This window comes from Callithrix jacchus, chromosome 19, assembly GCF_049354715.1.
Source record: "Callithrix jacchus isolate 240 chromosome 19, calJac240_pri, whole genome shotgun sequence".
Taxonomy (NCBI): Eukaryota; Metazoa; Chordata; class Mammalia; order Primates; family Cebidae; genus Callithrix; species Callithrix jacchus.
Window position 1 is genome coordinate 36,761,948 of NC_133520.1, and position 144,179 is coordinate 36,906,126.

Here is a 144,179-nt window from a genome sequence, read left to right on the forward strand (position 1 = left end):
TGCCCACCCTTCCCTGAAATCAGCCAGAGCTCCTCCTGCAGTCCTTTGGGAGATGTCAAGACCCTGTGGATTTCACTGTAGGCTTGAGTACCTAAGTAGGGGATTATTGGGCCAAATGGTGTGAGCTCAAGAATCAACATGGTAAAAATGCTGATCAGTGGTCCCCTCATTCTACAATATAGTGAAACATCCCACAGTTTCTCTATACCTTTCCCCCTCTCAATAGTTTGCTATACAATCTTAAACTCAAAGAGGTCTGTGATCTGGATACAGCTTTCCATTGAAATCTCCAATTGTAGATTTTCTTCCTCTTTGCCCTTTTGCTGTTCTCTTCTTGTCAAAAAGGAGCAATATCAAAACTATGTTGAGATACCATCTCACGCCAGTTAGAATGGCAATCATTAAAAAATCTGGAGACAACTGATGCTGGAGAGGATGTGGAGAAATAGAAACGCTCTTACACTGTTGGTGGGAGTGTAAATTAGTTCAACCATTGTGGAAGATAGTGTGGTGATTCCTCAAGGACCTAGAAATCGAAATTCCATTTGACCCAGCAATTCCATTACTAGGTATATATCCAAAGGACTATAAATCATTTTACTATAAGGACACATGCACACAAATGTTCGTTGCAGCACTGTTTATAATAGCAAAGACCTGGAATCAGCCCAAATGCCCATTGATGATAGACTGGACAGGGAAAATGTGGCACATATATACTATGGAATATTATGCAGCCATAAAAAACGATGAGTTTGTGTCCTTTGTAGGGACAAGGATGAACCTGGAGACCATCATTCTCAGCAAACTGACACAAGAACAGAAAATGAAATACCGCATGTTCTCACTCATAGGTGGGTGTTGAACAATGAGAACACATGGACACAGGAAGGGGAGCACTACACACTGGGGTCAGTTGGGGGGAATAAGGGAGGGACAGTGGGGGATGGGTAGTTGAGGAGAGATAGCATGGGGAGAAATGCCAGATATAGGTGAAGGGATGGAAGGCAGAAAATCACACTGCCACGTGTGTACCTATGCAACTATCTTGCATGTTCTTCGCTTGTATCCCAAAACCTAAAATGCAATAAAAAAATAAATAAAATAAATAAAAAGGAGCAATAAAAGGAATTGGAAAACTCACACCTTCTTACCCTGTCTCATTTCAGTCTAAAAAGAAAATGTCTTATTTAAAAAACAACAACAAAAAAAAAAAAGAGGGTGGAGTGGTGGTGGGAGGGGTGGTGGGGAGAAAGGTGATATTTAATTTTACTGGGAGAACGAATCATTGCTGGAGAATGCCTCTGGCTAAATGAGACCATCAAACCAAGAGCAGAGCAGCAAACCGCATGCACAGATATGAAGTAATATCTTTCTACTCTGAGGGAAGCTCACACTCAATTTCAGAAGCTTCAGGCAAGCAGCCACAGCTACCTTCTTGGAACCATTTACAACTGCTTCTACTCTCCACAGTGAAAGCTTAAAAATGCAAATGAAATGGGGCCATTTAAAGAAAAATATCCCTTCTAACTGTGCTCTGGGAAAGAAGAAAAAAAAACCTATAGCTCAGAGGGCAATCTTAAAGTCATTGAAACTCCAAGGTGCTAGCTGATGCCTCATGCTGATGGATAATGTGTGTTCTGCTCCCCGCTCCTGAGTTTAGAAGTATTTAAAGAAAACGGTAGAATCATCCTGTTTAGGAGATTAATTTCTTTTCTGAAAAAATTCTGTTTTTGCTGTCACTTCTGATTTGATGAAGGGTAAAACCAGAGCTTATTCTAAATGTTTGCTGCTGAAAATTACCAAAGGCTTGTGTGTGGAAGAAAATGATGGCTGGGAACAAAATTCTGAAGAGATCAAGTCCTGCCCCATCTCCCCAGGCAAATCCATGCTTACCTTATCCTGGAAGCCACTGTAAAAGTATTTCTTCAGGGACAAAGATTCTAATAATATGTCAAACATTTATTGAACACTAAACACCAAGGACTGAGCTTAGCACTTTAAATGAATTATCTCACCTTCAAAATTCCCTCTCTCCAGCAAACACACTCATAGTAGGTCCCATTGCTCTCCCCGTTTTACAAGTGAGACAAGTAAACTTAGGTGGATCAAACAACTTGCTTATGGTTCAATAGCTGGAAAGTGGCCTGGCTGGAATTCCAGTTCAGAGTCAGCTCCAGAGCCCAGAGCTCCGTGTGATCCATAGCATCCTCTCAAGGGATGTTCATTTTAATTCCACTCACTAAGCCTCACCAAATTAACATAATTCAGGAAAAGATGTCTCACTGTCAATCTTTTTTGTTTGAAATGCTCGCAAAACAACTGCATCGATGACACAAAGTGGTCAGTGTTTGGTGAGCAGGCATTATAAACCTAAGGCTGAGAAAAAAAGTGAGGTTGGGGACAGTTCACCAAAGGACATTTGGCACTTTATGCCCTTCATGTGCTTAGGATACAATTGGAAGCCTGTCTCTGACAAGCCAGCTCAATAGAAGCACCTACATTGATTTGGAACCTAAATTTTTCTTGGTATAGCTCAAGTCCATCTTCCCACTTTATGATGAGGTATTTGAGCCAGGCTACCAACCTCATCACCTTCTCTAATTCTTAGGTGAAGAGTGAGTCTGAATCTGACAACAGGCAGAGCAGTAAGAACTCTCCTACACTGTAGGAGGCAACGGAAATTGAGAGAATCATTAGAAAAATAGTTTGGCATTATCTCAACAATTCAGAGATGTGTATATCATACAATCCAGAATTCCCAACCTTATGCATGAGCACCGGAAGTCTTACATATGAAGGTTCCCAGCAGCAGCATCTATTACAAACTTCTGACAAATGATCTATTGAAAATAAATTAATTACAGCTGCATGCATGTATCAACATGGATAAATCTTATCAGCATAATGAGCTACAGAAGAAAGTCACAAATAAAAACATACCATATAATATACATGATATTGAAAACAGGCAAAACTGTACTATATTATTTAGGGATGCATAATAGATAGGGAAGCTATTTTGTAAAAAAAAAAAAAATGCAAAGAACAGGTCATCACAAAAGTCTGAAGAGTGGTCATCTCAGAGAGGGGGGATGGGATGTGAGAGGGTAAGAGCACCTGACAGGGTTTGACAGGGTTGGGGGTTTCTAAGATACTGGCAAATTCTGCATAGGGACTATGCAGAATTTGTTAACTTGTACATAGTAAAATGCATATTTGTTATACAACACAGTCTTTTGTAGGTACTATATACTATATTTGAATACATTCTTGCATATGTTAATACATATCAAGAAAGTATACAGCCTTACTCAATCTGAGGCACAGAGTGACTCTGTTTTCATGTGGAGTTACAGATGTTCCAAAATCACTGGGATTGCTCCTTACTCCGAAATGTTCCCTAGAGCATGTCACCCTGAGACTGTCCAGTCCTGGTTTTGATACTTACAGTTACAGGAAACTCAATATTTCTCACAGAAGCCCATTCCTTCTTCTTTGTTTAGGTGTATTCCATAGGAATGGAGCCCCTGATTTGCTTTTCAACTGTGGTAAAATATACATAACATTTATTATTTTAGCCATTTTTAAGTGTGCAGCTCAATGGCAGCAAGTCCATTCCCATTACAATGCTACCATCCATCTCTAGAACTTTTCATCTTCCCAACCTGAAATGCTATACCCATTATCCCCAAAGTCCTCTCCCCAAGTCCCTGGAAACTACCATTCTCCTTTCTATCTATAAATTTGACTACTCTAGCATCTCATGTAAGTGGAATCATCTGATAGTTGTCCTTTTGTGGCTTATTTTACTTAGCATAATGTTTTCAAGGTTCATCTGCATTGTAGCATGTGTCAAAATCTTTCCTTTTGAAGGCTAAATCATATCCCATTGTATGTATATAACACATTTTGTTCATCCATTCATTTGTGGATGGAAGACTGGGTTGCTATGAACTTTTGGCTATTGTGAATAATACTTCCATAAACATGCATATAAACCCATTTCTTCTTGACAGCTAGTTTTTCCTTATACTCAATTAAAATTTGCCTCCTTATAACTTCTGCCAGTTGGTCTTCATTCTACTACCTTAGGTTCTTGCAAAGTGAACCCTCTCCACTTTCCTTACAGGAAACCTCAAATACTGGAAGACAACCTTGACATTTTAGTTGTCTCTTCTTTAGCCCAGATACGACAACTTCTTTTATTCTTTCAATCATTCCTCATGTAACATATTTTCCAAGCCCTTCATCAACCTAACATGCTTCTCTGGACACAGATTATATTTGCTTTTAGGAAAAACACATGTCACTATTGTTTCATCATCTGGTTATGGTCCAATAAAGAGCCCTTTACCTACAAAGCCCTTTTCTTGTAAATATCAACATCTGCAAAACCAGCTTTCCCTATTCTATCATTGTGCAGTTGATTTTTTTGAGCACCTTCGCAGTAGATTAACATTGATAGGTGTTAAGTCTCATCTTCTTGAGTCTGATCCAGACACCTAGCCTATAGAGATTACTTTTAATGTTTTCCCCATCACTCTGTGTCATACAAAAAAATTGGAAATCATATTCGTTACTGGGTTCCTTCAAATTATTGATTTATATATTAAAGATCACATAGTTAAAGCAAAGGTAAACCTTACCAGCCTCTGCTTCCAGATTATCAACACTCTTTAAAGACCTAAATTTAACTAACTGGAAATCTAGTATAGCCTAATTTAGCCATCATAGTCTTATCCACTAGGATATCATAATATACCCTGTCAAACGTGTTATGGAAATAGAGATATTCTAGGTTTATGGACCTTCACAGATTTGCCAATGCAGGCAGTTCATAATGGGTCAGTTTATGGTAGCAGTATCCATGCTGGTTGCTAGAGGTCACCTCATTCTTTTCTAAGCACGCCTAAAGTATGAGCTTAATGTACTGTTGAAGAATTATATCAGATCCAAGGCCGAGTTTTGCTAGAGGTGGTTTCCAAAACTCCTTTTTGCCTCTTTTTGAAAATTAGAAGAGTATTTTTCTATTTCTGGTATTCAGGGAACTTTTTCATTCTTCATGATGTGGAAAACAAGAGTTTTGAAATATCATCTATGAATGTCATTATTAGATGAGATGCAGTCACCTGGACATGAAGACCGTGATGTGATTCAAAATGATTACATATTAATATCTCCCTACCCACCTTAATTTATAGATTCTAATGTCTCTAATTTGACTTTCCTATTCTTTTTTATTTTACTTTATATTTTGAGAAGGAGTCTCACTCTGTCGCCCAGGATGGAGTGCAGTGGCACAATCTTGGCTCACTGCAACCCCCACCTCCAGGGTTCAAGCAATTCTCCTGCTTCAGTCTCCCAAGTAGCTGGGATTTGTAATGGCATGTGCCACAATGCCCAGCAAACGTTTGTATTTTTAGTACAGATGGGGTTTTGCCATGTTGGCCAGATGTGTCTCAAACTCCTGACCTCAGGTGATCCACCCACCTCGGCCTCTGAAAGTGCTGGGATTACCGGAGTGAGCCATGGTACCCGGCTTCCCTATTCTTGAAAGAGATTAAACTTCAACTCCCGCTGAGCTTTCACCTTCTCTCATTCATTTGTTAACCTGACAATTTCCTCAAAAAGTTGGACCAATCCATTCTTGGTCATTTTCATTGTTTTTCTTGTACATTTTGTTGGTTGTGAGAACTGTGACCCCCAGGAGAAAAGGAGAAGATGGATATCCAGGCACCAAAACTGACACCAGGTTTTGGTTGCTTGTTCCATTATTTAATGGAGAAGGTCTCTTTACTCCAGCTGTGCAACCACTGTTAACATTGGCATAAGGGAACCAAAGAAACTGATTCACATCAAAGATATGTCAGAGGTACATGAACCAGAAAACTCCATCTTGAATATGAGCTGGATAAAATAAGGCTGAGACCTACTGGACTGCATTTTCAGATGGTTAAGGCGTTCTGAGTCATAGGATGAGATAGGAAGTGGGCACAAGATACGGGTCATAAAGACCCTGCTGATAAACCAAATTACAGTAAAGAACCCAGCTAAAACTTGCCAAAACTAAGATGGCCACGAGGTGACATCTGTTTGTCCTCACTGCTACACTCCCACCAAGCACCATGACAGTTTACAAATGCCATGGTAACATCAGGAAGTTACCCTATATGGTCTAAAAGAAGGAGAACAGGAGCTGGGGTGAATGAATAATCGACCCCTTGTTTAGCATATAATCAAGAAATAATCATTAAAATAGGCATCCAGCAGCCCCTGGGGTTGCTCTGTCTATGGGAGTAGCCTTTCTTTTATTCCTTTACTGTCCTAATAAACGTGCTTTCACTTTACTTTATGGACTCACCCTGAATTATTTCTGGCACAAAATCAAAGAACCCTCTTTTGGGGTCTGCATCAGGACCTCTTTCCTGTGACAGACAGACATGGAGATCAGCCCCACTTGTTGCTACTTTATTGACCCAGGAAATATCAGGCCTCAGTATCCTTACATCTCAAACGAAGAAGTGAATTCAATCTTCTAAACTCTGGCAATACTGACACTTTGGACAGGGAAATTCTCTGCTGTGCTGTGTGGAACTATATCACACTCTGTGGATTGCTTAGCATCCACGATTTCGGGACATTAAATGCAATTGTGCCCCTTGGTCACTGTCACTGTGAAGATCCCAAACAACCATATAAACATCCGAATGTCCCTGGCTGAGACCCACTGGTATGAGCTCTAATGCCCCTTGCAGCTCTGAATTTCTGGACGTATCATTGTTTGCAGACAGATGCTTTGAAGTTCTCAATCATTAATAACTTTACACTAAGTTTTAGTCAATAACGTATTACATTATTGGAAGTCATTTTCTAGATGAAATAGAGGTGGTCTGCTCAATTACAGCAGACACGTAACATTTTAATTCATTTTTTCAGAATTAGCAGGAGTATCTAATTACAAATCGAGACATTAAGAAAAACTGCTACACAATTAATCATCGAAGTCAATCGAATGAAGAGCCTAGATGAATTTTAAAATGTTGACAAATTCTTATTACAGTATCACAATAAAGAAAGGCAAGCTGCTAAATCTTTGTATTTTCCTTTGTTTTAAAAGGGAGAGCCTAACACATTTCTTATTCTCTATCGCACTTTGAAATTCTTCCGCAGATCAAAAGAATTTCCCCAAATCCAAGAGAATTATCTTTCGCTCAGAACTGTATATTTGCCTTCTCTCAGAGCAAATAATTTAGTCCATCAACATTGTACCTTCCAAGGAGGCTTAATTTTCATCCTTCCCCTTTGCAATGTCTCCCTGTCCCCACTCTAGGAACATACACACCAACCCCTTCCATCACCCCCATCACAACTGCCACTGGAACCACCAACACCACCCCCACCCCTACAAGGAGAGCCAGAATGATGGCAGGCTTGCTTCCCCTCAGCAGGAATGGAGATGACTACTCAAATGCAATTCAGGGGTCTTTACAGACAACATGCTCAGAAAACGTTTTCCTAGCAGAGCGGAAGGGCACCCTCCGCCCCCCAGCAAAGATATCTGGCCCCTTTCAAGCTTCTGAGCAAGCCCAGACAGACAGAAAATGGTTGTGAAACTGACGATGCCTCTTTATTTTTTTTTTTTCTTGGTAGGAGAGTAAAAAATGGGGAAGGAATAATTTTACAACAATGAGTTCTGTCAGGCTTCTTTTCCCTTCTCAACAGTTCTAGGATCTAGCATCAGCAAAACATGTTATGTCATGCCCTGGTGCAGAGACAAAAAGGGAAAGAATTCAAACTGCACTGGGTGGGGCTTTAAGATGTTTGGCCTCCCTTATTGCTATTTCTCTCCTTTCTCACTGGCCTTTGGGAAAACAGAAAAATGTCTGTAAAGGATTTGGGGCCTCCATCAAAAGAAAGTGAGGGAGCAGAGTATGTGAGAAACTGAGATCTATGTAACTACTTGAAGAAATTGGAAGTTCAGCCCAAACCTCAAATCCATTTTTGTTTTTCTGCTAATTATCTGGCATAGACAGCCAGCCCTGGGGCAGCTACTTCCCGGCAAATGGGTCCAGGTCTCCAGTCTGAATTGGAACCAGGCTTTGGACAAAGGCTGTGTAATTTTCATAGCTTCTTCTGCCATATACAGAAGAAATGGGACTAGCTACTCTTCCTTCAGGACAGAGCCAACAAATACAGGTTCTTACTGTAGCTGCTGGGATCCAGGTTAGATAATGAAGTTACTGGCAGTGCATCCTGCAACAAAAAGATGTGAAACCTCTCCTCCAGAAGTCTGAATCTCTGAAGAGTTTCTCATCTCTCTCCTGTCTTTTCTGATGCTTTCAGGAGACAACAGAGTTGCTAACAGCTTCATTCTTCTTTCCTTCCTTTCTTCATCTCTTAATTTAGCAAACATTTTTATTCAGCATCTATTTTGTCAGTTTTTATCCTTGAAACTTGGAGGAAGAGAAGGGAAACCAGTAAAAATCTTTGATTCTTATCCAGGTGATTGATATCCATGGCTTACACTGAGGTAGCAGTAGTGGGAATAGGCAGAAATGGTTGGATTCAAGGTATGTTAAGGTGGTAGAACTGATGGATTTTGGGTGAGAAATAGCAATATGGAGGGTAAGGAGGAAGCAAGAAACCAGTGTTGACTCCTAAATTTCTGGCTTGATCCACTGAGTAAAAGATGATGTCATTTGCAGAGAAAATGAACACAGGAAAGTGTTTGAGAGAGCAAGTGTGGGAGAAAATATAATGAATTCCATGTTAGACAAGTTGAATTTGAACTCCACTTGGAATATGCAAGTGGAGATGTGGACAAGGAAGCTGGAGAAATGGATCTTGTGCTTGGGACAAGGATCTGAGCTAAAGATATGAATTTGGGAAGAATGAATTCAGGCAATTTGTTTATGGGAAAGAAAGGAAGGGTTGGCAAAGTTATGTGTATCTTTCCTGCCCACAAAGGGAAAAGAAGAGGCAAATGAATATCCCACAGTGCTTGGAATTGATCACTAGTATGGATTCCTAAGAAAGATGCTGAATTACTGGGAAAATCTCATTAAGTTACCAAAGGCAGCTTTGCTTGGCTCAGAGAACCAGCATCTTTTGGTAGCAGGCAAACGGATCCCTGTGCAGATCCAGTTGTACAGAGCCACCCTTTCCACCCTGCCAAGCCTGGCCAATGGTGGCAAGACCTTTCAAAGAGGACCTTTTTTTTCTTAAAAAGAAAAGCTCCCTAGACTCACCTGAATAGCATTGCCAAACCCAGCTTTCCCAGGATGATTTCACAGCATGGGAATTTAGCAGCAGAGTCAATGCTTTTAAAAATTATTTTTCAAGGGAAGTTGACCTGGTTCCACTCCAACAGCATTGATATCTTCCTAACACATTTTAAATCTGTCTCAGTCCACAGAGTCCATGTGGCAGCACCAACATAGCAAAGTGCTTCTTTCTAAGTCCAGTACTGAGCTCCTCAAGGGAGCATTTTTTTCTAAGGTCATAGATCCTCTGCAGGTACTTTCTTGAAGAAGGTTATTAACAAGGGAGGTAGAACAAAATGGCAGGGGCTGGGCTGAGCAAAGAGAAGGGAATAGGGTGGGGTGTCACAGTGTGCAACCAAACTGGGTGGGGCTGAGGCTGCCTGTCAAGTATATATGAAGCTACTTCAATCCCAGACATTTAGATGGCAAACCAAGCCCACCCTTTGGGGCTAAAATTTGCTTGTTCTTGGCTGAAGACTTCAGGTTTTCAAAAAGGACAGAAGAAATGAGAAATCAGAAAAATATCCTGAAGGTCTTATTCTTCAATGACACTCAAATTCTTCTATCAATAGAAAAGCATCAGAGATACACATTTTCCCGAAACATCTCCACCCACAGCACAAACATGCTTTTAAATTATCAGAAAGAGGCTTCCCAGAAATGGCCACTTAGAACATTAACCAATGAAAGAGAAAGATAGCAAGCTCATCTTCATAGTTGACTCAAGATCCATCCCGTTCCAACTTCTGGCCAAATAGAAAAATCAAACTAGGAAGAGACTGGCAGCATTTTCTAAGCACAGAGAGAAAATGGGAGCAAAACTGTTTTTCTTTTCTTCTCTCTTTTATTTTTGTATTTTTAATGAGTAGTTTTAGATTTACTTTTTTCCCTTTCCTTCCAATTTCCCACAGTAATCAAGATCTGATGAGGGATCTTTAAGCACCACCAACAGGGCCACCAATCTTGAAGGAATCCAGACCCCAGGGACAAGCTTAGGCTAACACAAGAAACCAGGTGTTAGCCTCACAGGGGCATTTGAGGCCTTGCAGTTAGCACTATTAGTAAGCCCAGCTGAAGCTAAACTCTGGGTATTTTTACAGATTAGAATTAATATAAAAGTATCCTTGCACTTTATCACTTTAGAGTTTACAAAGAGCTTCCATATATTTCAATTCATCCTCACCACCACTCTGTGGGGTTTACCATGCTGTGTTATACATAGTAAAACTGAAGCCCACAGAGGTTGAGAAACCCAAGGGAGCAATACTAGAAAACTCCAGAGCTAGGACCAAAATATAGGTCTTTAAGTCCAAGCCAGCTGTCATACCCCAGGTGCTGAAGAGAGAATAGGGGTCCTGCGAGGTGAGGGAGGAGATACACATTACGAAGCACAAACGCCTCATAGAGTCACGCTAATAAGGGATCTGTAGTGAGCATTTCCCTGCTGGAAACACAAATCCCCCTTTCATGTGTCTCTAGCATTTACTAACATGCATTCTGCAGAGTCAGGCGGTTTCCCCCTCTTTCTCCCTCTCTGGCTAAGCCCGAGAACAATCCAACCTGTTTCCCATGATTGTTTCCCCATCAAGGATACAACTGGCACACCGAGGCATTAGAATTTGCAAGAAAGAGATGTGGTCCACACTTCCTACCCCAACTGACCATGCCCATGTTCTACAATGAAAGGCACGACCTGCCCAAGGTCTTCCTGTCACTTAGCTCTCTGGATCATAAAACTGTACAGACCAATACTTCTCAAACTTGGATGAATTGCCTGGGGATGTTGTGAAAGCACAGATTCCGATTCAGCAGGTCTTAAGCAGGGAGGGTCTGATGTGATGCATTCCTAACAAGCTCCCAAACGCTTGCTGCTGGCTGAGGACCACACTTTGAGTAGCAAGAATGTGGAGACTGTCAGAGCTAGAAAGGACCATAAAGATGATCTTTCTCAGTGCTTTTCACACTGCGTTCCTGGGAAGTTCTGATAAGGTATTTCAGGAGATCATCTGAAATACAAGGAGGAAACCAAGGGTCCCCTCCATCTTTGCTTTAAGCAGAATGGCCGTTTTCTCTTTCTAGAAATTAGAATTCCTTATAAAATTTCATTTGATAAATGGGTTCCTTTGTTTTTATACATTTGAAAGCTACCACTTTAATCTAACAGCCTCACTTTACACAAGAGGAGCTTAAGAATAAGAGAAGGCAGGTGAATCACGTGAGGTGACACAGCCAATTGGTGGCCAAACCAAGTCAGAGTCCTGGGTCCTTCTCCCTATCCCTACTGTTACTCTCTGTGAGGGAAAATTTCAGAAATGTCACAATTCCAGAGTTTCTTCTCTTTCCCTTAGGCTTACCAAAGTAAACCCACCAGAATCCAGCAATGCCGCAGTCCTTAGCAGGTAGATGTCCTGCCTCTCCCCACCAAGGGCTGGCTCTTCACAACTGCCCTGCCATTCCCACCTGACAAGTCAGGGCAGCCAGTGGAGGAGGGAATAAGCTTAATGGATCAAGGTTAAAAAAAAGTAAGACACGTTCCCAGAGGCAGGACTGGGACTGGCTGTGGAAATATTCCACAGATGGGCAGGTGCGTGCTTGCAAGACCTCAGAATTCCTTGTCTCCAAGGAGGGGCCCAATTGACTCACCAGGGCACTTCCAGACAGCTTACTTCAAGCTGATTTGCAGCCGGCATGCTGGGGCAGCTTCAGGGACACAGCTGTACAGGAGGGTTTGTCGCTGGCAGAAGCAAAGCAGGAGCTGGGGGAGGCGTGTGGAGGCAGGGGAAAATCCCAGTGAAGAGCACATCTAGTACAAAGCCTGCCACCATGAAAGATCAGGCACTCTGATAGTGAGACCAGTAAGATTGAGCCAGCAGCAATTTAAGGAAAACAGATGGCGTGGTCTCCCATCCCAAGAACTCTACAATCTGTGAGAGACTGTGAAAAGGTTACTAATATATGTGAAACAATGAGTGGACAGTGCAAAACAGCATATACTTAAAAGCTAAACTGAGGGCTTCACATGTTAACAGCCACAGGTTATAGCAAAAGAAATCGCCATTGGCTGGGACATCTGAAGAAGAAACCGTGACAAAGGCCACACACCAGCACAGAGGATGGGTAGAGTAAGACAGAAGAAAAGAAATAATTTATGGATGTCTATCCATGTGGTCAGAGAAATCAGAGTGCTATCATCAGCATCCAATGTGAATTCACTCTTCAAGAAGTCAAGTGAGAGCATGACTGGCTGGTGATCAGACTCCTCCTAGCAGAACCATGACTGATCCAATCTAGCCCAGCCCGATTCCAAATCGTCTCTGTATTTCCACAGGGCCTTTCTAATCTCCTGAGCTATTGGGCAACTCCAAGAATCCTGCTAGGATATCAGCAACAGGAGCAACACTGAGCATCACTTCATGGTGGTCGTGAGCCAAGGTCAAGATTACATGTCAAAACATTAATATCCATTCATTTTCTGGCTCTAGCTAAAGCTTCTTCATCTAAAAACTTGAATATACCCAGAGAATAGAATAAGATCAGCCCCAGGAAAGACACCATCCTCAGAGATTCAGAGAGGATAAATGCTTTGTTGGAAACCACTCAGCCACTTATGAAGGAGAAATCCATCACCACATCTGTTCTCCACATTCCTATCTCTAGTCTGACCCCAGACTAGAATGAGTCTTGTTGAATTCTCATCTCTGACTCACACACAATCTTCCCACATCTATTTCTCTGAGGTAGGTAAGTCTGAGTGAAACCCACCCCCAAGGATGCTCTGCTAAGCCTAAAACCTAAGAATAGAATTGCCAAACTCTCTACTTCCTGCCTCATTACCCCATTACTCACCTCTCTGGAACCATCATTTGACCCTACACTGTTCTAAGTCAAATCAACTCAGCAGCCTGGCATTCTTCAAGGTCATTGAAATTCCCAAGGGTTGTGGACAACATGTTATGGGGCCTGTTCCTTGACCCCAGCTTCTATCTGACCCACACAGAAATCATATATATTCCTCTGTCCTTCAGCAGCCTGACTTGGGTCCTGCCCAGAGTCTATCTACAACCTCTTGAGGAACTAAAGTTCTATTTTCAGAATCATCTGAGACTGTTAGAGCTGACAGGAGCCTTCGAGTCCATCTTCTCCAGCCCCATCACTTGACAAACGAGGAGACCAAGATCCACAGATGTGAAGTGAATTGTCCGGGGTCACACAGATCCTTGGTAGAAGGCTTGGACTAGAATCCGGGTCTCCTAATTCCCAGACCACAGGAAGTTTGAATTGCCTTATGAGAAGATGGAATTATTGTCCAACACTCTGGCTGGCCTCCACTTCATTGTATCCCTTGAAACACTTGCAAGTGAAGACATGCATCTGATGACCACATTGCCCGTAAAGGATCTTGGTGGTGGGAAGGAAATCAGCCTTGACCAGCTGTTTCATTTTATTTCATTTTATTTTCATGCACCAGCCAGAGATTATTATGGCCCTGATCTAGATGGCACACTTATACTGCATAGTCACCTCAAAAAGGAAGGCAAGACATATTGAAGGGAAGCCTGTCCAAACTGCCTCATTAAAGGGTGAAATGGCAAGGCAGAGCTTATTAACATCTTGGATGCATCTTGCAACAATTGTTTGATTGATTCAGGTCACTCCCTGATGCTTCTTTTCAGACATTCAAACCACTCATTGTCTGCAGCCTTTTTGTCAAGCCCCAAGCAACAGAAATCCCACGCTCACTCTGTCTTCAACTCTGCTGGGAACAGTGTGCGTGGATCTGGCAGGCTGTTGTGAGAGGAGCACTGGGCTGAAAGCCCGAGACACCTGGGTTTATTTGTTATTCCCTGAGTGACCTTCAGCAAGAAGTTCACATCTTTGCATTTCCCCTATGTGGGAGAATTGAATTGAAGGTAGAAAAGTAGGTAAGACAAACTCCCCAGGTGCCTTTCCATGTAAGGAGTCCACAACACTGGCTGCTATCAATAACATTTATCTGCTTCCATTTAAGGCACAATAAAAGCAGGGGAAACTAACAGTTAATGGACATTCACTGTGTGCCCCGGACCTTGTCGGGGCTCACACTAGCCTATGTCATGCTATCATGTAAGCCCCAGATGTGGGGACAGTGATCCAAAATGCTAAGCTGTTCATCCAAAGTCACACAGCTGGCGGGCAATGGAGCCAGGATTTAAATATGTTTCAACACAAAAGACCTACTTTTTGCACTACCTCACCCTGCCTTCAATAAAAAATGAGTTCATATGCTGAGAGGTGGGGTGGGGGAGAGGACTGAGAGAGAGAGAGAGACAAGGATACAAATTCAAATGCCAGCAGAGTCAGGAAGTTCCAGTAAATGAATGCTGAGCACTGGGAAGGAAATGGTGAACTGGTTGCCCCCTCTAGAGTATCACAGAGATTCAAGTCCAGCCAGTGTAGTAATGAAGGAATTCAGGCCCTGGGTTGCCAGATTTTTTTTCTTTTTTCATTTTTGAAAGGAGGCTGAAATCCAGCTTTTTATGTGAAATCTCCTAATTCCTATCTGTGACACCTAACTCACAAAAACTCTAAACATCATGGAGGCCAAATAGTACAAGCCGATGCCCAGATTCAACCCACAGCACACGGTTTGCAAACTCTCCCAACCACAGGAATGAGAGCAACTGAGACATTTCCCTTTGGGACTCTGGTACCACCTTCGCTCTGCATTTCCTTTTAAGAGAAAATGAACTTTCTGGAATATTCAGAGCTAGGGCACTGTGATTAAACCAACCCCACTAAATTGCTAGAGCTCACACCAGCAATTCTTTTCTGTTTTGTGGAGTGAGGCGGGGTGGGGCATACATATACTCCACTAAAGCCAGCAAAAGTTCTCCTTTTTTTCTAATAAGCAACAAATTATTTGAGGGGACTTGGTTGAAAACTAGTTCTTCCCCTATAGTTAAATCCAATTATACCATAATTACAGGGAGTCCGTACACATCAGAGCTTAGTTGGGAAAGAATAGGAACACCACAGTTTTTCACAATGTTGGCCAGGGGGAAACCTGTAATTTCACCGACCATTGTCCTGGTGGAACCTTCATGGGAAAGAAGACATACGTGGCTCTTGACTTTCGATCAAGCCAGTGAAAGCGCCTTCACCACTGAGTGGCGTTGGCTCGCTTGTGGATTTAAAGACGACAGGCATAGGGAGATGTCTCTTATTTTCTTTAAACCTGGCCAGGAAATAACTGGGCTCATATTTCCAAGTCCAAACAGGATTGAGCACTAGGTCTGTTGAGAAATAGGAAATTATCATTCCTACATTCTTACTATTTCCTACTTTATTTTTTTTTTTAGTGCAAATGATCATCTAGATTTTTTAAACTTTAGATCAGAAATCAGAAATAGCTCTCATTCATTGTGAAAGAGCCTATTTACCTATCCATTTTTGCATCCTCACATGGACCTATGGCCCTCAAATTGAGGGAGATGGTAAATTGTTTCTGTTGTTTATAATAGGCATAAGAAGCAGAAGAGTTTGCTAAAGCTCAAAACGTTTGATTTGTGCAATATTGTAACCAAAATTTTTGTTAAATTTTTTTTTGCTGAAAGTCCAAGGGCATATCTATTCTTCTACTGAAACCTTTTCAACTGCCTTTGCAAAAAAAACTCAAGGTTTCACTCGGAAGAGAACACCTAGCATCGTGCCTACTGGGGTTAACTATTCTCAGGCCTTCACTGAGAACAGGGTTGGTTGATTTTGCAGAAGTAATACCATACTATAATTCCTCTCTGATCCCCATTTCATTTTTGTTACAAAATATGTGACTGAAAAGGAGGGAAGTTTTAGTTAATTCACTAAGCAGGTATTAAACCCATGCTGTGGTGCAAGGTATTTTGCTGGGCTCTGTGCAAAAGAGAGAAATGGCTGAGTCTGAGAATGGAATAGGGAGGGGAGTGGTAAAATCCCTGGCCTGGGGAATCTGAAAAGCCTTTTTTTTCCAAATGGAGCCTCTAACACTTACTGGTTATGTTACTTCATACAAATTATTTAACCTCTGTGTGCTCATTTGAAAAAGTCTGTGCCATGAGGATTACGGAGCAAAATGTGTGAAAAATGCCGGCCTAATAACAGTAGATAAGCACTGAGGTGGGTCAGTGGACTCCAGCCCGCCTCTAAAGGCAGGCACAGCCTAGCCAGGAAAACAGTGGCACCCACCTACCGGCCATACGAGCAGTGCCAGGGCAGGGAGGCCCACAGGGAGCCATGTGAGCAGAGATCAGGAAGGGTGGCCAGGAGGCTTAAATTGGACAGCGTTTCGGAAGAACGTTCTGGATGAAGGCAAGAGTATGAGCAAAACATAGATTGATGAAACACTAGATGACATCTCTGAGGAAGAGAAGGCAGCCCTGTGAGACTGGAGTTTCGGTTGCAGGACCAGAATCAGAGACCCCTGGTGCCTCAGCAATCCCTGGCCAGGATGCTGTATCATAGAGGAGGGAAGTGGCTGGAGAGCTGGCCCTAGGGAAGCCTGGACATTTCCCACAATATGGAGAACCAATGGCGGGGAAAGGTGGGTCAGGTGTGCTGGTAAATGCCTAAGAACTGGCTCTCAGAAACACTCTGGTTTTACAGCATAGTATAAACTTTCTCACCATGGCTGATTTCAAGCTATCAACATGTTCAATAACCACATGGCAAGCTATTTCTTGGAATTTTAACAACTGACTCTCATAAGCAGGTATTAGTTGCGGTCAGCATCTGAAATGGGTTGATGAAAATTGGGGGAATACCAGCCAGGTCCCCAGCACCCAACACTGAACCCAGAAACCAGGAACACCCTACATAGTAGCTCCTGCATTATAATTCTGCATTTTACCATTTTGGAATCTCAGTTGTGATAAACATTCATAATGATTTAAGCTCTTCCTAGCTTTTGGGGGATGCTCTCATGTGTTATCCGGCATTGCCATTATGCCCCTTTGACAGAGGAGGAAGCAGAGCATCGGAGTCGATATGATGACTAAATTGCATAATTGGTACTTGATGGAGTCTGGGCTTAAACCTAATCCTGTCGTCTCTAAGTCTGCTCTCTCCCTCATCACCCCCAACCCCAGAGGGTTGCCCAACACCCTTTCATTCCAGTTCAGTAAAAGCCATGAGAGTCCCTTCCCTAGCTCCTCCCATTCTAAGTTTCAAATGACAATAAATAGACTTAGGCCAAAGGCCCTCCCAGCCCTCTGAAAGCAAATGTCAAGAGGGAAGGCTGAAACTTGGTGCTCTTCTCTCCCAGTTCTCAAACCCAAACTCCTCACATGTTTTTCTCCCGGCCCAGTGGGCAATGGCAATCTCATCAACTACAAACCATTTGCTTAAGTCCAGCTGCATGTTCCTACTTATTAAATTGCAGGATTTTCCCATTCTGCGGCAGCAACAGGGCTCTGTGACTGCTTTATTGCTCTATTGCTCAGAACTGCTGAACTCAGCACCAAAGCTCCCTTCTCCAGGACTCCGGCAGAATGGATGAGCTGGCACCTACCAGTATGTTCTGAGAGTGAAGACCTGCTCTCTGAGCCCCCAAATGATTCTCCAACTAAAGATTTGGTTTTGAATTGCTTAGTCTAAGGGTTGCAGGTGTGAGAAGAGAAGCCCAAACCTGCTTTGTTTCCTCTCAGCAGCTCACCACGTGTTTGTAAGGCAGCTTTCATATAAAAGTTTTGCAACTACCCAACCCTCCCCCTTTCGACCCTCATCCATTTTGCCCACATAATCTTTCTTCTGTGACTATTAGGCAAGTCAGGCTGAACTACCCCGGCATTGTAATTAACTTGAAACTAGCTGTGTGTACATATGTGTGCATGTGCAAACACACACACACCAGCTTGCCTGGTGCTGAGCTAAGCAGCCTGGTGGCCTCACAGTCTGCCCATCTCTACCAGGTCAGTGGTCATTTTTTCCCCTTTAAGACTTGCCCCTCTCAAAAAAAAAAAAAAAATACCACCCCACTCCAGCACTCCCTACCCCCCAGAAAAAAAAAGAAAAAAAAAAAAAAAACTTGCCCCTCTCCTGCCAATCTTCCCTCTTTATTTAGCAAAGTCTAACTGGCATCTCATGAAACATACAAAAAAAAACCTCGGTGAAGCAGCCAGCAGAGATTGCCAAATGTGATTACCTGCGTAGATCCATCTTGCAGAGATGATGAAGAAGAGTTTGGCTTAGATGGTTTCCTCAGAGGCAGTGTGGGCTCCTTCAATCCCCCTTCCACCCTTCGCTCCAGACCCCCCAGGTGGTAAATCAGTATTTGTCCTGTGACCCAGAGTGGAGCTTGCATTTTTAAAACTTTTACTTAGGACGAAGTTAACCCTGCTCATTCCAGCTCAGTCCTACTGTCCCAAAGAAATCCCCACATCAAATTCTCTCCTTTCTCCGGGTGGCACAATCCCTGTAACATTTCATAGTTCAACTAGGTGGCACCTCCTCCTTGAAGCCTTCCTGATCTACAGTGCTCCTCCCTCTGGGCTCCTGCAGAGCCTCTTTGGGTCAGAGGGGTGATATTGCACTTGCCGTTTCCTACTGCAGCAACTGTCACCTAGCTGGCTCCCTCCCCACACCCACTGCAAAGTCTGGAAAGTCTTTGTGTTCAGGGGCAGGGACTTAGTTTTCTGTTATCTGCAGCACCGGTAGAGTACCTGGCACATAGTAAGCACTCGATACATATTAGGTGAAGATGCGAATTAACAAATGCTACCTGTCTCTCTTCTGCAGTTGCCACAGGCTCTAAGTTTCCAAGTTTTCCTAATCTAAGTCCCCAAATCATGACAGCCACGAGTTAGGGACTGAAGGTGCAAACTGTCCCCAGTTCAGTGTTTCTGGATCTCCCTCTTGGGTGTTTAATAACATGAACTGTTTCAACTTACCAAAGCTGCTTCTGTTAAGAATTCTCCCCAACCCCTCTGCTTTCCTAAGATGGTACTTGGATGTTAATTTAGAAAAATTAGAACCCAAACAAGCATTCTCAGTGGAGACAGAAGTCTCCTGATCCCAGAAGGCTTGCCGGCATATTGGAGAAATTGTTCGTGGTGCTTTACAAGCGCTGATAAATGCAGGGAATGGCCAGAGTGGCAGAGCTAAAGAAAAAATGACTGCTTTCAAGTGCCACAATGTCCCTTGGGCTCCCTTTTTTGTCTTCAGCAGAGGGAGGAGAAAGGTAGGCCCTGGGGACTTTTCCTCACCTGAAGGACTAGGTTAGGCCTCAGCAGGGGCAGTGGAAAGGACCAGGGAGAGGGAAATGAAAAGGCAGGCTTCAACCTGTATCACTCTCTTTACTTTCAGAAAACAAGCCCATCTCAGAAAACGAGGAAATGAGGAGTCTCTAGCCCCACCACGGAAGTACAGCAGTGGGCAGTAAGCTGTCAGATCTGTCAGATCCCCCAGAGTGAAGAAATATCAAAGGATAGCTCCTGAAGATCTGCGATAGGTCCTGATCCACACTGGCATCAAGAGAAAGCAGGAGAGTGAAGGAGAGGGGTATTACCCAGATCTCATGTCTCCTCAGCAACAGAGGCTCAAACCTCCCATTCATACCTGTCTGCATCTTCACCCAGCCAACAAATGGTTTCTGAGCACCTGTTATGTGCCAGGAACTTCTAGGTAGTAGGAATACTGGGCTTTCTTTTAAGAAGATCACAGTCTAATGACAAAGAAAACCCAAAACTCAATAACTACAATAGGATGTGCTGGAGAGGTATGCACAGATCACAGATGTTATGTGCAGGGTCGGGGTGTGGTTTCAGGAAATAGCCAATCTACAGAGACCTGGCTAATAAAAACCAACCCAAACTCAGCTTCTGGCTGGACAACACTCACACTGAGAGAACCAGTGGAAGAAATGCAATGAAGTGGGAACAGAGGTGTATTCAAGGTGGGAGGAAGGGGCCTGGGTTTGCTTTATTAACTTGGGTTTAGGCCTTTGGCCCCACCTGCTCAGATGGGTCTTCTGCATCGTCGGGGTGTGTACATGGTCTTGGGGTAGAAGGCGATAAGCTGCTCAGTCCTTCCACTTATCCTTGGGTGGACATTCTGCCTCTCTTCCAAGCTCTATTGACTCCAGAATCATCACAGTTTCTGCTGTTGTTGCCTGCCTGTTTCCACTGTGCTCACTTTTTTTTCTTCTTTCAGATTTGCATTGTGGGCTCTTAAAACATAGAGCCCACAAATGAATGTAATAAGCAGGTAAAATATGATCAGTACAGAGTCCAGTAGAACTGTCATCTCCCTAATTTTCTGTTTCATATTTCCAATGATGCCACCAAAGGAAGAATTTGCTATTTTGGTAGCCATACTGCACCACTGAGTGCCATGAAGCTTAGCATCAGGGTTTTTTCTATTTATGCTGCTGTCAGATTGCATCTTCCCCCACTCTACATTTGTGTAGAACCTGACCAGTGGCTGAAGGACTAGCATGCATACTTCCCCATTCTGAGTTCTAACCAAGAAATGTCTCAGGGTGAGGTCCTCCCAGCTCCTCAATACATGGAACAAAGCTGTAAATCTGGATCAGAAGAAGGCTGGTGATGAAGCTCCAGTCTATAGGCAGCCCAAGGGGCACCCCCCTTATGGTCATGGACCCTGATGTCGCAGCAGCTTCCTGGGAACACACTGTTTCCCTGCATCATGCTGCCCTTACTGTTTCACCCCCAAGAGTCCAGCACACTCCAAAGGTTGTGCAGTGGAATCCAGGTATCTTCTCTTTGGGTGTTCCTCCCCTAAGAAACAACCTCGGTTGATTCAACGGACCTTTATCAAAGACCTCAGATACAGTGCTAGGCATGGAGGGGAAGTTGCAAAGTTAGATGAGCTCATAACCAGAATTCAGTCAAAGAGACCCATACCTAACGCTAATGCTAACCATGTGTTAGAACACTTTGAAGAACTCCAGATCTTTTACCTTTTTCCTCAAAAACTGAAGGCTGGGCATGGTGGCTCACGCCTGTAATCCCAGCACGTTGGGAGGCCGAGGCGGGTGGATCACTAGGTCAAGAGATCAAGATCATCCTGGACAACATGGTGAAACCCCGTCTCTACTAAAAATACAAAAAATTAGCTGGGCACGGTGGCGCGTGCCTGTAATCCCAGCTACTCAGGAGGCTGAGGCAGGAGAATTGCCTGAACCCAGGAGGTGGAAGTTGCGGTGAGCCGAGATCGCGCCATCGCACTCCAGCCTGGGTAACAAGAGCGAAACTCCGTCTCAAAAAAAAAATGAAGACGTGGCAGTTAGATATGGGGCTCGAAATTTGAGCAGAGAGAATGGCAGAGTCTTTCCAGGACCCAGAGATGCATGTGAGGACCAAGGACTTCTCACAGTAGAGGAGCTCTGGCTGGGGTAGTTGAGGGGGAGGAGAAATGAGGATCAAGGGGGCACACAGTGCATGAAAACAAAAGGTGAGGCCCAAGATCAGCCAAAGTGCGTAAACCACGGTTACCACAGCTACTCCTCAGTGCAGATGGGAGGAAGCCCGGTACCTGCCCCTCCAACCACCCTAGCCCCTCCACGCCCCTTCTTCTGCACCCCAAACACACTCAGGTAAGCACAGCACCACCCTGGATGACCCTGGGGAATGCTTATCAGAGACTTGGAGCTAGAAACCTAGGGGAAGGGGGACATGAAGGCTTTTGCTTCACAAGCTGACTTTGGAACAAAGATCCAGGCTGAGGGGCTGGGAAAAGAAGCTTCCAGCAGAGCCACTCAGATATGCTTCGCCCCAACCCCGACCTTCCACACCAATAAGTGTCCAGCTAGTCCACAAAGCATCCTCCTCGGCTGCAGTGACTGCGGTTGAAGGGAAGAAAAAGAATATTATAATAATCTAAGGCAGATGGTCTTTCTTTACTGTATTAAATGGATATGGAATCAATACATCTATTGGTTTATTACAGTTTTCTGAATAAATTTAGAAGTCAAAGATGAGCCCTGGAGGGGACAGAAACTGACCAGCAGGGCTACTGATTCTCATCTGCCCTAGGTACTCCTCCTTAACCTCTTCTCCCCTATATTTTGGGGCAGTCATATTCCTCAGCAGTTAGTCACTCTGCCTCCAGTCCTAGCTGGCTTCTGAAAAACAGTTCTGGTCCATTTATTCCCTGCCTCAAGATCCCCGAGCTTCCCGGCCTGTGAATGAGGTCCTCAGGCCTGTCACAAGATGGCTCCACTCTCCTGTTCCCGGCACCCCAGGCTGCTCTGAAGGTGTGAGAGCTCCTTCTTCAAGGTTGGATTTATACGCGTCATCCTCACCCTCAGCCCACCTTCATGTTTTCAGATTCAGTTCCAACACGTCACTCTCTCTGTAGGGCCTTCCCTGAATCTCACAGACAAATGCGGCAGTTCCCTTTCGCATTGGCCTATGTTTATGCCTCTTCTTGCTGGGAGCTGCTAGAGGGTAAACGCAGCCTCTCACTCACACGGGACAGAGTCGATGCTCAAGGAATGATGTGCGAGGGGGAGAGTGAGTGAGTGAGAATGAATGAATGGATGAACGAATGAATGAAAGATATGCTGGAAGAAAGGGAGAGAGGGAGCCGGGAGAATAGGGGGCCCAGAGTCTTCAGCACACATTGTGGGTGCATCACTGCGGCCAGGAACAATCCGCTTCTCTGTCTGCATTACTTCTTGGGACATGGGAGAACTGAGGCTCAGTGTAGGCAAATTGGGTCCAGTCGGCTGGAAAACCATGGGCTCACCATGGGCTCCACTGTTTAGGGGAGGAGTCCCGTGCTTAAGGAAGCTATCAGGTGGAAGATCTCCCTGCCGCCTCCTATTGCTCTGTATTGGTTTTTCTCCTTCCCCAGTGGAGACTTTTCTTCTCCCAGGAAGAATCCAGAATAGTTCAGACAAGCGTCAGATCCTCCAGAACCGGAAAAAGAAACATGTAGTGTTTGTTATAAAGGGCTTTTAAATGGGGTCTGGGAGATCCAGTTAGATTAGAATCCTAACTCTGCACTGGCTGTGTGAACTCGGGACAGAAATTCACCTTTCCAAACCTCTGTTCCCCAGTCTATGCGGTAGGAAGTTTAGATTAACTGATTTCTAGGGAGATTTTGAGCAGACATGATTCAGTTCCAAGAAGGGCTGTGGGACAGGACTGCACTAAGAGGTCGTCTGGAGTGGATTCTCCAGTTCCCCTCCTTCCGCTGGAGAATAGAGGAATCTGCTTTCGCTGCACACCAGATTTGCCTGGAGAATAGAAGGCAGGCCAGGATCCAGGGCGAAATGTGCCACATTTGAGGAGCCTTCAACTTCCCCTGCCCTCCAGGTGTGCACTGAAAGGGGGAACGAGGGGGAAGCCGGCAAGGTGGGAGGAGAGATGGGGGAGGGGCAGGAGGCGGAGCGCAGGTTGCGCAGGGGAAGGAGGTGGGGTAAAATCATCAAGTTTGTAGACCGCCCTCTTTAAAGTTGCTAATGAGCTTGCTGTCCCTTTCCTTAACTTCCCCCCTACACAGTGTGGTCTTTTCCCCACCCCCAGACATGAAAGGGAAGCAGGTCACAAAGCCTTTCGGATTATAAAAGAAACACTTGCTTCTCACAAGGAGAGCAGCAGACACTCTCTGTACTAAATGCCAGAATAAGCCACTGGCTGGGCCTCGGCTCTGACCCTCCGGCCTCTTTCTACTGCGCTGCCTGGATGGACTGGCCGATCTCTGCTGGATTCCCGAAGTGCATTGTGTAGAGATAGCAACTCACTTCAAGCTAAAAGCTCAAAGGACGCACGCACGTGCACACACAGCACAACTTCCTCGGGACAAAATAAAATCTGAGCATTCCCCTCTCCTCCATTAGGTCTCTGGGAGGCCGAAGTCTTCAGGTGCAAGGCTCAGATAACCCGCAGTGTCTATCAACTCTGGGAATGACCAAGACCTCACTTCTTCCCTTTTCTCATTGTGTTTACAGAACAAGAGAAAGTAAGGGTAGCCTGCAGAAAGACCTCTCCATTCATGGCCCCCCAGGGGTGTGGGTTCTGAGAGGAGGGGCCCGCTGCCAGGCCCTTTCTCCATTGGTTGAGCTCAGCAGGTAACCTGAAGCTTTGCCGAGAGGTGCATAAATAAAGAGTGAAACTAGTACCACCTCCTCGAAATGGGCCGAGTCCCTCCTGCTCACCCTTGACTTGGAAAAACCAGTTTCTCTTTTATTGTCTGTTACTAATCTCTATTCTAAAAATTCAGCTCAATTCTCAACCACACTCCAAACTCTCTCCTTTCCAGCTACCTTTACTCCCTCTCCTTCAATTTCACTTTCCTCTGCTTTTATTTATTTTTTTAAAGTCTCTCACTTTGTCACCTAGGCTGGAGTGCAGTGGCGCAATCTTCGGCTCACTGCAGCCTCAACCTCCCAGCTTCAAGAGATTCTCCTGCCTCAGTCCCTCAAGTAGCCGGGACTATGGGTGCACATCACCACGCTTGTCTGATTTTTTGTATTTTTTTGCAGAGATGGGGTTTCACCATGTTGCCCAAGCTGGTTTTGAACTCCTGAGCTTAAGGAATCCACCCACCTTGGCCTCCCAAAATGTTGGGGTTACAGGTATGAGCCACCGTGTCTGGCCTGGTGTTCTTTTTTATTAAAGAGAGAAATCAACTCTTCAGGACCAGCCCCCACCTTTCCTCAAGTCATTTCTGTTCTGCACAGGCCTGCTGAACTGGGTGCTTTACATAGGGTAAGTGTTTCTCATTTTTTGTTCTCTCTCCTCAAGGTTTAGGGGCAAAAGAAACATCCGAGACTTGACATTTCTTTTCTTCTTCTCCTATGCATGGCTCTAGCCATCTCTTTGTTCTGCATTATCTTATGACAAAAAAGATTTATTATTTTGAATCAAACTCAAAGCTGGGTCCTGATGTCTGAAGGCACAGGTACTCATACTTAAAGGTGAGTCTGAAATCTCTGGATTTGGGGAGCTTTGGAAAAACAAAGATGAGTGGCTAGATCAGGGGACTCATTGGGCAGGAAGAGGAGACTGGAAAATGGCATATTACTGCAAATCAGTTATCAACTTCCTCCAAGACCAGAAGAGCTGAACCTGCTGCATTTTCAACCAATCCCGTCACTTTTGTGTTTTTTTCGAGGATTTCCAGGGATCCCAGGCAGTAAATCTTGCTGATAAAGGGAATAGGTGTGATACGGTGGGTGGTGAGCAGTTTAAGCGCCAAGATTGTAGCTCTGTCTGGTTTTGTGGAGATTTACTCAACTAGATGGTTTTTCAGTCTTGGGGTGCAGGGTGCAGCTGTACTGGAAAATTTAGGATCTAGTTCTATTCTTTCAGTCTCATGTTAAATTTGGCTTTAAGGTTAAGAAGACACTTGGGACATAATCCTGAGGGCAGCTGGGGAGCAGAGAGTGGTCACTGGATAAACTTATCCTATAGCAAGCCCACACATGGTTTATTCTCTGATCATGCATGTGCTTGGTTATAGATCTGTGTAACCACGGTGAAGGCCACGGGGGTCGAGGGGACGATTCAGCTGGCAAAGGCATCGTGGGCAGAAGAATCTTGAATCCAGAATCCAGAGCAGGTCAAGTCTCCTGATACAGGTTCTGACTCATGGTTTTTTGTCTCTTGCCTGTAGCAGCTACAGGTCTGTAGCGTAAGAGGAGAGGGATAAAGAGAACTCACCTTTTCAGGGCTCTCTGACATTAATGCCACCTCCCATTTGCCTTTTCCAGACATGGTCATCTCTCGAGTATCCATCTTGGAGGGTATGGACCCCATATGACAGTGAGGCTCTCTGCACACTCCACAGTGAGGACATGAAGAATCTAGTGGACGGTACATGTTGGGAGGGTAAGAGCAGGGTGCCGAAGGTCTGGAGGGAGAAGAATTGACTGACCCTTTTGCTCTCGGAGTTAAGCAGAAATCTAGAGAAGGCAAAGAATCTTGCCTTCCCGGCGTTATTCCCTCCCACCATCCTGGGCAATCATTTATTTATCACAGCCAACAGGCTGGCCTCTTTCTTCCCTTTGACTGTGAATGGGTCAAAGGCAGTGCAGGAGGAATATCTAGTCCAGATAATTCACAAGCAGTTCTCACAGTTCTCACTATTGAGAACTGTGAGTGTTTATTAAGAAGGCAGAGCGGCGAAGATGAACCAATCTTCTTCCCCTCAGTACCCAGATCCCTGCCTCCCAGCGAGCTCTGTGTTCACCCTGTCAGAATCTTTATATTCAGACCAAGGAGAGTGTGGCCCCTTCTCAGCACTAGCTAGAAACCTCAAGCCCTTGCTTGAGGGCATTTTTCAGAGAGACCCAATGCCCAGAAGGCTAGGTGTGGGGTGGGGAGGCGGGGAGGAGCCGCATGTGAGATACTGCCTCCCTGCATCGGGTCAGAACAAGCCCCAGGAAGAAACTATTCCAAACAACAAGGTGCATCTGCCCCAACCCACCCAGTCTGCATGTCAGTGCTGAGAACAGCCTTTTATGGGGCTTGCACTGAGCCACGGGCATGTCTGAACACAACAAGGAAGAGAGCAGCAACTGCACAGCAACGGGCTGATGGGCATTTCTTTTCAGAGAGGGCAGAAAACTATCTGACTCAGTCTATGAAAGCCAGGTTAGCTCTCCTCCTTCCTCCCTAAATCCTCCATGCTCATGCCCAACCAAGAAACAGTTCAATCATTTTCCAGGCACATCTGGGGGAGGATGTGGGGCCTTCCTATATAAGTCTTTAGGAGTGAGAACAAGGAGGCTTACCCTCCTCCGTCCACCCACCCCATGAATGGGCCTGGCTCCTGCCGGGAGTTATGGTTTTTCCTGAGGCCTCACCTACCTCTTCTGGATTTCACACTGGCAAACGGGGCTGCAAAGTGCTTTTCCTGCTCTCTGGACAGTGCCTTGTGGAGAGGAATGCCCATGCCCCTGCATTCCACGGCCTTGGTATGCAAGATCAAAGTAGCTGGGTTTTTCTAAAGCAATTGCAGAACACCTGCCTTCTCTGTTTCCTCTAGAAAGGGCCAACCACACTGAGCTCAGTTATGGCACACACAGTGGCACCCAGACAAAGGGAGACGGTGACCAGCATCCCTTCTAGGTAAACACAGAGGAGGTTCCATGTGGACTTATCTGGGGTGGCTGCTTTGAAAATGAGCAACAGTCAAGAGTCCCTGGCCTTGCAGACCCATCTCCCAACGCATCCAGCAGGTGCAAGGATGTTTTGATGAACTAGCTCTCTGCAGTCTCCTTGAAGGATGTGATCCTTGGGGAGGGGTAGGAGTATTCAGGTCCTTGACATCTCCCAAGTGTCAAAGGCCTTTGGCCAGTTAATGCAGTGTCCACAGGCTGGGCTTGACATGCATCCCTATCCTCTGAGAAAAAGATCCTCGGGCAATCCATGTGCTTCTCTTGTCCTTCATTCCACCGGAGTCTGTCTCGTACCCAACCAGATTTCAGTGGAGTGAAGTTCAGGAGGCATGGAGCTGACGACGATGAGGCCCCTGCAGCCACAGCAGCAGCAACAGGAGTAACTCTGACTTAGGAACAGAGACAGCCAGAGAGAAATGTGATCAATGAAAGAGACATCTGGACTGCACACACTTCTGCAGAGGGGACTGGTGATAGGCAGATTGGAAAAAGCACCACAGATGGGAACCACTTAATCTTTCTTTTCTAAAATTGATGCTATGAAAATTTGCATTTTCTGTAACTTATAAAACTTAAAGGTTGCCTGTCTACTGAAAAGCCTATCTGCCTCTATGGTTTATACTGTCAGATGCCAACTCCAGGCCTTCTAAGCCACCTCCCCTTTAAGCTAAAACTGAGACATGAGCTTGAAGAATTGACACTGGCTTTATCTCTTTGGGATCCCCAGGCAGGTGGCTGGGACACTATTAGCAATCAGCAAGGAACACTGCTGCCCTTAGACTTCCCACAGAGCAAGCAGAACTGCAGAATGGGGTAAAAAAAAAAACTGTATTAAGGTTTTTAAAATCCATTTATATTGTAATAAAGTAAATGTAAATAAGATTTAAGTGAAGGAAGATTGCAGATATTTCCGATGCTATACAAGACATATCTCCATAGTATGGGTGTAAATTCTGCAAAGGTTAATGCACTTAAACATGTTTGACACACAAAAATGTCAGATCCAACATTAATCATTCACCAATTGTAATTGCCTTTCTGTGGGTCTCTTCTCCCAAAGACATATGCTTAAAACACCAGGCTCAGTAGAAATCTGGGAGGAAAAAAACAAATAATACTTCTCAGCTGTCAGGGTCTATGACTGCTTTGATTTAGCACTGATTTCATTCTCTTTGCAATTCTGTGTGATTGGTGTGTGTGTGTGTGTGTGTGTGTGTGTGTGTCTCCACGTTTCTCCTTTAAGGAAGAAGAAGGTGTAGAACAAGAGAACATTCTTAAGTCCGAAGGAAGTCCAACCCAGTTATAAAGGGAACCCCACTCACAAGCCGTTTTTATAGTTGTACCCTTCCTCAGATAAAGGAGTCTCCTTTAAGGAGCCAGTCTGGCTAAATAGACCGAACAAAGCCTGGCCCTGACATGTCTTGAGAAAAACCGGTTTTCACCTCCAGAATGTGCCCCAGGCAGCAAAAGGCATCAGCTCTCCATGGCTGAGTGGTGTTTTTCTTAGGAGCTCTCTCTAAAGGAGATTCCAGCTACATGCAGATGGATACCTGTCACTTGAATGGCCAAGCCCTGTCCCCAGCCAGTGACCTCTGAGGGAGATGGGTCTCTTCACCTTCCCCCAACTCTTCCCTGGTTTTTGACCCCTGTGGGTCCCAGATTGCCAGCAGGAACTAAAAGGAATAAACCTTTCCCCCAAATATTTTTCTGTGTCAAGTTAATACAGATTTAAAACCTGGTTTCTGTCACCCCCACCCCTTCGTTCGGAGGCCCACAGGCAATGAAAGGGTGAAGAAGCCAAGCCAAGGCATTTTTAAAGATGTTTACTCATAAACATTATGTAGTAAATCCAATTGTGGGGTGCTGGTTGTCCAGCAAACTCCTAGTTAACCAGCAAACATCTCCCATTCAAGGTTCTGAAACATGCCCCAAGATCAGAACAGAAAGCACAAGACATGGTGTGTCGTTTCTATTTGAGGCTCAGTTTGAGCCCTATGACCTGGAATCTTTTTAAAGGAAATACATGCTTGTGTATTTATGTGCCACCTGGCCCAGGCAGAGGCAGGAATCAAAATGGCCAGCGATGGTGACCAGAGGGTAGACTGTCAAACACTAGTTAGGGCACAATGCTGTGACTACAAAGTGTTCTGCCGGATGTGCTACTGGGTCCCCCACATCCCAAGTCTCATGCAAACGCTATCTTCACAAGAAAGGTGCGGGGCTCCGTATTTCTGGCACCGAGTCCTGAACTGCCCACCTCCTCCCACCAGTGCAGCACAGATTGCTTATTCCCTCTTGCAGGAAAAGAAAGCCCAAGCCTGGCCCCGAGCAGCTTGCCAGGGAAGCCAGTGTGTGCCGAGAGCTGGCGTGAGCTACTCATCCGTCTCCTGTGTCCAACCCCCACTCTTTACGCTTCCTGTCTTCATTGCAAAGCATGGCTCGCCAAAAACACATGCAGAGAAAATGGTTTCATCAAAATTCCCTTGCCACAACAACAACAACAAAATAATATTACCCTGCTTTCATTATTCACGATCTTTTATTGAGGCAAAAGGCAAATATCATTGAGCCAAACCTGAATAGACAAATATATACAACCACTGCTAATTTAATATTTTGTGCTAATGGTATACGCTGTAGATACAACCCGAGGAGTAAATTACAATCCTATCAATAATACAATCCTATCAATAATCCTATCATCGATGCGCTTGGGCCAGGCCAGGCGCAGCACGGCCTTCACGAAGATGGTGAAGCACGTTGCTCAGCGCGCCCACCACCTCGGCGCGGGCGTAGCCGCAGGTGGCGTGGAAGCCCCCGGTGGGGCGCTGGGCGATGTAGCCGGCGCTCAGGCCCACGCACAGCGAGATCAGGTCGGAGAGCATGTTGAAGGAGTCGGAGAACAGCGCGATGGAGTTGCCCAGGTAGCGGGAGACCAGCTCCGCCACGAAGAAAGCGACGGTGAGCACCAGCATGAAGAGCAACCGGCACGTCTTGCCCGAATAGCGGCCCATCTCGCCACTAGCTGCTGGCACCGGCCACCGCCCCGGGAAGCACAGCCCGCCCCGCACGCAGCCACAGGTGGGGGCGCGGCACGGATCCGCGAGGACCGGTACCCGCCTCCTGGGCTGTCTCGCCTGCCCAGCTCCGCCGCTTTTTATAACGCGAGGCCGAGCCCAGCCAGTCCCCGCACGTCCAGAGTCTAAAGGAGTGGCGGCGGCAGTATCTGAACAGCCCGCGCGCCGCCTCCCGCGGCTCCTTTCCTCCTTTCCCCTCCCTCGTGGCCTTGGCCTGACGTGGCAAGTGGCCACGAGCCTATGTCTCTGCTTCTGGGACAGGACTGTGCAGAGAGGGGCGCTGTGGGGGAGAGGGGGCGTGTCTGGATGTCAATCTTCACAGACCCCCTCCCCGCGCAAAGGTGGGATTCACCCAGACACCCCTCGTCTGCGGGCCCTCAGGGTCGCCAGTGTCCTGCTGACTCATTGATAAGGGCCTTGGCTGCTGTGGGGTGTGTTCGCTGCGGTGGACGTGAACACCTTCGAGTACGTGCCCAAAGGCACCTTGCAGGCGCAAGGTCCTGAAGCACAGGCTTGGGGCAACCCTGCCCTTGAAGATGCTTCCTGCTTTTCATTTCGTGATGTGAACTCATCCCTCATTCAGCCCTCCAGCTTTTCCCCTAACCTCGGGATAAAGCTATTTAATCCTCTCTTGTTCCTCACAGCCATCATAAAGGGTGCAAGATCATTCCTATTACCCCCTCATAGCACGGGAGTGTCCCCATTCCCCTTCAGGATCTTCGCTGTCAACGCCTCCTTCCTTGAGTGAATCGCAGGCAGCCCTCAGGAGTGCACAGACCCCACTTCTGCAAGCATGCACTCCCACCCAGCACTGAAGGCTGCCCTACTCTGTGATACACACAAATCCCTTGGCCACTAAAGAAGCCAGGGCTGACCTCCTCTGTGTACTTGTCTCATTCTCCATTGAAGAGAATATTCTATTCAGCCTCATGTGTCCCTGAGAGCATGACCTGATAGTACATGAAGGTTTATTCCGAATAACGACTTTTTTTTTTTTTTTTGAGACGGAGTCTCGCTCTTGTTGCCCAGGCTGGAGTGCAATGGCGCGATCTCAGCTCACTGAAACCTCTGCCTCCCAGGTTCAAGCGATTCTCCTGCCTCAGCCTCCAGAGTAGCTGGGAATACAGGCATCTGCCACCACGCCCAGGTAATTTTTTGTATTTTTAGTAGAGACAGGGTTTCACCATGTTGGTGAGGCTGGTCTGGAACTCCTTGACCTCAAATGATCCGCCCACCTCAGCCTCCCAAAGTGCTGGGATTACAGGTGTGAGCCCTCGTGCAGGGCCAAGACTCTTCTACTGACAACAGGCTCTGTTCCAAATAAAAGTTATCCAGAAGGGAACTGCCTCCAGGACTCTGCAAGAGGCTGAGGAAGGGACCCTTCACGAAGGGTGTCTGCTGCTGGTCTCTTCCAGCAGTGGAGGTTTGGGAGGCCTGGCTCCTAGGTTTCTTTGTTGGTTTCTTTTGTTATCTCATTATCTCATCCCACAGAAGATTTGAAGGTGAAGTCTGGTCATCTCTATTCTCCCCCCTCAGCCCAAATCCCGGAACTTTAATCATTCCTGAAAAATACACATGTAGTTTTGGCTTGGAAATGAATAAAAACGTTTCATCCAAAAACAAACAAACAAACAAACAAAAAAAACCACACACGGGCCAGGCATGGTGGCTTACACCTGTAATCTCGACACTTTGGAAGATGACTTGAACCCAGGAGTTTGAAATCAGCCTGGGCAACATAGGGAAACCCTATATCTACACACACAAAAATTAGCCAGGTGTGTGTGCCTATGGTCCCAGTTATTCAGGAGGCTAAAGTGAGAGGACTGCTTTCGTCCAAGAAGTCAAGGCTGCAGTGAGCCGTGATGGTGCCACTGCACTCCAGCCTGGGTGACATAGCAAGGCCCTGTCTCAACCCCACCTTCCCCCACTACAGAATCCATGAGCAGAACTTCCTAACCTCTAGCCCTATTCATTGTCCTTAGCCTTGTAAAAGATAGTCTTGTCTTTCAGTATCTCTGAGGTCCGTAAAGCATCCTTAATCCAAGGGTCTCACCTTACACCAGATAAGCCTCCAAACTCAGAGGGGTTATTAAACATTCCCATCTCCAGGAAAATATCTGTATACTGAGAACTAGAGAAAATTGATCATTGGAAATATTCTCTAAAAATTAATATAAAAGGCCAGGTGCGGTGGCTCATGCCTGTAATCCCAGCACTTTGGGAAGCCAAGGCAGGCGGATCACCTCAGGTTGGCAGTTCGAGTTCAGCTTGACCAACATGCAGAAACCCTTAAACATAGCCCTTAAACATATTAAAAGATACTCAACTTCACATATGATGAAAGACACGCAAATTAAAACTACTGTTGCTGAGGCAGTAGGGAAATGGACTCATTCATCACTGGTGGGAATAGAAAATGGTAACAGTCCCTTTAAAGGAGAGTTCAGCAATAGCTCAACAGCAACAAAAATAGACAATTTCTCTTAGTTTAGCAATCCCGTTCCTAGGAATTTATTCTGAAGGTTCACCTCCAATAATGTGGAAACAATTTAAAAAAAATACTTGCATATATACAGGGTTCTCTATTGAGGTATTTTTGGTGATAGTGATATATTAGAAACAACCTAAGTGCCATACGAAGACTGGCTGAATAAGTAGCCAATATATGGAATATTAAACAAAATAATTAGGAAAATCTCCACGAAGTATTGAGTGATTTTTTTTTCTGAATATATTGTTAAATCAACAAGATACATATATCAGGGTAGTTAACATTAGCAGATTAAGTAGAAAAATCTCATCTTCTCAATAGATGCAGAAAATGTTTTCAATTACATTCTAATTTCGTTTATGATTTTAAACATAAGAATTCTTAGCAGACCAAGAATAGAACATCTTTAATCAATAAAAGGTAACTGTAATGACATTTAGAGCCTCAGTCATATTTAGCGATAAAATGGAAAACTTACCTTTTCAGATCAGGAACAAAACAAGGGTGTCTACTGTTATCTCCTTTCCTCAACAGTGCTTTAGAAGTGCTGGCCAGTGTACTAGTATAAGAAAAAGAAATAAAATCTAAAAATTAGGGCGGGGAAATCTGTCTCTTTATTTGCAGATGTTATGAATATGTATTTAGAACATGCAAGAAAACTTGTAGATAAGTCATTAGTATTAATAAGAGAGTAGGGTTCCTGAGTATAAAATCTGTACATAAAAATCACTTCTTCCCCCAGAAGAGATATTATTAAAAAATTAATCCTATCTCTCTAAGCAATAAGTGCTCAATGAAATATTATGCCTATGATAGTATAAGAAAATATCAAGTACCTTATAATAAACCCAACAAAATAAGTATAAAACTTTTGTGAAGAAAAGAATAAAATCTATCAAGAAAATTTAGAAATCTTTAAAAACTTGGTGGATCGGAAGAAGCAATTTCTAAAGATGTGATTCTTTCTAAAATTGACCTGAACTTCACTGCAATTCCAACAGGTGATTTTTTGTTGTTGTTTTTCTTTTTTTGCCTCAATGTCAATAAGGAAAATAATGGGAAATTAGACTGTACAATTATTCAATTAAATACACAACTATTGAGTTGTGAATTATTTTCTCCATCAATAGTAACTAGTGGCAAATGCCTGTAGTCTCAGCTACTCTGGAAGCTGAGGTGGGAGGATTGCTTGAACCTGGGTGGTTGAGGCCGCAGTGAGCTGTGATTATGCCACTGCACCCCAGCCTTGGTGACAGAGTGAGACCCTGTGTCAAAAAACAAAGTAACTAAAGGATTTGTGAATCAACCCTGGTGTTATATTTCTCAAACGTTATGATAATAAAACAAATATTTAAGAAGGCTTTTTCTTTGTTCTACCACTTCATATTGAGATGCAAAGTATATTATATAAATGAGTATATACAAAGTTTATGCATATGTATTTGAGTTATTGATTATATGGTAATTTATAATGGGGCTTCCTAGAGTGACTTGAATTTCTGACAAGCTTGAGTAATTTCTGGTTTAATGGTGACTGTGAAACATGGAAGTGCAGATTTCTCTTGTGTGTTAGTAAATATTTGAAAAGAGTAATGCCAAGTGTTTGGGAGTTTGGGAACCAAGATAATGCCTGGCTAGTTACTAAGTCAGTTACGAGCAACACTGTGTCTTCTCTGTGTTTGTTAAAATGTTTACTCTGAAATGACAGGAGCTTTATTGCTTTTTCTCTGTTGCCAGGTACTTTGTTACCAAGGTTGCCATCGGAACCAGGAATGACATTACTCACTATCCGAATTGAGAACATTGGTTTGAAAGATGCTGGGCAGTGCATCGATCCCTATATTACAGTTAGTGTAAAAGGTACGTAACTCTGTTTACTTTTTTTTCCTCTGGTAAATTTTATAATGCTTATTTGGGACTGTTTTTTTGGTGGTGGGGCACGGAGTCTCATGTGTGTGACAACTCATTTTAGTTCATTCTATGATGAGGCAAAGTCCCTGTAAGAGATCATCACTTCTTCACTGAACACTTTGAGAGATTTACTTATTTTCTTATTTATAACTTACATTCAGTTTTGCTTTTGAGTTTTTCTTTGTGTATGTCTTTTTATTCTTAAGATTCTGTCTAGGGTTTTGGCTAGACATACACATCGTCTTCAACAGCAGACTCATCCTTCAGGATACAGGTTAACAGAATGTTTCTCACCTTCCAAAGGTGTGTGGGTTTCTTTGCAAAGCCCAGCGTTCTGTTACCCGCTTCCTCCTGCATTAGGCCTTCTCCTTCCTGTTCAAGAGAGAGTTCGACATCGGACAGTCCTACAGAGGTGGATGAGAAACAGGCCTTAAGTAACTCATCAGTGAAGACAGGGAGCTAGAACAGATCCATAGCATTCATGCTCTGAGTTTAATCCTGTGGAGCATTCAACAAACGAAGTGCTTCTTATCATTCACTAAGTCACTATGGTTAGGAAGCATGATTATTCTTAGGATTTGTTTATTTTTTTTTTTCCTATCCAGTGTGGCAGTTCATTATTTCTTAAAAACAACCTTTTTACTCTTTCAGAGGGAAACCACATTGGTTGAATTCTTTCTTTGTTGCCATTCATACTTAGTACTTAACAGTCTTTTAAAAATACTTGCTGGATAATCAAGAATGAAGTTGTCATACTTCTATCCAGATTACTTTAATCTGTAATTTGAGGCCAGTAAAGAAACAGATAGGGGAGAAATCAAATGAAGAGAACTTTTGTCAGTCATAGAAATAGATTCAGATTCAAAACTTTATTAGTAACAATTAAAATAAAAAGGAACTGAGCGACAGAGAGGGATTATTATTCACTAATGCTGTGAAACTTTTATTTCTGATGTTATCAGTTATCAAATATACGGCCTACCGGAAAGTATATATATTCTACGTTATAGTTTAATAGGTCATTTAAAGAACTGCTTATCTCATTCAGAAATGTACACTGTAAAACAAAGATATTTAATGATAGTGTAGTAGCTGTTAAGTTACCTTTGCATACATGTTGAAGTAAAATGTTTTTGTAAATATCTTTTAAGAACTGGAACAATCAAATGTACTATATTGTTTTAAGGTCTCTAAGACAGATCTGTTGAATAACACATAAACACTTGAGTAGTCACTAAATGAGTCCATGTTGAATTTGATTAAACTGGAAGATTCCTGGATCCAGGAAATTAAAACCATACACAATAACTTAGTGTTTTGTCTAGTTGGTATAAAACAGTTTATATTATAACAAATATAATGAGAATTTAGACAATATGTAAAAACGTATTCATTAATGGAAGGGTTTCATTGGCAATTCTCATGTCCGTTTTTGGTCCTTTGACTTGAATACAGCAGGGGGATTCTGATAATGTTAGATATAAAGGGCTTTCCAAACCATGCACTTGATCAAGTTTGGAACTTAGGGGTAGAGGTCCCCTTGAGGCATATTAATTACATTTTAAGTTTTTATTGCAGACAAAAATATAGTGGGCTATTTCCTAAGAAAAACAAAAAGTTATCATCCTTATAAAGTTCTTCTCTATAAAGATCAAATTTTATGTTCTACAAGCTTTCTTTTCTACCTGATTGAGAGAGGCTTCCTCCTTCCCACTGCAAAGTCACCCATCCCTCACTCAGCCTCTCCAATGCCTCTGTGGTCACCAGCGACTCTTCAGGTACCTGCTCATGTCAAATGGGAATGTCTGTTAGCCCAAGAATTTCCTCTCCGCTTTCTCCAGGCATCCTTATGAAATGTACCCTCTGTAGTTCGCAGGGTTTTTTTTTTTTTTTTTTTTTTTGAGACGGAGTTTTGCTCTTGTTGCCCAGGCTGGAGTGCAATGGCAAGATCTTGGCTCACTGCAACCTCTGCCTCCCAGATTCAAGCAATTCTCCTGCCTCAGCCTCCCAAGTAGCTGGGATTACAGGCGTGCGTGCCACTATGCCTGGCTAATTTTTTTTGTATTTTTAGTAGAGACAGGGTTTTACTACATTGGTCAGGCTGGTCTTGAACCCCTGACCTCAAGCGATCCACCCACCTTGGCCTCCCAAAGTGCTGTGATTACAGGCATGAGCCACCGCGCCCTACCTAGTCTGCAGTTTTTAAGGCTGTATATTTGAATGTTCTTAAATAGAAACTTATTTTCTCTTTAGATCTGAATGGCATAGACTTAACTCCTGTGCAAGATACTCCTGTGGCTTCAAGAAAAGAAGATACATACGTTCATTTTAATGTGGACATTGAGCTCCAGAAGCATGTTGAAAAATTAACCAAAGGTTTGTAATCTTAAATAATAATTGGCTTCTTTATGAACAGAATTCTCATCTTACTTGTGTTTGTACATATGGTGGACCTAGCATAGTTAGTATCTGGCAAAAGCAAATGTCACATAGTGTTTATTGATTTCAATAAAATATACATATTTTTTAAATGTGGGAATTAGGAATTGTGTTATCTACTTGTCTAGTAACAATGTTATGTAGTAAAACAATCTTTAATAATAGAATTTTATTGTCTTTACCAAGAAAACAAAGTTTTTCACACACTGAAGGTCTGTTTCCTAAGGCTCCCTGATGATTGTGTTGAATATTTCTAGTATTTGGTAGAACGATAACTCGACTTGCAGTTAACTGTCAGGAAATAGGAAAGGACACACATTTCTGAAATAGTGAGATTACATTTCCAAGCGCAGTTCTCAGGATTAAATACTTCCCCATGCTTTTCACCCAATGAGAATTTCAGTGTTCTCCAAACAGGTGGCTTCAGAATCCCTTTATCACCTGAGGGTTCAGTTGCAGTTTCTGAAATTTTCAAGCTCTGTGGGATATTCAAGTGCCTTTTGAAGTGACTCCTCAGCTTGTGAAATATTTCCTATTTCACTTCTCAAGTCTGGTTCTGCTGCCTCCTCTGTTCCTCCACTAAGAGACCTTTCAGTGCTTCTGTTACAACAGTGGTCCTCAGCATATGACCCCTGGGAGAGCTGCAGCAGCACCTGGAACCTTGTGAGATGCCAACCCCAGACCACCTGAATCCAAAACCATGGGGACCAGCCTAGCACTCTGTTTTAGGAAGTGCTAGGAATCACCCTCTAGGTGATTCTGACATACACCAAAGTTCCAGAGTGGCTGTGTTAGCAGACTGTGTATGTAGGAGTGCTTATTAAATATTGTTGCAGAAATTTCAGTTATGAGTATGTCTTCTGAACAAAACTATTGATTTGTTTCATTTCTTTAACTCCATTGCCTTAAGAAATGTTTGTGATGTGGAGGGGAGAAGGTGAAGTGTTTCATGGGCTAACTTTTCCGTTTTATTACACTGCATTCTTTCTTAATGGCTTGACTCACCAGAGAATAAAAGTAGAACTAGATACAGAATTTGAGTCTATTCAGTTTTCTCTAGCTTCAAACTTACTGTTTACAGTTACTGTAGTTTTAATTGATATTAGTGTTAATGAACATACTTTCATGTTTACAAACATTTTAACTTAATCTTCCCAGGATATTCTTATTTCATATTTTGCTCTTTCTTATAAATAGCATGATGAGGGACACAGGAAATGTATTATTTACAGGTGATGCAGATGAATAATTTAACTTCCTCAAAATGATGGTAATATATTTAAACTTTAGCATTGTTTTCAAATGTGATTTATCTTCACATTTATTCAGACCTCAAGACACAACCATGAGGAGGAGATGGGTTTCCTAGCTGAAAAGACTCTGCTATCTTAAAAATCTCTGAGGTTTTCTAGTGACAAAATGCCTCTGTGATTCTTGTGGGAGGGAGAAGAGAAGGCACCATTTGTAGAAATGACAAGGTCACACACCTAGGGAAGAGATGTTACCAGTAACCTAACTATTGTAATCCTTTCGAGCGTGTTGGGAGTAGATGGCTGAATATGCCCATCTCTCCCTCACCCACATCCCAGTGTCTCCTGAGCGATTGGTTTTGCTTTCCCTCCTTGTCATGTGACATGCTCCATTTGGACCCAAGTGCCAGTACTGTACATACATTTCTGAACATTGCTAAACTTCTAGTGACGTGTGAGTTTTGTCATAAGTGAAAGTACTGAATGTATGTTGTCTTTGAAAGCCAAGCTCCTGCACTCCTCTGGTTAAGGCAGTATTTAGAAGTAGTCGGTAAAGAGTGAGACTGATTTCCTTCCTTCACTTTCCATGCCTTCTTTAGAAATTCATTTTTCTTGGCCACATTGATAAAGCAACTTATTTCTCTCTTTTTAGCTTTTTTTCTGCAGGATTGGGGAAAAGTTCATCTGTTGGACTTTGGGGAGATAGAACTGTCTAAATTTCTTTTCTTTTTTTTTTTTTTTTTTTTTTTTGAGACAGTGTCTCACTCTGTCACACAGGCTGGGGCACAGTGGCACAATCATGGCTTACTGCAGCCTTAATCTCTCCAGGCTCAGGTAATCCTCCTGAGTAGCTGGGACTACAGGCACACACCACCAAGCCCGACTATTTAAAAAAAATTTTTGTAGGGGTTGGGGTCTTACCATGTTGCCCAGGCTGGTTTCAAACTCCTGGGCTCAAGTGATCTGCCCACCTTGGCATCCCAAAGTGCTGGGATTACAGGCATGAGCCACCATGCCTGGCCAGAACTGTCTGAATTCTCATTATCACTTGTTCATCGGAGGAGAGGGGCAAAATAAATAGACTTGCTCTTTGAACCTTTGTCTTCCACAGCACTGCCTTAACACAAACATACCATTCCAGGAAAAACATCAGAACAGTGCTTTGAATACTGAAAAAGTTATTAAGGAACAGATAACATTTTACAGCTGAACCAGCATGTGATTTATGTTGTTTAAATTCCAAAATACCCCCAAGACTGAAGTTTTAAGTTTTTGCATTGGGGTAAGGGAAATGATTCAAGCTTAATTTTTTTTTTAGGAACTCTTTTAAATGGATTTTCTACCTAAGGAGTTTCTATGGGTACTGAAGTATCTTTGTTCTTCTATGGCATTTCATGTTTTATAGCAGCTTGTGATTCTACCTGTGTACATAACTGTTAGACATGCTTGAGGCAGTCTAGCTAAAGAAGTTTTGCTATTGTTTGTAGAATTGGATGATAAGGAGACATGTCACTCTACTCAGATACAGAGAGTTTGGGGTGACAACCATATTAAGTTATTGTCAAATCATTGAGGCTGGCACAAGTTGCTTTGTTAAACTATGCCAGCTGTAGCTGTTCGTATGCTTCTGGTGATCAAAGAAAATGAATTGACACACCAGTGGTTTATGTGGCTCATTTTAATTCCTTAGGTGCAGTTATCTTCTTTGAATTCAAACACTACAAGCCTAAAAAACGGTTTACCAGCACCAAGTGTTTTGCTTTCATGGAGATGGATGAATTTAAACCCCGGCCAATTGTAATAGAACTGTAAGTGATGTGCATATAGAATTAGTACTAATTTGATGGTGACTAGTTTATCTTTCTTCTTAATCCCCCATATCCAGTATTTAACCCTGGAATAATTTAGTATTTTAAACAATGGTCTTTCTGTTGTAATGTCAGATACAAGAAACCCACTGACTTTAAAAGAAAGAAATTGCAATTCTTGACCAAGAAACCACTTTATCTTCATCTACATCAAATTTTGCACAAGGAATGATCCTGACATGAAGAACCTGGAACTTCTGTGAATGTCACCACTCAGTAGAAACCATCATAGCTCTGTGTAGCATATTCACCCTTCAACAGCAGGAAGCAAGCCGTACCCAGACCAGTAGGCCGGAGGGAGTCCTTTGCAAACCTGTACCACAGAATCAAAGTCCAGCACATCACTGATGTATAAGACTCCTTTGGATACAGGTCTCTTGTAGATTTTGAAACATGTTTTTACTTTTCTATTAATTGTGCAATTAATAGTCTATTTTGTAATTTACCACTACTCCTACCCTGCTTCCTGGAACAATATTGTTGTGGGATGTGCTCATCTTCAGACTTAATACAGCAATAAGAATGTGCTAGAGTTTACACATCTGTTCACTTTTGCTCCAATGTGCTCTTTTGATTTAACTTCAAGCTTTGGGTTGATGTGGGTAAGATAGTGTCATACTGCTTTGAGAGGAATTGGACCAGTTCTGCTGCCTAAGAAGGTCTGTCTGGATATTTATGGGCTGCTCCTCTGAAGTGGCCTAAATTCACCCTGATCTGATAGTTTTTCCTGCTTAGAAAGTGTGCCTTGGCCAGATCAGTATCCCATAAGGGAGTGTTACCTAGGTTGTAGCTGTGATCGTTTCCAGATGACCAGATTCTTTTTCTGAAAGTGAGCATATTTTTAGTCATGTTGATTAGCCGTTCTTCTACATCACATTATTACTCTTTCTGATGATGATTCTAGGGTTAACACTGAAACCATCTTAAAAGAATTACAAATTTTTAGATGGGTTTACAACATCTTCTAAATAATGTAATCTAAAAATAATTGAGTCAGATGCTAATGAGATACTGCAGGTAGAACTGCTGTTTTTCTGAACACTGATTGTGAAACCTTAAAACCTGCATACCTCTTCTTACAGTGAGGAGTATGCAAAATCTGGAAAGATATTCTATCGTTTTTATATAGGTAGATAGGATTGCCATTTATTTCCTACTTAGATATACTGACATTCATCCATATGAAAATATGCAGGTCATTAGCTTACTATAACTTGACTATTTACTTTTGACTTAATGGGGCAAAAAGAAAACTTTCATAGTACACGAGGTGGATATTTGATACACAGTACATTAAGATTTGTGGTGGGCTTTCTGTGGGTTAGATGTAAAGCCCACATATTTTAATATTCACTATTTTAAATGAGCAATGCATGAGGGGAAGGCAGTTTCAGTACCTGGCCTATTTCTAAACTAGTGTAATCTCCCTAGTCATACCATTCAGTATGTTTGCTTTTTTAAAGTAAGTCACCACAATTAAGTTGTTTTAGCCCTTGCACTTCAAGAGATCTAGTCTTTACTTTCAGTTGTCTGTTAGGTCCATTCTGTTTACTAGATGGACGTTAATAAAAACTACGTGAGCCTGAAAGAATTCTCGGCCAAATTTCATCTTGTCTCTCATCTTGGTTGGATTAATTCCAAATCCTAAAAGGATTCAGTCCACAGTAGCTCTGGGGGATGAAGAATTTGCCTTACTTTGTTCACTCAGTTAAGACTGTGAGTTGTCAATTCCCTAGACTGTAAGCTCTTCAAGGAGCAAGAAGCGTATTTTCTCCACGTCATGTAATTTTTCTAAGGTGCTTGGCAGCACTCTGTACCCTGTGGAGTACTCAGTACCTTTTGTTTGATGTTGCTGACAAGACCTAAAAAACAGTCCCTTAAAAAAACCTTAAAATGTAGCAAAAACGATGTATTATTTTTTCTCTTTTCTCATAAACCATAAGGTATGTATATCAAAGTGATAACTTATATGAAGCATCTACTATCCTTCACATAAGTATGGTTTATATGAACTACAAATACCTTTCATCAACATTAAAGAAGCTTAAATTTAATACTGTGTGATTAGCTTAACTTTAATTCAGCCCCAAATGTAACAAAAAAATGAGGGATTGTCTTGAAGTTGACACAGAATATACCACATCCCACAAATTAAATTTACTTTCCAATGAAAAAAATCAGCCACTGATGATATAACTACAACTATAGTAGATCTGTTTTTAGGCCAAATATTGCTGCTTCATAAAGAAGACAATTTTAGCAACTAAATCCAGACACAATTAGTTGGCGATTGACTTCTGAGAGAGATGAAACTTTAGAGATGGAGAAGTTATTTGACTGAGGGATGATACTCCCTGTACCATCTGCATATTTGCACCCTGCTTGGGCTTTGCTGTAGAAATGGTGCAATCAGATGGATGTGAGAAGAAGCAATTATGGACTGGTTCACAACTTCTCAGATAAGCTACACTGGAATCTTTACCAGTTTACCAATTCCTCAGTGATATAAGATACAGAAAAATCAACAAAAAAGGCTTTAGAGGGGAAAAATACTCTAATTTTTAATTTTAAAAACAGATTTAATTTACCTTTCCTACTTACCTTCCTAGATGGCATAATCTACATTTAAATGACATTTAAAATTAGAAACTGGCCAGGCTCAATGGCTCACGCCTGTAATCCCAGCACTTTGGGAGGCCAAGGTGGGCAGATCACCTGAGGTTGGGAGTTCAAGAAACCCCATCTCTACTAAAAATACAAAAAAATGTAGCCGGGAATGGTGGTTTATGTCTGTACTCCCAGCAACTCAGGGGACTGAGGCAGGGGTATCACTTGAACCTGGGATGCGGAGGTTGAGGTGAGTGACATCATGCCATTGCACTCCAGCCTGAGCAACAAGAGCGAAACTTTGTCTAAAAAAAGTAATAATAATAATTAGAAACTATTAATAACTTCAGCATTGTTTTGTGATCTAAAGAGACTGACAGGTAAACTCAAAAGCTATATTTGTGACTTAATCTTATTTTACATAGTTAAAAGTGGCCTATGCCCTCTATGGAGTTTTCCTCTTAATTTCTTCTTGATATTAAATGAGAAGAAATACAGACTGAATTCTCTTTTCCTGAAGAATTCATATATTCCTTATGAACTGTGAAAGAGTTGTCTTCTTTAAAAGGTCCTTATCTTTCTAAACTATCTTCAGTCTTTTAGTATAAAGAGAAAATTTTGTTTCATGTCGAAGCTTTTACTCCTTTATACAAGGTATTAATCGATTAAATATCAAAACAGCGACAAGTCATACACTAAGTTTCAAAAATATTACATCATAGGGCTTTAAAGAATGGAAGAATATAGCCTAGCAATTAAGGAAAGTATCAGCCTTTTATGATCCTAATCTAAATCTTAAACTCCTTAAAAGGAGTGCTATTATTATTGTAATTAAAATATCTGAAGAGTTCTTAGAAACATAGTTTTTAAAGAAAGATTGTTTTAAAGACACTGTGTAGTAATAAATTAGACTTTTAAGTATGGTGCAATTACAGATAGTTAATAATTTTTAAATGAAAGCACCAATGTTTAAATATTAATTTTGGAATCTGTTGTCCCTGCTTCCCCCCAAAAAAGAATTAATTTCAACCCTTGGTTGCTGACCTAGGGCATGGTGTAAGCATCACAGCCCTACATCATTCTTTCTCATGGCGTTATAATTTTCCAATCCTTTTTTTATATTCCTTGAAAATCAGTGGCAAGGTATGGGAAAGATAAGAGACCATACATTTTAACATTTAAAAAAGATTTTAGTACTCTTATGACACATCGTTTTCACTTTTCTGTTGTGCGCCCTTTCTACAGGAATGGTGAAAGCAATAGAACATCAGGTCAAACGACTCTTGCTACTAATGTAAACTCACTCTCTGAAAACCATTCTCAAATAGACAATAAGTGTCATAAAGCAAGTATGTGAATGCTACACAAGTGGGAACCCACTAACTTCTTTGAAATAAAAAGACATCGCTTGCAGAGTTCACAGGTGTCTGAGGGCAGCAGCCGGAAGTGTGCTGCCAGCCACCATCTTCAGTTCTGGGAGACTGAGTTTACATGTTTTCCAAATGGCACAAGGCTCCGAACAGTCCAATGAATCAACAGACACTTGGGAAATATTAATAAACAACTTTTTATGAACTATTACTACAAAGAACTTCAGCAAGAGGGGAGAGAAAGTTTAGTAATCTTTTAGTAAACATTTTTAGCCTAACAGTCTTTGGGACCAGATAGTTTTTAAAAAAAAACAAAAATGCTTATAAACACCATTGCTCCGTATTCAGCTGGTGTACACTAAAAACAGGATGATGGAAATACATGTTCTTAAAGCATTTCCACAGGAAATGTTCATATTTTTCATGACATTCTAAATCATTTAGCAATTACAATGCTACATTACCTAAAACACAAGTATTCTTTATTGCACATTTCAAAGTAGTAAGGACGCTATATCTTAAAAGGTGATTTTTATTTAGGAAAGAAATGACATTTTTGAATTGTTTGGCTCAAAAATGCATACTGCCAAGGCAGCTTAGTTCTAACAAATCTTTTAAAATAAACATGGATTTTGAAGCCAATGAAGTCCTTTATTGTAATAAATAATGCACAGTCCTGACTAGTGCTGAGAGGCAGGAGGAGGCTCATCTATAGAGCCTGGCGGTAGTAAGCCTCTTGTGGCAAGTGGTGGTGGGTAATCCTGGGGAACATGGGTAGGGGGTGGTAATTTGGTACCAGGAATAAAGTACTCTCTTGGGCCAAGAGGACCTAAAGGTCTAAATGGTGCCTGTAACGCCCAAGGGTGGAGTGGCACGTCCCATCTTCCTGGTGCAAATTCTCTTAAGCCTAGTGGTGGATGCATACCAGGGCCTGGGAAACAAAAATTATGTCGAGTAAATTCCTAGGAACATAGCTAAATTAAGATGATGCCAGGTACGTTAATATATTCTGTCATCCCTTTTTTTTTGGAGGCAAAGTCTTGCCTGTCAGCCAGGCTGGACTGAAGTGATCATGGCTCACTGCAGCCTCAATCTCCTGGGCTCAATCGATCCTCCCCTCAGACTCCAAGTAGCTGGGACGACAGGTGCAAACCACCACACCCAGCTAATTTCTGTATTTTTTGAAAAGACAGGGTTTCACCATGTTGCCCAGGCTAGTCTCAAACTCCTAGGCTCAAGGGATCCACCTGCCTCAGCCTCCCAAAGTGCTGGAATTACAGGCATGAGCTACTGTGCCTGGCCTGTCATTTTTATCTTGAGACGGATATGTACTTGGAAGTACTATATACCATAACAAGAAGATAGACTAAATATGGCTTCATTGCAACCAACATTTTGATAAATTCCATTGTTTACTACTATATATTAAGAATTTATGTAGTAGCTCAACATGTGCCTAATACATGCCATGAAAATCCAGGTGCTGGCCCTGCTGGAAAAGGTCTTCCAGCTTCATCTAATTAAATCAGCAGTATTCATTAGATAGCAGTTAAAATCTTCCTTCTCTTTCATATCTCCCTCCTTTGTATTCCCCAAGGTGAGGGTTGAGGGTTTTATCTTTCCCTCTCTAATATTCTGTGACCCACTGCTCATGCTTCTGTTGTGGGTGATTAGAAGCTTTATGTTGTAGATTGTGTATATCTGTGACCTACAGAACTTCTTAATTAGGGGATGTGTTTTATCTACCTTGCTATCCATTGCAGAACCTAGTACACAGCCAGAGATGTTCAAAAAACATGTGCTGAATATTTCTGGCTTTCTATAAATAGCCTCTTTCCTTGTTCTATTAGAGACAATTATTGCCCATCTAATCACAGGACATTATGCAGCCCCATTTGTGTCTTAGGAAACTTGGGGAGAAGTTACGATGTACTCAGTCAGCTTCATCGCTGCATTGCAAAGCCCAGCAATTGCAGGTGTTTCAGCAAGGGATAGAGAGAGAAGATGACCATGCTTTACAGGTCAATTACTACTGTCCAGATCATCTTACCAAAGGGCGGAGGAATTCGCCGAGGCCAAAAAGGTCCACAAGGTCCACAGAGCTGAGGTGGTGGTCGGTATCGAATGGGTGGTGGTACAGGGCCTCCCATGGGGGTGCTCATAAGAGGGACTCCTGGGAAAGGAGGGGGCCCTTTTGGAGTCATATTAACCTGCAGAGTAGAAGTAATTGAAGTTTTGAAATACTCTGGTGTGACAGACAAAAGTACTAACACCAGTAAAAACTAAAACCCAATGAAGCACATGTCAAGCACTTGTCCAAAGAGCAGAATCAGTGCAACAACTACCACTCTCATTTGTTCCCACTGACAGCTTAGAAAGGTTAAAAGTATGTCACAGGAGTGAACACTTTTGCTATAATCGTATTATTGCTTATATCTGCAATGGAAGGGCAAGGAAAGGTTACAAAGGGAAGTCATTCCTGACTAATACTGTCTCTACGGCAGTCACTCCTTCTGCACATCCCTCCCTCCCCTCGGAATAATTTCCATATGTAGAATGCGGAGAATAAAAGGGAATGAAAAATCCATTCTCTACCATGTAATAGCATTATTCAGAGTACCTTCAACAGGCCTTACATATGTTAACTCAAATTCTCCTATCTCTAAATCTCTAATAGGACCATCTTACTCTAAATATGCAGGAACACAGGCACAGAGAGTATTAGATAATTTGCTGACAGTCACACAGCATGTAAGAAGCTGGGCTGGAATTCAATGCCAGGTTTGACTCCAAGGCCATGTTCTTCCCACCTTTACTTCTCCTCTCTAACAAAGTAGTCTCTACTCTCTTTGAACTCTTCTACTTCAAAGAGGTCTTGGCTCTTATCCAAGCTGCCCTTGGATAAAAAGATTTCTCAAGAGATGTGTATTCCTCGAGTCACGTGCTGGAACTCCGAAGCATTTTCCAAGAGAAACAATGTTATATACACAAATGACACCGGCACACTCTAATTACATTCATTCACTAGTAATACTGTCTACTAGGAGACACTGACTAATCATTTCCTATGGGAAAGTGGTTTGGAAACTCTCATTCATTAAAATAAATGTACTTTGATTTCAATACAGAGAAGCATGGTGAGGTCTGACCAGAGGACTTACCAGCCTTAACAGCTACACAAGTTACAAGAGAATACACTTATGTGAACGCTGTTTAAGGCCACTGCTGAGAACTGGCCCAATGGGTAATTATAGATTTCCACTACTCAGTACTGCACTTCCAACAAACATTCTTCTGTTATCAATCTGTAATTTCAGGTCATTCAGAATAGGTTTTGCCTAGTATACAGTTGAAGATATTCTTAAACAGCACATTTCCAAAGGAAGACATAACAATGAATTACACAACTTACAAAGAATTTACTTTGCATAAGAGCATTAAACACTGAAATGCAGAAGTGTGGGGACTTTGCACTTTTGTTTAAGTTAATTACAGTTACAGCAAATGCTCTACACAGGTTAAATGTCTAATCAAACAGGAGAGGGAGAAAAGGCCAACAAATCAGTCAGATTTCAGCAACACTCCCAAGTCAAGGACAAAAGTAAGATCAATATCACCAGGCAATTTATAGCCCAGTTAAGTCCACACTTCTAAGTACTTACCGCTACTGGATGCTCAGCTGAAGATGTAATGGTAGGAACTGAGGGGACTTCAGGCTCTTGGAGAACAGTTTGCTTTTTTAGAAAAATAAATAAGATAGGTCAGATAGAACACACAAATAGGAGATGAAGCAAAGAGAGAGTTGTAGGAAAAGCTACATGTTCTTGAAATAACTATTCAAAATGGGTGCATTTACCTTGCTTTCATCCATCATCCGGGCAGGGGAAGAGCCTCTTGAGCTGTTGTTCATCACGGCCGCTGTACCAGGTCCTGGATCTGTCAGAGACCAGAGAATTGACATAGGCTTATTCTGACTTGTGTACTCTATGAGGACGATAAAAAAAAAAAATCCTCTCCCCACTTCCTACATGGTTTTAGACTCTTTAAACACTCTTGCTCCCTTACCAGAAGGAGAGGGTTTCCCAGATGCCTCAGCTGACCATCAAGAATGAGTCAGTGGCCCATCCACAGATCCTTGTGAAAGAAATAACAGAGCCCTTGTATGTATTTTTCAGAAGAAATAACAAATTGTAGACAGGTTAGGGTTCAAGTCCATCTGGAAAGCAACATTAAAAACGGGTCTCCCGATACTCACGAAGGCAAATCATTTATAATTTATGCACGGACTTAAAGAATTAAAATAAGCAACACCTTGCACTGAAAGAACAATAAACCCTGAACATTAATGGCTCTGGTCTATACTTCAAGCTATAGACTTCTATATACAATATTCTACATTGTGATTTTTGTTCAGTGTATACGTAATCTGAGTTCCATATCTTACTATTGTAGACATATTTAGTATTCAAAATAGACTCAACAGCATTTCATACTATAGTAATGAGAAGTGGAAACATGTATGTCTCATAAACTATAAAGTTACGAAGGCAAATACAGTTGATTCTTGAACAATACAGGGGTTAGGTGTGCTGATCCCCTTTGCAGTCAAAAACCCACATGTAACTTTTGACTCCCCAAAGCCTACCTACTAATAAATAGCCTACTACTGACCAGAAGCCTTACCAATAACATAAACAGTTGATTAACACATATTCTGTATATATATATTGTATACTGTATTCTTACCTTAATAGAGTAAGCTAAAGAAAATGTTACTGAAATCCTAGGAGGAAATGTATGTACAATACTGTATTGTATTTGTCTATACTGTAAGTGTACAGGATCTGTTTACAGGAGGAATCATGTGATAGAAATGACAGATAACTGCTGCTGCACACTCCAGTGTCTGGTCTATATCAAAGCAATTCAGCTTTTCTAGTAATGTCATGACTTTGCTTCTTGAGAATACTTCCAGCATCACTAGCGGCATTTCATATGGGCCACGTGGTGTTATTCAAGGTTTATGTTATTGCACTAAACATAAAAAATACACAACAACTGTGAAAGATTATGTTTACATGGAGATTAACATACACGGTGTTTAAAGCCGATACTCGCCACACTGGAGCTCACTGCCATAGCAACAGGAGGTGGCTATGAAATTATTACAGTAGTACAGTGTATACTACAGCTAACTTTATGCATTTACGATTTAATACTGTGTCTTTACATGTGTTTACTTTCTCCCAATTTGAATGGTGTCACGTATATCTGTGTTTGCCCAAGTGTTGATAAACTTTTTAAAATAGATTTTTGTATTTTTACAATAGTATATGATAAAATAGACTAGTATCTACATATATTTTATGCATTCATGACATACCTAAATTTTTTCTAGTATTTCTAGGCTGTGTGGTTCATCTGCAGGTTCTTTCAAATTATTGCAAAGTTCCAAAAAATTTCCCAAGGTATTTTTTGAACAAACTCTGCATATAAGCAGACCTGCACAAATCAAACCTGTGTTTGTTCAAGGGTCAGCTGTATTTGGGAGAGGAATCCCACAGAACTTAATTTAAAGATAAAGTAAAATTTTTTTACACTTCATAGTAAAAAAATTAAAAAGAAACAAGAAAAGGACCTTAATGGAAATAATAAATGCTTTTTGTTCTAAAACAAACCTTGCAATTGAATACTTATCCACCAAGACAAATTAAGAAATTTTCTTTTCTATACTGGACAGACCCAAATTCTAAAGTGTTGTTTGCATTAGAATCCTCAAATAAAAGGGAAAAAGCCACCTGAAACAGTATTGCAAGGACACGTGAATGCTCACCAAATCTAGGCATATCTCTTCGACTGACAGTAGCAGAGAGCAGTCTTGCAGGTGGATCCACTGTCAGTGGAGGGGAGCATTTTCCACCGCTCACAGGGGATGGGCCAAAAGAGCCATTCTGGCTCAGAGGACCTAAAGATGACAGCGTCTTGTTACCATTTTAAGACAGCCTTTTTTCCTTAAGTTCTTGAGATTATTCCTAGGGTATCATAACCATTACACACAGAAACAAAAGTCATTTACATACATTTTACATCAAAAACAGATTGTTACCCTTCACAAGGTGCTCTCTTACCTTTCCGGGGAGGGTTTGTGTATTTGGTCTTCCCGGCATTGGTCTTACAATCACAGTTTCTTCCTGGAGCGTTGCCATCTTTTGTGTTAATTCCAATAATTTTGAATATAGAGAAAGAGTATTTAAGAAAGACTTAAACATGAAACAGAAACCAATTCCTTAAGAGATAACACTGAAAACATAGGCATCGAAATCACATACTTGTGTCTCAAGTTGGTACCTTCCCTTTTCTCTTTGGCTATAGCTCTTTCTGCGGCATGAGCTTTGAGCTATTGAAGAAATATATTCAAATTAAGTTCTAGGAGACTATGCACCAAATACAGGAAAGAAAAAAGAAATCTTACCCAGTTTTCAAGAGCTTTCTTCTCATGGGTAGTGACCTAAAAAAGATAATACATCACAAATATGCTTCCAGATTCATTATAATCACCTGTATTAATTATCAAAGAATTCTGGGCACTAAATAGGAGACTAGAATCATTACCTGGTTTTTAAACAATCACTCTGTTTTCTGTAATTCATCCTCCAATTCTTCAATTCTCCGCCTAAAAATTACACTTAGCTTTATGAGTTAAGGCTCAACCAAATAAAAACCCAAACAATATGACGATGTTAACACTTACCCTAACAACTGGACCCTAATAGAGCTACTTCAACTGTTCCTAAATATGTTTCTCAAATAATCCTATTATCTTCCACTATAAACCTTTTTTTTCCTTTTTACATCCTTTAATTATATCATAAAAAAATTTCCCAAAGGTAGAATTACTGGGTCTCTCAAATGGCAAAATCACTTTAATGGCTTTTGATACATCATACAACAAACTGCCCCCCTCCCCACCCTCAACCCCCAGAGCTGTTTGCATGAACCAAGTTCCCTTACAGTTTTGCCAGCACTGGGTATTTGTTAATATTTTTCCATTTGTTAACTTAAAATTTAGTTTTCCTTTTGTGTGAATTTATGTATTCATGTCCACTGACCATGTATTTACACTTTTGTGCTTAAAAAAAAAAACTAGTTTCATTAGCCAGTGACACCATCTTAGAGGGTGAACATACTTGTAAGTTTTTACTTCCTCTGCAGCCGAAACTGCCTTTTCATCAGCGGCTGATAGCCTCTGCTCTCGTTGTTGCCGCTCATACTCTTCTTGACTTAATTTCCTAAAATAAAACCGGTTGTCAGTGAAAGTATTTCTCTTTTCCTTCTGGCATTCTGTCTGAATGCCCTATTAAAATGTCACTTCCTATCCTATTCTTAAAAATGCACAGACATTCATAGGAAGGAATTCAAAGTGTCCTTTAGGATAAAAATCCAACTGTGGCCTGTTGATACATCATCTGCATTTTCTAATGTCTCGTAATTCTTTCCTCACTAGTAAGTAAATGTAATAAACAAACACTGTGTGTCCCATGGGAAAACTGTTGTGTTGAAATGATGAACGCTCACTTTTCTTCAATGTAGAAAGCCAGGACTGATCAACCTAACACAGCTAAGCTTATTAGGATAAAACAGGAGATAATTACTTCTCTTATTTTTAACCATGGAAAAACCACTAATTAATTTTCTTATGCGCTGTTTCTCAATCCAAGACTGGTACCATGATAAAGACAGCCAACGAAAGGGCTTTTTAGAACATGCCTTCTAACTGTACAGTTAACCACAGAACATTTTCACACTTCAGATATGGAGCTCCCCTACCTATTTCAAAGGAATCATGATTAAGCAGATAGACAAATCTGAGTATTGCCAATGTCTGTTGAACAGAAAAAGAATCCAAACTGTCCCATAATCAGGGTGCTATGTATTGAAAATTGGTTTTAACCTGATAGTTTTCAAGCTCAAGATGTCAACATACTGTAACACAGATTGTAAAGGCAGCAACATTTAATGGTTTAAAAGTGCTACTTGTAGTTACCCTTGTACTTCTTTATTCATAGTTCTGATACAAAAGCTACTTGAAACTTTTCTATTAATTGGAAACAATAATAGAGGAGCTATAGTAAAAAAGGTTATTACACCAAAGAGAAAAGCTGATGTATTCCTTTATAACTGCACATTTAATATTTCAGCAATGTTTTGTGAGTGGTTATAATATACTAGTTACCTTATAAGAGGCTAAGATAAAGGTTTGGGTATGGTTAAGTACCACCTCTGCACTAAAAGAGCTCGCAGTTGAATGTATATAAGGTGCGTATAAGAATAGAACAATCCCTCCCTGACTCTGGCTTAGGAGGGGATGTGGAAAACACAAGTCTTAAAGAAAGATTCAAGAGAATTTTGCTTCCAATAATGGATGAGTTAGTCTGCAAACACTGAAAATAAGAACATATGGACAAAAATATAAAGAATGTGCTTGAAGGCATCAGAAAGTTAATAAGGCAGTGAAGAAAATCCAGTAGGAAAAACCACAGAATTATAAGTAAGTCTGGCATTTTAAGCCATTGTCCCCCAGGTTCTTCCACACATTAAAGATAAGCCAAAGTGAAACCAAAAAGAACTCAATTAATGATTTCAGCAGATTAGATAACTGAGGTGACATTTTAGCACATTGGAAGACAAGTCAGAAAACATCCAGAATGAAGCAAATTCAGGATATAAGAGAACTGGGCAAGGGGTAGGGATGAGGGATCCTAGTATGTTTAACGGGATTCTCAGGACAAGAGAGAATGAAATGGAATTAATATGTGAAAAAAGAGGCCCGAAATTTAACAGAGGTTTATAACCTCAAGCAGCATAAATGCAAAAGCAAAAGCAGGGGGGTGGGGGTGGGGGAGTGATGACAAAATCCTACAAGAGGCGCCTCCCAACAAAATTGCTGAAAAACCAAAAAGAAAAATGACTAAAGGCCGCTAGGGAAGGCATGATGCATTTGAAAAAGAGAAAATAAGAATGATAATAGATTCCTCAAAGAAACTTTAAAACCAGAAGATAACTGGTTTTCTTTAAAGTGCCGGTATTAAACAACTATGAAAATTCCATAACCAGTAGAAAGATCCTTTGAAGGCTGGGCACAGTGGCTCACACCTGTAATCCCAGCACTTTGGGAGCCCGAAGCAGGTGGATCACCTGAGGTCAGAAGTTCGAGACCAGTGTGACCAACATGGAGAAACCCCATCTCCGCTAAAAAAAAAAAAAAATTAGCTGGGTGTGGTGGTGCATGCCTGTAATCCCAGCTACTCAAGAGGCTGAGGCAGGAGAATCACTTGAACCTTGGAGGCAGAGGTTGCAATGAGCAGGAATAGCACTGTTGCACTCCAGCCTGGGCAACAAGAGCGAAACTCTGTCTCAAAAAAAAAGATCCTTTTAAAATAAGAGTCAAAATAAAGACATTTTCATACAAAAATGAACTCACTGAACCTGAATTAAAGTATATTCTTCAAATAGAATGACAGTGATCGCAAATGGAAGACTGCAGATGCAGGAGAATAAAGTTTGATAGTAACTATAAATATGTATGTAAATTGAGGATCAGCAGGATAGCACTGTAAAACACAAAACATTTTGTGGAGTTTGAGCTATAGAGAGCATTTCAATACATTACCACAGTAACATTTAAGTCAGGAGGAAGTTAAAGCCCAGAAAGAGGTAACTCCTCGGCCTGGTGCCTGGTGTGGTGGTTCACGCCTGTAGTCCCAGCACTTTGGGAAGCTGAGGTGGGCAGATCATGAGGTCAAGAGATTGAGACCATCCTGGCCAACAAGGTGAAACCCCGTCTCTGAAACGAAATACATCTCTATTAAAAATACAAAAATTAGCCAGGCATGGTGGCGGGCACCTCTAGTCCCAGCTACTTGAGGCAGGAGAATCACTTGAACCCAGGAGGCAGAAGTTGCAGTAAGCCGAGATCGTGCCACTGCACTCCAGCCTGCCGACAGAGAGAGACCCTGTCTCACAAAAAAAAAAAAAAAAAAAGAAAAGTAACCCCTCTATGAAGAGAGGTAACTCCCTTATGTCAGACTTTGTAGTAAGTCCAGGATACATACTGTGGCCTTTAAGGTAAATACAACAAAACAAGTATAACAACTTGTAACCACCAAGCTTAAATAGAGAAGAGCAGAAGAGTTTAAAATACTCTAATGATTCAAAAAAAGGAAAAAGGAACACAGAACAGGCCATTAAATAAACAGCAGATACCAATATGTAGATTTAAACTCAAATTTATTTTAGGAATTACATTTAAGAAGCAAATGAGTGCTCAGTCTGTGTAGCTACCTATTTATTTATGCTACTCACTCCAAGAAAGATTTTTAGGAGCACGAACATGTGAGTAGGTAGGTGACTGCCAGGCAGAAACAATAAAGGACATTTTACTGCAGAAAAAACAGCATACAGAAAGACAAAGAAGTTTAGAGTGGCATGGAGGAACTGTTGAGTGTCTGCAGTTCAAGAAGCATCAGAAGAAACTGCAGGAAGTGTACCTGGAGAGGCAGCTCAGGGATAGCTGAGGGGAAAGTGGCCTCTGTACCTGTTAAAAACTAAGGAATTGACCCTCAAGGGAATGGAGCATACTTGATAGATTTTAAGCACATAATGACATGGACAGACTTGTATTTTAGAAAGTTCACTCTAGCAGCTATAGAGACAATCTGAATTCGGAAGCACATGTATAACAGACTGAAGATAGACAGGTGATTAGCTAGGAAACTGGCATAAAAGATGATAAGAACCTGAACACACGCAGTGACTTTAGGGGTAGAAAGCAGAGTAAAAACCACACATGGAGACTGAATGAATGTTGCGGCACATAAATAGGATCATGAAGAAAAACAGTTGCCATTTAAATAATTCACATTACTAATAGAGACAGAGAAGTGGTCTTTTTAAAAAAGTAATGAAATGAGGAATGTCTCTCTGAAGCAGGACAGGCATTTAGAGCTGGCCTAAGCAAAATCTGGAAAATCTAAACCGGCCTCTTGGTGAGCAAAGAATTAGAGAAAAAGTTAATGGTATAGTTTTAATGTTTAATGGCATACAGCAGTAGCAGACTAGGCATTCTAAAAGGTTACATTTGCTTAGCAAGAGAGGTCTCCTCACACACTGCCATATATACCATAGAGTAAAATATAAGAGCAAACACAAATAGTAACTGCCACAGACAACCTATTTTTAGAGAATTCAGATGTTTTTATGGAGAAAAAAACTTGAATTATAAAAATATAGTTTTCAAAAGATACCTAGCTCAAAATTTGAGATGTGTATTTCAGAAGATTAGTATCCAAATATATACACCAAATAGTTCTATATTCAAAACTACTCATCTTTGCCACAATTACGTTTAGTCTGAATATTTGACTCCGTGAAATCCAAAACTTAATGTACCTTTAATAAGTAAAATGTCCTTTTCTGAAGTTTTTATTCTACTAAAACATGTCATACAAATCACTCAGACTTTTTAAAGGAAATTATGTAATCGACCACAACGGAAGGAAAGTGAAGTAAGTGGTGGAGCCACAGAAAAGGCATGGACAGATCTTCAAAAGAGAAGCACTTCCACAGCAGTAACTGTCAGTCCCAGTCAAATGCTCCCTCTTACATGAGCTACAGGCAACAGTTTCTGACAACTGGTTAGGAAGGAAAGAAAAATGCAGGTTATGAGAAAGCAGATAGGAAGAAAGACAAATTTGTACTAATTAGAGATGGAAAAAAGTATAAATAATCCTAAAAAAGATAACATTGTCTATATTAGTACACCTTTATTTAGTCACATGACAGTGAACAGTAAATGAAAACCTTACTTTTGCAAAGCCATCTCCTTCTGCTGATACAGTTCATTCAGAATCTCCACTTTCTGCCTCAGGGTTCTGTTCTCATCTTCCAGTCCAACTCTGGCAGATTGTAGTGAGTTGCAGTCATCTTCCAATTTCTTTATCTGGTCTGCAAAGGGTCAAACATTTGAGCTCTATGTGTGTGCACAAGAACTTGAGAACTTGGGGTTTGGTGCTGAGAGAAATGAGAAGTATGAAAGCAGGAAACCACTCTTTATCTATCTAATGCAATTTTGCATCTTTCCAATATATAGCAATTTCTTCTCAAGAAGCAACCTACCTTCCAGGTTATATTTAGTGGACCTGGAGGCTCTTAGCAGATCGTAAAAGGTTTAGATCCGCTTCAACGACCGATATTGCAGTCTGTGTCTAAAAATTACAGAAGAGAGAAGTATTCATATAAGTGAGACACAGTAAAAGCATTCACAGGCACTTATGGGACTCTAAATAAAGGATTATACCTGAGAGACATCCATCATCTGCTTAATTTGATTTTTCATCTTCTCTTTCCGGTCACCTAAAAAACAAAACACTTTCATTGCTTTTTCTTCCCTTGCGTTTTAAATCTGTATTTTCTTGATTTATACAAAAATAAATAATTATCATGTTCAAACATTTAAAGAACAAACAAAAATAGAACAGGATTAGACTGACTTTTAAGAGAACTGCAAACCTAGATTCAAAAAGTGAATTCCCATTTGCACAATAAACATGTTATACATGCCATTCTTGAGCAAGAAGAAACATGTGACATAAAGCTCTTTCTTCAATCTCAGATCTGTCTCCACTTGGGTTTAGTAAGTGTCTCATTCAGAAAGATTCCCTCCTATTCTCCTCCAGAATTGGCTATCAGGTGTGGTTTAAAACACTCACTACGTAAGCAATATCCAACTTGAGAGACGCCATCTAGAAACACTTTCCTCATCAGTAAACACTGCTACCCTATCTTCTACTCTTCTTCTACCCCATCTTCCACTGCTTCTACTCTCATGGCCTTAGTTTCTGGATCCAACCACCTCAGTATTCTTAAAATCAGTTGTGGGCCTTAAAATCAAACAGCTCCTGAGATGACGAGTTTTAAAATGTTATCTCCATGAAATTGAGAAATTCAGTTTCTACTACTGTGTATGTTCAATACTTAGAGGTATAAGACATGACCAGTGCAGCTCCCGTGCACCCTTCTAGTCTCAATGGGATGTAAAAACACAGTCAGGTTCCTTGCATGCTTATTGCTACACCATACCCTAGCAATCCACCTCTGCCCAATGCAAATAGACATATACACAAATCCAGTGATATGTGTTAACAACTCTAAAGCTTAAGAGGAAATGCAGCCAGCTGAAAAGTAGCACTGGTGTACTTAGAGACAGGAAGGGAAAAGGGGTCCGTCCTCCTGGAGACCCATCTTACCTGCCGCTTCTCCACTTGCTAATTCATCTGAATCATTTCCTCCTTTATTTTCACCCTCAGATTCAGATTCACATTCTAATGGATTCAACTGTGTAATGCAATTAGTCAAATCCTAGAAAAGAAGTAAAAGGGCATTAAGTCTTTCCATTTTAGTTCAACAGATTTCATGATAATTCACAAGAATTAAGCTTGTATTCATGAGAATATACTTACATTAATATATCCATCCTTGTGAGTAAGAGCTACTTCCACATTTTTCTGAGACTTCTCTAATGATTTGATTTGTTCACTGAGCTCAGCATGTAATTTACTCCAGTCTTCGATTTCCTGCTGCAACTGAAAAGTTAAAACGCATGATTCCCACAGGTTAGGGCTTTTGCACCGGGGACAAGACCAAGTGAATGAGACGGGGAGGTAAGGAGCCATGCCTCTCCTTAGCCTGTCACTGTGGGCTAAGACCTTGGTTAAGTGGGAGGAGAGAGTGACCCCAATCCTCAGAGCCGTAGTGAGAACATCAGAGCTGACAAGAAAATTGATCTCGTTTATTGCATCCTTCAAAAAATTATAGCCAATTCAAATAATTTACTTCCAGAAGGAACTGAAGGGCTCATCCTACTATCTCTCAAGTCTAGACTCCTGATCATGTAACCTTTCCTTCACTAGTGAAGCAGTAACTACTAAAAGGAGGGTGATAAAATATCTAATTCTTAGGTTTAAAAAGTCAATCTATTACCCACTTAAGGCTACTCAAGTTAATAGTAACTGGTGTTTGACAAAACAAGACTAAACACTGTTTAATAAATGGTGTTGGGAAAACTGGCTAGCCATGTGCAGAAAGCAGAAACTGGACCCCTTCCTGACACCTTACGCTAAAATTAAATCCAGATGGATTAAAGACTTAAACATAAGACCTGGCACCATAAAAACCCTAGAAAAAAATCTAGGCAAAACCATTCAGGACATAGGAGGAGGCAAGGACTTCATGACCAAAACACCAAAAGCACTGGCAGCAAAAGCCAAAATAGACAAATGGGACCTAATCAAACTCCACAGCTTCTGCACAGCAAAAGAAACAGTCACTAGAGTGGATCAGCAACCAACAGAATGGGAAAAAATTTTTGCAGTTTACCCATCTGACAAAGGACTGATATCCAGAATTTACAAAGAACTCAAACAGGTTTACAAGAAAAAAACAAACAAGCCCATTCAAAAATGAGCAAAGGATATGAACAGACACTTTACAAAAGAAGACATATATGAGGCCAACAAACATATGAGAAAATGCTCATCATCACTGGTCATCAGAGAAATGCAAATCAAAACTACATTGAGATATCATCTCACGCCAGTTAGAATGGTGATCATTAAAAAATCTGGAGACAACAGATGCTGGAGAGGATGTGGAGAAATAGGAACACTTTTACACTGCTGGTGGGAGTGTAAATTAGTTCAACCACTGTGGAAGACAGTGTGGCGATTCCTCAAGGACCACAAATAAGAAATTCCATTTGACCCAGCAATCCTATTACTGGGTATATATCCAAAGGACTATAAATCATTCTACTATAAGGACATATGCCCACAAATGTTCATTGCAGCACTGTTTACAATAGCAAAGACCTGGAACCAACCCAAATGCCCATCGATGACAGACTGGACTGGAAAAATGTGGCACATATACACCATGGAACATTATGCAGCCATCAAAAATGATTAGTTCGTGTCCTTTGTAGGGACATGGATGAATCTGGAGAACATCATTCTCAGCAAACTGACACAAGAACAGAAAATGAAATACCGCATATTCTCACTCATAGGCAGGTGATGAACAATGAGAACACATGGACACAGGGAGGGGAGCACTACACACTGGGGTCTATTGCGGGGAATAGGAGAGGGACAGTGCGGGGGGAGCTGGGGAGGGATAGCATGGGAGAAATGCCAGATGTGGGTGAAGGGGAGGAAGACAGCAAATCACACTGTCACGTGTGTACCTATGCAACTATCTTGCATGTTCTGCACATGTACCCCAAAACCTAAAATGCAATTAAAAAAAAAAAAAACAAGACTAAAAACTCTGATAAGCAAAATAAATTGTACAGAAAATCCGGAACAGACAGAAAATGTATACCTATACTCAATTTGGAAGTACAGTTTAAACTTGGCATATCTAAGAACAGAATCCTGCATGTACCTTACCTTAAAAATAGATCTGAAAAATGGCATTCATGTGATATGATATTGGGTTCTCCATTTTACATGACCCAGGGCATGTACTTTCCTTTACCTGCTCTTTTTTCTTCTTAAGCCTAGCATTTTCTTCTTGAACCCGATGGAATTCAGACTTCACCTTCTCTTCACTAAGCTTAGCTTCAGTAAGTGCAATTTGAACCTAATGCAAAACACTCCTATTAGTGAATTAATTCCAAAGAAAACCAAAAAAAGTTACTTTCCCAACCCAACATCACGTAGTTTTCATTTTTTACAAATTTTAGCACATGTCAAATTTTTGCTCCTCAATAAAACTATGATATGGTTTTAACATCCTGCAGGAATTATAGTTAGCTTTACCTCTGAAAATTCTGAAGCATCCATGGAAATAACATCTTTTAACTTCTCAATAGATTTCTTCTTTTCTGATATCTGCCATGTAAAAACAGAACACAAAGTGCATATTAGGATTTCAGTAGAAACACTGGGATATACACTAAAAAGAGGAAACATCAACAAAGTATATCCCAGAGCCATCCTGTGTTTCAGGTAAAAGCAGGTTTTTCAGTTTTGCCCTAGAGAAAAATCAAGAACTTAAAGAGGTAAGGGAAAATAATCAAAGGCATAAATATTTCATGGCATACACAACCTTCCTTGTTAGAATAAAATGTGGTAGACGGCGAGACTAAAAGATGAAAGAAAGGAAATTGAAGAAACTTTCAAGTTAACCAGTTCAAATCAATGTGTTTTTTTTCCCTTGAGAGAAAAAAAAAATCCCCAAGGTACTTTAAAAATTCTCTTGCCTAAATTAAAAATGGTAGAATTGGAGTGAGAATAGACAGACCATGCATATACAAGAATTTCAAATCACTGATGAAGATCCTGGCTCCTCAAGGGCATGGGGCATAATCCTTCACTTTTTAACTGTGCGCTGTGTTGCTAACTTCCTTCCAAAGAGTACAATAATGCAAAAGGTTAAAAAAAAAGGAATTTTACAGTGAAGAACCTGGCAATACTAAGCTCAGTTAGGTCATCAAGATTAATAGGATGTGGGATTTATGGGAACCCTCTTTACTATCTTTGCAATTTTTATGTCATTCTGAAACTATTCTATTAATAAAGTAAAATGCTTATAGTGAAGGAAAAAAAATGCAAAACAACAACAACAAAAAAACCCCAAGGACTGTTCAACTCGATTGTGGTTTCTTAATTGCTCCACATGTTTTGGAGGCAGAGCCAAGCAATACAACAATTACCTAGGGTTGAGAACCAAAATACTTCCTAGGCCCTAAGAGTAACTTCTTGTGCAAGTACTTAAAATCCCACAAAAAACAGACAGAAGTAGGTTCAACTTCCCTAACTCGCACTCTTACTTCACAGAACATCATGGAAAATAAAAAGTTCAACTCCATCTACAGAGTTCAAAAACCAAATTATTAGTAACACTTAGGCAGCAAAACGCTTACCAAATCCTGATTCTTGACACTCTGTTCTCTCGCAGATTCTAACATAACACAAAGTGTTTTAGCTTTGTCACCCAGAATTTCCTTTTCTTTTTCAAGTTTCTCAATTTTATCCTACAAAAAAGATTTTAAGATTAGTTATACTCATTAATTTTTACTTTTGTTTTAAAATGTAATTCCCAAAAGAAGTTTTTACCTTAAATTTAATTGCTTTACCAGGGAGAATCATTCTTTGTTTCCTGGTTTCTTGAATATGTTTCTTTAATTCCTTGATCTACAAATAATAAAGCATTCAGAATCCACAAAAACACAGTATTGTGCTATTGGAACTTACTTGAAAGTGACTGACCTCTTATCGAAGAAAACAGCACTTTACACATATGATTGCTTAAGATCTGGATGGTTTATAGGAATTCATGGAATAATAAATATTTTTAAATACCATAGTAACTGAACTATAAGGCAGGTGAAAATCATTCATGCTGGGACCATGGTAAAAAAAACACAAAAAAATAATTATACCTTCTGTTCATAATTTGACAATTTCTGTTCAAGTTCTGTATTTTCTTTCTTTTTTTTTTGAGACGGAGTTTCGCTCTCGTTACCCAGGCTGGAGTGCAATGGCGCGATCTCCACTCACCGCAACCTCCGCCTCCTGGATTCAGGCAATTCTCCTGCCTCAGCCTCCTGAGTAGCTGGGATTACAGGCACACGCCACCATGCCCAGCTAATTTTTTGTATTTTTAGTAGAGACGGGGTTTCACCATGTTGACCAGGATAGTCTCGATCTCTTGACCTCGTGATCTACCCGCCTCGGCCTCCCAAAGTGCTGGGATTATAGGCGTGAGCCACTGCGCCTGGCAAGTTCTGTATTTTCTTTCCTAATAATCTTCAGCTTCTCAGAAATCTGCTGTTCGGTGACTGAATAAAGAAAATATGTAAGGTTATTATGATCACTAAATGAAACTGAATTACCCTGTGTATCAGCAGAAAGACATGTTATCTGACACTATGAGGAAAAAGAACTTCTTAGCATAACTATTATGGTTTTGAAATGTGATATGGTTTGGATTGTGTCCCCACCAAATCTCAAGTCAAATTATCGTCCCCAGTGTTGGAGCTGGGGCTTGGTGGGAGGTGATTGGATTATGGGGGGAGCTTCTCATGAGTGGTTTATCACCATCCCTGTGGTGCTGTTCTTGTGACAGTGACTGAGTTCTTGTGGAGTCTGGTTGTTTAAAAGTGTGCAGCACCTCCCCGCTCACTCTCTCTTGCTCCTGTTCCTGCCATGTAAGACGGCCTGCTCTTGCTTTGCCTCTTGCTATGGGTAAAAGCTCCCTGAGGCCTCCCCAGAGGCAGATGCCACTATGCTTCCTGCATACCCTGCAGAATTATGAGCTAATTAAACCTCTTTCTCATAAATTACCCAGTCTCAGGTATTTGTTTTTTTGACAGGGTCTCGGTCTGTTGCCCAGGCTGGAGTTCAGTGGCACAATCTCAGCTCACTGCAAACTCCACCTCCCGAGCTCAAGCAATTCTCCTGTCTCAGACTCCCAAGCACCTGAGACCACAGGTGTGTGCCACCACACCCGGCTAATTTTTGTATTTTTTTTTTTATATAGATATGGGGTTTCTCCATGTTGCCCAGGCTGGTCTCAAACTCCTGAGCTCAAGCAATCCTCCTGCCTCGGCCTCTCAAAGTGTTGGGATTACAGGCATGAGCCATCCCACCTGGCCTTAGGTTATTTCTTTACAGCAGTGTGAGAACAGATTAATACAAAAAGCAATCTGCTAATAGGAATAAGAATGTTAAAATAGTTACAATTTAAGAAAAATATAATAAGAACCTTTATTTCAATGAGAGTCTAATTTAAATTTATTTCCAAGATGGGAAAGACAGTAAAACGTTATAGGTCAATATTCCTCCCTGCATGAAGCATTTTTTCTTCTCAGAAAATGGAATTGCTTCAAATATGTCATTGGCAAAGAGAAACAGAAAATGCAAGCATGCTGATTTATATTTCTAGTCCTGAAATTATCTACTTAAATAAATATTTAATATACTAAATCATTAGGACAGAAAAACTGGTCACATGTAATAAACTAGTACATCAATGTTTAAGGTAAATCTGCCCCCAATGAAACTAATCTTCTCCCTACTCCCACAATTTGTTCCTCCTCATCTCCTCTCTGAGTTGGCAGCATCACCATTTATTCTATCATCCAAGCTAGCAACCTAGGAAGAGGAGAGTTTTCATAAGCTGTAAGTCAGTCAGACATCAGAAGTCACTAAAACTACTTCCATATAAAACCCATATCAAACACCAATACAGAGGGAATAGTACAAATAACAAAACAAGCCTAAAGATTTACCTTGATATACTCTACTCTTCACCTAGAAAGGACAAATAGAAATGAAATCTTATGTCAAACATTTCATTAATAGGTGTATATAGTTCCTAACACAACAGTTGGAATTGTAACCAAATGAGAATTTAATAACAGTTTGCTTTAGCATAATAAATCCACAAGATTAAAACATTTAAAAAGGTTATAAAAGCATTTCAAATTTAACCAGTAGTGATATGTTGCAGTCTGACAGATAAAGCACTAAGATAAATATCTTACTCCGCAGCTAAAGATATGTTTACATATCTAAATGAACACCAGTCGTATGAAATGATCACTTAACTTGAATAACACAAATGGCTAATATTTTTATAATAAATATATTAACATTTTATTTTCTCAAAGTCACTTATTTGACAACTCCAAAGAGACGAATGAAATCTAAAAACATTGACTACTCAAAAAGACTCTGAGGAAACAAAATTAAAGGTATAATCTTCGTATTAAGATACACCTCTTTTGCTTTCCAGAAAATATCTGAGAAATCCTGTTCAAAGTTGACTACTGGCTGAATTTAGAAACAATTATATTAACACTAAGGTAGATCATTTGACTTTCTTAGACCACTAAAAACAGTGCTCATGAACCTGACAGGGAAGGGAAGATTGCTAGAGGAAAATGCACAAGCAACAAGAGAAATGACAACTATCATCTTCCTGAAAGGGCAAAACCCAAATCATCCCCCAAAGACAGCACTAAATTATGGGACAATAAAAGCCAAGCAGTAACTAATTTTTTTGTTTTTGTTTTTTCTGAGACAGAGTTTAGCTCTTGTTACCCAGACTGGAGGGCAATGGCGCAATCTCGGCTCACCGCAACCTCTGCCTCCTGGGTTCAGGCAATTCTCCTGCTTCAGCCTCCTAGTAACTAATTTTTAAAAAAGAATATTACTAAATTTCTTTGCAACCCAGAACATATTTATCCCTTTCAAATGTTATAAATGGTGATGAGATACTAACACCAGTTCACAAATCACCCATAATAATCTCACTAAATTAATATACTGTTTACATAATACACTGTATAATATACTGTTATTATATATAGCAATATACTGTATACATAATAATTACAGTATCTAAATCTCACTTAAAATACTATTACTATAGGAATATACATTCAGAAATTTCCAACATGCAAAGAAATTACTATCTCTCTAACGGCCTTGCTAATGAGAGTAAACTTCCTGTGCTCCATTTCACCCAAACTAACAGGCAAGCAGAGACCAAGGTTCCAAAACTCAAATGCTGAGGCTGAGGAACAGAAGTTAGGACACAGAGCCTATATAACTTTCTGAAAAACAAAAAAGGTGTTAGACTTTTTTTATTAATAGGAGAAACAAGAGTGGGAAATGTAAAATGTTTTCAGCTTTTCCTCTTCCATTTACCCTTTGATTCTCCCTTTTTATCTGAGAAAAAGGCCCGTGAGGTTCAAGAAAGCCTGACAGGAAGAAAGACCCTTCTTTATAAGTGATTTTACAATCAACTGTGAAAGCAGAGAAAAATTATTAACGATGATATATCTGATATAATTAGGAAAGCAGAAGAAGAATACTTAGTTTTAGAAAGATTTGCATTCAATTATTTTGGCCATTTTAACTGTTAAATTTCAATCAAAAGCTTTTCATACCTGCAAAGCTCATTTATACAAAATAATCTTCTCCTAATTATGTTAAATAACATATTCTCCCAAATATGTTAAGCTAAATGCAATACAGTATAATCATAAGTATGTACAAGTATGAGTATATACACTTATACGTACATATGTTTAAGTCTGAAAGATAAATTCTGCACAGAAGACTAAAAGATTAAAAAAACTTAATGGTGTGTCTTTGCACATGATATAATCTGTATTTCCAAATAAAAAATATTTTGAGTAAAATAGTACATAATCAAATCAGAAACACACATCTTTTAAACACTGAAAACTTACCTCATCTAGATAAAAGAATTTTTATCATTTTGTTGTATTTCCCTGCAGCATTTATTTTCTGTGTGTATATTTATGACAGTTTATCTACACCTTAAAGGGTTAGTTTCTACTTTTTTTCTACTTCATGTCAAATTGTGAGTATTTGTTGTGCTCCTGTTTTTGAATTATATAAAGCAGACTAATATCCCATTATATGAACATAAAATAATTTAACAATTTTCCTACTGTGAATCACAGTAGGTTGTGCAAAGTTTTCACTCTAATACTGTTCATTGAATGCTCTTATGTAAGATATTTATAACTTTTTTTTGGATACAGATTCTCACTCTGTTGTCCAGGCTGGAGTGCAGTGGCACAATCTGCCTCCACGGTTCAAGCGATTCTCCTGCCTCAGCCTCCAGAGTAGCTGGGATTACAAGCTTCTGCCACCACACCCAGCTAATTTTTGTATTTTTGGTAGAGATGGGGTTTCATCTTGTTGCCCAGGCTGGTCTCAAACGCCTAGCCTCATGTGATCCACCTGCCTCAGCCTCCCAAAATGCTAGGATTACAGGTATGAGCTACCAGGCCCAGCCATGCAAGATATTTAATGTATGACTGGTTATTTCTTTTAATTAATTAGTTTATTTATTTATTTATTTATTCATTTGGAGATGGAGTCTCACTCTGTGGCCTAGGCTGGAGTGCAGTAGCACATCTGGTCTCATTGCAGCCTCCGCCTCCCAGGTTCAAGTGATTCTCTGCCTCAGCCTCTCAAGTAGCTGGAATTACAGGCGTGTGTCATGACACCAGCTAATTTTTTAATTTTTAGTAAAGATGAAGTTTCATCATGTTGGCCAGGCTGGTCTCAAAATCATCGACTCAGTGATCTGCATGCCTTGGACTCCCAAAGTGCTGAGATTAGAGGTGCGAGCCATCGTGCCCGGCCAACTAGTTATTTCTTTTGGATAGATTACTAGACATAGATAGTAATACAATATAAAAGGAGATAACCATCTTTAAGACTTCTGACTCATATCATGAAACTACTTTTCAGGACGGCTCTAAGAATTCCCAATTCTACTAACAGTGTACATATAACCTATCTAATTGTTTTTTTTTCCTTTTTGAGTTGAGATAAAGACCCAACTAATTCTTATTATTTAAATTTTGATATAAGGGACATATAAATTGAAATTTTCCCATCCAGATTATACATGTTATCTTGTTTACTTAAGAATTTATAAACACAAGGGCCAATTGTAGTGACTCACACCCGTAATCCCAGCACTTTGGGAGGCTGAGGCGGGTGGATCACAAGGTCAGGAGTTCAAGACCAGCTTGGCCAAGATGGTGAAACCCCATCTCTACTAAAAATAAGAAAAAAAAAAAAATTAGCTGGGAATGGTGGTGGGCGCCAATTATCCCAGCTACTCAGGAGGCTGAGGCAGAGAATTGCTTGAACCCAGGAGACGGAGGTTGCAGTGAACCAAGAGCTGCCTAGGGGACAGAGCAAGACTCTGTCTCAAAAAAGAAAAAAGACAATTTACCAAGACAAAAATTACACCAAATTATTTTACAGGGTTAGCTTGAATTAAAAGCGTTAATTTCTGTTCTTGTTAGTAACTAAAAAAGAAACAAAAGGGCTATGATTATAAAACCATACTGGAATCTATGAGATATAGTATACATTAATTTACTCACAACAAGGATAGTTCTCCAGAAGACAACAGCAACTGAAGCAATTCCCAAGAAGGCAGTGATAAGAACAGGTTTCCATGGCAGTCCATAAAAATCAGGCCCAGGCTGAACATCATCAGGCAATGTAGAAACTAGCTGAAAACGGCATATTAGAAATAATGAGAAACCTTAAAGAAACTTAACATAAAGCAGTCACAAAGACTCATCCATAGAAACTCTAAAACAACTCTGTCAGATACCTATCCCCTCAAATATCTTCCATAGCTCTCACTGCTTCAAGAAAAATAGGACACTGGGAGTCTTATACTTATTGTTTGGCTTGTAGTGTTTCAAAATATTATGAGTCTAAATGTCCTTAGGTTGAGCATGTATTTCTAGTTTGCAATAGGCCCTTTCAAAATATTATGAGTCTAAATGTCTTTAGGTTGAGCATGTATTTCTAGTTTGCAATAGGCCCTGATACAATATGTTATCTAAAACATGGCTAGAATCTCTCTGGATCATACTTTTCTCTTGAATAAGTTGGTTTTTGTTGCTTAAGAAAACACAAAAGACAAAAAACCTTAGATATACACGTGATTAACTTTTTATGGCTAAAAATAAAACCAATATTATTATAATGAATACCACAAAGAAGTGCTATTCCTCTAAGATTTACAATCTTAAATCAACTCTTACATAAACAAAGAACAAATGCTGAGTAAATTATGATAGCTACTGATAATTGATCTACATAAACTGCTTTGAATTTAGTGCCTTAATTCTAAATATTTCCTTGAAGACAGTACATTAAACACCTGTCTGCTCTATGCTGTTTCACGGTCCTCTGCAAGTACACTATGGTACTGGCCCTATCTCCCAATAGTGCCGGGGTTATAGTGAAAAGACCTGTAGGCTGTGTTTTGATCATGACTGTACACCAGAACATAAAGTGCTGTCATTTCGTTAAGTACTCAATTAAAACAAAAGTGACGAAACCTCAAACACACTTCCACCTGACTCCCTAAACAGCTTAAAACGTCTTGCCTTCCTCGGATCTGACACTCCGTTTCTCCTTTGCATAGACAATGGATGCCCCCACTCTGCTTAGAATTCGTTCACCCGCCTGCCAAAGGTGGGGTCCCTCCCTGGGAATGGGTACCCTCACCTCCAGCAGCTTGGCTATGAAGGCTGCGTAGAGCAGCGACAGGGATCCCAGAAGTTCCGGGTCCCCGGGGTGGCAGGAGAGAAGATACAGTGGCAGGTACTGAGTCCATTGTGTACAACAGCTGAACACAAGCTGTTCTTCCCTGCGGAACGGCAGTGGGCCCCTATGTTTCAGAGCTTCCTCCTTCGGAAAGGCTCCAGTTCAAGGGGGCGGATGCTGGGATTGAACTTCGCCTTTCAGCTGCCGGCACTTTCGCTTTAGGCCGCCCATAAAACACGTCATCAGCCACTGCCCCCTGGCACAGGTCACCGCACCAAAGGAGACGGCCCGTAGGGGCGGGGCTAGAGTGGACGGAACCAACTGCTGAGCGAGCAGGGGGAAAAGAGCAAACAGAGCTGGAGGGAAAGAATCCAAGTCAACAGAGGCGGAGGTGACTGGCACTTCCGCCAGAAACCGGCGATTTTTTTTTCTTTTTTTTACAAAGACAAATATTTATTCATTAAGTAAATATTCAATGAATACTTTTTTTTTTTATAAATTGCATTTTAGGTTTTGGGGTACATGTGCAGAACATGCAAGATAGTTGCATAGGTACACACGTGGCAGTGTGATTTGCTGCCTTCCTCCCCTTCACCCGCATCTGGCATTGCTCCCCATGCTATCCCTCCCCAGGAACCAGCAATTTAAAAATCCCGGAGTGAGGAGGCCAGGGAGCGACTCAGAGGAGTATTGTGGGCGGCAGCTGGGTAAAGGGAGAAAGGCAGGCCTCTCGTGCCAGCCCGGAGCTGGCCCTTCCTGTCACAGCGTGAAAGGACCACCACTCAGATGTGGTGCCATTGCCCTGCGCGGTCTTTCTGCCCTTCCCACTCAGTCCTCTGCTTACTGTTCCGCCTCCAGGCCTCCATTGCACACGCTCTCTTACATTCTTGCTGACACTATTAAAAAGCCTTACCCAGGAGTCATGTCATCGTGTCACCTCCCCCGCATGCACATGGGTTCAGTTATGGGTCCCACTTTTTATTTTGGACAGTGGCTGTGGGGAAGAGGAGGGAGTTTCCCTATGTTGCCCAAGCTGGACTCGAACTCTGGGACTCAAGCCATCTGAGAAGCTGGGACAAGAAGTGGCTGGCCACATCTTAAGGTTATATGGCTTGTGGAAAAGGACAAGGATAATGAATAGTATGGAAATCACATTCCAAAAGTTAAAGAAACTGGGGGCATTTGATATGTAGGGGAAACAGATGATATCTGTAGATAAAGATAACCATTCTTAGACCTTTAAAGGTCTATCTTTGGCCAGGCACGGTGGTTCACGCCTGCAATCCCATCATTTTGGGAGGCTGAGGTGGGCGGATCACGAGGTCAAGAGATGGAGACCATCCTGACTAACATGGTGAAACCCCATCTCTACTAAAAATACAAAAATTAGCTTGGCATGGTGGCGCACGCCTGTGGTCCCAGCTACTCGGGAGGCTGAGGCAGGAGAATCATTTGAACCCAAGAGGCGGAGGTTACAGTGAGCCAAAATCAAGTCACTGACCTCCAACCTGGCAACAGATCAAGACTCCGTCTCAAAACAAAACAAAAAAAGCCTAAAGTCAGCTGAGAGGAACAACCAAGCAAGAAGAAACAGTAAAACCCTGAGAAAGAAGAGAAATGAAGGGTGCAATGTGAGAGGAGAGTGGGATCTATAATCACAGAATGGTACTGGCCCAAGAATGCAGACAGATCACAGGGGAGAATAAAAAATCCAGAAATAGACCCAACTGCCCTGGAAATTTGGGATACAGCAAGTCAGCTGGGAAAAACCAGAGTTTCTAATAAGTGGTATTACATATCTAGATAACAATATGGAAAATGATAAAATTGGATCTTTTTCTTAGCATTCATAAATTCCAAGTGTATCAGAAACCTGAATGCAAAAAATGAAAACAAGTAGTAGAAAATATTGTGTGAATGTCTCTATGTATTATGTGAGTGGGGAAGACCTTCCTAATTATGTATCAGAATCCAAAAGCAACAAAGGAAAAGATTTGTAAATTTGATTACAGAAAAACAAAAAAACTTGCCCAACCCCAATCCACAAAAATTGCAAAATAAGCAGAGTTGGCAATGATAACCTAAGAAAAAATATTTGTAACATATTTTGAAGGATTAATATTCCTAAAATATAAAGTGCTTTATAAATAAGAAGATGGTGGCTAACAAACCTAGAGAAAAATGGGCTGAGGAAATGAGCAGATCCCATGAAAAGAAATGCAAATAATTAAAAAACACATAGAAACATGCTCTGACTCTCTCATAATAAAAGAAATGCAAATTGAACCTTACAATGAAATATGATTTCTCACTTATCTTGGCAAGATCCAAACATTTGACAACACACTCTGTAGGTGAGAGAATGTGGAAGAAGCAGGCACTCTCATTCTCTGCTGATTTTTATATAAAATCATACAACCCCTATGATTTGGCAATGTCTCCCAAAATAACTAGTTTATTTGCCTACTGACTCAACAATCCCACTTCTAAAGATCTAAAAGATACTGGGGATCTAACAACAAATGCTGGAAAAAATATATGCACAAAACTATATTATTAGAGCATTACTTACAACAAAAGACTGGAAACAACCAAAATGGTCATCAATGAAAGACATATTGAATACAATGAAGTATACTGTGAAGCTATAAAAGAAAATAATTTTATATACTGCTAGGGTATGGTGTCAGAATTAAATTTTTTTAAAAGGTAAAGTAGAGGCCTATCTTCAAGTTGAATAAAAGTGGACATTTATCTAAGAAAGTAAGGATGTTTTCTTTACAGCTTTGAAGGAAGTATGACATTCAGTAAGTTATGTGTATTTAAAGTGCACGGTTTGATCATTTTGGCATATGAACACACCTGTGAAACCATCATTGCAATCAACATAGTGAACCTCCCAAAGTCTCCTTATTCCCTTTGTAATCTCCTGCTCCTTTCCACCCTTCTCTGCTCCCCAAGCAGAATTTCTGTTATAGTAGATTAGTTTGCATTTCGTAAAGTTGGATATGTATGTAATAATGCATGATTATTATTTTCTCTAGCTTCTCTCATTCAACATAATTTGAGATTCACCCACATTGCTACACGTATCTATGATGGTTCATTTGTTTCTATTGCGGAGTAGTATTTCATTGCATGAATGTACCACAATCTGTTTACCTGTCACCTGTGGATGGATACTTCTTTTTTTTTTTTTTTTTTTTTTTTCCAGTTTTAGGCTTTTATAAGTAAAACTGCCAAGACTATCACGGCAATAAATCTGCTGCAGCTAGAAATGCTCAAGAACCAGCTGGACCAGGAAGTGGAATTCTTGTCCATGTCCACTGCTCAGCCCAAGGTTGTACAGACCAAGTATGTAGAAGCCAAAGACTAAACATGCTGACTAAGAGCAATGAGGGAAGAGAATTACTCATCCCACTGACAAGTTCTATGTATGTCCCTGAGAAGCTGCATGATGTGGAACATGTGCTCATCGATGTGGGAACTGTGTACCATGTAGAGAAGATAGCTGAAGATGCCAAGGACTTCTTTAAGAGGAAGACAGACTTCCTAACCAACCAGATGGAGAAAATTCAGCCAGCTCTCCGGGAGAAGCATGCCATGAAACAGGCTGTCATGGAAATGATGAGCCAGAAGATTCAGCAGCTCAGAGCCCTGGGGGCAGCTCAGGATACTGCTATGGCCTGAGAGTTTGTTGCAGAAATGGAGCAGAGGGACATCCTTTGGGTGTGGCTTCCTGATGCCAGTGAAGGAAAGGGTCTTATGTTTAATGCCAATAAATGTGCCAAAATAAACTGTCAAAAAATTGATCTACAAGTCTTTCTATGCATGTATAATTTATTTTCACTCTGGTAATGTCTCTTGGGTAAATGTTTAGGAGACGAATGGCTAGATCATATGACCAGTATAGGTTTACTTCTTAAGAAGCTGACAAGCTGTTTTCCAACATAGCTGTACCACTTCATACAGCTATCCCCACCAGAGCAGTGTATGATACTTCCTGTTCCTTCATATCTTCTCCAACACATGGTATAATCAGTTTTGAAAATTTTAGCCATTATATTAAGTGTGTAGTGGTAACTCATTGTGGTTTGAATTGATGTTTCCCTGATAATTATGCTGAATATGTTTTAGTGTGCCTACTTGTATCAGTACATCTTCCTTGGTAAAGTATTATTTCACTGGGTTACACTTTAGATGAATTTTTAGAGTTCTTTATGTATTCTGAATACAAATCTTTTATCAGATACATACTTTGCAGTAACTCTTTCCCAGTGTGTAGTTTGTGTAAGTGTATTTTGAAGATATCTTTTTATTTTGATTAACTCCAAATTATCAAATTTCTCCTTTATGAATTATACTTTTGATGTCAACGGTAAGAAATATTTGCCTAATCCAAGCTCAATAAAATTTTTCTCTTAATTTTTCCTTGAAGTTTTAGAGTTTTAGGTTTTCCATTTAAGTCTACAACCTGCTTTGTGTTAATTTATGTACACGATGTGAGGTAAGGCTCAATTTTTTGCTTATAAGTATTAAATAGTTTTGGTACCATTTGTTGAAAAGACTTTCCTTTCTCCATTTAAATGTCTTTGCAGCTTTGTCAGAAGTCTACTGTCACACACGTATAAATCTATTTCTGGATTTTCTATTTTGTTCCAATGGCCTATTCATCTACTGTCCTAATTGCTAGAGCTTTATAATAAGTCTTGAAATTACATGATGTTTGGGCTATTCTAGGTTCCCTGAATTGCAGAATTAGTTTGTCATTTTAAAAAAATCCTTCTGAGATTTTAATTGGGGTTATGTTGATGTTAGTGATCAAACTGGGGAGCTTAACAATATAGTCTTCTGACTCGCAAACAAGGTATGTCTCTCCATGTAGTTAGGTCTTCTTCAATTTCTATCAGCAATATTGTACCATTTTCAATGCATATGTCGTACACACTTTTTGCCACATTTAACCATAAGTACTTCATATTTTTGATACTATTGTATATGGAATTTAATTTCAACTTCCAATTGTTCATTGCTAGTATATGTAAATACAATTGCTTTTAGATGTAAATTTTTATCAAGCAACCTTACTAAACTTAGTACATCTAGAATGTTTTCTACATCCCACCGGATTTTATGCATGTTGACTGCAAAAAAAGACAATTTTACTTCTTTCCCAATCTGGATGCATTCTATTTCTTTTTCTTGCCTTAGTGCACTGGCTGCTGCCTTACCATGTTGAACAGATGTAATGAGAGTAGACACTCATTTCACTTCTGGATATTGGGGGAAAACAATCATTAACTACAAAGTATCATGCTCATTTTCAGTTTTTCATAAAAGTGATTTAAGTTCCATTCCTACTTTGTTGATATATTTATTGTTTTTTAAATTACATAATAATCAATTTTAGATTTTTTTCAAAGGGGTTTTTCTGCGTTTATTGAACTGAACATATGGATTGTCTTTTTAAAGTTTGTCATTACTGTTAATTTTACGCTGATTTTCAAATGTTAAATAAACTGTATTCTTGCTATAAACCCTATTTGGTCATAGAGTATTTTCTTTTTATATATTGTTGGATTTGACTTGCTAAAGTTTAGAATTTTTTTACCAATGTTTATGAGAGATACTGGTCTGTGGTTTTCCTTCTTATTTGTCTTGTCTTTGCCTTGTTTGGATATCTGGTGATATTAGCTTCATAAATGATTTGGGAAGTTATTTTCTGCTCTTCAGTTTAATAGAAGAGTTTGTGTAGAATTCGCATTATTTCTTCCAGATAAGGTTAATACAATTCAGCAGTGAATCCATCTGGGCCTGGGGCTTCCTTTGTGGAAAGGTTTATAGCTATAAATCCAATGTATTTATCTTTTTGAAATGGAGTCTCGCTCTGTTGCTCAGGATAGAGTGCAGTGGCATGATCTCAGCTCACTGCAACCTCCGCCTCCTGGTTTGAGCGATTCTCCTGCCTCAGCCTCCAGGGTAGCTAGGATTACAGGTGTGTGCCACCATGCCTGGCTAATTTTTGTATTTTTAGTAGAGACGGGGTTTCACCATGTTGGTCAGGCTGGTCTCAAACTCCTGACCTCATGATCTACCTACCTTGGCCTCCCAAAGTGCTGGAATTACAGGCATGAGCCACCATACCCAGCCAAGTGCAATTTATTTAATAGTCATAAGATTATCTGTTTTCCTGAAAGAGCTTTTGCAGTCTGTGTCTTAGAATTTCTTCATCTAAACTGTGAAATTAGTTGACATAAGTTACTCATAATATTCCCTTATTATCATTCTAACATCTGAAGAATCTGTGGTGATGTCTTCCTGATTGCTGCTATTGGTATCTGTATCCCTTCTTTCCCCGTTCACTCTGGCTATTAATCTCAAAGAACAGGTTTTGGTTACAATGATTTTCTCTCTTCCTTTTGTTTTCTATTTCATTGAATTATGCTCTTGTCTTCATTATTTCTTTTCTTCTGCTTAATTGAGGATTAGTTTGCTCTTCTTTTTCTAGTCTCTTATGGTGGAAAACAAAGTCACTTATTAAGACCTTTTTTTTTCTAATAAAGGTAGTGCTATACATTTCCCACTAGTGCTTTGGCGACACTGTACATATTCGACATATTTGTTTTCATTTTATTTATTTTTTTCTTTTCTTGAGACAAGGTCTCATTCTGTCACCCAGGCTGGAGTGCAGTGGTGCAATCTCTGCTCACTACAGCCTCAACTTTCTGGGCTCAAGCAATACTCCCACCTCAGCCTCCTGAGTGGCTGGGACTACAGGCACATGCCACCATGCCTAACCGTGTGTGTGTGTGTGTGTGTTAGAAATAGGCTTTCAATATGTTGTTCAGGCTGGTCTCGAAGTTCTGGGCCCAAGGGTTCCTCCTGCCTCAGCCTTCCAAAGTGCTAAGATGATAGGCATGAGCCTGTACCTCACCTGTTTTCATTTTCATTTATCTCAAAATAATAATTTCTCCTTTTCCTTTTAAACTCATAAGATGTTCAGAAAGAAGTGTGTCATCTGGTTTCCAAATATTTGGAGATTTTCCAGATCTTTCCATTATCGATTTCTAACCTAATTACACTGTGAAGAAAACACACTTTATACTACTTGAATCCTTTTATATTCATCAAGACTTGTTTCATGGCTGAGAATATAGTTTACTTTGGTAAATGCTCTTCCTGTGTGGACTGTTCTATCATCTGCCATTCTTCACTCCTTTGTGTAGTTCCATTATTTCCATCTGTTGTCATTTTCCATATGCCTAAAGGACTTCCTTTAACATTTCTTATGGTGCAAACATACTGGTGAATTCTTTCAGCTCTTGTATGTCAGTGTCGAAAAAGGTCTTCATTTCACCTTTGGTTTTGAAAGATATTTGCTGAGTTTGATGTTGCAGGTTAACAATATTGCTCTTCAAGTATATTAAAGCTATTACTCAATTGTATGCTCTCATGCCTTATTATTGAAGTCTAATGTCATTTGTGTCATGCTTCCTCTCTCTCTATGGAAAATGTCTTTTTTTTTTTTTTTTTTTTGAGATGGAGTTTCACTCTGCAGGCTGGAGTGCAGTGGTACAGTCTCAGCTCACTGACACCTCCGCCTCTCAGATTCAAGTGATTCTGCCACCTCAGCCTCCCGAGTGGCTGGGACTACAGGCACACGCCACCACATCTGGCTAATTTTTGTATTTTTAGTAGAGATAGGGTTTCACTGTGTTGGCAAGGCTGGCCTCGAACTTCTGACCTCGTGATTTGCCCTCCTTGGCCTCCCAAAGTGCTGGAATTACAGGCGTGAGCCACTGTGCCTGGCCCTGGCTGCTTTTAAGACTGCTCTTTATCACCTGTTTTGAGCAATTTGATTATGATAGACCTTGGAGCGGCATTCTTCATGCTTCTTGTGCTGTGTGTTTCACTTAGCTTCTTGGATCTGTGGCTTTAGAGTTCATAAATTTTGGAAAAATTTCAGCCATTATTTCTTCAAATATTTTTCCAAACACCTTTCTTCCCCTCTTCTACAGAGATTCCAGTTACACATCTATTAGGCTGCCTAACAGTGTCCCATAGCTCACTGATGCTGTGTTCATTTTTCTTGGGGTCTTTTTCCCATTTTGTTTCATTGGGGATAGTTTCTATTGCTATATCTTCTAGTTCACTCATCTTTTCATCTACAATGACAACTCTGGCATGAATACCTTCCAGTGCATTTATCATCTCAGACACCATGTAGTTTTCATCTCCAGAAATCTGATTTTGGTCTTTTTAAAAAAACAAATCTTTCATTTCCCTCTTTTTATATATATATATATATATATATATATATATATATATATATATATATTTTTTTTTTTTTTTTTTTTTTTTTTTTTGAGATAGAGTCTCACTCTGTCGCCTAGGCTGGAGTGCATTGCTGTAATCTCAGCTTACTGCAACCTGAGCCTCCTGGGTTCAACCTATTTTCCTGCCTCAGCCTCCCATGTAGCTGGGATTACAGGTGCCCACCACCACACTCGGCTAATTTTTGTATTTTTAGTAGAGATAGGGTTTCACCATTGGCCAGGCTGATCTTGAACTCCTGACCTCATGATTTGCCCTCCTCAGCCCCCCAAAGTGCTGGGATTACAGGTGTGAGCCACCGCGCCTAGCTGTCTCTCCTTACTTTTTAAACACCTGAAGTACAGGAAGTTACTGATTTAATACCCTTGCCTAAATCTAACATCTCTGGCAGTTCTTGGTTGGCTTTGATGGTTGATTTTTCTCCTCATCCTGGTTTATATTTTCTTGCTTCTTTGCATGCCTGATAATCTTTGAATGGATGTCATGCTCATGAACACATATCCTTGAGCTTTGCACTAGGATGTAATTCAGTTACTTGGAAACAGTTTGGTTTTCAGTCTTAAGATTTGTCAAGCAAGACATTAGTAGCATTTAGTCAGAGGCAAGACCCTTCTGAGTACTCTGGATCTCTCCAAAATTATTAGGTTTCCCAAGCACTACTTCTAGCTCTGTGTCAAAAACCATTCCCTCTGATCACTTAGATGATTTCTGTTGACTGTGAGTAGTTCTGTTACACTCATGTGCCAATCAGTATTCCACTGAATACTCTCAGGGGACCCTTCACAGACTCCCAGAGTTCTCTCTCTGCATAGCTCTCTCTTCTTGCTACTCAGGCCTGTGAACTCTAGCTACCTGGGTCTCTTTGGATTCCCAGTACCATCTCCTCAACTCAGGTGTCCACTGGGCTCCACTTGGGTTCTCTCTTTCTGTGTCATGGCCTGGGAACTCTCTTGATGGAGTGATCTGGGACAACCGGAAAGCTCCTGGTGTATATTCCTTCTCTTTCAAGACTTACTGTCCTTTGTTGCCTGATGTTCAATGTCTTGAAAAATATTGTTTCATTTATTTTATGTATTTTTTTTAATTGTTTCAGTTGGGAGGGTAAAGTTGACCCCATAAAGCCATCATGAATGGATGTGCAAATCATTTGCTTATTTCTTAATGGTAGGAGAAATAACAAAATAAAGTTTCTTATAGAGGAGGAAAATGACAGGGTGGATGGAACTGAAACAAAAGCTAGAGTTCTCCAAACAGATCTTGTTTTACAAATTGACTTTGGATCTTGTAAATATGTTAGATCAAGCTTGTCCAATCTACAGCCCACAGGCCACATGAAGCCCAGGACAGCTTTGAATGCAGCCTGAGGCAAATTCATAAACCTTTATAAAACAGTATGAGTTTTTTTTTTTTAAGCTCATCAGTTAGTGTATTTTATGTGTGGCTCAAGGCAATTCTCCTTCTTCTAATGTGGCCCAGGGAAGCCAAAAGATTGGACACCCCTGTGTTAGATAATTGTAAAACAAAAATATCTTAAAGGGCCATCCCTAAAAATTGAAACAAAAAATAAATTAACCCATGTATTGACTTGGTGGAAGGACACAGAAAGGAATTAGTTCAAACACAGCCTAGTGGGATTTAGCTTAAAGACAAAGACTGCAAAAAATTAAGATATTTTCAGTAACATATTATTGGTGGCAGTGTTAGTGTTTGTGTTTTTAATACTGTTGTATGAATACTGTAAAATGAAAACACTATGTTGCTGTGAAACTGAAATTTCCAACACTGAAGAAACAAGATACAAATTTAAGATTGATGAAGTGAGAAAAGTTTGTCTAGCATCCTTACTTTCTACTGGAATTATCCATATGACATTATAATGAATATTCACATAAAAAACCATCACATACTTCCTAGCTTTGTTTTCTGAAAAGTCCTAGAAGTCACGGCTAACTCATAAGCAATAAGCAATCTTAGTACCTAGAATGTAATCTCTAAATAGTGTCTCTCATTAAAAGGACCCAAAATTCTTTGGAGAAATAGTTCCTTCAAGATTTGGGCAGGAAATGTACAAGATGTGCTTGGAACATCTTGTCATACTATTAACAGAAAGCATGGAAAGTAGCAATGACCACTAGGGGTGTCAAATGGGCCCAGGAACAAGCTGAACAGGCGTCCATTCAAAAATGGGAGAAATCGATCATCAATAAGAATAACTTGCCAGGCATGGTGGCTCACGTCTGTAATCCCAACACTTGGGGAGGCTGAGGCGGGCAAATTACTTGAGCCCGGGATTTTGAGACCAGACTGAGAAACATGGCAAAACCCTGTCTGTACAAAAAAACACTAAAAATTAGCTATGAGTGGTAGCGCACATCTACAGTCCCAGCTACTCAGGAGGCTGAGGTAGAAGGACCACCTGTGCTCAGGGAGGTGGAGAATGCAGTGAGTCACGATCACACTATTGCACTTCAGCCTAGGTAACAGAGTGAGACCCCATTGTAGAAAAAAAAAGGGGAATTGCTACGATTACTGAGAAGTTAGACTAGTAGGCCTCTAAGGTCTCTTTCAACCCTAAAATTCCACTAACTATTAATCAACTATTGATCTATGAGTCTGACCTCTGGTGTAATTTTCCCAATAAAGTCAGCACCCCATGACTCCCCAACCCCATCAAATAATTATATTATAAACTACTTGATACTTCACATATTTTATATATCTTCCATTTTCTCCAATTTTCACATATATTTGGTAAACCTTTTCTTAAGCCTTTCAAAGTCGGAATTGCACTTTATATCTCTTAGAATCTTTTATGCCTAGCAATTTCTGATATATATTTATTTAGCCATCAAAATCCTCTTTTGACAATCCCTCTCAAAATCCTCTTTTGTCAGCAAGTTATAACCCTGCGCCCTTCTCGCCATTCATGTCTGTCTTTCCTTGTTAGTCCCTAATCACAGATCGTATCCCACACCACTCCCATCCCCCCAACCCAGGCCTAGAAGAGCGCTCTGTGGCTATGTAGAAATACAATGAATAAAGAACTCCTTCCACAACTGGGGGTTATTAAACTTTTCAAGTGATAATTTCATTCTGAAAACCAAATTCTGAATTCTGAGATGGTCTTAATCACTGAAAATTTCATTACCCAACTGCACAGATAATACACATCTTCACCACCATGACCATGGAGAATACTGAAAAACGGTTTGGTTCTCCTACTTGTTTTCCATTCTGGCGGTCTTTCTCCTGAAATCCCCAGGTATTCAATGTCTTTATATGCCCTCTGACCATCCAAATGAGAATTGGGTGAGGTATAAGATCTTAAAATGCCAGATGCTATATCAGACATTTTGCATTATTAAATCATTTAATTCGTACCAACAATTGGAGTAGGTATTATCTACATTTTTCACATGAGAAAGTTCAGGTTCAAAGTTTAGTAATTTGCCCTAAACATCTAAGTAATGGCTTTAGGATTTGAAAGCAAATCATCCTGGCTTGAAACCCATGCATTTTAACAGAAAAACAACAAAAACCCTCTTTCCTATTTGAGTCTTGAAATAACAGGACCTAGAAGAAACTGCTTTGGTGAGGAGCATACTTTCTCTGTAGCTCTAAGGGCAACCTGGCCTCTCGAAGCAACTTCGAGAGCTTGCTTATTCCTCTAACTCACCGAGAGAAAAAAGTCTAATTTCAGCAAGTACCAACAAGGGGGAGCTAAGTCCTAAAAAGCCTAGATAAGCTTCCAGACATTAAATGTCTTATTTCAAGCATGGCTCTCTTAGAAAGATTTGAATAAGTATTCTGCCATAAGTGACTCTTTCTAAGAAACAGACCTGACAACCCCTTTCCTGCTTAAAATCTTCCAAGGACCTCTGCCAACAATGATCTGACCACTCACCATGGCACACAATTTTCTGACTTCTCCTGTGTCCCTCCAGCAGACCTTCCCCCTCTTAGCTCCATACTTTTTAATTTGTATTTTTTCTGAGACAGGGTCTTGCTCTGTTGTCCAGGCTGGAGCGTGGTGGCACAATCTCCACTAACTGCATCCTCTGCCTCCTGGGCTCAAGCAATTCCCCTGCCTCAGCCTCCCAAGTAGCCGGAATTACAGGTGCACATCACCATGCCCAGCTAATCTTAACTCCACACTTTAACAGCACCAACTGGTCAAGAATAGTGGCTCACGCCTGTAATCCCAGCACTTTGGGAGATCATGGTGGACAGCTCCCATGGGCTAAGGACTTTGAGACAAGCCTGGGCAACATTGCGGAACCACACCTCTACTAAAAATACAAAAAAAAAAAAAAAAAAAAAAAAGCCAGGCATGGTGGTGCACACTTGTGATCCCAGCCACTAAGTGGACTGAGGCAGGAGGATCACTTGAGCCCAGGAGGCAGAGATTGCAGTGAGCTGAGATCACATCATTGCACTCCAACCTGGACGACAGAACAAAACCCTGTCTCAAAAAAAAAGAAAAAAAGAATTAACACCAACTATTCACGCATCCCTGGCTTCCCCAAATAACCTTTCCTTCAGGCCTTCACTTCTCTGAATGTGTTATTTTTTCTGCCTGACTGCATGGTGCCCGCCCCCCTGCCCATCTCCCTCTCCAGCCCTTCTACTTGGCAACTCCAAGTCAAGCTCCCATCTGTCTTTCGACTGTGCTTAAAGCATCTCTCAGCAAAATTCTTGCCTTTCATATCACTCTCCCACCACAGTGAACCAATTTATGCCATAGATTGTGCTACCATCAGGTAAATACTTCTCTTCCTGCTCATTATCATAGTACATTTCAAGTGAATGTCTTTCTCTCCTGGCTAGACTGAAAGGATCCTGAAGAGAAGAACCGCATTTGACAGATGTGCCTGTGCCCAGCTCGGGCATGTAGTAAAGCCTGCTCATGTGCTGAACTAAGTCCCTATTAAAGCCACACACTTGCGGCTCATTTCAGGATCTCTCTTCATAAACACAGAATCAGGAGTCATCTTCATAAACACATTTTAAGTCATTCACCTCATGCTCAAAATCAACTTAGAAACTAATAATCAACATTTTAGCTTAAAAAAAAAAAAAAAGAAAAAGCCCTATGTGTCAAACTTACCAACTTAGTTAAATAAAACGTGAATGAACAGATTAGAAGGATTGTGTTTTCCAAGGGTGGGACGCTTGCTGGCTCTTCGGCAACCATCTCCAGTTGCTTGTTTGCTTCAACACCATCCGTAGAGGGTCTTCTGTTGTAATGGGCCCTAGAACTGGGAGGAAAAAGATATTCTGTGCTTTAGAATAAGAATTGTTTCTCGTTTTAAAAAAATACTTATCAAGTATCAACTAAATGTTAGGCACTGTGCCTGGAAAGTAAACTTTCCCATCTCTCACCTGATGTTGCCCGAGCACTATGGTGAAATACTCTTCGTGTCAGTCTGCCCTGGACTATTACACACTTCAATGTCCGTACTGTCTCCTATAAGCTTATGGGTATAAACATACCTGGTCCCCTTCACTGTATTTTAAGAAGTTTTATTTACCATGTCCAGATAGCAAATCAAAAAAAAAAAAAAAGAACTGCATTGCACGGTACTCTATTTGGAAAGAGAGTGGGTAGAGTAGAAGGAAAACAGAATTTGTGAGTTTTAGAGCAGTGGTTCTCCAACCACTGCTAATTTGTATCAGGTCAGTCTTTCCTGGAGGGATAATCAATCAGTATTTTGTCAAACACAGACTGCTGGTACCACCCCCAGAGTTTCTGATGCTGTCGGTCTGGTTGAAAACTACTGTTTTAGAGCATAAGGCCTTTGAATAATAATATTTTAGATTGAAATAATTTACACAAGATAGTGACAGCCAAACACTGGTTTGTAGGTTAGTTACAGTCTCTGGTGTCTTTCCTATTTTTGATCTCCGTCTGTCTTAACGCCTGCTTTTCTCTCAGTTAGCTCTGGGATCCGCTTTTCCTTTGAGTTTAACATGTCTCTAGCTACTACCTCTGACAATGAATCTCCTAGAAGTCCTTTATGATGTCTCCACTTCATAGAAAAAAATTAGCAAGCTTTACCTGGGTCCAAGTCTTTCTCAGTATGTGGCTTCGGGGACACTTCTGAGGCACGAGTGTCCCTCATCACAGGTTGGTCCAAGCAGGTGGGCTCTTCAGGAACCTGCACGTTCAGTTCTGTTGTGTTCTCTTGTGACACGTTATCTTCATGCAGTGGTTGCATCTCTACAGGTGAGAAGAATGCACTGGGCTAGCACAGCTTGATGACACTACATGTTTGGCTAATCCCACTGACCATACCAGCTCCAGGGCACCTCAACATTGCCCTCCATGCACAGGCATCCCATGGAGCACAACTGGGCAGGGAAATAAGAATTTCCGTTTCTTTTATTCCATTTAAAGGATGACTAATCTACGTAATAAAATCTACAGAGGAGTATTTCATAAATAATTATATTTATGGTAGAGACTTTAGTAACTTCTTTCCTTGGCAAACTCACCTATGCCCACACAAATAAATGTGCAAAGAGAATTCCACTTAAGAGCAGAAATGTGAAACCTCTCTTCTGCAGAGAAGTAACTGAACTCTTGCACACACAAGCATGCTTTTTCTCACTGAACTAGTACAGACAGGGACATTCCATGGCAGGGCAGCTTGCTGAAATGTCTTTTGGATACTTTCAAAGTACCTCAAAGAGTCAAAGGAAGTGAACCCATCTCCTTCCCTAAGAGGCTTAGGGGACAGTCCACTGTGATCCACAGCAAAGGTGAATTTCTTTGTACTCTCCTATTTTACCCTGAAAATTCACCTGAATTTTGCATTCTCATCCAAAACATATGTTTTAATTAAATGCAAAAAGAGTTCTCCTCCCCCAAGTCTAAGGAAAAATTAGCACTCTGGGGAAATACATTTGCCTTTGGCTTTCTGTCCCCCTGGTGTTCTTGATTCAGATACATCTGTCTGAAAAGCCTGGATACACCAGGTGCGGTAGCTCACACATGTAATTTCAGTACTCTGAGAGGCCAAAGTAGGAGGGTCACTTGAGGTCAAAAGGGCAAGATTGGCCTGGGCAACATATCGAGACCCTGTCTCTAGAATAAATAAAAAATTAGTTGGGTACACTGATGCACGCCTGTAGTCCTAGCCGCTTGGTAGGTTGAGGTGGAAGGTTCACTTGAGCCTAGGAGTTAGAAGCTGCAGTGAGCTATGATCATGCCACTGCACTCCAGCCTGGGTGACAGAGTGATATCCTGTCTGAAGGAAAAAAAAGAAAGAGAAAGAGGAAGGAAGGGAGGGTGGCCAGGAAAAGGGAAAGAAAAGAAAGAAAAACCTGCATGCAGAGAACAGAATAAGGACCTAGAAATCAGAACACTTATGTCAAGATATTGGCTTGGAGTCAGTGCAACTGAATGGTTTCCATGCATCAAGTGCTGCATTAGAAGGCTTCCCATCCCTGTCCCAACCTTGATTAATCTGAATGCAAGAACCTTAGGGTCCGGGAGAGTTTCACTGGAGTAAGTACTTCCAAAAAACAGGAATAACAAGCCATCCACAAAAGATAAACCTGGAGAGAACATAGGAATTCAGCCAAGGCATTGATCTAAAAGTTATACCAATCCATGGTTAGAGAGCAGTTATCTTATGATTGAAAAACTGTGTTCAATAAAATCCTTTCATAATTTTACATGACATCTGTATTTTGTACATTACTTTCTGGTTTATATCTTTAACTTTTTATAAAGTTTCCTTTTGAAAATGCTAACCATCTCAACTATTCCAAGGGAAACAGCAAGAAATCCTCCTCCATGCTGCAGCCTAAAAGAAGGCAGGAAAATATATGTGGGCCTCCCTGTGTTGTCCTTCCTTTAGGCACACTGGAAACTCAACAGAGCTTTACAAGTAAGATACAAGGCACCTCAGAAAACCCTGCTCCGCCTGCTTCTCCAGCCCAATTCTACTAGACCATAGGTATCTCACCTTCCATTGCTCCACCCAAGCCTTCATCTAGAGGTGGTGCCATCACCAGTATGGCTGCCTCCTCTACTGTGAAGTGCTTGTATCTGACAAAATAGATGAGGTCTTGAATGTCATCAAGCACTGCAGCCTCTTCGAATATGTTATTTTCCTTCATCCCCAGATATCTATATTGAGCCACGCGAGTTACCAAGCTTTTTTTCTGCTATGCTCAGAATTTGTGACTTGGAATCACAGAAGACCTTATTTAGGACCTTTTCCACATTATAGGGCAGGCTCTCCTGCTGTGCTGACTTCAGTTTTGATAACATTTTTTGTAGCAAGGCTTCCAGCTCATGGACATTAAAGTACTTTTGGAACCGCTGCAAAGACTGCTGTTCTTTAAAGAAGCTGCTTATGATGGGCAAGTCCTTCCTCTTTTCACTATACTCTGGCTCTACAGTTGTACGGTGAGTCCAACGGAACAAGTCATCTTCAAGGTCTGTGGCAGCAAACCCCTGGCTTTCTGTGCCCATGTGTTTCTCTGTGTTCTCATGGTCCTCCTTTGAGAGTTCTCCCTCAGGCTTCTCTGCAAGCCATGAGGTCTTCAGATGTTCTTCAGGGTTGTCGTTCTTCAGATAGTCAGAATCATTATTTGGAAACACTTCACCTAACTCTGGAGTCTGAGTCTTTATGTGGTCAGAAAAGTCACTTCCTTCAGATGGTCCGTGTGCTTTCTCGTCTGCGGGAGGGCGTTCCGTTTCCACCTTTGTATATGGTTCCCTGCCCCCTGCGTTGACTCCTTTGGCTGCAGTCTCACGCTTTTCTTCACTATCCAAAATCTTACTAGTTTCTTGCTTGCTTTCTTCAATTTCTGGATCAGGATTAGTGGTCCCCAAAACTGCTCTTTCAGGGACTTGCAGATTAACATCAAACTGCATGCCCTGAATTCCAGAGTCTTCTTTAGGCCATTTTGCATTTCTAGCATTTTCATCCTCCAGTAGTTCTTCAGCGGGATACTCATCCTCTACTGCTTCTGAAAGGAAAGCTGGTTCTCCTGTGCTGTCAGATTGGTATGTCTGTCCTACATCTTGTGTGCCCTGCATTGCCTTGTGAAGAAAAACCTCCTCATCCGAGGAGTCCTCTTTGGCTCCACCCTCGGAGAGCCTTATCTTCTCACTTAGTTGCTTATTGACTGTGGCAGCCACATCTCTTTCTTGTTGCCAAGAAAGATTTCTTCCCAGGATGGGAAGCTTTTCTTCCAGTTCTCTGGGCAAACCAATCTCATCTGGAGAGGAGAATCTAGGTTGGTTTTGAGTTTTAAGAACTAGTTCCTCTTTAAATTTCTCATGCTGATGCTCCACTGGAAGCGTGTGTGGTTTGGCTCCATTTACTGAAGCATCTCCCTCCACCCTGTCTCTGGATGCATTAGGGTGGTTATCTCCCGTGACTGGTGCAGTACCCAAGGATTCCTGTTGAATCTTTCTGTCATTCATTTCATTCCCTGCAGCTTTCTGTGCAGATTCACTCTCTAAGCCACCTTCCAAAATCTGCTCTCCAGGTTTTTCTTCGTGGGGAATTCCTTTTGAGATATGAATAACTGTTCCTTATAGGTCATTTTCTTTCTTGTTGAAGGCTGATTTTAATGCATCTTTGCCCTTTTCATTGGCTGCCATAGAGCTGAGGTTATTGCTGTGAGTAGACCTGTACACAGTCATCCCTTCTTGCTTTTCATCCTCAAATTCTGTCTCATCTTGGACCAGGCCCTTCTTGGATTCCTGAACTTCCCACCCTTTTCCTTTAATGTGAAGTTCTGTGTTTACTTCTGGGCCTTTGTCATTATTTCTTTTAGGGATGTCTACAATCAAAAGACCGTCATCTACATCGTCCGGGTCACTATAATCTGTTGCTGACTGTTGTTTCCCCTGTTTGCTATCTGGGACTAATGGATCATCATCTTTTTCTTCCTCTGAATTAGAGCTCTCTAAATCCAGTGTATCTGTTTTTTCTTCACCTCCTGCGACAATAGAAAAGATAGTATCCCCCCAGGTTGTTAGTATATTTTTATCATTTTTGATGCCAGGGTGCACAGTTAGCTCAACCTTATCCTCTTCATTTGAATTTGGCTCTTTATCTGTTGAATATTTCTCATCTCCAGACTTTGCTGGAGTTTTGATACCTTCCCCATCTGTAAAGGTGAGTAATGGCAGCTTATCAAAGTCTTCTTGGTTCTCCTCATCTTCCTTCCAACTGCATAATACTCAGCATCTAAATCCTCATCAAAATCATCTTCTAATGAAGTAACAAGTTTTGTTGTCTCATCATCAGATACAAGTGCATCAGCTGTTGAGCCAAATTTGGTTTTCAAGTCTAGAGTCATTTCTTTTTTCAAAAGTTTATAAGCATCAATCTTATCCTGTTCATTTGAGACCTGAGAACTATTGCTGGTTCTGTTGTTCTCACTTTCTGGCACTTTTAGTTTATCTTGCAGCATTTCTTCAAAAGCTTCAAATGAAGGCTGCTCTCCCTGAGCCTGATGTGCTTGGCTGTTTGTATGGCGGTGGTGCTTCTGAGCTGCAAACTGTTCCTGAAGATACTTTGCCTTTTCTGAGAACACTCTGTCACTTTCCTCTGAGTTGGCTTCTACTGGTTCAAGCTCAGGTTCACTTTCCTTAGATAAGTCAGGGTTTTTTCCTACATCCTGTGAAGTTTTTTCTACAACTTTCTCAGCATCTCCAGTTGCAGAATTGTACAGTTCCAAGAACCCTAAAAGTTCTTCGACATTATAATTATCAAGATCATCTCTTCCTCCATCAAAACAAACAAAATCCATCTCCTGCAAGAAAAAGAATCAGTGTGTCACTAATCAAGTGTCACAAGAGCAAACTCTTATCCATGTTAATGACTGAGATCATCCCAAATTCATGTTTGGCTCTAAAGGAGCTTTTGCGCCAATGTTGGGCACCTGTTCTTGGGCAGTGGGTGGATAGGAGGCTGGAACCCACTTTCCCATCTAAGTAATACTCCTGGCTTCCCTTCATTCACTCTTCCCCGGGGGAGGAATGATTCATGTGATTGGTGAGTTTGCTCAGTCCCATTCCTATTTTCTGTTTGGGACCTGCTGGAGAGAAAACACACATTCCGTCCCTCCGTGCTGTTGGTTTTACAGGGACAGTTCCCCTTGGGGAGACCCCTGGTTGGGTAGCTCTGTTTGTGACTGGGTAAGTCCATCTTAATGTAGACTGTAATGTTAGAAAGCCCATTATTTCTGCATACTCCAAACAGCTTTATCAGTAAACAACAGGGTCATTTTGATCTTCTATGTGCCCAACTTCCGGGTGTCTCAATTTGTTTTGAGCACAGGTGGGGAAGAGTGAGGTGTCATTTATTGGGTTTCCCAACTCACAACATCTATACCTGACATTCTGGGAATTCACCTCATAATAACCCATCTAGAAGGAGCTAAAAGACCATCAGCTTCTCTACATTGTGCCCTATACGCCATACTTCTCTGCTCATCCAGTCAGAAACAGGCAGAATCACCTGGCTGTCAGGCTCCTAGTCTACAGGGATCTGGGGAATCATATTTTCCTTGGATTGAGAAAGATAAATCAGCTTCAGAAGCAACTTACTGAGAAGAGGTGCATGAGATGTAAACATGTAAGAGAACAAATAATGGGGTAAAGGGGGCTCCCCATTGTGTTACTGCCACAAGAACAACCTGAAAACAGGATTCAGTAAGGTAGGTACCTAACTCCAAATAAGGGTTCTAGGCAGTCACTGAGATCTGCTCTCAGGATTATCAGTAAATTTATATTTTTCCTTTCCTCCACCAGTTAGTAAATTGACACACAAGGAGCCATAAAACATGGAAAAGTTAAAAAACCAACAAAGATAATTTTCTCCCCCTAACTAAACATTCACAATCTTCTGGGGGAGACCTGTCCAGTGTACTAGAGATGAATGATGTCCCTCTTTCCGTCATGCCCACTTCTGAGCCAATTGTTTTTAATATCAAGGGAATCATGCAATGGGAACTGCAATTACTACACAGAATCCAGAGCAGGTCAGGTCTCTGTGACCAATGAACTGCTGTCTCACACCCACATCCTGAGCAGTCTCTTCATCAGGAGTGAAGCCAAACAGGCAATAGGACTGACTATGTAACCCCTGAGGGCATCAGGAAATTGTAAGCATAGTGATAGCTCTGTGACTTGATTCTGCCTATCTCATCTAAGAACTGCCCTAGCCTAGCAGCCTGCATGCTCTGCAGTAACCCCAAAGAGCTATTCAGACTTTTGAATGAAGACAGGCATCAATTACTATAAATTCTAAAACTCAGAAAATAATCAGATGGGGCCAGGCACAGTGTTATAGATATATTATGCAGCCCATAATCCTAGCACTTTGGGAGGCCAAGGCAGGTGGATCACTTGAGGTCAGGAGTTCGAGACCAGCCTGGTGACAGAGTGAGACCTTGTCCCTACAAAAAATCTTTTTTAAAAACTAGCTGAGCACAGTGCCATGCACCTGTAGTTCCAACTACTGGGGAGGCTGAGGTGGGAGGATGACTTGAGCCCAGGAGATTCAAGCTGCAGTGAGGCGTTAGTGAGCCATGATGGCACCACTGCACTCGAGCCTCGGTGATAAAGTATTAAGAAAATCGAAAGACAAACATATTTACTATTCATCATTAAGTGGAAGTGGATAATCATCCTCATCATCTTCATACTGGGTAGGCTGAAGCAGAGGAAGAAGAGGAGGGGTTGGTCCTGCTGTTTCAGCAGTAGCAGAGGCAGAGGAGGTAGAAGAGGAGGCACACACGCTTGATGTAACTTTATGGAAAGACAATGTAATTTCTGTCTAGCTTCTTTTGCTTTTTCATTTCTCTAAAAATGTTTCTGTATGGTACTAATTCTTCTTCTACTGTTTGCTTTATTTTCAGTGCGCATATCAGACGTTGGTCCATGTTATAACAGAAGTTAATAGCAGTCTTTAATAACTGAAACCCTTCTATCAGACTGTCTGATACTGACTTTTTTTCTGGCCTTTATGTCTTCTTTCTCACTAAGATACTGGCACTCGTATATCCAAAAGACCGGCAGCTGGTATTCAACTTTCCCTTCAAGACTCAGGGGTTAGCAGATTTATAGATAAAGGCAGAAGGCAGTCCTGATCATAAACCCGACTGCATTTGCACAAAACAATGAAGTTGGCTTATCCCTTCCTCTTTTAAATCCTGGTGCTCACTTGTTTTCCTTATTAACAAATGTCCTTTATGGCATTTTTTTTCCCCAAAATAGGGCACTTCTGTCAACATTAAAAACCTGTTCAAGCATATAGCCTCTCTCCTAAACGATTTTCTTAATGGTGTCTATGAAATATTCTACTGCCTCCTGGTTGGCAGAAGCTGCTTCTGCTGTTGGTTTGACTTTCTTTAACTCAAACCGCTTTCTAAAATTATCAAACCATCCTTTGCTGGCATTAAATTCTCCAGTGTTAGACCCTTCACTTTCCTTTTGCTTTAAGTTGTTATACAATGACTTTGCTTTGCCTTAAATCACATTAGAATCTATAGGTATGCCTTTCTAACAGCAAGCCTATAACCACATAAAATCTATATTTTTAATAGTATATAAAATGGTATTTTGCAAAACAAGAAGAGTAAGATCTCCATGACTGCTGGCATAGCTGCAATAACAGCTTCAAGGATTTCCTTTTCTTTTTTATAATGGTCCTTATGCTAGATTTGTTAATCTTGCAAACACAGCTGCAAACCTCAATCTACGGCACCTATCAAGCAATTCGACTTTTTCTTGTAATGTCATTACTTTTCTCTGCTACTTGAGAGCACTTCCAACATCACTAGTGACACTCTGTATGGGTCTCAGAGTGTTATTCAAGGTTAACAGTATTGCACTAAACACAAAAAGTACACGAGAACCACAAGAGATCATTTTTTAAGCACTATACAATTTATTGGAGAAATGAATTGCTCACGTGGAATAATTAGTGTCACAAGGCATTTTAAGTGGATACTCACAATACTTGAGCTCACCAGAATAGCAAGAGTAGGTGGTTATGAAATATTGTAGTAAAATTAATTTATGCAATTACAATTTAATATTTTATCTTTATGTTTCACATTTTTCTCGACTGCGAAAGATGCCATGTAAGACCTGAGTTTGTGTGTGTACGTTTTGATAAATTTTAACTTTTTATATAGATTTGTGTATGTTTTATGGTAGTAAAGAATACACTAGGATCTACATATATTTTATATATTAATAACATACCTAACTTTTTCTTCTTTCAATATTTCTAGGCTATGCAGTCTGAGAGTTTTTTCAAATTATCACAAACCTCCATGAAATTTTATAATACATTTATTGAAAAAAATCTGCATATAAGTGGACCCACAGAGTTCAAACCTGTGTTGCTCTAGGATCAGCCGTATTTGCTGATATGATGTGTTACACTGTCATTTTCCAAAATGACATTACAGTTGTCTGGAGACAAAATAAAATTACAATGTAACACACACTAATCTGCACACCAAGCTTTTGTTTCATGCAAACCGAAATCTCTATAGAAAATAATTCCATTCATTTTCAGCACTAGTAGCTAAGGTATGTAAAACGTGCCCTCTTGAGAAACACACAGTCTTTTACTAGCCACTGTCTGAAAGGAAGAGGTAGATCTCCCAATCATTAAGGGAGGAGGCTGGCATGTAAATCAAATGCACAAAAAGAAAAAAAGGCCATCTTATCACTATTCTATTGATGAGTGTTCTTGTTCTATCTGAAAACTACGTGGAAGCCAGTATTAGTAGTAAAATACTGCCGTGAAGATTAGATAAGGGCAGTTAAACTGTGTGTTATTGGCAGATCAAGTCTAAAATGCTAAGAAACTGAAAAAGACTGCAGAATAAAAACTAAGAAACAGAAACAAGAATCATTTTGGAAGCTGAAGGAAAAGTTTTTAATTTCCTAAGAAGAAGGTTCATCAAATTAGAGGGGAGACTATTTTATTAAGGGAGAACCTGGAAAAAGGAAACAAATCAGAGGTATGTCGGAGAAAGGGAAACACTATACATTTACCTTCCTTAATCTTTGTCAGTTGAGACCACAGGTGGCATCTCATTTCTTATCATTTGACAAAAAAACAAAAAAAAGTTGCAGAATTGTAGGCCCACGTGACAAGAAGTAATTTTTCTTCTGCCAAGGTACTGTTGATTTCATTTGTAGGGGGTGGAGGTAAGTAGCATATTGCCTTAAGAGAACAAATTCTGGATAAGTTAATATCAAGATAAATATAAATAAATGTCATTGCCCCATAAGGAAATACTGAAAAGGAAGACAGATAAGGCAATGAGCCCTTCCATTAAAGAGTCCTTGACTTTATGTGAGCTAAGACAGTACACAAATTAATTGCCATACAAAGCAGTAAAGCAAATGCCACATGAACAGTGCAAACAAAGTGCCACCCAAACAATCATCAGGCAGCAAAGATCCCTTCTGGCTGGGTGCTGAAGGCAGTGTTCCTTAAGAAGGCAGGATGAGAGCTGCGACCCAGAAAGACTGACGGGACATCTAGAGCTGAAGACGTTTATAAGAAAAATTGCACTGGGAGGAAAATGTTAAGTCAAGTTCATTCATCCGAATGCTCAAAGATGAGGAGTGGGAAAAAAAAAACTTAACTGTTCTAGGAAAAACTCAGCCTAGATACATGGAAAAACATTTCCAAGAGTAAAGACTACCAACAAATCTCCTTAGGCAGACTTGAAAGAAAGAGAATAGATTTGTCTTGGTAGAGAGTGAGTCACTGGGGATGCTCTCTAAATAGGATGAACCTGAACACTTGTTGTTTCCCAAGATTATTCCCTGGGAACCTGGAATGCCAACAAAATGAGTCTGTTTTCCCAAGGGGATTTCTCAAGCCTATTTTCTGTTTGTTTGTTTGTTTGTTTGGTGTTTTATTAAGAGTGACAACTTTCACAGTTGGGATGGGTATTTCTCTAAGTTGGGACGATCCTAAAGACATCGAGGACCCTTACTACTTGAAGTAAAGATACAGTCCACACATCACACTGTCTAAAAAGAAAAGGATAATAACTCATAAGACAAGCCTCTCAACCAGAGGTCACTCCCAGTGAATCTCATTAAAACACCAAAGCATGATGCAGTCATTGATTGCCATGTCTGATATCAGGGCACCCATAAAATCAGCTGGGAACAGAGCCCCTGCGGTAACCTCCACACCCAGGGTCTGAAAAGCAGGACAAGGATTACCACAAAGCTGCAAACAAAAAAACACACAAGAAAGCACACAGGAAACACACGTTTTGCTTTTTTACAGACTAATAACAGCACAGATGACTAGGGAACTATTCCCAAGACTGTCACTTCTTCTTAAATATTAATATAAACAAAGAAATCACACAAAATCAACTTTTTAAAAAAACCTTTTGAGATGGAGTCTTGCTCTGTTACCAGGCTGGAGTGCAGTGGCTTGATCTTGGTTCACTGCAACCTCCGCCTCCCAGGTTCAAGGGATTCTCCTGCCTCAGCCTCCCAGGTAAGTGGGACTACAGGCACGTACCATCACGCCCAGCTAAGGTTTTGTATTTTAGTAGAGATGGGTTTCCCCATGTTGGCCAGAATGGTCTCAATCTCCCGATCTCGTAATCCTCCCACCTTGGCCTCCTGAAGTGATGGGATTATGGGCATGAGCCACCGCGCCTGACCAAAATCAACTTTAAACTTACATGTTTAAAGTTTAAATGTTAAATACTCTCTCACACATAGTTTACAGGAGTAAGTCTAATTCCCATGAATCCTTCCTTTTTAAAGCAATGAAATAAAGAATTTTTCGGCTCTTACCATTTCAATTTCTTATATGTATGCAGCATCCTAGAGGCTGACACTGAGGGGAACTTGCTAGAATCAGTTCTATTTCAGAAGGCTCTGCTGAGCCCCTACTATGTGCAGACCCAAGGCCACTGGGGACACAGGGCCATCTTTTTTCACAGTCTGGCACAGAGGACAGGTTAATTCCATCAAGGGTCCCAAAAAACCACAGTCATTTAAATATACAGTGCTAAACAAGCCAATAAAAATTAAGTAAATAAAGTATGTCAAAATTTTACTTACACTTCCCGCCCAAACTTCAGGCGATCCTCTTGCCAGTTTATAGTAGACATATACAGGGTCACCTTTTGTTAAATTCACAAAACGACAATCCGGGCCTATGAAATCTCGAGAGCTTCACCCCAGTTTATTAACACTGTATAAAAAGAGTAAGGAAAATATAGCCAGATTATCGAGATTCAATGTTCACAGTCTATATTGATTTATCAGGAAATATAAGAATCCCAATATAAATAACAACCAAGTTTTTCCAGTACTCTGGAATTGCTTTTATTTGCTCAATGTATCTCAAATCCTTAGAGCTTTACTGCTATAAATTGTATCTTCTGCAAGTAGACAGAGGAAAGGAAAACCTTCTCTATTTTTCTCTATGGATAATACTGAGAAACAAAAAGCAATGTGTCAACTACCACACATGGCTTTTCTTACCCAAGTGAAACTCTTGAATCCCTCTCTAACTTTCCAGTTCCTCAATCTTTTCTGTTTCATATTCATAAAGAGCTTCCTTTTGCAAATTGGCAAGTGCAAGCCCAGATGATGACTGGCTTAAGCATGGCTACCTGAAGAGGTAATATGGAACCAGAGTACCCAGGAACTCCCAAGAGGCCAATTAACTTGAACTAACCATTAAAAGGCTCTGCCTTCAAGTGGCTGTAACTGTTACCATGTGGCAGTAAACACTGTCAATTTCACTGGTAGCCAAGTTTTTCTCTCTGTACAGTGTCTGGATAGATTAATGGAAAAGGATATCTATCACACCCTACTATAGATTCAATTACATCACAAGGCAATATTTTCTGAAAGTAAATAATGTTGACTGCATCTAACATTAAGAAAGTTTCAAAACAAAGAAAAAATACCCCTATTTACATGTTTCTATAAACAAAATCAAAAGTCAACATCTCATGTGGCCAGGACTAAGCAAACTATGAGAATAGATCAGTAATTCCCTTCATGCTTAAAATGCATGCTTAAATCATGCTTGATCTAGAAACTAAAGCAGTACTTTTCTTTCTGCGGCCACATAAACAGTTTCCCATGTAAGACGAAATGGACAATAACTATATTTAAATAGCAGAGACAATGAAGGAAAATGGAAATAAACCTTTTTCCAAATGCCAATTTGCAATAAAATACATTTGAAACATGTCTTTAAATGGCTATACAAACATATAGATTTGGAGGGAGTTATTTGTTTTTTGAAGCTAGGCCCTGATTATTTTCCAACATGTCAACTTTGTAGTTCAGACATTATTAAGTGAGAGGCCAGGTTTAAGGCCACGGACAATTTAAGATTGGGAATAAGATCAAAATCAGAAATGGCAGTGTTTTTCTTGCTCTCCCTTAGAATAGATCATAGAGGATTTATAATAACATATCAGAGGCCAACATAAAAGTGGAACCACTATTTGAAAAGCACACAAGGACACTGTACACACTCATATTACAAAACACTTCATACAACACAACACAGACCCATCCAGACGTTGCTCCTGTTGATGCCTGTTATTTTTGGTTTCCTCTGCTTGAACACACACCATTTCTCAAGTTATGTTACAACTGTGAGCTCTTCTAACATCAGGCCTCAGTACTGAAGAAGCATCAGTGATGTGATGATTCTCCAGGTAACCTATTTTGATGAACCAGGCAGGGCCATGCTTGCAAGCAAAGAAGACCAACTATCTTGCCATCGCCAATAGCATATGGGTAACAGTCTGGCTTTGCTCGAAGAAAACTAAAGGGAAAAATCATGGCAGTCGTTCTGCTTTTGACAGCTTATTCACATCAGCCACAGGGTTACCTCTAGGAATGGCTTCACGCTCATTAGACATCTCTTTTCTTGATTAGTATTGTAGAGATAGAGACATTTCAAATTATGAAATTTGGTTTGGATAATAAATTTGAATATAAATAGCTAAACTATAGGGTTCTTGACCTTTCTAAAATGAATAACTTTTCTATAGGCATTACTTAACAATGTATGAAAAACCGTTTCTGCAGTGGCTGTTAAGTTACAAGGTTGTTTGAGACCAGCTGAAAGGCTCTAGGAATGATCCTGGTTGGGGGAACACACAGAGAAGAGGTTTCAACACGCAAGTGGCTAAGCCTAAACCTACCTTGGCTTTTGAGACCCTTGGGGGTATGTATTATCATTCCTGTAATAACCCTCTTCATCTGAGCCTGAAGATCTCCCCACCGCCCACCTCCAATCCTGGACTGGAGAGCAATTCCGCTTCCTGCGCACAGAAGAGGAGGCTGCTGGTCCCAGGTGGCTGGTGCAGATCCTCGGTGAAAGCTTTTGGCCTTCCTGGTGCCCTGCCTAGCAGTCTGCAAAAAGGCTTCCAAGCCCAGAAATGACAGAATTGATCAAAGTCTGTGTAGAGACCTCGGAATACAATGGACTCGTCCCAAACCGAAACTCCCAATTCCTGTCCAAAAGGCGGTCTAAGTCCAAATCCCAATGAAGCGAAAGGGCAAAGGGGCAGCCCCAGAGAGCCTTTCCAGAGAAGCCCCACCATCAACCTGCCACTGGGAAAATGCCCACCGAGTCCTTAGCTCATCTCCCTGGGTTATGCACCCGCCGAGGTCCCCGCGGAGCAAGCAATAAAGCGTTTGGCTGCAGCGTGGGGAGCCCAATAGTGCAATGAGCAACCACATCTACCCTCGGGGCCCAGCCGGATGGCGGGTGGGGAAGGGACACTGTGAACTACTGGGGAAACCAGGGGCCACTGCAAGCAACCCCCACCCCCTCCACCCCCCACCCCCATCCTCCACCTCCGGTCTCAGCAGAGGAAAAAAATAAAACACTGGCAACAAGTGGGAGGTGCAGCTCCCACAGTCAGGCCTGAGTGGCTGGGCGCACTTTCTCCGGCAGAGCCGGAGAAGGCAGACACAGGGACCCGCAGCCAACCCACCCCCGCCTCCCGCCCGTCCCGCTTGCAGCCCCCGCACAAGCCGGGCAGCGCAGACGCGGAAACCCCAGGGCCGGCAGCCTAGCATGCTCACTTACTGCTGCACTCGTCGTCTGCGCAGAGTTTGTTCTCTGAGAAGCGCCGGCCAGGGCTGGGGTCCGGCTGGCCCGGCACTCGCCACTGCGGCCTGAGCACGAACAGCCAGAAGAGCAGCCAAGGCGCCACAGCCATGCTGTGGTCACCTCCAGGAGCCGGTAACGGGGAGGAGGGGGCGGGGGGCGGAGCGCCGCCCCTCGGCAGCACCCGGGAAGGTCTGAGCAGTTCTCAGCTGACAAATCAGCAGGGACTTTAAGAGGGATGCGAGGAAACACCAGAAGGACTGAGGGAGACCTCCAGGTATGGGACTGGCAGCCTAGTCCTCACCCCAAAGTGTTTTCCTCTGGCGCTACCTTGGCAACCAGAACTCTTGCTTGTTCTCCCACATCCAATCACCTGCCTTTGCCCCAGTCCCTCGCAGAACCTCCGCGTGACTCCTCTGCCCATTTGGGTCCCCCAATGCTGAGCTCCCCAACCCTGTGCCAGACATTGGATAAAGCATCCCGGGAGGTGTGGGAGATCTCAGCTCTGCAAGTTCCACTTCCCAGGTTTCAAGCAATTCTCATATCTCAGCCTTCTGAGTAGCTTGGATTACAGGTTTATGTCATTTGCCTGGCTAATTTTTGTATTTTTAGTAGAGATGGGGTTTTGCCATGTTGGCCCGGCTGGTCTAGAACTCCTGACCTCAGGTGATCTGCCTGCCTCAGCATCCCATAGTGCTGGGATTACAGGCATGAGCCATTGCACCCAGCCCCATAAGTACTTCTTTAATTAATCGGATTGTGGTGGTTAAAACAGGACCCATGGGGAGTGGATACAGAACAATTGCCCTTTCTTCCCCATCTTGTTTTAGGGAAGTAAAGAATTTATGGCAAACCTTTTTTATTTATGGAAACTCTCCATGAGTAGCTTCCCTTGCTATAAATAACCTCAGCAAGCACCCTGGGTAAATTTACATTCTAGTTCCTCTGGGAAAACAGAATAAATCCCGCAGATGAGTTTGTTGGGAGAAAAAAAGTGAACATAGGTGATGCAGTGCATGCCAAAATTGAAAGAGTTAGACGAGAAAGGAGTGGGCAAGGACAGGCCTGGTGTATGCCTGTGCCCAGTGAAATTATACATCACATGCTCTTTCACATCCAAAAGTTTCCCCGTTTGGACAATTAATTACCTGGCCAACTTAGAAACTGCCTTGAGGATGAGATTTGTGGTAGATAAGCCACTGATTATTACAATGTTTTGCTGTGTCAAACAACGTAATCATTCCTTTGCACATTTTATATAAATTTTTATGAAGATTTAAACCACATTTCAGTGTTTCTTGGATGTCAAATCTGTCTTTGTTAAATGTGCTTCTTTTCTTTTCGGCTCCTAGCGGACCTCCCAGACTAAGGCCTCCCTCCAAAGAGGAAAAGAGCCTCTATCTGAAAAATGCATTTGCTACAGGGGATAGAAATTATTTAGGCAGATAGTATGGGTAACAGAGTCCTCAGGAGAATTTCCCTTTTAACAAAAAACAGCCCCCAAATCATTTCTTTTTCAGCAAAGAACAGCCTGAAAAATCAAGCTGTAGACATAGATAAGCAAACTGGAAGCTTGCACAGGTGAATGCTAGCAGCTGTGCCAATACGAAAGGGCTACCTGAGGGTCAGGTATGTTCAACATTGAGGACCCATCTTCCTTTTTCTTTGTCACCACATGTACAGTAAGGAAACAGGCAACATGGCACCAGTCAGATAGAGAACCCATCTGTATAGTAAAAGATTAGGATGGAGTGTTCCGCTTTTTCATGCCCTATGCAAACTGTACACCTGGTCCAATCAATCTTTTGTGCCCTGTGTAAATCAAATACCACCTCCTCAAGCTCATCTATAAAAATCCACCAAGTATCTGCTGTCTTTGAGAGACTCACCTAATACAAAGGACTCACATAAACTTAAAGGGGTGAAAAAAGATATTCCACACAAATGGAAATTAAAAGCAAACAGGAATAACTATTCTTATATCAGGCAAAATAGACTTTAAAGCAACAACAGCAAAAAATATATACAAAGAGGGACTTTATATAATAATAAAAGGATTAGTCTAACAGGAAAATATCACAATCTTAAATATATATAAACTAACACTGAGCTTCCAAATTTATAAAACAATTACTACTAGATCTAAGAAATGAGATAGATGGCAATACAACAATAGTAGGAGATTTCAGTATTCCACAGACAGCACAAGACAGGTCATCAAGGCAGAAAGTCAACAAAGAAGCAATGGACTTAAACTATACCCTAGAACAAACGGACATAACAGATATTTACAGAACATTCTACCCAACAACTGCAGAATTTACATTATTTTCATTAGCACATGAAACATTCTCCAAGATAGACCATATGATATGTCACAAATCTTAATACATCTAAGAAAATCAAAATTATATCAAGTATCCTCTCAGATCACAGTGCAACAAAACCGAAAATTAACTCCAAAAGTAAACCTCAAAATTATACAAATACATGAAAATTAAATAGCTGTTGAATTATCTTTGGATCAAGAATGAAATTAAGATGGAAATTAAAAAATTATTTGAACTGAATAACTATAGTGACACAAAACCTCTGGGATACGCAAAAGTGGTGCTAAGTAGAAAGTTTATATCATTAAATGTCTACATCAAAAAGTCTAAAAGAGCACAAACAGACAATCTAAGGTAACACTTCAAGGAACCAGAGCAACAAGAACAAACCAAACCCCAACCCTGCAGAAGAAAAGAAATAACAAAGATCAGAGAACTAAATGAAATTGAAACAAACAAAAATACAAAAGATAAATGAAACAAAAAGCTGATTCCTTGAAAAGATAAACAAAATTGATAGACCATTAGTGAGATTAACCAGAAAAGAAGAGAGAAGATCCAAATAAGCTCAATTAGAAATGAAAAGAGGAGATATTACAACCAATACCACAGAAATACAAAAGATCATTCAAGGCTACTATGTACACCTTTACGTGCACAAACTAGAAAATCTAGAGATGGGTAAAGTCCTGAAAATATACAACCCTCCTACTTTAGTCAGGAAGAAATAGAAACTCTGAACAGACTAATAACTAGTAGCAAGATTGAAACAGTAATTTTTAAAGTTGCCAACAAAAAAAAGAGTCCAGGACCAGATGGATTCATTGCTGAATTCTATCAGGCATTCAAAGAAATAGTACCAATCTTAAACTATTCCAAAAGATAAAGAAAGAGTGAATCCTCTCTAAAGCATTCGATGCAGTCAGTATGACCCTAATACCAAAGCCAGGAAAGGACATACAGAAAAAGAAAACTACAGACCAGTATCCTGCATGAACACAAAGGCCAAAATCCTCAACAAAATACCAGCTAACTGAATCCAACAGCATATCAAAAAGATAATCCACCATGATCAAATGGGTTTGTATACCAGGGATGCAGGAATAGTTTAACATATTCAAGTCAGTAAATGTGATATATCACATAGCGACTTCAAAACAAAAATTATATGACCATCTCAATCGACACACAAAAAAGCATTTGACAAAATCCAGCATCCCTTTATGATTAAAATCCTCAGCAAAAATGGCACAGAAGGGATATACCTGAAGATAATAAAAGTAAACTATGACAAACCCATAGCCAGCATTAAATTGACTGGGGAAAGGTTGAGAGCATTCCCTCTGAGAATAGAACAAACCAAGAATGCCCACTTTCACCACTTCTATTCAGCATAAAACTGGAAGTCCTAGCCAGAACAATTAGACAAAAGAAAGAAATAAAGGGCATCCTAATTGGTAAAGACAAAGTCAAACTGCCACTATTCATAGATAATATGACTGTGTACCCAGAAAACCCTTGTGCAAGCAGCTCTTAGGTCTAATAAATGAATTCAGCAAAGTTTTAGAATACAAAATCTCAATGTACACAAATCAGTAGCACTGCTATACACCAACAGCAACCAAGCTGAGAATCAAATCAAGAAACTCAATCCTCTTTAAGACAGCTGCAAAATAAAATAAAATATCTGGGAATATACCTAAGCAAGGAGGTGAAAGATCTCTACAAGGAAAACTACCAAATGCTGCTGAGAGAAATCAAAGGTGACACAAAGAAATGGAAACACATACCATGCTCATGGATGGGTAGAATCAACATTGTGGAAATGACTATACTGCCAAAGCAATCTACAGATTCAGTGCAATTTCCATCAAAATACCATGATCATTCTTCACAGAACTAGAAAAAAAATCATAAATTCCTATGGAACAAAAAAAAAGAGCCTACATAGCCAAAGCAAGACTAAGCAAACAACAAACCTGGAGGCATCACATTACCCCACTTCAAACAATACTACAAGGCTATAAAAATAGGAATGTAGACCAATGGAACAGAATAGAGAACCTAGAAATAAAGCCAGATACTCACAGCCAACTCATCTTCAGCAAAGCAAACAAAAACATAAAGTGTGGAAAAGACAACCTACACAGAAAAAAAAAAATGGTACTGGGATAATTGGTAGGCCACTTGTAAAAGAGTGAAACTGGATCTTCATCTCTCACCTTATACAAAAATCAACTCAAGATGAATCAAAGACTTAAATCTAACACCTAAAAATTCCAGAAGATAGTATCAGAAAAGCTCTTATAGATGCTGGTTTAGGCAAAGAGTTTATGACCAAGAACCAAAAAGCAAATGCAACAAAAACAAATAAATAGATGGGACCTAATTAAACAAAAAGGCTTCTGCACAGCAAAAGAAATAATCAGCAGAATAAACAGACAACCCACAGAGTGGGAGAAAACATTCCCAAACTATGCATCTAGCAAAGGACTAATCTAAGGAACTCAAACAAATCAGCATTTAAAAATCAAATAATCTCATCAAAAAGTGGGCAAAGAACATGAACAGATGATTCTCAAAAGAAGATATACAAGTGGCCAGCAAAATATGGAAAGAAATGCTCAACATTACTAATTATCAGGGAAATACAAATTAAAATCACAATGAGATACCACCTTACTCCTGCAAGCATGGCCATAATTTAAAATAGTAGATGTTGGTGTGGACGTGGTGAAAAGGCAACACTTCTATGCTGCTGGTGGGAATGTAAATTAATGTAATCACTATGGAAAACAGTATGGAGATTCCTTAAAGAACTAAAAGTAGAACTACCATTTGATCCAGCAATCCCACTATTGAGTATCTACACAGAGGAAAAGAAGGCATATGAAAAAGACACATGGACATGCATGTTTATAGCAGCACAATTCACAATTGCACAAATATGGAACCAACCAAAATGCCCATCTATCAACAAGTAAAGAAAATGTGACACACACACACACACCATGGAATACTCCTCAGCCATAAAAATAAATGATGTAATGGCATTTGCAGCAACCTGGATAAAGTTGGAGACTATTATTCTAAGTAAAGCAACCCAGGAATGTAAAACCAAATATCATTGTAAGGGGGAGCTAAGCTATGAGGACACAAAGGCATAAGAATGATATAATGGACTTTGGGGACTCAAAGTGAAGGGTGGAGGGTGGATGAGGGATAAAAGACTACACATTTGGTACAGTATACACTTCATGGGTGATGGGATGCACAAAAAATCTCAGAAATCACCACTAAAAAACTTAGCCATGTAACTAAAAACCACCCGTTTCCCAAAAACTATTAAAATAAAAAAGACTTTGGATCAACTTTATATTTTTGTTTTTCATTTAGAAAAAATGTATATTTTTTTCTCTACACTTTCAGAAGCAGACCAAAAGCATTCATACTGATAGGTAATGCATGGTTTGTTTGTTTTTGTTGTTTAAGTTACGTCCTCTTGAGCCTTGATGGAATTGGAAAAATTAATGTTAAGGGGTGAGGAGAGTGTGGAAGAAAGAAGTAATGGGAAGAAGTTAAATAAATAAAACTGGAAAGTCTCAGGATGCAAAATCAATGTGGAAAAATCACAAGCATTCCTATACACCAATAACAGACAGAGAGACAAATCATGAGTGAACTCCCATTCATAATTGCTACAAAGAGAATTAAATACCTAGAAATTCAACTTACAAGGGACAGGAAGGACCTCTTCAAAGAGAACTACAAACCGATGCTCGGGAAATAAGAGAGGACACAAACAGATTAAAAAAAAAATGCTCACTGATAGGCAGAATCAATATCGTGAAAACCGCCATACTGCCCAAAGTAATTTACAGATTCAATGCTATTTCCATCAAGCTATCACGGACTTTCTTCACAGAATTAGAAAAAGCTGCTTTATGCCACGGCCCTTCCTGCTCCCACAGCTCAAGAAGGAAGTTGAGCCGAGTTGCCCGAAAAGTTGGAATACATCATAAAATACGACATGTCTGCGCTGCAGCGAGACATGTAGGCCAACGGCGTGCCGCTGACTGAGGGCTCCAACAAGGACAAGAAGGGCAAAGGCAGCACGAAGACCCTGATGAACACCATCATGCAGCTGCAGAAGATTTGCAACCACCCCTCCTTGTTCCAGCAAAGCGAGTCCTTTTCTTTTCTTTTTTATTCTTTTTTTTTTTTTTTTTTTTTTTTGAGACAGAGTTTCGCTCCTGTTACCCAGGCTGGAGTGCAATGGCGCGATCTCGGCTCACCACAACCTCCGCCTCCTGGGTTCAGGCAATTCTCCTGCCTCAGCCTCCCGAGTAGCTGGGATTACAGGCACGCGCCACCGTGCCCAGCTAATTTTTTTGAAATTTTTAGTAGAGACGGGGTTTCACCATGTTGACCAGGATGGTCTCCATCTGCCGACCTCGTGATCCCCCCGCCTCGGCCTCCCAAAGTGCTGGGATTACAGGCTTGAGCCACCGCGCCCGGCCCAAGCGAGTCCTTTTCTAAGTACTTGGGGTTCACTGGGGGCATCGTCCAAGGACTGGACTGGACTGAGCCCTGGGTAAATTTGAGCTTCTCCATAAAAATCCTCCCAAACTCCGAGCAACCAACCACAAAGTGCTGCTGTTTCTGCCACATGACCCCCCTCATGACCATCGTGGAAGATTACTTTGCATATCACGGTTTTAAATACCTCAGGCTTGATGGAACCACGAAGGTTGGAGAACCGCGGCATGCTGCTGAAAAGCTTCAACGAGCCCAGCTCCGAGTACTTCATCTTCCTGCTCAACACCCGGGCAGGTGGCGGAGGGCTCGGCCTGAATTTCCAGTCAGCCGACACTGATCATTTCAACAGCGACTGGAATCCTCACCAGGACCAGCGAGCACAGAACCAAGTCCACCACACAGGGCAGCAGAAGGAGGAGCGAGTGCTCCGCCTCCGCACGGTCAACAGTGTGGAGGAGAACATCCTGGCTGTGGCCAAGCACGAGCTCAGCGTGGACCAGCAGGTGACCCAGGCCGCCATGTTCTACCGGAAGTCCTCCAGCCATGAGCAGGAAGAGGAGGAAATGAAGTGCCGGAACACGAGACCGTCAACCAGTTGGTCGCCCGGCACGAGGAGGAATTTGATCGGTTCATACGCATGGACCTGGAGTACAGGCGCGAGGAAGCTCGCCACCGCCACCCTAAGGGGAAGCGCGGGTCCTGGAGGAGAACGAGCTCCCCCTGTGGATCAAGGACCACACGGAGGTGGAGCTGCTGACCTGCGAGGAGTAGGAGGAGATGTTCGGCTGCGGCTCCCGCCACCGCAAGGAGATGGACCACAGTGACTCACTGACGGAGAAGCTCAAGAAAACGACAGGAAACGATATCCATGACCCAGCCAGCAGTGTGGCCTTCAGTTCTTTACACGTGCGTCAAAGGCCATCGAGAAGAGCACACTAGAGGAGATGGAAGAGAAGGTCCGGCCGAAGAAATCACCACGGAAGTTCATGCGACATCAGCGACCACCAGCACCCGCAGCTGCGACCGTGACGATGAGAGCAAGAAGCAGAAGTGCGGGCGGCCGCCTGCAGAGAGGCTCTCTCCGAACCCGCCCAACTTCACCAAGAAGATGAAGAAAATTGTGGACGCTATGATCAAGCACAAGGACAGCAACAGTGGATGTCAGCTCAGCGAGGTCTTCGTCCAGCTGCCCTCGCGAAAGGAGCTGCGTGAGTACTACGAGCTCATCCGCAAGCCCGTGGACTTGAAGATGATAAAGGAGCCCATCCGCAATCACAAATACCGCCGCCTCAGCGACCTGGAGAAGGACTTCATGCTGCTGCGCCAGAACGCGCAGACCTTCGGCCTGGTGGGCTCCCTGATCTGTGAAGGCTACAGCGTCCTGCAGTCAGTCTTCACCAGTGTGCGGCAGAAAATTGAGGAGGATGACAGGGAAGGCTAGGAGAGTGAGGAGGAGGAAGAGGGTGAGGAGGAAGGCTCTGAATCTGAGTCTGGTCTGTCAAAATGAAGATCAAGCTTGGCCGGAAGGAGAAAGCACAGGATGGGCTGAAGGGCTGCTGGCGGCGGCGGAGCCGAGGGTCCAGAGCCAAGCCTGTCGTGAGTGACGACCACAGTGAGGAGAAGCAATAGGAGGACCTCTCAAGAAGTGGCAGCAAGGAAGACTGAGTCCCGCCATTCCAATGTCCACTCTGAGCCCCTCATTCCAGGCTCAGATGGCTTAGGCCTTAGCAGTAAGGGCTCCTTTTCTAATCGCTGCAGAGCCTGAGTCTGCACTTCTGTGGTTTGGAAGGCTATTAGCATATTTCTCACACTTTTATGGATTCAGGTTTTGCCTTTCTCAGGTGTTGAGAATCTAGCTAGTATTCAGGTTCCAGGTGCTTTCTACAAGTTGTGTGTCTATTAACAAGTTACCCTGTCTGAGTGTTGGTTCCTCACCAGTAATATGGCAGACAGTACCACTCTATCAGATATTTCTTTCTGCCCTGCCAAGCTGTTGGCACTAAAGATCCATCACTATCTAGAGACAGTGCTTGAACTAGCGACAGGGATCTGCTAAAAACCTTTCTCTTAGAAGAGGGAGATAGGACCTGATCTGCACAAACATTTGTCTCGTGCCTGCACTGAGTAGTAAACCACTATGTTCCATGTGGGAAATTGACCATAGACAATTTCATCTACCAGATTGCTCCTGTCCTGGCAATGCCAAACTCTCTGACAAACCTGACAAAAACAAGCAATGGGGAAAGGATTCCCTATTTAATAAATGATGTTGGGGAAACTGGCTAGCCATATGCAGAAAACTGAAACTGGACACCTTATATGAAAATTAACTCAAGATGGATTAAAAACTTAAACATAAAACCTAAAACCATAAAACCCCTAGAAAAAGTCCTAGGCAATACCATTCAGGTCATAGGCGTGGGCAAAGACTTCGTGACTAAAATGCCAAAAGCAATGGCAACAGAAGCCAAAATTAACAAATGGGAGCTAATTAAACTAAAGAGCTTCTGCACAGCAAAGGAAACTATCATCAGAGTGAACAGGCAACCTACAGAATGGGAGAAAATGTTTGCAATCTATCCGTCTGACAAAGGGCTAATATCCAGAATCTAAAAGGAACTTAAATTTACAAGAAAAAAATAACCCTATCAAAAAGTGGGTGAAGGATTTGAACATGCACTTCTCAAAAGAAGACATTTTTTTTTAAATCTAGATCTTCTTTAATTTCTTTTTTTATACTTTAAGTTCTGAGATACATGGGCAGAACATGCAGGTTTGTTATAAATGTATACACATGCCATGTCCTTTTGCTGCATCCATCAACCCGTCATCTACATTAGGTGTAGATGATTTAATTTCAAATCATCCTTCTAGGATGAAAACTTTGCTCAAACAATTATTTCAGTAGACATAGAAATATTTTGGTAGTTTTCCTAAAAATAAATGCAATAAAAGTATCACCCATATTAGGTTTACCACCTATCTGGGAAAAATATTATGATTTACTATGTACCCAGGAAATACAATTTGACTCAGATCTTTGAGATTCTTTGTAATAGAGTTGTAACTTTTTTTAATCAATGCAGATTTTAGGCCTTTAGAAAATTGGATTTAGGATGAATCTTCACCAATATATATGTTTTCCTTGAGTTGGCAATTTTGTGGAAAAATAAATCTACATCTTTCATTTTAAATCTACTTTTAATCACTAGAAAAGTGTTATAATCTATGCAAAAAAATTAGCTCAAAATGCAGGATGAGTGGATGCTATTTCTGCAAGGGTAATAGCAACGACGTCTCAAGATAGATAGAATCTGAAGACTGAGAGTATGAAAGGTTCAGAGAAATCTGTCTTTCTTCCAGGATGGTGCTGAGGTTGGAGAGAATTAAGAAAAATAGTTCAAAGTATATAATCTGTGAGAATGGACCACAACTCCCTACTTCAATGTGACAAAAGCTAACCACCATCCTCTCTGCCATTTAGCTATAATCTTTCTCTTATAAATCAACAATGCATGCCCAAAACTGGCAGAATTATCTCTAAAAAGTGAAATATAAACTCAATTTTTTTCCTTTGGGGGTGTGTTTGTCATTTTCCAAATTCATCCAATAAGTAATCTGGACATGCTAATCCACTTACAGTTACCAAAGCAGCCAGTGGTGGTGGTGGTGGTGGTGGTGGTCTTATTCTTCTTCTCTTTCAATTTTTTTTTTTTTTTTTTTTTTGTAGAGACAGGTTTTCACCAGGCTGGTCCTGAACTCCTGGACTCAAGTGATCCTGCTACATCACCCTCCCAATGTGTTGGGATTATAGGCATGAGCCATCACTCAGTTGAAGCCAATATTTTTATTCTAGCATTCAGCAAAAATAAATAAGAATATTCTCCTCCCTGTTTTTAAACCACCTCAGAAGCTACCCTCCGTAAACCCTGGAGTCCTGCTATCTACACTCCCATGTGCTCCTATGTGCAGAGACCTTGAGGAGGTCTCCAGGAAATCACAAACTTCCCACCGCTGACATGTGCCTAAAATGAACGATCTTAGGGAGCAAAGGCTGGGTTTGTAGACTGAATTCCTCCAATCTCCAATAAATATAAGAGAAAACGTGGACCCTCTTCAAATAGGCTCAGCTATTATATGGGTTTTATGGAAGAGTCTGTTCACATATAGATTGATCTTTGAAAGTACTTGAGAGTCTTAAAACAACAACAACAAAATGTATGTCTTTTTTTATCGGTCCCTTCCACCTGAGTATCCCAAGTCCAAGTTTACTCCTCCTTTCCTGGAGAATTGCTTTTAGGGAACACATAAGCTGAGTAAATTGGCTGACAGCTCTATCTCCTGGGTAATTCCAGTTCAGCAGCTTTTATGGGCCGTTATCACACTGGAGTCTCACACCTAAGGTCAACGAGTCTGTCTCTTGTTACCCTCAGTATTTGCTTTGGTAATACTTGATTGTAAGGCTAAATTAGTTACATATAACCAAAATATAAGTATATATATATATATTAAGCAAGGCTGAATTCACTATTCACAGTTAAAGTTCATTCCTTTAAGACCCAGAAAGGTAATAATTGTAGTGTCCACACACACATCACCACTACCATCATAATGTACTCAGCCCAACATTAATTCCAAAAATACTTAGTGATCATTTATAAGGTAGAATTGCAAATTTGTTTCATTCTACAATTTGATTGTGCAAATGAAATATTTAAGAACATAGGCTCAAGTTTCAAACCGCCTGCTTTTGAATTCTGGTTCTATCATTTCATAGCTGTGTGCCTTGAGGGAAATTTCCTAGGCTTTCTATGCCTTAATTTCCTCATAAGCAGAACAGGGACAGCAATAGTAACTACTGCAGAGGGTTACTGTGGTTAAGTCTGGCACATTCCTCATACATAGTAAGTGTTCAATTTCTGTTAGTAAACATTGTTATTGTTTTTTATGTCATTTGCACTTTCCTTCTGACTCCTCCCCTACTAATTAATGGGAATAAAATAACTTAATGTCCATGAAATTTAAAAACACTTTAAGTAAATGTCTTCTCTTTGGGAAAAACTGACCAGTCACTCAGATTTTAGTCTTCCACACTATCCCCACCCTTCTTCTCCAAGGCAACACCGTGAAGAGGTGTGGCTCACAGAGCATGGTGGGAGAGAGAAAGAATCAGAGTCCTAAGGCATGATGTTCTCTACCTCCTCTTACCTCTGGGGAGACTTGTCTTCTGCAGTTTCCAGAAGCCCTGTTGGACACAATGCTGGCATTTGCAGCAGATGAACTCATAATCATTCTATTGGTTTAGAGTCAGGCACTGCTCCCTGGAAGCCAGGGCCATCTTATTTTCATGATTTAATCACACCTACACTCTCCCTAGCACTACAGGCCCTCTGGAAGTCTGGCTGTGACTCATTCTACGCTAGCCTGAACCATCTACCCTGCTGTTTATTGCTACAGAACCCCTTGCCCTCGTACACTAAGCCCCTCTAGCCAAATCCCCAGCACACCTCCTCAGCTACATTTAGGTCCAATTCATGCCTCTATAAGCAAGGGAATCTCCAGAAAGCTAAGACTTAATCTCCTCTGTCTCACAACACTGAGCTACTAAGCTGATGTTGCCTTTTTCAAAGTATGGTGCAGGAACAGCCCATAAGACTGTCTTCTTTCAGAGAGTGAAGAAGGAGTCCCCTCATTTATTGGTGTTCACTTTAGCTTATCTTACACACCTCTCCTCTCCAGGGCATCATCCAGAAAAAATGAATAAAAACCCACAAATCTAATCCCTCTGCTTGCTCTCTACCCTTCCTCTTTCCATAGTCCCCAGAACCTGAATGTCCTCTATTATCATAACAGAAAAGCCAGTGGCCAATAGAAGAAAGTGTCTCTTCTTTATAATACATTGATTCTAGGAGCCTGGGCCTTGACAAGTTAAGCAAAGATTAAAAAAAAAAAAAGAATTTAGAAATACCATTATTATGCCAGAAGTTGAATATTCCTTCTCCTCCAGACTGAAAGAAGCCTCAGACCAATTAGGGAAATCAAGGACATAATTTCCACTGCCCTCTTTAGAAGTGATGAAGTAATATTGAAAAGGAAGGATGTCTCAAAGTGCAGAATCAAGGGACAGAGGGGACAGCCATGAGCCGCTCCAAAAAGCAGGAGCGAGGCCAAATCAAGGCACATTCCTCACTCCAAGAGAACCTGTAAACGTTTCTCCAGGGATTTCAGAACTGTCATAAGAAAGTGGCTGCTATGTGCCTTGATACAGTAAAGCCATCCCATATTGAATGGGAGAGTTTATTGCAATTCCGTTGTTCCTATTCACTGTTGCACATTGGGCATGTAGGGGAAGATAACATTTCTTTTTATTCTAAGGACTTCAGATCAAAAAGGTGCATCCAACAAACCGCTATAGACCTGATATTGATTATAACATCTTGGATTTTGAACCTGATCCTACAATTCGATAAGACTTTGAGGGATCTTGAAAGGGTGAGTCTGTATCTTACACATGGAAAAGATGTACACACTTCTGGCTAGAGGATGTACCATGATTGATTGCCAAATTGGCCGTCGTTCTCCACCTTCCCTGTATCTACATCCTTTGCATGTGACTCTGAGGACCCTCACATCATGAAGTCTGTTCTATTCCCGCAGCCATTGAATGTGGGCTTGTCTTGTGCCTTGCTTTGGCCAAAAGAATGTAGCATAAGCGAGATTTGCCAGTTCCAATCCTCAGCCTTAATGTCCACAATTCTACTCTTGCACCTCTGCTTTGCCAGGAGAGTAATCCTAGGATACCTGGCTGGAGGGTGTGAAGCTATGTGGACCACAGCCAAGCACCTACGGCCCCAGATATGTGAGAGAGCCCAGCTAAGATCAGTAAAGCTATCTTGCTGACCTGCTGCTGGCTGTCAGTCCATGAACAAGCCCCCAGTGAGCCCAGATAAGCAGAACTGCTCAGCCAACCATAATCTTGTTGGCAAAAATACATGTTTATTATTGTATACCACTGAGGTTTTTTGGTGGTTCATTATGTAGCATTATTGTGGAAATAACTATACTTGAGTTAAAATGCCTCAGCAGAAATGAGGGGAACATATATAGAAGTGGATCTTGAGGGTGTTATACTGGAGAAGAAGGGGCTAGGTAAGAAGAATATAAATGCAGTTCAGGGATAATTCTCTGATATGGGACAACTCATCTGTTCTTCAGGATTCAAAGTTCCAGCAAGGAACAATAGATGATGCTGAAAGCATGCCAGCATGGCTCTCTGGAGACTGAATTTGACAATAGCTGACAGTAAATGAAGCTGAAGTGTGAGAATTTCTCTGGCACTGAATTAAAGGGATTATAAGCCTCAGAGAGGTAGAAATGTTATTTAGAACCTGAGAAACCACCATATTTCCACATTCTCTTGGAGAACCCAAAAGACACTTTCCTTGCCAAGACAGTAAGGAATATACTGGTGAGAAGTTTAGCGGCAACTCTGCAAACCAGAACTGGTGGTAGGACATACTGACATGAAATAAGATTCCCAGGGGAGCTGGGGAGGGATAGCATGGGGAAAAATGCCAGATGTGGGTGAAGGGGAGGAAGGCAGCAAATCACACTGCCACGTGTGTACCTATGCAACTGTCTTGCATGTTCTGCACATGTACCACAAAACTAAAATGCAATAAAAAAATAAAATAAAATAAATAAGATTCCCTAGTATCCATAAAGAATATGAAATTTCAGAATAGCAGATCCCAGGTAGCAGCACTTAACCACTGAAGCAAGATGGATATAATTGTACCTTAATGATCAGCAAGCTCAGAGCAGCAGTCAAGTTCCATAAGACATAGGGATTGGGAGTGAAAGTAATAGATCACAGTATCCTTAGGGGCAAGTTTGAAGGACAACATCTAAGACATTGGATAATTTCTGGTCAAATAACAGGAAAGAATGAAGAGATGATAACCTGCAGGCTCATAGCAGTTGTTCACAATAAAATATCACAATTGTTCACCCAGTGTCCTGATCTAAATCTCTTCACAGACCCAGAGATATATTATGAGGAATTGGCTTCTGCCATTGTAAAGGCTGAGAAGTCCCATGATCTGCTGTCTGCAAGTTGAAGACCCAAGTGGATTGAGAAGAAAGTCAGGTCCCCTTGAGGAAGTACCCTGTAACCACTGCACAGATATGTTCTATTTTTTCATCCTTCCCCCAAGAAGAACTGAAATTGTTTGACAGAGTAACTATGCTGAACAAAGTGGAAAAGCCAGAATTCTTTTAAGGGTGAGTATACACTGAATCTCAGCTGTTTTTGCTACCAGCTGCTTTGGGCACTATGGTCTTCTGGTTATAACATAGGCTTATGGAAGTCAGGTAATAAATGTAGTTCTGGCCCAAGTCTGTCTCACTGGGACTATGAAATTTTCAGCTGGCAGAATCCTCACACTGGTTCCCTGACCTAGAGAGCAAGAGTAATTACGGCAGGAAGAATAACATGAGAGCCCCTGAAACTGAAAGGCAGCAAATCAGAAGTGATATTGAATTATTGGAGGGATGACCAAGATTATCATCACCATGAAAAACCTTAAGGATGCAAGAATGATGAGCCTCATTAGGGCCTCAGTCAATTCACCTATCTGACTTCTGTAAAAAAGAGATGGATGGTGACAGATAATGATGGACAGCCATAAACATAACTAGATGATAGCCCAAACCATCGTGGCCATGTTGAATGCTGCATCTTTACAGGAACAGTCAACACCAACTCTGTCACTTTGAATGTATTTGTCAATGTGATGAAAACTTATCAACAGCCAAAAGCAAGGGTCAAAATCAGTTTATCTTTACATAGCTTGTTTCAGAGTAAAGTTAATTATCCTGCACTCTGTGATAATAGAGTCTACAGGGATCTTGATCATCTTGACACTTCACAGAACTTTGTCCTGACCCAGTACATATATAAGGTTATACCAACTGGACGTGGTTCACAGTAGATGGTTGGCACAAAGATGCTTTTGTATAGAGCATCTTTTTCAGGTATCTCAAACTTTTCAGGTATCAGAATTCTCTTTACACACAAAAATGACTAAAAACACCAAAGATTTTCTGTTTCTGTGGGTAAATAGCTACATTAGAAATTAAATTATTTTAAAATTCTTTAGTTATAATAAACCCAGTACATGTTAGTGTAAATAAATATCTTAAGAACAATGACCATATTCCCACACAAAAAAATTGTAAGAAAATGTCATTGTTTTACATTATTGCAAATCTATTTAATATCTGGCTTAATAGAAAACAGCTAGATTTCTCTATCTGCTTCTGCATTTAATATGTTGTTTTGGTTGAAGTCGGAAGTGTATGAAAAAAATGTGGCTTCATACAGATTTGCAGTTGGAAACAAGAGTTTTTTAATAGACTTTTCAGATAATTGTCAATATTCATCAATAATACACCAAAACGCAACAAATGATGATTTCTGTATGGTTACTTGCAATGCAGAATCTAAAATCATACCGACAAGCTTTCCACACTCTGAAATATTAAAAATTATTTCTCCATCTTGCACTTTAAATCAATCTTTTACCCATGTATGATTTTTGTAATAATCTTGGTTGCATTAATCAGGGCTCTCTAGAGAAACAGAATCAATCAGATATAGATACATAGATATAGATATAAAGAGATATATTATGAGGAATTGGCTTCTGCCATTGTAAAGGCTGAGAAGTCCCATGATCTGCTGTCTGCAAGTTGAAGACCCAAGAAAGCCAGTGATATAATTCTAGCCTGAATTCTAAGGCCTGAGAATCAGGAAAAGCTACGTTATGAATACCAATAAATTGGAAAATATTGATTCTTTGAGCTATGCAGATATTTCAAATATTGATGCATTTTAATATTCAATATCAACAAATCAAATTTACTAACATCACCACCACTCTTAGGAAAATAAAGAAATAAAGGATCAAGATGGGAGAAACGAGGTCATCAAATACTAATTGTTACTTGAAAGGTTACATTTTATCATTGTTAACAAATACTGTCAGCTATTTTCCTTGAAGTGATATACTCACTTTTTTAATTCCCAGAAAATATCTGTGAAATACTGAAGTACGAGTAACCAAAGTTTGTCTGTCCATAGTTCTTTCAAATAAAAATGGTATTTCCTGAAATGCAGTTAGTGAGCTGGCTAACTAGTTAGATTGCTACCTCATACCTTACATCTAAACAAATAATGTTCAGTGTTATTCAGGACACAGGGAAACGAAAATGCTAATATACTGCAGCTGGAAGAGTAAATTGGTACAATTTCCAAAGGAAAATTTGACAATATGTATCAAAGACACTTAGATCAGAAACCAGTCAAAATAATTGACTTGGCTGGGTGCAGTGGCTCATGCCTGTAATCCTAACACTTTGGGAGGCTGAGGCTGGGAGATCACTTGAGCTCAGGAGTTCCAGACCAGCCTGAGCAACATGGCAAAACTCTACCCTCTCTCTACAAAAAAAATACAAAAATTAGCCGGGTATGGTGGCATGTGCCTGGAGTCCCAGCTACTCAGGAGGTTGAGGTGAGAGCATTGCTTGAGCCTGGGAGGTAGAGATTACAGTGAGCTGTGATCGTGCCACTACACCCCAGCCTGGGTGACAGAGTGATACCCTGTCAAGAAAAAAAAAAAAGGTTGACTCCTAAGAATTTTTCCTAAATAAATTATCAAGTAAGGAGTCAATAGTATAAACAGTGTTTATAGCAACACTGGTTTACAATGGGCAACCATGATTCTTTATAACAAATAGTCATTCCCTAATGCAAATGTTATGTTGCAAAAGTTTGCTTCATCTTACCTTAGTAGTGGTGTTAAAAATGATGGCTACTTTCCAAGGCTAGATCACAAGAACCTACCTAATAGAAAATAAGCCCTCCCCAAAAATGTGTGTATGCCAAAAAGGAGGTATTGTCATTTTGATGTTAGTGCTTAAATATATTGAGAAAGATAAAATTTCATTTTTAAATGTTTACTTCCTTTTGAATGGGCAAGGACTAGGGTGAAGCAAGTAAGGCACTGAACTTGGGGGTAGTGGAGTGGTGTGTAAAATTTAAGGACGTGTCCAAAAACTTAGTAATCAAGATAAATATTTTTCAAAAATAAAAAATTAACAGAAAAATCATGATACAAACAATATCAAAATTTTAATAAAAACTGAATTAGAGCCTGTACTTGCGTGATTTAGCCTCATTCTCCTCACCTAACCTGAGCCCTTCCAGACTGACCTAGTGATCGTGGAAATTTCAGAAGCCCCTCATTTTTAAATGTTGCCTATTCATCTTAAATATCATGGCTGGGCACTTTGTCTCATGCCTGTAATCTCAGCACTTTGGGAGGCCAAAGCAGACAGATCACTTGAGGACAGGAGTTCAAGACCAGCCTGGGCAACATGGTGAAACCCCATCTCTACTAAAAATACAAAAGTTAGCCAGACATGGTGGTGCACATCTCTAAACCCAGCTACTTGGGAGGCTGAGGCAGGAGAATTGCTTGAACTGGGGGTGCAGAGGTTGCAATAAGCTGAGATCACACCACTGCACTGCAGCCTGAGAAACAAAGCAAGACTCCATCTTGAAAAAAAAAATGAGTGTTGAATAATGGAAAGTTTAAATATAGAAAAATAAAAAGACAAATGGAAGGCTTTTGTATAAGCCTCCCAAATAGCTGGGTTTAGAGATGTGCACCACCATGTCTGACTACTGAGCACTGTTGCAAATTTCTTGACACTTGCAAAAGAATACAAGGTTAATGAACATTTCTTCATTACACATGTTAACTCTTGGAGTTTTGACTCTGCTTTTCCTAGACAGAAGTGTTGCCTAATAGTACTGCTTAAATGATACAATTTAAATAAGACTCTTCAATTATGCCAGTTACTCTTATTTATGTGTTTGTCTGACAGCTAATGTTTTAAAACAAATAACTCTCTTAATTTTAAAATATGAATTTAAAGGTCTTATTAAATAAAGTACAAGGGTTTTAGCTGAATTTCTATCCAATTTCAGTATATTCAAGGTTAGAAAGTCATTAATGAAATCTGTTTTAAAACCCTATGTATGGGGGGGGCACGGATCTTCAAACACAGAAACAAAATTTCCCATGAAAAGATTGCATCATTTTCTCATGGGGTTTCACCATGTTGCCCAGGCTGGTCATGAAAAGGATATCAAGAAAAGCAACATTTATCATAATTTAATTTCTAGTATATACTAATGCTTTTTATAAATATGGCAGAAAGTGATCTCTAATACAGGATTAGTTTATTCCTTTTCTCTGACTTTTGTGAGTTGAAAAATAAAGAGTATGCATAGCTGCCATCACCATTATTAATCAAGCTTGAATCAATTATGAGACTGCCTAGTTATTTGTAGCCAGGTTTCTTCCACAATGAGTTCTAGGCAGCTCTTAAATGAATTTATTAGACTTTTCCCCATCAAGATTTTAATTCCTGATAAACACAATGATGAAGAGGTCTCAGTCACACTGAAATGAAATGAAAAGCCTACATTGGATGGGGATCTATTTTTGTGTATAAAAGCAAAGTTATAAGTGAATTTAAACTTTGGGTTTTTATCCAGATCATCCTCTCTGTAGCCTATCTTCTTGCCCAGCTGCAATTAAGAGCTTTCCTATTTAGGTCCCCTATTTTGCTAAAACTAGGAAGCTGATCTACAGAAGGAAAACAAACTCCACCAAAACACATTATAGATTCAACTCAAAATAGCATTGCCTGTGAATCCTCAGGGTTGCTGACTATAACTAAAATATTCTTCTTCCCTGTTGTAAGCCTCAAAAGCACTCCAAATACTGCATTTCAGAAGCCTCAGATGCTGACCTTTGAAGGCCGAAATCTGGTCACACTCCAGGCTTGGGAGTACTGAGCCTTCAGCTCTCACCAAGGCAACTGAGGCGCTCACTGGAAGCCTTCATTCGTCTCTCTGGGAAGTCAATATTAAACCCTATGCTTTTATAACATATCATCTCCGACCCAGTTACATCTATTTCATTCTACCAGAAAAAGCCACGATTTGAAATGTGAAAAATAATGACTACTGAGCACTTAGCTATGCAAAGTGAAATATCATTCCTGAACTACAGATATCATTGCAACATGGCAGTCTTTTTTTTTTAGAGTAATTCGAAAATGTTATATGACTATATTATTTTATGATCCTTTGAACCCATGGACCTCCTCCTCCCTTGTTACATGAACCCATTAAACCTTTCCAGCATCACTGGACTGGTGGCAAGTTTCCAGTTCAGTTGCCCTACACAGTGTACTTGTGAGAGATGTGGTGAAACTATTTATTGGTGGTCACTGAGTTCAATTGGGAAGGTGGACTGGTTGGCAACTTTGCAGTGTGATATCTAGAATACTGGGAATGGTGGAAACCTCCCCCCTACCACCCCCAAAAAAGATTACTTCCTCTTGAATGGGCAAGGACTAGGGTGAAACAAGTAAGGCACTGATCTTGGGGGTAGTGGAGTGGTTTGCAAAATTTTTTTTTTTTGAGACGGAGTTTCACTCTTGTTACCCAAGCTGGAGTGCAATGGCGCGATCTCGGCTCATCGCAACCTCCACCTCCTGGGTTCAGGCATTTCTCCTGCCTCTGCCTCCTGAGTAGCTGGGATTACAGGCATGCACCACCATGCCCAGCTAATTTTTTGTATTTTTAGTAGCGACGGGGTTTCACCATGTTGACCAGGATGGTCTCAATCTCTTGACCTCATGATCCACCCGCCTCAGCCTCCCAAAGTGCTGGGATTATAGGCGTGAGCCACTGCATCCGGCCGTGGTGTGCAGAATTTAAGGAGGTGTCCAAAAACTTAGTAATCAAGATAAATAAAATCTTAGTAATAAAAACAAATAAAAAATTAAAAATTAACATAGAAAAATAAAAATAAAAAATTAACATAGAAAATAAAATAAATTAACATAGAAAAATCATAAGAAAAATATCAAAAATTTTAATAAAAACTGAATTAAAGCCTGTACTTGCATGAATTAGCCTCACTCTCCTCATCTAACCCTAGCCCTTCCAGACTGACCTAGTGATCCCGGAAATTTCACACTTCAGAAGCCCCTCATTTTATAGCATCGTCTATCATGAACATGCAAATTTCTCAGAGGAAGCAGCGTATTAAATCTCAGCAAATTATATATAATATGATATATTATAACATTATAGGCTAATATTTATTAGCCTGTCAAGTACCTTCCAGATAACAGATTTGGGGGCTGGTAAGAAAACAAGAGATTACCAGTTCTCTGTCTTTGGGGTACAACAAATGGGGCAGCAGCAAGTTAAGGCCCTGTCTGTTGCTGATTTGTCCAAGACTAAAACCATCATTGCTGGTTTTACACTCAAACTAGATTTCATTTGCTGTATATTCTAGATCCGGGAGATATGGGGGTGCTTCCAGCCCACAGGTAAGGCTTAGAATAAATTTCTGCTTTTTCAACTTCCAAAACTCATTAGACTCTGTTGAAGCCCCAAAGAGAAAAGCATAGAATTTTTCTCAGCAGATATACTCAGCCCTGACAGGTTTTGCAGCTGCCACGTATTTATCTAACTATGGAGGGTTTATAAAAATGCATCCAATTCAAGAGGACCTATAAAAACCTTCATTGAGCTATAAGGTGAGTACCACACAGTCATTAAAAATATATAATGATGATGATAATGATGATGATAAAGCTGCCATTTATTTTCACCAAGGCCATCACTTGCAAACAACTTCATAATTTATAGGATGAGTTATAGTATTTTATCTGAATCTGCAGTCCCTTACAATTATAAAGATACTTATTTTAAACATCCAATAGATTGCTTTTTAAAGCAATCGTAAGCCATGACTCAGACCAGCAATGGCAAAAATTATACAACAAATAAGAATTTATTTTGGAGACGGGGGAAGATGGCACTGTAGAAGTAACTCAGGATTGCAGCTCTCAGTGAAGACGCAGAGGGTGAGTTCATGCCGCATTTCCAGATAGATCTTTGTTGCCCACAGAACAAGGAAATTCCCAGGTGTAGGAGAGACATGGGATGCCAGCGAAGCTGTTTCGGCTGGCACGGCCACTTCGGCCAGCGCTGCAGCACAGCAGCACTCCGCACGAAATGCACTGGCCCAGGTGCCCTGTTAAACTGGCAATTTGAGATTTGGGAGGGCAGATTAGCATATTCATCTGATTAAACGGGACTTGGACAGTGAGCCAGGCCAGGAGATTCCTAGGAAGCGAACTGTGAGCCGGCACAGTGGGTGGCTGCACGGGAAATCACACAGATCCCGGTGCCCTTTCAGCAGGTGACTGAAACACCTGGGAGAGAGTCAACCATTCAACTTAAAAAAAAGAAAAGGGCTCTGAGTCAAGGAGCCAGGTGGTCAGGATTGACGGGTCCAACCCCCACAGGGACAAACAAAACGGTGATTCGAAACGCTCAGGGTTGAGAGTTTCACTGCAGGCACAGCTGAACCCAGGATGGTGCAGCTCGGTGGGGAAGGGGCGTCCGCCATTACCAAGACATTCTTCCCCTACTGAGGTACTCTCCCATTGCTGACGCAGCCTCCCATTGCCGAGGCAACCCGCCAAACAGAGAAGCTCTGCCAAGAGGGCAGAGCCCACGACAGCAGGGCAGAGCCCACGGCAACAGGGCGGAGCCCATGGCAGCAGGGCAGAGCCTCAGCAGGCAAATAGTGACTAAACTGCCTCCTAGCTGGGCAGGACAGTGCAACGGATACTCATAAATGAAGCCCTAACTCCCCAGGACAGAGCATCTGAGGGAAAAAAGGGATTTTATGAGTTCTGCTGCAGCAGACTTAAACATACTTGCCTAGCAGCACTGAATGAACAATGGAGCTCACAGCTCAGCACTTGAACTCCTATAAAGTACCGACCGTTTCCTCAAGCAGCTCCCTGACCCCCATATATCCAAAGAGTCACCTCAAAAAGGACTGATTAGACTGACATTTGGCGGGCATCATTCTGGGACAAAGATAGCAGAAGAAGAAACTGGTAACATCTCTCACTGTTCCGCAGCTGCTACAGGAGTTGTCCAGGCAAGCAGGGCCTGGAGTGGACCTCAGCAGTCTTACAGCAGAGGGGCCAGACTGTTAGAAGGAGAACTAAGAAACAGAAATACTTCATCATCAACAACCTGGGCCTCCACTCAGAGACCCGGCACAGTGGGTGGCTGTTGCCCACAGAAAAATCAGCAACTATTCAGATGACAGGTAGATAAATCCGCAAAGATGGGAAGAAACCAGTGCAAAAAGGAGGAAAACACCTGAAACCAGAACACCTCACCTCCTACAAAGGTCCAAAACTCCTCACCGGCAAGGGAACAAAGCTGGATGGAGAATGAGTGTGATGAAATGATGGAATCAGACTTCAGAAGGTGGGTAATGAGAAACTTCCGTGAGCTAAAAGAACATGTTCTAAATCAATGCAAAGAAATTAAGAACCTTGAAAAAGATTTGAGGAAATGATAACAAGAATGGACAACTTAGAGAGGAACATGAATGAATTGAAGGAGCTGAAAAACACAACACGAGAACTTCGAGAAGCATGCACAAGTTTCAACCGCTGAATTGACCAAGCAGAAGAAAGGATATCAGAGGTTGAAGATCAATGCAATGAAATAAAAAGAGAAGCCAAGATTAGAGAAAAAAGCACAAAAAGGAATGAACAAAGTCTCCAAGAAATGTGGGACTATGTGAAAAGACCTCATCTACGTTTGATAGGTGTACCAGAATGTGATGAAGAGAATGAATCCAAGCTGGAAAATACTCTTCAGGATATTATCCAGGAAAATTTCCCCAACCTAGCAAGGCAGGCCAATATCCAAGTCCAGAAAATACAGAGAACACCACAAAGATACTCCACAAGAAGAGCAACTCCAAGGCACATAATCGTCAGATTCACCAGGGTTGAAATGAAGGAGAAAATGCTAAGGGCAGCCAGAGAGAAAGGTCGGGTCACCCACAAAGGGAAGCCCATCAGACTCACAGCAGATCTCTCGGCAGAAACTCTACAAGCCAGAAGAGAGTGGGGGCCAATATTCAACATCCTTAAAGAAAAGAACTTTCAACCCAGAATTTCATATCCAGCCAAACTGAGCTTCATAAGTGAAGGAAAAATAAAATCCTTTGCAAACAAGCAAGTACTCAGAGATTTTGTCACCACCAGGACTGCTTTACAAGAGTTCCTGAAAGAGGCACTATACATAGAAAGGAACAACCAGTACCAGCCATTCCAAAAACATACCAAATGCTAAAGAGCATCAACAAAATGAAGAATCTGCATCAACTAATGGGCAAAACAGCCAGCTAGCATCAAAATGGCAGTATCAAATTCACACATAACAATATTAACCCTAAATGAAAATGGGCTAAATGCACCAATCAAAAGACACAGACTGGCAAATTGGATAAAAAGCCAAAACCCATCAGTGTGCTGTATCCAGGAAACCCATCTTACATGCAAGGACACACAAAGGCTCAAAATAAAGGGATGGAGGAAGATTTACCAAGCAAATGGAGAGCAAAAAAAAAGCAGGAGTTGCAATTCTCATCTCTGATAAAATAGACTTTAAAGCAACAAAGATCAAAAGAGACAAAGAAGGACATTACATAATGGTAAAAGGATCGATACAACAAGAAGAGCTAACGATCCTAAATATATATGGACCCAATACAGGAGCACCCAGAAATATAAGGCAAGTTCTTAACGACTTACAAAGAGACTTAGACTCCCACACATAGTGGGAGACTTTAACACTCCACAGTCAATATTAGACAGATCAACCAGACAGAAAATTAACAAGGATACCCAGGGCTTGAACTCAGATCTGGAACAAGCAAACCTGATAGACATTTACAGAACTCTCCACCCCAAATCCACAGAATATACATTCTTCTCAGCACCACATCACACCTACTCTAAAATTGACCACATAATTGGAAGTAAATCACTCCTAAGCAAATGCAAAACAACGGAAATCATAACAAACAGTCTCTCAGACCATAGTGCAATCAAGTTAGAACTCAGAATTCAGAAACTAACTCAGAACCGCACAGTGTCATGGATACTGAACAACTGGCTCTTGAATGTTGATTGGATAAACAATGAAATGAAGGCAGAAATAAAGAAGTTCTTCTAAACCAATGAGAACAAAGACACAACATACCAAAATCTCTGGAACACATTTAAAGCAGTGTCTAGAGGAAAATATATAGCAATAAATGCCCATATAAGAAGAGTGGAGAGATCCAAAATTGACACCCCATAGTCAAATTTGAAAGAGCTAGAGGTGCAAGATCAAAACAACTCAAAATCTAGCAGAAGACAAGAAATAACTAAGATCAGAGCAGAACTGAAGGAGATAGAGACACGAAAAACCCTTCAAAAAATCAATAAATCCAAAAGCTGGTTTTTTTAAAAGATCAACAAAACAGACAGACCACTAGCCAGACTGATAAAAAAAAAAGAGAGAATAACCAAATAGATGCAATAAAAAAATGATAAAGGGGAAATCACCACAGATTCCACAGAAATTGAAACCGTCATCAGAGAATATTACAAACAACTCTATGCACATAAACTAGTAAACCTGGAAGAAATGGATAAATTCCTGGACTCCTGTGTCCTCCCAAGCCTAAACCAGGAGGAAGCCGAAACTATGAATAGACCAATAGCAAGATCTGAAGTCGAGGCAGCAATTAAGAGCCTACCACACAAAAAAAACCCAGGTCCAGATGGGTTCACAGCCGAATTCTACCAAACACTCAAAGAGGAGCTGGTACCATTCCTTCTGAAACCATTCCAAATAATCCAAAAAGAGGGAATCCTTCCCAATTCATTGTATGAGACCAATATCATCCTGATACCAAAACCTGGCAGAGACTCAACAAGAAAAGAAAACTTCAGGCCAATATCCATGATGAACATAGATGCAAAAATCTTCAATAAAATATTGGCAAGCCGATTGCAACAGCACATCAAAAAGCTTATCCATCATGATCAAGTAGGATTCATCCCGGGGATGCAAGGCTGGTTCAACATACGCAAGTCTATAAATGTAATTCACCACATAAGCAGAACCAAAAACAAAAACCACATGATTATCTCAATTGATGCAGAGAAGGCCTTTGACAAAATTCAACAGCCTTTTATGCTAAAAACCCTCAATAAAATCGGTATTGACGGAACGTATCTCAAAATAATAAAAGCTATTTATGACAAACCAACAGCCAATATCACATTGAATGGGCAAAAACTGGAAGCATTCCCTTTGAAATCCAGCACTAGACAAGGATGCCCTCTCTCACCACTCCTATTCAATATAGTACTAGAAGTTCTAGCCAGAGCGATCAGGCAAGAAAAAGAAATAAAGGAAAGGAGGAAGTCAAATTGTCTCTATTTGCAGACGACATGATAGTATATCTAGAAGATCCCATCGCCTCAGCCCAAAAACTCCTGAAACTGATAAGCAACTTCAGCAAAGTCTCAGGATATAAAATCAATGTGCAAAAATCACAAGCATTCCTATACACCAATAACAGACTTAAAGAGAGCCAAATAAAGAATGAACTGTCATTCACAATTGCTACAAAGAGAATAAAATACCTAGGAATACAAGTTACAAGGAATGTAAGGGACCTCTTCAAGGAGAACTACAAACCACTGCTCAACGAAATCAGAGAGGACACAAACAGATGGAGAAACATTCCATGTTCATGCTTAGGAAGAATCAATATCGTGAAAATGGCTATACTGCCCAAAGTAATTTACAGAATCAACACTACACCCTTCAAGCTACCATTGACTTTCTTCACAGAACTGGAAAAAATCACCTTGAACTTCATATGGAACCAAAAGAGAGCCCGCATAGCCATGACAATCCTAAGCAAAAAGAACACAGCGGGGGGCATCACACTACTGGACTTCAAACTATACTACAAGGCTACAGTAATCAAAACAGCATGGTACATGGTACTGGTACCAAACCAGAGATATAGACCAATGGAACAGAACAGAGGCATTGGAGGCACCACAACATATCTACAACCATACAATCTTTGATAAACTTGACAAAAACAAGCAATGGAGAAAGGACTCCCTGTTCAATAAATGGTGTTGGGAAAACTGGCTAGCCATGTGCAGAAAGCAGAAATTGGACCCCTTCCTGACACCTTACACTAAAATTAACTCCAGATGGATTAAAGACTTAAACATAAGACCTGGCACCATAAAAACCCTAGAAGAAAATCTAGGCAAAACCATTCAGGACATAGGAGTAGGCAAGGACTTCATGAACAAAACACCAAAGCACTGGCAACAAAAGCCAAAATAGACAAATGGGACCTAATCAAACTCCACAGCTTATGCACAGCAAAAGAAACAGTCACTAGAGTGAATCGGCAACCAACAAAATGGGAAAAAATTTTTGCAGTTTACCCATCTGACAAAGGGCTGATATCCAGAATTTACAAAGAACTCAAACAGATTTACAAGAAAAAAACAAACAAGCCCATTCAAAAATGGGCAAAGGATATGAACAGACACTTTACAAAAGAAGACATACATGAGGCCAACAAACATATGAAAAATGCTCATCATCACTGGTCATTAGAGAGATGCAAATCAAAACCACGCTGAGATACCATCTCACGCCAGTTAGAATGGCGATCATTAAAAAAGCTGGAGACAACAGATGCTGGAGAGGATGTGGAAAAATAGGAACACTTTTACACTGCTGGTGGGAGTGTAAATTAGTTCAACCATTGTGGAAGACAGTGTGGCGATTCCTCAAGGACCTAGAAATAGAAATTCCATTTGACCCAGCAATCCCATTACTGGGTATATATCCAAAGGACTATAAATCGTTCTACTATAAGGACACATGCACACAAATGTTCATTGCAGCACTGTTTACAATAGCAAAGACCTGGAACCAACCCAAATGCCCATCGATGATAGACTGGACTGGGAAAATGTGACACATATACACCATGGAATATTATGCAGCAGTCAAAAATAATGAGTTCATGTCCTTTGTAGGGATATGGATGAGTCTGGAAACCATCATTCTCAGCAAACTGATACAAGAGCAGAAAATGAAATACCGCATATTCTCACTCATAGGCAGGTGATGAACAATGAGAACACATGGACACAGGGAAGGGAGTACTACACACTGGGGTCTATTGGGGGGAATAGGGGAGGAACAGCGTGGCGGGGACCTGGGGAGGGATAGCATGGGGAGAAATGCCAAATGTCAGTGAAGGGGCGGAAGGCAGCAAAGCACACTGCCATGTGTGTACCTATGCAACTATCTTTCATGTTCTGTACATGTACCCCAAAACCTAAAACAATAAAAAATAAGAAAATTAAAAAAAATCAGCCAGGCATGGTGGTGCACACCTCTAATCCCAGCCACTCGGGAGACTGAGGCATGAGAATCACTTGAACCTGGGAAGTGGAGGTTGCAGTGAGCAGAGATTGCGCCACTGTACTACAGCCTGGGAGACAGAGCGGGACTCCATCTCAAAGAACAAGAAAAAAAGAATGAGGATAGGTAACAGAACATGTTTTGAAAAGTTAAAGTCTCTGATGGTGAACTCCACCTTAAAACTTATGTGTATATGCATGTATACATATTGTTCCACTGTACTGCAGCCTGGGAGACTGCGTGAGACTCTGTGTCAATTACATATGGTTACATATGAGTCTCACTCAGTCTCCCAGGCTGCAGTGCAGTGGCATGATCTCAGCTCACTGCAACCTCCACCTCCTGGGTTCAAGCAATTCTCCTGCTTCTGCCTCCCGAGTATCTGGGATTACAGGACCCCCCCAGTCACACCTGGCTAGTTTTTGTCTTTTTAGTAGAGACGGGGTTTTGCCAGGCTGGTCTCAAACGCCTGACCTCAGGTGACCCGCCCACTTCAGCCTCCGAAAGTGCTAGGATTATAGGTGTGAGCCGCCAAGCCTGGCCCCAATGTGTATATTTTTAAACTGAACCATATAAAAGAAAGATAAATGGTGATAATTTTTTATTACAGATTTTCTTTTAAAAGCTTACTACTAAGCTCTTTTGGAGAGCAAATTTCCCTGTTGCATTTAAATTTGTTTAATTTAGAAAATTTTAGGAGCTCATATGTTATTGTTGTTCTCTTCTGTATTTTCCTTGTTGGTTCATTCTGAAAATTACTTTTTAAAACAGATGTGAGACACTCAAGGTGAAGATATCTCCTGAATTATTAATTTTTCATTATATTATTTCCATCTAAACCCCACTTACAGGCTTTCCCCAATCCACAGGAAAGTAGAGGGTTGCTTAATCCTTGTTGGAATTCTCAAAATCAAGATTGGGGATTAACCCCTTCTGGAATTACTCTGAAGCGAAATCTGTGCCGAAGAAATTGGAAAGGAGAGCTGTTGGATACAACGGTGTCCAGCGAGAAACACATCTCAAAAACCCCTGGGCTGACCTTAGTCCAGTGCTTCTGACTTGACCGCATAGTGAGAAGAATGCTAGTTAGGTGCCTGCCATGGGCCTCACCAGACACTCCCTTTGGTCATGAGAGTGGAGGTTTTAGTGAGCCAACTGTGCCTTCACAAAGGCAGATTTCTGGCAGAAATAACTGATGCCACAGGGTCATTCGGCAATGCCAGATAGGGCACAACCTTGGATAGCAGCTCACCTACTGTTTTCCTACCTTTATCAAAAGCACATTCAATTAAAATAGGCTTCACTATTTGTTAGCAGTATCTATGGACTAGTGAAACCAAGTAAAGTAGTAACATAACGTTGACATGTGCAGTTCTGGAACAGGCAGTATTAGCACGGGTCTAAGTGGAGCTGAGATACATCATTAGCAACCAGCTTCTCCCCAGGATCAATGCAGTGATTGCAAAAGAGAGTCAGGTCATAGTCTATGCATGTAACTGGCCTACTTTCAAACACAACTTTGCCTTATTAAAAGTCAAAGAGAAATTTACAGCACAGTTCATATGTGTCATAGAAAGCGATTTCAAATAGGCCCAAAGTCAATCCTACCTCTGATATTCAGAGCTTCAGACTTTTTCTCTTTTTTCATCATCTCTTCTGGCTCATTCTGGGTGTTGAAGGAATCACCTGCATTCAAGGAAGAATCCTTGTGTTGTGTATAAGTTCCACAAACAAAAAAAAAACCAATGGACTCAAAGTTTTGTTATTTCAAACTCCTACTAGCTTAAGGGAGACCCTTCCTCTGCACACACAGCTCAGAACAGTACATTTGGCCTTGAAACAGCCTTGAGATACACCTTTGGACTTCATTCACACATCCTTTCAAGTTAAAACAAAAAGAGGGCAAATGGGAGCCCACCTGCAGCCCCCAAACCTCTAATACCCAAGAGGACAAACAGATGGGCAAAGAGAAAGGGAGAACAACAAAATTCAGATAGCAACTAACGAGAGGGAGGAGGGGTTGGAGAGGTCTGCCTGTTGCCCAATAATGACTGATTTCGAAGAAAATCAACACTTTTATAGAGAGAATAGGGGAAGGGAAAAGAGACTAGGGCTACCCGAGGATCCAGGAGAAAAAAGAAGGGATAAAGAATAATTAAAAAACAAAACAAAAAAAAGCATGCAGAAGAAAAAGAGGGCGTGGGGTGAGAAGAAAGGGAAAGGGACGGGGTGGGAGGAGGAAGGAAGGGCCAAGCGGTCCAGAGGATGCAACCGAAAGGCACCTGCTATGTTTGAGAACACGGTCGCCCCCTTCTCCTGCTTTCTTTTCACCGAGGTCCCCCGAAGGGTTACGGCCGAGTCCAAGCCGGGGGCTGTTGGGGCCGATGCGAGCCGCAGGTCCTCTGGGCCCTGGGGTCCCCGGGAAGCACCGGGAGCGCAGTCCTCTGCCAGCTGCTAACGCTGCTGAAGGCGGTGACCGAGGTCCCGTCTGCAACACGAGAACCAGGCGGCGTAGTCCTGGAAGATGAGCAGCCCCACCACGTTGACCAACAGCCCCAGGGCGCCGACGATGAGCACCAGCTCCGGGTATCACATCTGGGCTCCAGTTGCCCTGTACACAAGAAAATGTGTATTGGCAAAGGCTCTCCGAATCTTAAAAGCCATGCATATCATGGGGCAGTGGGTACAGAAGCTAGAAACTCCCACAGGACTCTGTTCTGCCTTTTGTTATCAGGGCCCTTTAGTACAGAAAGAGCCCACACTGAAGCTCCAAAACCTGATGCTAAATGCACACATCCCATTCATTCTCAGCAGATCTCTAGGTGAAGTTTCGATCACAGAATAACCTATAATCAGGGCACCAGTTTGCAGACTGCTTGGAGCACTGCCCCGATTTGGACACGTCAGGTCTATGGTAGATGCCCAGGTTCTGCTGGGGTGACCTGTGATGATGGACAAGGGACTCCAGAGAGCCTCAGTACAACCAGCAATGTTTGAGAGACCATGTGGCTTCAGAGCAGCCTCTCAAACATGTGCGTGATCCTCCAAAAGAAAAAAGGGAAGAAAAAGGCAGGACTGATGAAAGGCAAGGAGCCAATGACCTGCAAAGAAAGAGAGATTTACTTTGAAATATAAAATGCTCCAGTGACTAAATTTTTGTCAGTGGATCCAAATTCCCTTACTCCTCCCTGCAAGAGAAGCAAATGCCAGTCTTACCTAAGAGCAGAGAGGAAATATTTCTACCATAGTCACACTAGTAATGTGGACCAATAAGGTATTAATGTAGGCAAGAGGGCTAGTTAGTGCCACAGTCACACACTAGTACTCCCTTGATTCAGGGATATTTGAGGAAATTTACAGGGCAGAAGGGACAGTCTCTTTCTCGTCTCTTTTTCAATCAGCCCCTAGAAGGAAAAAGAGATGCCGAGGAGGAGAGGGAGGCTGTCAGGGTCTCTCAGGCAAAGGGAACAGGAAGCAGACAGCAGCCCCGACCTCAAGCTCAGAGATGAAAAGCCCTGGCCAGACACCAGTTCATTAGTGGAAATAAAAGCTTCCTAAATTGCAGGGAACTGGCCAGGCTTTCTGGAGAGACACCTATGCATCAAAGAAAAATAATGTGAAAAATTCTCTTTGTCTGGAGACAAGCAGCAGCATCTGGGAGTCTTGTCACAGCCTCCCTTCCTCCTTCCCACAGTCTCTCCACCATCCACCTTCAAACCCTGGGTCTAGATGGCCATTTTTCCTACTGCCTGTCAGATAGCAGGGACTGGTGGGACACCTGGTGTGGAGCAGGGGAATTACAGCTACGTTGGACCTCAACATCACTACCCAGGCCTAGGGAAACGTGTGTATTCTCAGAGCATGGGAAACAAGGCAAGCATCTTTCTAGGGAATGTAATATTGAAGTAGACTTTAAATGTAGTAGCAATTGACTTAAATTTCTGCTATTTTCTATTGTGTTCGGGAAGAGATGGGTGGCTCAGCATAAATATAAATAAATAGAATCCGTAGATAAACAAATATATACTATAATGTTTAATGCAACGCTTACTTTATTTAAACTTAGAGTTGCATTGAAAATGGATACTATCCCAGTGGACTCACCAAGCCAAACAGCCAGAATAAGTTCCCCGAAGATAATCCACAGATGAGAAACATTCACCAGAGATAGCGGAACATTGACAATGTGGACAAGGGACTCCAGAGAGCCACAGTACAGCTGGCAATATCTGAGACACCATGTAGCTTCAGAGCAGCCTCCCCAACTTGCTCAAGGCAAATACTGAGGAATTTCTTATTTGCACCCAAGAGGTTGCCAAGAGCAGCCCAAAGCTTCTGAGTCAGCGTGTGAAGTGGTTAAGAGGGGTCAAATTAGATCTGGTGCCAATTTGATATGGCTGTGGGACTTTGGGCCAGCCACTTAACCTCTCTAAGACCCAATTTCCTTATCTGTCAAATAGAAATAATGATAATAATGGCAAGTACTTACTAAGAGCCAGATACTGCATGCTTCATGTATATTAAATCATTGAATGTCCCCAGCCATTTTAAGGTATGACTGATATTTCTGTTTATGGATGAGAGAGGGATAGGGATCAGCCAAGGTCACACAGCACGTGAGTGGCAGAGCTAAGATCCAACCTGAGTGTCCTGATTCTGGAGTTCACACTTGGAGCTACTACTCGGTCCTCTCTCTTAATGTTAGTGTGAGAATTAGATAATGCATGCAAAGGTGTCAGCAAGTGGCCTAGCCCTAGTAAATTTCATGCACTCAAAAGTATTATTGATGATGGTTATCTCACTATCAAGTAAAAGCATCTTCGAGAAGCTTGCCTAGTGCCCACTCAGGTGGAATAAGTAGCCATATGCACACCTTTGGCTGCCAGAAATCCAGCATTAAACTTACTGTGCAGTTGAGTAACACCTTTAGGTCACCATTATCTCCTCCTCCCATCACCTTCCTTTTAGGAGAGTTCTCACTGTTTTTTTAGCTTTACATTTAGCATATATATCATACTGTAGGAGCCTTAAGAGTTTTCTTTTTCAAAATTGTCATGACATCAATGAGAAAGATACAATGATTTTTCCAGGATAAGTGCCATTTCAAATTTTTATTTTATTTTTCTGAACACAGGTGAAAGGTACTGGTGAGAAAGAAATTGGTGAAGATCTAATAAAGAAAAAAGAGTTGTTTTTTTTTGTTTGTTTGTTTCTTGTTTTGAGATGGAGTCTCATCTGCCACCCAGGCTGGAATGCAGTGGTGCAATCTTGGCTCAGAGCAACCTCCACCTCCCGGGTTCAAGTGATTCTCCTGCCTCAGCCTCTCAAGTAGCTGTGACTACAGGTGTGCACCACCACACCTGGCTAATTTTTGTATTTTTAATAGAAACAAGGTTTCACCATGTTGGCCAGGCTGGACTTGGACTCCTGATCTCAGGTGATCTGCCTGCCACGGCCTCCCAAAGTACTGGGATTACAGGTGTGAGCCACTGTACCAGGCCAAACAAAAAAAAAAAAAAAAAAGAAAAGAAAAAGAAAAAATTGAGTACACAAGAAAGTGGAACAATCAATAGAAATCAAGCAAGAAATAGCAAATCAGTGATCAGGGAGGGGGATGCAATCACGCCTCTGTGGCGGGGGTACTGAGCTTAGCAATGGAGAAGAAGCTTCCTGCTGAAGCCCCGTCCTGTGGGTTCCATTAAAGAGATTTCCAATGTTGAGGCAGCTCTGACACCAGGAGTGTCATCCCCAGGCTGGAGCTCACTCCCCAAGACCTTTCAGAGATGAGAGTGGGGACCATTATGTCACCTGGACCCCTTGGACACCTGGCTTCATATTACCATCCCCTCTTGTAAGTATCCAGCTAATTTTAAAGTATGAAGTTCGTGGCTGGAGAACACTCACCTGGCAAAGTTGCCAGCATGAGGGAGGTTCTCACCTGAAAGTGGACAAAAAAGCCAAAGGAGAAACTAAAACTTTTTACAGAATGAGCTCCTTTTGTCTCACTACCTTACCCTGTGATCATCTGCCGTCTAAGAAGGAAGAAAGCCTTAAGGAAGGAAGTGCCTCTTTTAATAACAGAACCATGTCAATTACATTTCATTACTACACCATTATGGCACGTTGCATTATAATCCAACTGTTAATGGCCTCACCTCAGAAGCCCACATCACTCCCCTCTGCCCTCCTGAATGCCTGGCTTTTAGCTGAGTCAATTTGTCTACAGCAATTAGATCCAGGCTCCCTCCTTCTTGAGTCAAGCCCTTGCCAGCAATGGTAGCAACTTCCCTATGCCCCTCTGTGGGAATTCTATTAAACATTTCTTGCCACTCAGAGCTATTTTTGAAAGTTGCTATGGATTCATGAATCAGTGGTGGTTTTTTGTAACTTTAATGTGCATACAAGTCACCTGAGAATCTTGTAAAAATGCAGATTCTGATTCAGCACATGTGTGGTGGGGCCTTAGATTCAGCACTTTTTACCAGCTCCCAAGTGATGTCACTGTGGTGCCTGGACCACACTGTGAATAGCAAAGAGCTAGGGGGCTCAGGATTCAAAACGCTGTTCCCCTACGCTATTCCTCTCAGTTTAGCAGGAAGCCCAGACTCATGCATCTCTTGGTGTCTCTCTTTTTCCTCTGGCTTCTCCTTCAAGTCATTGGTATCTTGGCCAATCTGGGGAGACAGGAGAGGCCCAGAGAAGGCCACAGGAGGGTGTGTTTGTCTTGTCACAGCAGCAGAGGCTCTGACAAGTGATGAAGAAGTTGGGGCGTTTTCTGAATGTGAAAATGGCCTGGGTGATCCCTACTCAGGAGACACCAGTGGGTTAGAAGAGTACGAGTGCTCCCAACACCTAATATGTGAGGTAGATTATGAGAAATGAAATGTTCGTGACCCAGAAACTAAGATAAAGCAACTTCAAGTAGTTTGACAATTGACCACCAATCTGGAGCAAATTGATACATTTTGGCTACCAGAAGACCCAGAGCTAAACACAGTGGGTGTTTTCAAGATTTAAGAAGAAAGGAGTTAAGTCATTTACCAAAAGTCAAGATTCTGGGCCAGGCCTTAAACTGACCCAGTTCTTCTGCCTCTTAGTCTAGTGTTTCCAACAAGCCACCTTATTGCTTTGCTGAGGAGCTACTCCTCTCTCATTAACTTTACAATGTGGATTTGTCATCACCCAACACTCAGTGCTTCCATCCATTTTTTTTTTTTTTTTGAGAATGGGATCTGTAGAGTAGAGCTGATAAAATTTTAAAATTAAATATTCAATATAAATATGTTTTTTAAAGAATATTTAAAATCTTTCACTATTTTTCTTTTCCATGTTTACTGGAGAAATGAACACCATCAATAAATGAGCATGCCAAGCAGTGATGCTGGATCAGAAAGTCAGTAACTGGGTGGGAAAGACTTAAGCTGAAGCAGGATAGATTTGGGTTCAAATTCAGTGTCTGTGGCCTTCAGCAAAACAGTGAATCTGTGCTTCAGTTTATAAAATGTTACAAGGCAAAACAAGGTCCCCACCTCTCAAAGTCATTGCAGGTACAAAAAATACTTCATAAATAATAAGTATGAAAATAATTATTTTCATCCATCTCAATTATGGCAGGATATTGAAGAGAATCAGAACATGCCACCTCAAACATGCCAACTTGGCATGAGAATTATTTTGACTTGAAGGCAAGTGAGAAGACGCAGACATAGGGAAAGTTCTTTTTCCCTCTCCTTAACTGCCTAAGAACAACATAAATGTTTCCTTTGTAAAGGTAACATAAATTTCCATTTGTAAGGGTTCCTCCCTGTGCTGTACCAGGAAGATAACTGTTCCAGAGGCAACGCTTATTACCTAAGATGACTCATCTGTATAACAAACTTTATTATGCAACTCTTAATTACCACACATTTTCTAATCACCTTTCCACCACTTACTCCCACCACAGGAGCCCAAACTCCTTTTCCCTTGTCTAGCTTTTTTCTCCATACTTTATCACCCTTTGTTAAGATAGTATATAAGTTCCAAATCTAACCTCCTCCTTTCACATTTCTTTATGAACTTCTGTGCATACCTACTCAAATCTGTTTCCTTCTTCTGTTAATCTGGTGTTTATTAGTTTGGTTTGTGGGCCCCAGCCACTGAACATAAAAGGGTAGAGGAAGATTTTTTTCCCCTTACTAGACAGAGAAAAGAAATGACAGCAGGACAAGGTGGGCTGAGACAAGGCTGTGAGGTCATAGCCTTATAAGCCCAGCTTTATAAGACACAGAAGGACTAGTCCTTAACAAAGGAGAGGTCTAAAACAAAATGTTCACGCTGGGTGCAGTGACTCATGCCTGTAATCCCAGCACTTTGGGAGGCTGAAGTGGGCAAATCATCTGAGGTCAGGAGCTCAAGACCAGCCTAGTCAACATGGTGAAACCCTGTCTCTACTAAAAATACAAAAATTAGTTGGGCATGGTGGAGCATGCCTGTAGTCCCAGCTACTTGGGAGGCTAAGGCAGGAGAATCACTTGAACCCAAGAGGTGGAGTTTGCAGTGAGCTGAGATCATGCCATTGCACTCCAGCCTGGGTGACAGGGTGAGAATCTATCTCAAATATATATATATATATATATATATTCAGATAGGTGTCTGTGGGTTTAAAACCAAAGGGCAGAAAAAACAAATTAAATAATGTAGTGGTTCAACAGACTAAAGACACACAGTGTAAGAGTTCAGAAAGTGCATTTCCCATAATCAAGGTCTGGTAATGAATCAGAAAACCAGGCAGGTTAGTGGATAAGACAGGCACCCACCACAAGAAACAAGCAACAGGAGGCTGAGAGTTGACTTCCTAGAGGCAAGCATCTAGACCAGTCAAGAGTTCCTTATTTCTTCCTATCAGGGCATGGACAGCTCAAATCTTGCAGACAAGGGGAGGGAAGTAACTGTTTCTGAATGGACTGTAAGGAGAGCAATGGGGCAGCAGTTGACGGCAGATTCTGACCCAGCACCATTAGTGTATTCCTAACCCACATTCAATTTGTCAAAAAATGCTTTTTAAAATTAAGTCTTTACTGAGAAGACATACACCTAACTCTGATTTGAACAGGCAACATAGCCGCATGCAAAATAAGAGGTTAGACAGTACCTGTTTTATACCGTCACTCCGTATCTAGAAGCAAAGATCTTATTTTGCATTCATATTCTTTGTTCTGGATAAACTGTCAGGTCTCTCTGCCAGAGTTTTATGGATAATTAGAAGGTTGCATAAAGCAGATGTTATGAAACTATCTGTGACTAGTCCTTAATGGTGGATGACGAGAACTCAGTACCATTTCTTAATTACATGAGACATAGTAAGAGCTGTAAAACAGAGGGAGAACTGTCAAAGCCTGACAGGATATCAAACAGTTAATCACCCACATTCAACCAGAACATTTCTTCACTGTGTAATTCAGAACGTGGACCCCACCTCCCTATAGCTAAAAAAACATTTTAGCTCTAAGTTGTGTGTGCTCCTGTGTTGCTTCTTTTCAGGTTTTAATAATTGATATAAGAACTCCTGCATAAAATAGGTGGATTTTCTTTTGAAAACTAATCAAATAAGAAAATTTGCTTCTTATGAAATACAGAGACAATTTTGCTATATCAGATTCTATTCAGTAGCATGAAAGGAAGCTACAGTATTTTGGAAAACTGGTTCTTGTTTCATGAAGGCAATGACCACAACTAATAATTTTTGAGGTCTTGCTCTGTGCCACGGGACATATAAGCTCTTCGCCATGCATCATCTCATGCAATCCTCACAACTCTAAGAAGTAGGTGGGCATTTTAGTTAGACCTATTTTACAGAAAAGGAAACTAACAGGCAGGGAGCACTGGCTCATGTCTGTAATCCCAGGACTTTGGGAGGCCAAGGCTGGAGGATCACTTGAGCCCAGGAGTTCAAGACCAGCCTGACCAACATGGCAAAATTCCATCCCTACTAAAAACATAAAAATTAGCCAGGCATAGTAGTGTGTACCTGTAGTTCAAGCTACTTGGAAAGCTAAGCAGGACAATCACCTGAACCTGGAAGGCAGAGGTTTCAGTGAGCCAAGATCGTGCCACTGCACTACAGCCTGGGTGAGAAAGCAAGATTTTATATCCAAAAAAAAAGAAAAGAAGGAAGGAAGGAAGGAAGGAAGGAAGGAAGGAAGGAAGGAAGGAAGGAAGGAAAACAAAGGAAAGAGGGAAGGGAGGGAGGGAGGGAGGGAGGGAGGGAGGGAGGGAGGGAGGGAGGGAGGGAGGGAAGGAAGGGGAAGGGGAAGGGAAAGGGAAAGGGAAAGGAAAGAAAAGGAAAGGAAAGGAAAGGAAGGAAAAAAGGGAAAGGAAAGGAAACGAATAATAACAGTAACAACACAAACTCAATAGCTACTACTATGGCAGTTATTAAGTATTGACAATATTCACACATTGTACTTTGCATGCATCATCTCATTTAACAGGGCTGTTGCCATAATTATTATTGTTTTATTTTTTTTAGCAGAAGAGGAAACTAAGGTACCAAGACATTGAAAAACTGGCCCACATGATTTTAAGTGGCAGTGTCGGAGTTCCAAATCTAGTCTGTCTCTACACATAGTTCATTTAACCCTCGGGCTATACTGCCTCCTTTTGCCTGATGACTATAATGGGCTGAATTGTGCCCCCGCAAAAATAATAATTGATGTCCTAACTCACATATGTTGATGTGACTGTGTTTGGAGATAGGGCCTTTAGAGAGGTGATTAAGTTTAAATTGGGTCATATGGTTGGGTTCTAATCCACTGTGACTGGTGTCCTTATAAAAAGAAAAGATTTGTGACTCATATCTGTAATCCCAGCACTTTGGGATGCTGAGGCAGGTGGATCACTTGAGGTCAGGAGTTTAAGATCAACCTGGCCAACATGGTGAAACCCTGTCTCTACTACTAAAAATACAAAAATTTGCCGAGTGTGGTGGTGTGCTCCTGCAATCCCAGCTACTCAGGAGGCTGAGGCAAGAGAACAGCTTGACCCCAGGAGGCAGAGGTTGCAGTGAGCAGAGATTGCACCACTGCCCTTCAGCCTAGGCAACAGAGCAAGACCCCATCTCACAAACAAAAGAAAAAGAAAACAGTTTAGGACTCAGATACACACAGACCCACATGAAGACACAGGAACCCCTATGAAGACAGCTGTCTAAAGTCCCAGAGAGAGGCCTCAGAGGAAACCAACCTTGTCAATACTGCAATCTTAGACCTGCAGCTTCCAGGACTATGAGAAAATCGGATTCTGTTGTTTAAGTCACCCAGTCTGTGGCACTTTGTTATGGCAGCTCTAGAAACTAACACAGTGGCCCTGTTTAAGTCCCCTAACTTATGTGTGTCTCAGTTCACTGAGCTGGAAGATGTCTAGGGCCCTTCCCAAGTAAAGCACCCCATGCTTGCCATGCTTTAGCATCTTCACCCTCACGGACATTTCCAGCAGGGGCTTTCTTCCTGGGGCTTCAGAACTGACAATGTTCCTCAAGCTTCAGTCTCTCCTGCTCTCCCACCCATTGCTGCTGGTAATGTGGAAGGCCCAGGTAAGAAACAGTGGGGGGCATAGCCCTGGAGCAAACAGGAGGTGAGAGCCAGATGATGTAATCTCTTAGAGATTCTCATTGGGAATCTCTAAGGCAGAGCTTCTCTGCCTACCTCTAAAACACCTGCCCAACTATTCAACCATTATTTATAAATGTTCTCATATGTGTATAATTATTTATAAATGTGCCTTTGTCATTATTTATAAATTACTCATGGTACACTAAGCACTATACTGAGTGCTGAGATACAGTTCCAAAAACAAAACCAGAAACAGGTTCCTATTCTCCTTGAGGATACAATGCAAGGGGGAAGCAGATATGAGTCAAACAATGGCACTATTTTTCAAAAATGCAATTTAAAACAAAAACATATACTCTGATGGGTACGTAGGGAGTCCTTTGGACTTTTTATGCAGTCTTTTGTTCTCGAATCAAAAGTGAGGCAAAAGTGCAAAACTCTGGGAAGAGACAGCATATTGACTTAAAGTCACACCAAGCTATAAATGACTAAATCAGTCCTTTTCCTAGAAGTAACCTTTACGAGGATGATGAAATAGCAGAGATAATGGAGTGCTATAAGTGAGAAAAGAACATAGAAAAGAAACGGTAAAGAACTGAAGATAAACGCTTGCTGTTTTGCAACCTTGCCTGGGCCAACCCAGGCTCTGTTCTGCACTTCTGTTACAGTGAATCTATTAGTGTTTACTCAGGTCCTACTGAGAAAAACAGAGCACCACACTCTACAGGAAGTTAGAAAAATTACTCATAAATGAAAAAGCACCTTCTCTGCAATGTCAGGAGCTTTCTCTTCAGTTGAATAAGCAGGTACACACCCAAGAATAATTAGACAATGATGACAACTCTGTTCAGACCGCCTGTCCTGTTTTCCCAGCAGTAAAATCCAAACGCATTTCATTCTGCAACAAATACGGGTTGAGAGTCCACAATGAGCCAGGCATGGCGTTAGGTACTAGGGCTGGAAAGAGGAAAACGGCATGATCGTGTCCTCAGCATTTAGGAGTTCACCGTGGAAGAAGAAATTTGGACTCATAAATAGTCACTGCACTGTGATGCAACAATCACAATGCCAGAGGGTACAGAACAGCAGAGGAAAGGGACGTGGGACCCACATTTTAAAGCTGGATCAGAATGGAAAAAGATCAGTCAGGGAAGCTTCCTTAGTGATGGTCCTTTGAGCAAGGCCTGAAACCACAGGGTAAACTGGATAATAATTACAACATGGAAGGAAAGAATTTGCTATTGACTGTTATAGGCAGCAAGGAATGTGGAGCATGGAGAGAAGGGCATTCCAATGATAGTAATAATAGTGGTGGAATTTACAAGATAGGTAATTGCAGTAGAGTTTCCCAGTAAGCAGAATATGAGACAGAGATGTCATTTAAAGATTTCTCATGATTCAACACCTATAGAAGAGAGGAAGAAAACAGATTTGGACACAGGGACAAGTTGAGATATGATACGGGTCTAATGACAGCTTCGGCAGATTCACAGAAAGTTCTGGAGCTCAAATGTCCCTTCAAAGTATCCTGCTTTGGGGGTGAATGGGCTAAGCTGTTATATCCCCATGATGATATGGCATTGCATGTGGGTGGCCCCTGGAAGAAGGCATGACCTCAACTAAGGCTGTTTTCTCAGATTGAGACAATCCCCTGAAAGTGCTGACAACTGAGCACTTCCAGCATCACCCACAGCAGCAGCCAGGGTAATTAATTCTCCATTCTCAAAAGGGGATCTGAGCAACGTATCACAGCACACGCCACAGTGCACCTCTTATACCATCTGGATCCACTTCTTCACCACAGTCCCAGGAGCAGTTCCTCCAGGATTCTAGCGAACCCCTCTTTTGGGAGGAAACTTGAGATGAAGGTCAGTGGGGTGATCTGCAGTCCTGACCATGGCGATGGGCTTTGGAACTACAACTGACATTCTCTCCATCCTCTGTTATCCATTCCAGATGCCCTTACTCTCAGCTAGTACCCCTGCTGCTCTTGCTGTCCTACTGGTGGCATGAGCTAGACCTTAAAAGGATCTGAACTCCTGGTTACCATGCCCTCCTCAGGCCAAGGTTGCTGCACTCCCTTCTAAAATTGGTCAAGAGAGTCTCAAAAGATGCCCAAGTGAATTCTCTCCACCCTAGCAGCCCTACCTCTTCCTGCTGACCAGAGGGAGTCACTCCAGCCAACTAGTGACTCCTCTTCTTACCTGCCGGTCCCTGGGGACAATGAGTCTGAAGTGCCAAACAGTAATAGTTGACAATTCAGCTGGACTCCTGCTGTGTTCCTAGGCAGCAGTATTGTTTCCTTCAGAAAACAGAACTTTTAGATATGCAGAGTCCTGAGCTGTGGGGGTGAGAAGCCCGTGTTCCTCAAGTGGCTCACTGGGAGTGAGGTCCAGTTTCCATCATTTGGTTTCCACCATCTGATTTCTATGCTTATGAATCCTACCTATTAGGTGCACAGCACTGTATAATTGTTTTATTTAAGGTATATACTGTTTCCTGAAAGAGAGCGCTGCATCCTCTGAGATGGCACTACTGTGTGCATCACTCTATCAGGCCAGCAGCTTTTAGAGGGTGTAGTATGTGATATGATCAGTAGTCCTTGGTCAAGGGCTCACTAGCTCAACTCTTTGGCAGTAAAGTATGTCCCATGTACTGATGCATGTTATGGAAATCCTGTGCCAATGGATTAGATATTCTACAAGTTTCCAGTAGTGATCTGGCTGTGATCCTGTTGGCATGACAGGCAAATTCATTTCTGAAATATGAGTATATTTATGTCAGAATAAAGTGCTGCCTCCTATTCACAACAGCAAAGACACAGAATCAACCTAAATGCCCATCAGTGATAAACTAGATAAAGAAAATGCTGTACATACACTGTGGAATATTATGCAGCCATAAAAGGGACCAAGATCATGTCATTTGCAGGGACACGGATGGAGCTGGAAGCCATTATCCTCAGCACACTAACACAGGAACAGAAAACCAAACACTGCATGTTCTCACTTACAAGTGGGAGCTGAATGATGAAAATACACGGACACATGAGCAGGGGGAGCAACACACACTGGGACCTGTCAGAGGTCGGGTGGGGAGGAAGAGAGCATCAGGAAGAATAGCTAATGAATGCTGGACTTAATATCTAAGTGATGGATGATCTGTGCAGCAAACCACCATGGCACATTTACCTGTGTAACAAACCTACATATCCTATACATGTACCCCTGAACTTAAAACACAAGTTAAAGGAAAAATAAATAAATAAAGTGCTTCCTCTTCCAAAGTAGAAGAGATCCAACACAGTCAACTTGCCACCAAGTGGCCACTTGTTCTCCTTGAGGGATGGTGTTGAATCTGTTGTTCTCTGTTGCTAGCAGGTTGGTCATGAGACAGCGACAGTAGGTAAATCAGCCTTGGCTGTTCATGTTGCTACGCCCATGGGCAGTCTCCAACCCTGCCAGCATGACTCATATTGATTGGTCCATTGTGCAAACACAGGGGTGGCCAGTGATAGATCCTTTCAACAAACCTGGTTCTGTAATATCTGTTCTATGGTAGAATGTGCTCCTGTGTATAAGACTATGTCATCTCCAAAAAGAATAATTTAGCTTTTTCTTTTCCAATTTGGATGTCTTTTATTTCTTTCTCTTGCCTGATTGCTCTAGCTAGGACTTCCAGTACTATGTTGAATCCTCCCTGGACTTTCTAAAGACTCCACAATACATCTTTTCCCACCAATGGCACCTCAATTAGTATTAGGTCTACATGATTGAATAGCCCAAGAAACACGACCAGCCTGAATCCACTGGAAAATTATTTGCTGCTCTCAGTTCACTCAAAGCTTACAGCCTTGCCTATCACCTGATATCTCGGCTATCCACTATCTCAAAGTGTGAAATATCTTCCTCCAGAATTCAAATAGTATTGTATATTGGTGTAAAACACAATAGATTGCCCTTTATCTTGGAGACAGCATCCCAGCAAACTCTAATCTTAGATCCCTAAAAATTTTACTTATCTAAAGAATACCTAAATCTTCACAGAGTTTATCTACTACCCTCTGGAGTACATGTGTATTACCAAGGCCTCCAATGCTCATCCACCCTGATTAGCAGGATGCCATCAATACAGGGGATCAGTGTGATTTTTTTGGGATATCGAAATAACCAAGGTCTCTTTAGACTATATTATGACTGAGGAAGGAAGAGGACGGGACAAAACTGTAGATATATATCAATACCCATTGCAGGTGAATATGAATCGTTTCTGAGTATCTTTTTTTTTTTGGTAAAGGTGAAAAAGAACACATTCTCCAGTCAGTATCTGTACATGGTGTAGCCCAAAGACATCTTAATCTGCTACAGCAAAAGGCAGTTACAATTGCACCTACTACTTGCTTGAATTTTTGATAATTCATTGTTATCCTACAGAATCTGTTTGTTGTTACAAAGCCAGATTCATGAAGCAAATGGAGATAATGATGAAACTATTACCTCTACATCTTTTAGTTCTTTAAGACCAGAACTAATTTCTGTTATTTCCATTGGGATGTCATATTTACTGTGATTTATTATCTTCGTCTGGAGGGGAGTGGTGGCAGATTCAGAGGCCTTCACTTGCCGTTCCCCCACTGCAATAACACTTAGCCCTCAGGCCAACACCTAATGGAGGGATGTGCCAACCTCCAAGTATGTTTATTTCAATTACACATTTAGGGGTCAGGAAAATTGCCATTTGGTGTGTCTGAAGACCCACTGGAGCCATTATGAGCCAGGCCTAGTCCCAAACCCCGTTTCTTACCTAGCCTCCCTATACTCTCACTGTATCTGTGAGGCATGGTGACTTTCTCGGTTATCAAGTACAATGTCTATTCAGGTCTTGTGCCCAAGAGTTCTTAAACTGTTTAAGTATTTCTCTTTCTCCAGTGGAGCAAATGGCTACAATCCCTATAGGGAAAGACTGGTAGACTCAATATTGTGTACACTATGGTGTTCCCAGGATTCCTCCTGGGAATCCAGTCTCCCCTTCTGTCAGACCTACCAACTGAAATCTGAAAACTGAGCAAGGAATCATGACATTTTCTTGGAGTAACTGCCATCTGCCTCCTAATCATTCATCCCTGATTTTTTTTATTGTACACATTAAGCATTACTCATGTTAGCTGTGTATTTTGCCCTTAGGGGGTGCTGTGTTCTGTAAACATCTCCATAACTCTCTGCAGGTCAGGAGCCCTTGGATTTCATTGTAACTTTGTTGCTATTTATGATAATTGCACCAACCTGGAATCTGACAGTTAGGTACTACCACCTAGCCACGATTTTCACAGGGTATTATCATCACCATTGCTATTAGTGAGCCCATTTCTATAGCAGTATGTCCTACAGTCAGCCCTGGTCTACAGAGGAAACCATCACTGATCTTAGTGATCCTGTCTCTCTCAACATTGCATTTCTTATCGTTACCTCCGAAACTTTCCATGGAACACAGTCATCTGGTACATTTTTCCAACCTTATATATTATATCCATTATAACATGCCTACTTCCCCCAGTCATTTAATTTCTTCTTGCACCAGCTGCCATGGAAGTTTTAACATTTCTACCTAACTTAGTGTACCATCTTCCTGCAAAGAAATTTTCTTTCCCTCCTTTCTCTTCTATTTCTGTTTGTTCATTAAATACTTACTGAGTTCTTAATATGTGCCGGGCATTGTGCTAGGTGTTTCGGGTTCAAAGAATAGGGCCCGGTACCTACTGTTAACAGCTTACAAGCTAGTTGAAAAATGTGTGTGCTTAATCTGGGTAAGATACATTCAGTGTGTCACTTAACAACAGGTACATGTTCTGAGAAATGCATCTTAGGTGATTTTGACATTGTGCAGACATGATAGAGCATACCTAGATGGTATAGCCTATTACACACCTAAGCTGTATGGTATGGCCTACTGCGCCCAGGCTACAAACCTGTACATGCAGACATGATAGAGCATACGTAGATGGTATGGCCTACTGCGCCCAGGCTACAAACCTGTACAGCCTGTAACTGTACCGGATACTGCAGACAACTGTAACACAGTGGTAGGCACTTGTGCATTTAAACAGATCTAAACGTAGAAAAAGTCACGTGTTGAGCCACGATATGATGAAAGCGACGTCACTAGGCAACGGGAATTTTTTAGCTCCCTTATAATTTTATGGGACCAATGTTGTAAATGTGGTTTGTTAATGACTGAAATATCATTATGTGGTACGTGACTGTAGTTGAAAATGAAAGCGGAGGGCATAAGGTTATGTTTGACACTTCTGTGTGTTCCACTGCACATAGCATGTCTAGAGAAAAACAAATAAATAGGAAATCAAATGAAGGAATGCGAAACCTAACTAACCTACAGAGGCGAGAGCACCATGTCCGTCAGGCACTTCTAACCTTATGGGTGCAGCTCTCTGTAACTCTCTGTGTTTTCCAGCTCATCTTTGGCTTTTATCTTAGGAGACATCTGGTTTCACAACATGTCTTCACAGGACAATCAGGCACTATGGCTGCTCTCTATCTCTATCATGGCATGTAAAGGGTGATGGGTAGAGAATTCAGATGTGAGCCTCTGGATGCTTTGCAAATACTGTTCCCTTTTTCTGGTTTATTCAAGAGAAACAATTGTCTTTTCCTTTTAAATTACCAACACCCTGCTCATAGCATCACTATCAAGCTTTGAGAGACAGAGTAGCTAAAAACAACTCACAGCAAATGGCTGTTGATGAGTCAGAAACAGTTAAAAACTGTTACTGGGGCCAGTTCAGTGCATAATGCTCCATGGTTAGGCAAGCAGGAGTCACCTCCAGGAAGGATAACAATTATTCCCATCCACTTGAATGCTGAGCACTACCTGCCAAGCACCTGGCTTCTTGTTAATTTACCTGTGACATGTTGCTACACTTAATTGCATTTGACAATTAGTAACATTTCAACACCTCTTTTAATGGGACAATTAAGACAGAGCTTGTCTCAGTTGCAAGAAAATATATGAGCTGATTTGTCAGAGGAAAAGGAAAAAAAGGCCAAACATAAACCTCTAGTGATAATTCAGTTATAGACAGCTTTGAGGTAAGCCCTTTCCCTTTTGCATTTTCCAAGAATTGTGTGCGAACACGTTTTCGTGTCTGTTTGTTGCTTGGTTTCCCT

The 144,179-nt window shown here is 41.2% G+C and overlaps 2 protein-coding genes, 1 long non-coding RNA gene and 2 pseudogenes across 4 annotated transcripts; 4 read left to right on the forward strand and 1 right to left on the reverse strand.

Moving 5' to 3' along the window:
* The first annotated feature begins 24,369 nt into the window (after positions 1 to 24,369).
* On the forward strand, positions 24,370 to 29,068 carry LOC144580334 (uncharacterized). Of its 2 annotated transcripts, XR_013529637.1 has the most exons (5): positions 24,370 to 24,952; positions 25,707 to 25,824; positions 25,957 to 26,074; positions 27,234 to 27,316; positions 27,669 to 29,068. It is a non-coding gene; the product is annotated as an uncharacterized LOC144580334 (long non-coding RNA). The 2 variants fall into 2 exon arrangements; XR_013529638.1 differs by lacking the exon at positions 27,234 to 27,316.
* Positions 29,069 to 34,503: 5,435 nt separating this feature from the next.
* LOC100399763 (axin interactor, dorsalization-associated protein-like) lies at positions 34,504 to 42,310 on the forward strand. Its single transcript, XM_008985607.5, has 4 exons — positions 34,504 to 34,797; positions 37,102 to 37,224; positions 40,228 to 40,345; positions 40,481 to 42,310. The coding sequence occupies exons 1-4, from the start codon at positions 34,710 to 34,712 to the stop codon at positions 40,575 to 40,577; spliced, it is 426 nt and encodes a 141-aa protein (XP_008983855.3). The 5' UTR covers positions 34,504 to 34,709; the 3' UTR covers positions 40,578 to 42,310.
* Positions 42,311 to 44,561: 2,251 nt separating this feature from the next.
* Positions 44,562 to 96,361, reverse strand: LOC100386064 (transport and Golgi organization protein 1 homolog). Its single transcript, XM_054248203.2, is given in 34 exon segments — positions 44,562 to 45,313; positions 46,433 to 46,592; positions 48,045 to 48,116; positions 48,239 to 48,318; positions 48,448 to 48,516; positions 50,216 to 50,347; positions 50,511 to 50,528; positions 50,531 to 50,612; positions 50,714 to 50,779; positions 50,855 to 50,890; positions 50,995 to 51,055; positions 51,570 to 51,671; positions 56,247 to 56,385; positions 56,557 to 56,597; positions 56,599 to 56,645; positions 56,738 to 56,793; positions 57,687 to 57,798; positions 57,900 to 58,022; positions 59,974 to 60,078; positions 60,258 to 60,329; positions 61,364 to 61,474; positions 61,557 to 61,634; positions 61,883 to 61,917; positions 62,213 to 62,281; positions 63,734 to 63,755; positions 67,388 to 67,519; positions 82,012 to 82,136; positions 82,139 to 82,156; positions 82,963 to 83,124; positions 84,878 to 85,061; positions 85,063 to 87,098; positions 87,101 to 87,689; positions 94,006 to 94,138; positions 96,120 to 96,361. Coding segments are annotated over 32 exon segments (5,382 nt in total). The 5' UTR covers positions 87,687 to 87,689; positions 94,006 to 94,138; positions 96,120 to 96,361; the 3' UTR covers positions 44,562 to 45,062.
* On the forward strand, positions 68,224 to 72,260 carry LOC108589102 (prefoldin subunit 5 pseudogene; annotated as a pseudogene).
* Positions 96,362 to 97,469: 1,108 nt separating the features above from the next.
* Positions 97,470 to 107,576, forward strand: LOC100404371 (SWI/SNF-related matrix-associated actin-dependent regulator of chromatin subfamily A member 4 pseudogene; annotated as a pseudogene).
* Positions 107,577 to 144,179: the final 36,603 nt, after the last annotated feature.

Coding starts and splice junctions, on each gene's coding strand:
- LOC100399763 (XM_008985607.5), top strand. CDS start 34,710: ATGACATTACTCACTATCCGAATTGAGAACATTGGTTTGAAAGATGCT. Junction 34,798..37,101: donor TATTACAGTTAGTGTAAAAG/GTACGTAACTCT, acceptor TTTTCTCTTTAG/ATCTGAATGGCATAGACTTA. Junction 40,346..40,480: donor CGGCCAATTGTAATAGAACT/GTAAGTGATGTG, acceptor TTGTAATGTCAG/ATACAAGAAACCCACTGACT.